The sequence below is a fragment of the Simochromis diagramma genome, unplaced genomic scaffold (genome assembly GCF_900408965.1).
Source record: "Simochromis diagramma unplaced genomic scaffold, fSimDia1.1 OVJJ01000387.1, whole genome shotgun sequence".
Taxonomy (NCBI): Eukaryota; Metazoa; Chordata; class Actinopteri; order Cichliformes; family Cichlidae; genus Simochromis; species Simochromis diagramma.
Genome location: NW_024387152.1, coordinates 8,156,530 through 8,300,708, shown reverse-complemented (window position 1 = coordinate 8,300,708; position 144,179 = coordinate 8,156,530). Strand labels below are relative to the sequence as shown.

The 144,179-nt window shown below is 40.5% G+C and overlaps 4 protein-coding genes and 4 long non-coding RNA genes across 12 annotated transcripts; 6 read left to right on the top strand and 2 right to left on the bottom strand.

Annotated features, from left to right (window-relative positions):
* Positions 1-15,062: 15,062 nt before the first annotated feature.
* Positions 15,063-30,485, top strand: LOC120744078. Its single transcript, XR_005698292.1, has 3 exons — positions 15,063-15,073; positions 22,915-22,921; positions 29,968-30,485. It is a non-coding gene; the product is annotated as an uncharacterized LOC120744078 (long non-coding RNA).
* On the bottom strand, positions 20,938-32,326 carry LOC120744077. The gene is made up of 3 exons (XR_005698291.1): positions 32,317-32,326; positions 28,484-28,490; positions 20,938-21,139 (listed from the first exon to the last, which is right to left on the bottom strand). It is a non-coding gene; the product is annotated as an uncharacterized LOC120744077 (long non-coding RNA).
* A 29,436-nt stretch (positions 32,327-61,762) lies between these two features.
* arih2 (ariadne homolog 2 (Drosophila)) lies at positions 61,763-93,520 on the top strand. Of its 3 annotated transcripts, XM_040047648.1 has the most exons (16): positions 61,763-61,773; positions 76,072-76,153; positions 82,315-82,859; positions 85,025-85,092; positions 85,551-85,623; positions 85,990-86,131; positions 87,424-87,545; positions 88,163-88,272; positions 88,930-89,047; positions 89,249-89,299; positions 89,619-89,640; positions 90,079-90,230; positions 90,522-90,665; positions 91,176-91,244; positions 91,431-91,547; positions 91,961-93,520. In XM_040047648.1, exons 3-16 carry the CDS (start codon positions 82,596-82,598, stop codon positions 92,030-92,032), a joined length of 1,524 nt encoding a protein of 507 aa, XP_039903582.1. In that variant the 5' UTR covers positions 61,763-61,773; positions 76,072-76,153; positions 82,315-82,595; the 3' UTR covers positions 92,033-93,520. The 3 variants fall into 3 exon arrangements, with proteins under 3 accessions (XP_039903582.1, XP_039903583.1, XP_039903580.1); XM_040047649.1 differs by lacking the exon at positions 61,763-61,773 and having other exon boundaries at positions 76,011-76,153; positions 82,330-82,859; XM_040047646.1 differs by lacking the exon at positions 61,763-61,773 and having other exon boundaries at positions 76,011-76,153.
* Positions 62,361-73,015, top strand: xpc (xeroderma pigmentosum, complementation group C). 2 transcript variants are annotated; one of them, XM_040047644.1, is made up of 14 exons: positions 62,361-62,687; positions 63,832-64,128; positions 64,251-64,347; positions 64,886-64,970; positions 65,060-65,214; positions 65,399-65,519; positions 65,622-65,711; positions 66,935-67,798; positions 68,087-68,247; positions 68,467-68,548; positions 70,044-70,175; positions 70,304-70,473; positions 71,030-71,123; positions 71,293-73,015. In XM_040047644.1, the coding sequence occupies exons 1-14, from the start codon at positions 62,576-62,578 to the stop codon at positions 71,623-71,625; spliced, it is 2,793 nt and encodes a 930-aa protein (XP_039903578.1). In that variant the 5' UTR covers positions 62,361-62,575; the 3' UTR covers positions 71,626-73,015. The 2 variants fall into 2 exon arrangements, with proteins under 2 accessions (XP_039903578.1, XP_039903579.1); XM_040047645.1 differs by lacking the exon at positions 66,935-67,798 and having other exon boundaries at positions 62,362-62,687.
* A 3,462-nt stretch (positions 93,521-96,982) lies between the features above and the next one.
* impdh2 (IMP (inosine 5'-monophosphate) dehydrogenase 2) lies at positions 96,983-116,690 on the top strand. Of its 2 annotated transcripts, XM_040047651.1 has the most exons (15): positions 96,983-97,473; positions 99,072-99,120; positions 101,544-101,645; positions 101,734-101,808; positions 102,065-102,271; positions 102,367-102,454; positions 104,642-104,841; positions 105,209-105,299; positions 105,612-105,707; positions 109,273-109,344; positions 112,551-112,694; positions 114,666-114,810; positions 115,197-115,340; positions 115,984-116,067; positions 116,311-116,690. In XM_040047651.1, the coding sequence occupies exons 1-15, from the start codon at positions 97,376-97,378 to the stop codon at positions 116,330-116,332; spliced, it is 1,617 nt and encodes a 538-aa protein (XP_039903585.1). In that variant the 5' UTR covers positions 96,983-97,375; the 3' UTR covers positions 116,333-116,690. The 2 variants fall into 2 exon arrangements, with proteins under 2 accessions (XP_039903585.1, XP_039903586.1); XM_040047652.1 differs by lacking the exon at positions 109,273-109,344 and having other exon boundaries at positions 96,984-97,473.
* Positions 100,643-129,958, bottom strand: LOC120743792. Its single transcript, XR_005698266.1, has 6 exons — positions 129,844-129,958; positions 125,729-126,168; positions 125,130-125,285; positions 123,147-124,654; positions 115,938-117,863; positions 100,643-102,701 (listed from the first exon to the last, which is right to left on the bottom strand). It is a non-coding gene; the product is annotated as an uncharacterized LOC120743792 (long non-coding RNA).
* Positions 119,666-122,419, top strand: LOC120743793. Its single transcript, XR_005698267.1, has 2 exons — positions 119,666-119,796; positions 121,653-122,419. It is a non-coding gene; the product is annotated as an uncharacterized LOC120743793 (long non-coding RNA).
* Positions 129,678-141,668, top strand: dalrd3 (DALR anticodon binding domain containing 3). Its single transcript, XM_040047650.1, is given in 14 exon segments — positions 129,678-130,103; positions 131,853-131,990; positions 131,992-132,161; positions 132,464-132,774; positions 133,415-133,473; positions 133,587-133,688; positions 133,865-133,929; positions 134,240-134,298; positions 134,386-134,468; positions 134,554-134,680; positions 135,774-135,832; positions 135,983-136,099; positions 136,181-136,249; positions 138,145-141,668. Coding segments are annotated over 14 exon segments (1,716 nt in total). The 5' UTR covers positions 129,678-129,866; the 3' UTR covers positions 138,265-141,668.
* The last annotated feature ends 2,511 nt before the right edge of the window (positions 141,669-144,179 follow it).

The window sequence follows — 144,179 nt, the reverse complement described above, 5'->3', positions numbered from 1 at the left end:
TTCAGGAGTCATGCTACTTATTATTGCAATACAACACTCAAAATAAGAAAAAGATTTTAGAAAAGATTGTTATGCACTTAATGTTCCTCAAAACACCGTTTTTATTTTATAGCAATATCTATATATTTTCATAGAAAAAAAAAGAAGAGATTTCATATTACACATCCGTTGCCCTTATTATTATAGTTATGGAAATGCAAACTATCTAATGCAGTTCTGAATTTCTAGACATGCACTACAGGGGCACAATATCAAATAGTAATGTATAGAGTCATATATATATATATATATATATATGTTTGTTATATACAATAACAAAGCACACACATGAATCACACACGTTGGATATAAAAAAATAAATATAAGATTAATGAAAACTTTAACATAGTTACTAATCAGCTATCAGGATATTTATTGTTAAAATACTCTGTAACAATTGAAAGTTCCCCAGTGACGACCTTGTACATCGTTAAATTGTATCAGTATTTACCAGCGTGACTACTGATATGCAGCATTCAATTATGGGTCTCTAAATAAAACTTTTGATATTCAAATACGTTAATAAATGCCCAAATCTGCTCCTGGCTGTTTACAGTGTTATAAACTTTTAATACATTTTTTGTGCTTACATATTTGTCATATTTGTTGAAAGACTTTTAAACGACATCACAGAAGTTTTTCTTAATGTAACAGTGATGGCTACTCTACATTTATTCAAAGTTCTAGTGTGTAAAATGACAAAATATTATGCACATTATCATGGATTCTCTAAGTGAATGGCATGTAACTCAGGTTTGCAGATTTTGTTTAAAAAAAAAAAGTAAAAAATTTCTACAAAGACACTACTGCGGTGAAACCAACTACTGCTAAACTACATGTAACTGTTTACCTGATACCATCAACTTGTTGATATGGTAACTTGAGGCTAAAACATTGTTGCCCGCACCTCAAATACATGCTTTTGCTAAATGTATTTGCATTTTGGTTTAAATCATTCTTTTTTTATGTTAAATAAATAAACTTACCAAACAAACTTACCAAGACCAACATTGTTCCCGTGTCCTCACACACTGGACAATGTGAGAGTTTCTTCTTCCTGCACTAAAATGTTTGATTCCTCCGTCTTCAGTTTTACTCCTTAACCTCCCATAGAGAAAAAACATGGAATCCCGCTGGATTTGCGATGGCATGGATGAGCTGTGCATGTATAACATGCAGCAAGAAAGTCTGACATCCAGAAGGGAGAGAGCGAGGAAGGGAGCAAAATTACAAAATTTCACAGCAAATCTGAAAGGAGAGAGACTATGTATCAGGATGAGGAAATAGAGGGTTGGAAAATCTAACAGAAAGGAAAAAAGAAAATAAAAGTGTTAAAAAAATTCAGAAAGAGAGGCTAGACATTGACGGTGCGTTCGCCAGATAGAAAGATGCGTGGGTAGGAGTGTGTGTGTGAATGTGTGTGTGTGTGTGTGCATGTTTGACCTCGCCTTCACAGCCAACTTAAGCTTCCTTACTAACAGTAAGCGGGGTCAGTGGCGTCCATGTCGACTCACATGACCAGTGACACCGACTGTAATCCCATAATCCCCTGCTCTACCGCTGCTGCTCTTGGCTGAATAAACACCCATGCTGTGGAGGATCACACCTGTCTTCCGTCTTTTCGTCCTCCCTCTTCATCCTTCCTATCTTCTCCTCTTCCTCTTCCTCTCAGTCACCTTTCGTCCTCTAACCTACCCTAAACACAATTTGTTTTGTTTAACTTCCTTTTAACTTCCCCTCTCCTCCTTTAGCCATCCCTCTGCTCCAGCTCGCTACCTCCCACCAAAATCCCTCTCTCCCTAATCTTGATTCTTCCACATTTGACTCTGTTGTTCTATGCTTACCTCTGTTGATCCCTGTTTATCTAGGGTTCACAGGGAGACACCAGCTTTGTCTGGCTTGGTGTGATGCAGAAATAAACTACTGTATCCTCTTTCTCTATGTTTCTTCCTGTGCTCACGTGTGAAACGATGAGCAGAAAGTAGATAAACATCATTCAAGTACCCAAGGTGGGCAGGTATGTACAGACCCTGTCAACAACATTAATCCTCGACTGATAGTAGCAGCGTGATTATATGAACGCATATGAAAAGCCACTTTTAATCTAACTTGGGATAAATCATGCATCAGTGGACCGTCTTGTATTTGAGGCTGATTACACTTAAATGAAAAAAATGTGCATTTATATCCTCCAATTTTCCACATTCGTTCCTTTGTTTAGTCCTCTCTCCATCATCTTTTTCTTCATTGTCTTTGTCTTTTTTCTTTTTCCATTTTATCGCTTATATGTTTCTATCCCAACCCTTTATTTAGGCGCCATACCTTTCACATTCCATTTCTCTCTTTTTAGCTCCCTGTCATTTTTTTCCATTAGGGCTGTCACTGCACATAATAGCTAATAACCTGGTCAAAGAATACCACCTGTTCTCTCGTACTCCTTCTGTAAATTGCGCTTTCTTCTTGCTGTTGGTCTATAGATTTGTGTAGTCCCAGGCTCTGTTTCTTTTCATGCTGCACAAAGCATTCTTAGAATATTTGAAACTTCCTTTTGCAATTCTTTTAGTTGCTTCATTTCATCCTCCCCTGCTCCTAATTTACCTCTCTTTGTTTATTTGTACAGGATAGGAATTGGTAGCCCTTAAATATTAGGTCTTAGTTTGGCTGGGTAAGCCAATATGGATAATTCAACTATAAAATTATTGGATTAGTAGGGAATTCTTCAACCGTTTAAATGTTTTTTAGTTGTTATTATTATATAATTCATACAATTTAAATGCAACCCCATTTATGATGAACACATTCTAAACATATCAATAATTTACCACTGAGTTACAACTCTGAAAAAACCATATATCGAATAATCTTTTATGTATGAGCGTTCATTCTGCATCTTGATTGTGAAGGCGTACTTTTGTGGAGTTCAGTGCATTGCTTACAGTATCTGATACATAGCTGCTCCTACATCTTATAACCTCTTTTGGTAATTCCCACTGAGGCCTTCTGCACTAAAAATTCCCGCATCGCGCTGTGGGGAGCTAAGGATAAAAGCATCCACCACATGCCATGCTGTGTATCTTTATCTCAGTATCTGCGCTGTATCTGTGTCACGTGCTTCTGACTTTCTCAGTTCTCTGGTTGTTGTATCTCTTCTGCATGCTTCTGAGGTTTTGTTCCATTCCAGTCCTGATAGATCACATAAATCTCTGTGCTCATAGGGATGCTGTTGTCAATGCTATTTTTTTTATTAATAACCTGAATAAAACACTTGAAAAGTTACACATACATACTCACATCTATACTTTTTTTTCATTTAAAAAAAAAATTATAACACATGAGGTAATGACCCCAAAGCTAAATGCATGCTGGGAAATGGTAGCTATCACAGCAGCATGTTAGCTACCTAATATTTGTGCTATATTCATCATACCTTTCGTGAGATTCAGTAGCTTGCCTCTTTTTGGACACAACACTTAGCTCGAAATAAGTCACTTCCTCATTTGAGAATAAATAAATGTTAAAAATACACCTGAAAAACTGAAGATTTCTTATATATTTTAAAACATAAACTTGTGCTCCTCAGACTTTCACTGTGTAACAGAGAACCAGTGGCCTGAGGGTCATTTTTACCTGCTGATTCAAATGGATCATCTTCTTTCGCTGCAGGGTGTGTGCCAACGGAGCAAACTGCATTCGCACAATCTCTATCTCGGCAAGACATGCAGCATCTCCTTACTTCTCCGCCAATAGTATTTTAATTTTACGGTGAAATTCACTGTCAGACGAAAATGAAAAGAGAAACACTGCTTAAAGCTGAAAAACGTGACAGTCAGGGACCACACCAGTGAACATATCAGAAAAATAAAATAGCAATACTACATACTTAGCCTGTTTACATTGTTGCAGCTTTTCATAATCCTTCAATATAAAGATAATTATTTGGATCACCTGGATGAGAAAACTTAGGCTAATTGTTTTGTGTATGTCGTTCTTTTCATGTGCTGATAATATTAAGCTTTTACTTAAGTACCCATAGCCCAAGTTGAAAAATCACTATTCAGACTGACTTGTTGGTCAGTCGCACTTTTTTGTTAATTTTAATTTTAAAAAGTCTATGAACAAATAAGTACAGTAGTTGGGTACTCGTTGAATCAACATACCAGTACTGATACAGGAAGTGGGAAGTATTTAAATAATAATAAATAAATTTTTATTTATATAGCACCTTTCAAGACAGAATCACAAAGTGCTGCACATAAGATTACAAGTCATAAAAAGATTTAAAAAGAGAAAATAAAACAGGCAAAAAATGAACCAAAAGCAGTTTTAAAAAGGTGAGTTTTGAGTTGTTTTTTAAAAACAGCTACTGAGTCCACAGTTCTTAATGTTTGGGGGAGAGAGTTCCACAGTCTAGGGGCCACAGTGGCAAAAGCTCTGTCACCCTTAGTCCTCCTCTTAGTATTTTTTAATGCAAGTAAGCCCTGATCAGATGACCTCAAAGACCTGCTAGGGACATAGGGCTGTAGCAGATCAAAGATGGAGGCTGGTGCCAATCCGTGCACAGCTCTGTAGGTCAAGACCAGGATCTTAAAATTGACTCTAAATTTAACAGGAAGCCAGTGTCACTGATTCATTTTCTGTGTAGTGAATTCTGAGTATGGTTTGTGTGACAGAGTGATGTGGGCGCCTGGAATATTGTTTTAGTCTGCAGCTGCATGAACAAATAAGTGGCGATTGTTTCAAAGCCAGTCTTCAGTGCTCTGCAGGGGGACATTAAAATGAAAAGTGGCCTTACCTCCAATCAAAAGGCTAACCAAAAATATGATTCTTTATACGAGAGCCTAAGAGTAAATTAATTACTGTTTTCGTTGTACCACCCTGCACTGATTTGGAAATATTCATATTTGAGAATCAGGGGTGGTCAACTTGAGCAAAATTAGCACTTAATTTTAACTCTTCAAAAATCACTCTTTGTGTTTTTTAGGAAATTGATTCTGAGGGTGAATGGGAAGGTGGGGGAATCATGTGATCCTGAGTTTAGCTTCTTGAGTTCAGTATGTGGGGTTTTTTGTCAAAAAACGTTGGTAATTAAATTTGTGACTGATCATAAATAAATTCCAAAACTTTATGAGCTACATTTAATAAATAACAACTTTATATTTAATGAAACTTTATTCCTCATTAATAATGTTTAAAAATCATTAATTATAGTTTATATCTACTTATCTATTCATTATATTTTGCATGCTGTCATAGTTGATGAGTTCCGTTATTGATCAGTGAGCCCATCCTCGTTCGGTGGCTGTCAAAGCTACTAATGTAACTCAGGTACACATTAAGTATTCTGAAAACCACATATACCTATAGCTGAATTAGTTACATATGAAGTGTTTTGATAAAGCTCGCATGTATTTGATGTAAAACAGTGATCCAACTGTGATGAACATGTGGGGGGAAATAAGGAAACTTTAGCAGCAACCTACATAGGTGCAGCTCTACTAATTTGATACTGCGTGTGCAGACGTTAAACTGTAGGTGTGAATTTATATGTACAGTATGCATGCCTGCAGCCATAACACATGTGTGGGTTTTTTAAATAAAGTTTTTAGACTCTATTATATTATGCCAGTGCTTCTTTTGATTCCTTTCATTGCTCGTCTGGTTTCATGTATATCGCACGTAGACGCGTTTATACGTACAGCGTGTTGTACTGTGTATTATGCTGCCGTGACGAGTTCTTCAGCCCTCTCTAAAGTGAAGCAGATGGAGCATTCGGAGGACACAGCTTATGTGCAGTTCACCAGAAATACCTTAAGGTTAAACCAGTGTTTCTCAAACTGCTGAGCACGCTGGGGTTAAATTGGGATTTGACAGCTGGAAGAACCCTAAGATCCCAAGCTCAACGGCTGTCAGAAGCAGCGGATACGATTCTTGTCAATGCAAAGATTTTTAAAAATGATATATAATAATATAAAACACTTTGTGTCTTTCTGTGGTATTTGAACATCTCCAGGATGCAGACGCTACCCCAAATTGTAATTTGCACAGTGGGAGTCATTGATAAAACACTTATGTCATTAAGCGTCTGCCCATATAACAGAGAGGGATGCTGGGTTGGGTCCTATAAAGACATGTTGAATCATGGGATGGAAATTGTGTTAGAAGGGTTTTATGCAAGCAATAACATCTGAAAAATGAAGCCCAGAACAGGAATGGAGCAGAAATAAACACATTTACAGCCAAGTGCAAAAAAAATAATTTTTGTTTCTGGTGCTAATTTCCTCTTTCATAACAGCTGTACCTGACAGGAGTCAATTTAGAAGAAAAAAAGGTGAATCCACCTGTTGTTAAGGCTCTGTGGAGTGGGTTTTTTTTAACAGCTGGGTGCTTTCTGCGCTGTTAGATGTCTGCTCCTCATCTCTTTGTCCAAATGAAATAAATGAAACTCTCTTCAGTATTTGTGGTTAGGGGGCCATTTGGAGCATTTGAATGCATTTATCATGCAAGTTTGCACATAATAGGGACTTTGCATTTTATTCATGTTTCTGTTTCTCTGTAAAACATCCATACAGTTAATGTATTCAAGTCCAAGTCAGTAAAGTTTTGCTCTTGGATGTATAGTGTTTATTTCTCGTATGGGTTTGAATGTGATTTGGTCTTACAGTAGTAGGCTACTCGCTGATACCTAGAGTCAAGGAAATTTGGATTGGTGCAATCCTACTGTTAGGTGATTACTCAGACTTCCACCCTCTGATTCAGATATGGTGCATCCACAGTAATTATGCTGTTTTCCAGATAACTCTGATCTCGAATGTTGGAACTCGGGAACTCGAGTTAGCATGCTCCAGAAAAACTGAGGAAAAACAGGATTTGTTTTGGAGCCTGATCAATGCTCTGTGGGTGGCTTATTTAGTGATACACAACACTGACAGGACAGGTTTAAGTTTACAGTCAACTGTTTACTTTCAGTGCCGCCATCTTGGATTGCTAACTTGGGGCATGTTGGTCTGCTTTTCAATTGGGAAATCCGAATTGAGTGGGCGTTCCACAAACTGACTGGGAACTCAGAATTTCCAACTCGTGACTTATTCAGGGATGCAGAATGAACGTTTGTTTATATTATTATTAATCCTTTATTTATCCAGGTAAAAAACCATAAATCAGTTGATGACATCATGAGATGGTTACCACACAGTGTCCTGATCATGAAAACACATGTTAAAAAATGTTGTAGTGCAGTCCAGTATTTGTGTACATCATTACCAAGACAAAGACAAGGTGACAGCTGCTAGTTTGGTAGCTTCCTTGCAGTACATGTCACCTTTTAGTCCAACATATTTAACATTTTTCTATGTTCCAGTACATTCAAGGCTGTCATACTTATTGTCACAGCACCACAGTGCCGTTCAGTACTGCACCCATTACGGTCATGGATGGCTTTGAGGGGGAACATTTTACTTAGACATTTGCAAAATATGGTAATTTCCAGAATGTACCAGCTCAGACCAGCTGAGAAGAGAAACTATTCTCTTCTCAGTGCTGGCGTGAAGTCAATGCAGGATTTAATTTGCTTTTTAAATGAACAACAATGGACAATGGTGTCTCAGTGCATTTCACAGAGTGATGCTCCTGGGATATCAAGATCAGATGCATGAAACTGTCTTAATGAGGGTCTTCTGAAATGTGTGAACCTTCCTTTTTGCTCTTGTCAAAGTTCTCCTGGGGCCTGATCAGCTGGTAAAATCTCAGTGGTTATTCAAACTGGCATAGACTGTTTAAAATGGCAACAGTATAGTGCATAGAAAGTACAATATATGAAAAAACATCAGAAATCAGAGGCTGGATCTTTTAGTGAAAGCAGGAAACATGTACTGTGTGGCAGGCTCTGAGAATTATGTTGTAAATTTGAATGGTTTGACTGGGATTTTCACTCAGTGGGGATTCTCTTTGAAACATCTATTCACTGCAGACACTCACTTCCATACTGGCACTCAGTGTGGTAGCTGTGTGAGTGCATTCAATGACATGCAGACATTTCAAGTGTGGTGACTGTAGTTGAGAGGTGCGTGCAGGGCATGAATTGAGCTGTTAGACCTCCCCGCCTAGCCCATTATTGGATGTTGGTGCAGCTTTTTACTGCTCGTATTGTGCAAAATATGATACAGACTGTTAGGTGGTGTTTATTTCCTCAAGAACAGCAAGAAATTTAAAACCAAGTGTTGTTATTTCATATTAGTTTAATATATCATTTCCATGTATAAAAAATTCAGTGTTCTTCTCACTGTGTAGACCTATTTGGAGATGCTCCTCTCTGGGTATTGTTTTGTACCTGAATACCACCTTCAAAAAGTCATAGAGGCTATGACATCATTGCATTAGTCGTTTTTCATGGCATAGATTCAACAAGGGGCTGGAAACATTTCTCAGAGATTTTGGTCCATGCTGACATGATATTGGCACAAGATCTGGTGATTATTGGCCATTCGAGTACAGACAACAACACCAGTTTGAGATGATCTCAGCCACATGACATGGTTTGTTATCCTGCTGGAAGTAGTCATCAAAAGGTGGGTGCACTGTGGTCATAAAGGGATGGACATGGTCACTAACATTACTCAGGTTGGGTGTGGGGTTTTAGGTTTTTCTCAGCCACTTTCATGCAATTGTCACAAAATGAATGTTTTTGTCACCACTCTTGATGCAGTTCAGTTCAAATCAGGAACACATTTCTCCATCCACATTGTGTTTGTACACACTGCTTTTGTTGTTGTATTGTTCTATTGGCTTTATGATTTGAGAATCTCATTATCAGCAGTGAGAGTGACATTCCCAATGTGTGAATTGCATCAAAATGATCAAGGAAAACAATAAACTATGTATACTTCTGTTCTTCTTCCACTTATATATATATATATATATATATATATATATATATATATATATATATATATATATATATATATATATATATATGTGTGTGTATGTATGTATGTATATATATATATATATATATACATAGTGCAGAATTATTAGGCAAGTTGTATTTTTGAGGAATAATTTTATTATTGAACAACAACCATGTTCTCAATGAACCCAAAAAACTCATTAATATCAAAGCTGAATGTTTTTGGAAGTAGTTTTTAGTTTGTTTTTAGTTTTAGCTATTTTAGGGGGATATCTGTGTGTGCAGGTGACTATTACTGTGCATAATTATTAGGCAACTTAACAAAAAACAAATATATACCCATTTCAATTATTTATTTTTACCAGTGAAACCAATATAACATCTCCACATTCACAAATATACATTTCTGACATTCAAAAACAAAACAAAAACAAATCAGCGACCAATATAGCCACCTTTCTTTGCAAGGACACTCAAAAGCCTGCCATCCATGGATTCTGTCAGTGTTTTGATCTGTTCACCATCAACATTGCGTGCAGCAGCAACCACAGCCTCCCAGACACTGTTCAGAGAGGTGTACTGTTTTCCCTCCTTGTAAATCTCACATTTGATGATGGACCACAGGTTCTCAATGGGGTTCAGATCAGGTGAACAAGGTGGCCATGTCATTAGTTTTTCTTCTTTTATACCCTTTCTTGCCAGCCACGCTGTGGAGTACTTGGACGCGTGTGATGGAGCATTGTCCTGCATGAAAATCATGTTTTTCTTGAAGGATGCAGACTTCTTCCTGTACCACTGCTTGAAGAAGGTGTCTTCCAGAAACTGGCAGTAGGACTGGGAGTTGAGCTTGACTCCATCATCAACCCGAAAAGGCCCCACAAGCTCATCTTTGATGATACCAGCCCAAACCAGTACTCCACCTCCACCTTGCTGGCGTCTGAGTCGGACTGGAGCTCTCTGCCCTTTACCAATCCAGCCACGGGCCCATCCATCTGGCCCATCAAGACTCACTCTCATTTCATCAGTCCATAAAACCTTAGAAAAACCAGTCTTGAGATATTTCTTGGCCCAGTCTTGACGTTTCAGCTTGTGTGTCTTGTTCAGTGGTGGTCGTCTTTCAGCCTTTCTTACCTTGACCATGTCTCTGAGCATTGCACACCTTGTGCTTTTGGGCACTCCAGTGATGTTGCAGCTCTGAAATATGGCCAAACTGGTGGCAAGTGGCATCTTGGCAGCTGCACGCTTGACTTTTCTCAGTTCATGGGCAGTTATTTTGCGCCTTGGTTTTTCCACACGCTTCTTGCGACCCTGTTGACTATTTTGAATGAAACGCTTGATTGTTCGATGATCACGCTTCAGAAGCTTTGCAATTTTGAGACTGCTGCATCCCTCTGCAAGATATCTCACTATTTTTGACTTTTCTGAGCCTGTCAAGTCCTTCTTTTGACCCATTTTGCCAAAGGAAAGGACGTTGCCTAATAATTATGCACACCTGATATAGGGTGTTGATGTCATTAGACCACACCCCTTCTCATTACAGAGATGCACATCACCTAATATGCTTAATTGGTAGTAGGCTTTCGAGCCTATACAGCTTGGAGTAAGACAACATGCATGAAGAGGATGATGTGGACAAAATACTCATTTGCCTAATAATTCTGCACTCCCTGTATACATATACATATACATATATATATATATATAGATATATATATATATATATATATATATATATAGCAATGGCATCACTGTTGAGGTAAGCTGTGAACGAGGACAGAACACTGTCAGCATTTTTGTGCTTTTGTGCATCAGGTGCCACACAGTGTGAACGCTGCAGCTCTGTCCATAACGGTCCTTTCGTGATTAAATAGAAGCCATTACTGAACTGCCACTATTTGTGGCATTTTGAATGATATTGCTTCAGCATCAAAATCCACATATGTTATATATATAATAGGCATCTGACAGTAAAGGCAAACATCTTGAAGTGTAAACAGATTATTTCTGTTATCTAAATGACTTGAAGGTGGACTGTTGTGGATCTTATTGCCTGGGAGGCCCTCTGATGGCCAGAGAGAGAGAGAGAGAGCGAGAGAGAGAACAAGGCAGAGGGAGCAAATAGATGAGCAGGTGCACACATGTATACACACACATCAGAGTGAGTGGTATTACAGATTGGCTGACGTTGCAGCTCCTAACTAAAAGATTTGCAGTGCGAAAGCACCTCCATTGTGCTTTTTAGTGTGACAGTATCCAGCAGGAATGTGAAGCTAACTGGTCTTTTTAACACACAATAGCTACCATCGAGTTCAGCGGGGACACCAGCAGCAGAGTTTAAAGCTAATGTACAAAGAGAAATAGAGGGAGCGAGAGAAAAGAGGGATGGGGGGGGCACGTTGTGTATTATTATCTCGAACTAAAGAATCAAGACGTGACAAAATGACCAGTGCATTGATAGTCGTAAAACATGCTTCGTTTCAGAACGAGACACATGCTGCTGAATATGTTTTGCTTCGAGGGCGCTTCTGCCATGCTTTTAAATAAAATCTTCATTAATTCAAGGATGGCTTGGAGTGGGGAAAGAAAGCTTTTCTTTCAGTTTAACTTAAATTAAACTGTAATTGCAAGAGGGAGAAGAAAAAAAACACGCCTGATTGCAGCCTCAAAGGTGATAGTTCACAGAGGCAAACACTTTCAACTCTTAATCCCCGATGAGTTTAATTTTCCGTCGGAGATAATTCAGTGACAGAAAAACCTCACTTTGTTCGTGTTTCGTTTTGGAAGCAAACTCCCAAGGTGCTGTCTGTGGTTTGTGTGCGTGCATGTGCGTCTGTGTGGTGATGGGGTTTCTTCCGCGGAGTTAAGAGAGAGAAAAAGCTCTTGACACTGTTTGAACTGGTCTGTTAATCCTCAGCACTCTTCAGGTGGCTCGTCCCCATGGAAGCAGTGTGTGGATTTCTGTGTGCGTTAAGGGGAAAGAGGTCAATAATCGGAGAGGGGAGAGGAGGGGAATGTGGGTAGCGTTGGAATGAAGATTGTGTGTGTGTGTGTGTGTGTGTGTGTGTGTGTGTGTGTGTGTGTGTGTGTGTGTGTGTGTGTGTGTGTGTGTGTCACAGAGGTAGGGCTGCTGTGGAGCTGAATGACAATGAAGGCGGATGTGAACACGACATGCAACCGGAACATGGCTCCACATAAAGAAATAAGGAAGCAGAAGAATGGAAAGAAAAGAGGGAAAATTCAGGGAAGATTATTGGAAGAGAGAAAGAAGGAGGGAGGGAGAGGAAAAGAAAAGTACACAGAAGGAAGTAAGAATGAGGGAAAGCAGGAAAGAAAGACTGCTGAAGTACATTAAATGATTTGAATGAGGGAAAGCGAGATGGAGGGAGGGGTAAAGGAGGAGCCATTGAAATGGTCTTTGATCTCTGTCTCGTTTAAGGGGAAAAAGGAAAGGAATTACAATGTGTGTGTGTGTGTACGTGTGTGTTTGTGCAACCATCCAATAGGCCTCCATCCTAGTTTGTCAAATCCTCGGCTGAAGTAAAGTGAGGACTTGAGTGTTTGAATGTGTGTTCCTACATGCACTGAATACGTGTGTATGTATAAGTGTGTGTGTTGAAGTCTAGGCGGATGTTTTCTGAGCCCAGCAGCCGTGTCGGGCTAAGGACAGAAAGAGAGAGGGAGCGAGAGAGGGAGAGAGGTAGTTGTAAGGGGGAAGGGGGGAGCGTGGAGGGGGGGGGAAACCGTGTCCGAGGAATTTACAAATGAAAAGAGAAGGTTTTTCTCTTAATGCGATTAAATTTTTCCATTTCACCGCTTCCCCAGTCGACAGTTTCAGCTCTTTAGGAGCACAGAGCCTGCAACGCAACTCTGTCTTCAAGATGGGACGGCAGGGGGCTTGGAGGGGTGGTGGTGGGGGGCTGGCAGGGGGTAAACAGGAGGGAGGAATGGCAACGGGGGGAAAAATGCTGGAAGAAATGTTACTTTTAGTAAACCACTCTGGCGGTGGTTCGTCTGGCTAACAGTCGTGCCAGCGCGGAGACTCAAGCTGAGAAATTGAATCGAGAAAGTGGCAGACAGAGACGCAAACACACACAGAAGGACAAGTACAAAAGGATTAACGCTGGTTACAGCAAGCATGTTACGAGCGAATGTGCAGTGGTTTGTTTGGGCTGTTTACATCATTTGTTTCATTAAAGCAGGCGCGGCGCACGCTGTTTGAATTTCGCTTTGGTTTGTGTGGCAGCATAAGAAAAGTGTCACCGCCACAGATGCACTCCAGTGCTGATTTCAGGGATAATAAAATACTGTGACATGCTTCCCCACCAATTTTTTTGATATGGCCTGAACCACCACCATGTTATGAGTCAGTACTAATTAATTTAAATATAGCTGCACACGGCGATAAAGGGGGCCAAGCAGTTCAGCGGGGCTCAGTCGTTATGGCAACCTAAACTGATCGTGTTAAAAGTGTAGCTGTAAGGATTGATAGGAAAAAACAAAACAAGTTTTGGCTTTTTTTTTCTTTTTGCTCTCAGTGTTCAAATGGTGCAGTTTGATTTCTTTATATTTTGTTTCTAAGCAGCTTACTTCTGTTTTCACTGACCTAGGAATCGTTCAACGAGTGAACCAGTCTTGTGTCTACACACAACAGACAACTTAGGAATGACCCAGTTTTTTAAATGTATCTTGTGTATAAGTTATTCTGTATGGAAAAGAGAAAAGGCTGAGGTTGGTCAAATTACACAACAAATGGACTGATAATCAATGACAACGAGTCTTATGAAGTGATGAATCCAAATTGGAAAGTTTTGGTTCAAACTGTTGCCAACGTGTACAGAGAAGGTCAGGAAGGTGGTACGACAGTGAGTGTCTGCAGCCATCTGTAAAACACAGTGGAGGCTTTGTCATGGTCAGTGTTGGGTAAGTTACTTTAAAAAAGTAATTAATTACTAATTACTAATTACTTAATCAATATTGTATTTAAAATACTTATCTAATTACTGTGTCTCAAAAGTAACTTAATTACTCAATAAGTAATTTAACTAAATACTTCTTAAAATCCCTATAAACCTTGAGTGGACAAACAATAGAAATTAAACTCTTTAAATAATAAATAATTTTCTTTTAAAGACGGAGACTCTACAGTACGCAGCAGTAGCATCTCTTCCACAATGTAGCCTGCAATCATTTGTTTAAGCTCACCTTCAGACGCTTTCTGTGCTGCTGAAGTAAAATCAAGTTTTGCCTGCTTAGCAGGAGTTGCCGCGGTGTTATCCATGGATGATGAACAATGATCACTCAGAAGTGTTCGTCTATGCTCTCGTGTCAATCGCTTCAGCAGATTACTCGTGCTATTAACAGCGGCCGATAGTTTTTTCTCCCCAGGACATAGCTTACATATTACTGTAATGTTCTTGTCTGCTTGGTTCAGAAAAGTGAAAAGACGGGAATATGTCCATTTCATTAAAGAGCCACTCGCTTCAGCCGAGTCCGACAGCTTCCGCTGTAGAATACGACTATGCAGCAAACTGGCGCGAAATCACGTGCACCTGCACTACAGCGATGTTAAAGCAGCAGAGTTTACTTTTACCTTTAGAAGATAAATTATTGAAATTAAATAATGATATTCAGCAAGTTTAATTATTTTACAATTTAACGCAAGTACATTGTAAGTAACTGTAATTAAAATACCTAAAGATGAACAGTAATCAGTTACTCTACTTTTTCAGTGGAAAAGTAATTTAATTACAGTAACGCATTACCCAACACTAGTCATGGTTTCCGTTACTATTACCAAACTCAGAAAAATAGGATCAGATTTTGGTTCACCATCCAAAACTCTATAGAAAGTCAAACTGATTGTACTACAGCTTCATTTTTCAGCATGACAATGATCCCAAACACTGCCAATGCAGTAAAAGCATACTTGTGGAGCACTATCATTCATGGATTGGCCTCCCCAGAGCCCGGACCTCAACATTATTGAACCAGTATGTGATCATCTCAAGAGAGAACAGAACAAAATGAGCAAACATCCAAAGAAGAGCTTTGAACATCTTTCAAGAAGCCTGAAGAACTATTCCTGAAGACTACTTAAAGAAACGACAGGAAAGCTGCATAAGAGTTCAGACCGTGATGAAAAATAAAGGTGGTCCTTCCACATATTGACTCTCAAGATGGTTAGAATTGTACAAACTCGTTTTTTTTCCCTTATATACTTGCATGTAAGTTTGCACATTTCAGTAAATAACAGCAGCTATTTCAAAACATAAAGAAATGGGGGTATGGTTCTAGCATTTTTGCACAGAAATGCATTAGAAAGCTCCATTTTCCAAGTCAGCCTATTTAAAGGAAACACACAGACACACGTTCAGCATTGATCATATGATCCACAAGGCAACTAGAGGTTGCTTAAAACGTTGTAGTAGTAGGTTGCACTAGTGACCTATGGCGTCATTTGGTGGCAGAGGTCAGTCTCTGGTGTTTAAGTTGCTGTTGGGAACTTTGTAGTGTTTCCATACTCCACTGCTCATTTGGGTTTCACATGGGCTGTGTTAGTTTGACATTCCCATTGAATGGGAGCAAATAAACTGCTGCAAAATGGTGTGTACCACTGAGGGAAAAGCACTCCACTGGAGAAACATTTTCACAGTGAATACACACTGGCTGGCTGGTAATTGTGTAACTGGGCATAAACAAAGGCAAATGCAATAAAGTAACCCGACCCGTTGCTGTAGTGACCAAACAAGACAAACTCTCTGGCTGTGTTGTGATTGCACTGCAAGAAGAGCAAAAAACAAAGAAATCCACTCTTCAATTATTTTTTTTTTACCTTTTAGATCGAACATCCCGCGTTAACGTCGCAGGTCCAATCTATACTTTGGGGTGAGATGAACCGTGCTTAGTCATTTATTCACAGCAAACACAAAAAGCTGTTTGATGAGAGAAGATGAGACGCTCTGAAGAGAGCAACATCAGTTTCGATAGAATCTCATCCTTGGGACTTAAGAGCGGCAGTTCAGCTTTTGAGAAAGCAGCACTTGAAGAAGGAGGCGAGTGATGCCCCATCTGTGTGTTTGATGGAGAAGGCTCAGCAGTAGCACACTGAAACCAGACACGACGCAACTTTCTGACAGATGCTATTTGCTGGCAGCGGTTTTAAGTAATTTGCTGAAGTGTTCTTACACTGATGTATGCTGAGTGGATGACAAATTTAAAAAGAAAGGTAGCGGGGATTGTCTGTGTCTCTCTGTCTTGCTAGCTAATTTATAATAAGGAATACCAAGTAGCATGGTGGATTCCTGTAGGTCTTATAACTTAAAGATAAGAGTTTTCATTAAAGGCAGCCTCAGTAAATTTGTGATTTTGAGCAGGTAATCATATTCAGCAGAAAGTCTTTCCCTCTGCAGTGGAATAAACAATCTTAAACTCCACTTACAGTGAGTAGGAAGCCCGAGCAGCACTCAACTCCAAAGTGCCTGTTTGGCCACTTTACCTTACCCTGCTGCTATCTGCTATTTTGGCCACAGTGCCCATCTCTGTTGTCAGACAGGAAGCACTTATCTGTGAACAATACAGCAGTGTTTTATTCGGTTTAGTACCCAAAAGGTCACACAAGGGAAGCGTTTTGTACTATCACCTGCTGCAGTTATTCCAAGAATCACTGATACATCCTGGATGCACTCTCACCCGTCGTGGACAGCCAGCCACAATATTAAAAATCACAGATTAAGCGCATAACTGATCAACATGCTGTAATGCAACATTTTGCTGGGAAACCTTGAGTCCAGGCATTCACACGCATGGCACGTGTAGCAGAGAATTTAACATCGATGTAGAACTTCACTCCCCGGCAGCTGCAGCCTCCCGTGGGAAAAGACAGTATGTGCCGTGCCACACAGCAAAAACTACTTAGAAACATCTTACAAAACATTAAATCCTTACATATCCTTGATGTGATATGTCACATCAAACTAACCGTATTCCAGTCTAATCAAGCATCCACAGGAACAACTCGCATTAGATCTCCTCAACCACACAGGTCCCGTGTTCCCATGCTGACAGGTCAGAGCTGTTTAACAGGAGCGAGGGGATGCTTGTAATATCAGAGAGGCAATTTTAATGTTAAGTTTAAGAAACAGAACCCTTTATGAACAACTTGGAAAGATATGGAGTCGTATTCAGCTGGAATGGGTTTAATTGGCACGTAAACATAAAAACTGCAGACATGAAGAAGAGTCAGTTCCACTGGGGTGCACAAGCAGCAAACGTCTGCCTGGGACTTTGGCAGTGTTCAAATGCTTTGTTGCTCTTTACTGGTTAGACCAGAGCGCACAAAGTCCCACAATTCTGTAATTACAAACAGAGCAGTTTCATGCCAGAATGCAGAGTGGCACTCATTTACCCACACTTTGGCCTTTATAGCATTACACTGCAGCCATTTTAGCTCCCGAGTTATGGCCCGCATGTTGCTCGGTAACTTGCGTCTCTGTGCCAGCTGGCTGGGACAACACAATGGAGACAGTAAGAAGCAAAATACTGCGTGTCTGCAGCCAAACCTAGCTGGGTCCGGAGAGGATGCTGCATCAGACCTGGATGACTCCAGAAGTGTGTGTTTGTTGTGTGTGGTCAAGGGGCTAATTGGTCTCTGTGCTTCCGCTACGGTGTAATTCTCCCGGTACTTTAGCTGAAATGGCTCTTGCAGTTGTGTTGGAAATATCAGAGGTGCTCTGGCACAATTCCTCCAAATAAGAGACCAAAAACATTAGATCACCGACTCACAAAGTGTGACTGTGTTAGCAGGGAAACAAACAGTAGAGCTAAATGTCAAAACATATAGAAAAAGATTCTGATTGGAATTAAAACCAAGACGAAATGTTTGGATCTGTGATAAACGGGCTCGAAAATCACGCTTGCTTTGCCTGCTTAAATTCAGCTCATCCCCACCTCTCTCCAACGCATTACCTTGAAATCTTAAGCTTCCTCTGCCAGTTGTTTAAAAAGTGCAATTTATGAGACTCTACATTAATGCAGCCAAGGACAAGTGATGTGTGACAAAAAAGAAAACAAAATGGCCTTGTAATACAGCGCAATCTTGTTTTCATTAAGGCGCAGATACAAATGACACTGCTATTTTCAAAGCATATATCACAGCTTTCAGACCGTCTTTGCATCTTGGGTTGATTTGTGGAGCTGAGATTCATGAGTCATTGCTTCCTGAAGACACTCTTCACTCTGTCTTGTTTATGTATGCAGCTTTAAATTTCACACAAAACCTAAAACTCACAATTGCATCTAAATTAGTAGTCTCTCTCTCTCTCTCTTTCTTTTTTTGTATCTGTTTTGTATCATCTGTTATTCTCAAGCCCCTGGAGGCTTTTTCATGCCCACTTTTTTGGCATCTTTGCCCACCAGAGTGTAACAGCCAGCCATCCAGCCAATGAACCAGGAAGCCAGCTATCCTGCCTGCCTGCCTGCCAGCCAGCTCTCTCCTCTCAGGACAACAGACAGTAGGGAACAGGCTGGCTTCTGGAAGCTAATGGTTCATGCCCTCCTCCCAGGGCTGAAAATGGACTGGAATGTTGTTTACCTCAAACACAGCAGGCTGCTGCACAAGGGGAAAAAAAGATCAAAATACACACTCTTTCGTCTGAAGTATAATTTTTTTAGAAAGGTGAGACACGCTGAAGTAAAGCAATCTCATTGATCAAATATATCACTCTGTACCAGCTTTTTACAGTCAAAACAAAGGCAAACCAAGTGTGACAGAAACAGAAAAGAGCTAACTCTGGGCACTCAGCGTTGTCATCATCAGCTCAGCCAAACACCGTGAGAATAAATAGACTAAATTAACACGGCCATTTTGCTCTTTTGTACCACTGTGCATACAGCTAAAAGCGTCTCCCCCATGAAGGCAAACAATCCAGATGAAGGTGACACCTCGAGCGGCGTAAGCATTAAAACTTTTGATCGACTGAAACTAATCATGACATTTTTTCTTTCTTTCTTTCAGAACAGGTAATGGCCATCGATGAAATGCTACTTAAATTCCTGACTTTTCTGTGGTATTAAAGAATTTTGTTGAACGCTTTATACGATCTGTCATTAAAGGCAGGCAACGTGACCCCCCCCCCCACACGCACACACGAACAAAAAAATACTGACAGAGGGGCCATCTTGGCGCCACAAGAGACACTATATTTCAGTTTCTTGTCTGAGATTTAATTGAAGGGGCCTCAAGTGGCATTGTACCCTCACCGAAGCTTCTTCGGGAATACTGTTGTTGTCCACGTTGATGTATTTAACGCTTTCCAGTGTCTATCATGCAGAGTGAGCTACTGTATTCACAGATGGCGCCCGATGCACCATTGGGAGCCCACATCAAGACTGAATAGAGCGACAATAAAGGTGAAGTAGGAGGTCCATTCAGATCCTTTTCAAAGGCCTTTCACAAAACGCACAACGGGTAGAGTCTTATAATGAATGATGTCAAAAAGGTTAAAGGTCATTCGCAGGGCCACAGAGTCGCGTGTCACAGCTGGGCCAAGGTCAAGATCAAGACAAGCTGTTTAAAAAAAAAAAAAAAAACTGCTGTAGCAGCAACCCTGTGCTGTAAATCTGCACAGTAACTAATTAGATGCAGTTTTACTGTTTGAAATGATAATCAGCGAGGTAAAGCGTGCCATGTGCACTGCTGTCAGCTTACCTAATAATGCATTTAATACATAAACAGAAATAGGGTTGAGCAATTTCAGGTAAATGTGAAATAAAGGGTGAGTCAAAAAGAATAATCTGATTTCAAAGTGCTTTAATTTTGCAGCCGTTTAGAAAGAGCTCATTTCTGAGTTTCACTTGGTTGCCACTAGGTAGCATAACAAGAGCCGTGGCTGCAGTGACTCCCGAAATACTTACAGAAGTATGGGATGACTTTAACTATGGTACGTACATACGCCATGCATCCAGAGGAGGACACAACGAGACCTTGTGAAAATTGTAAGTTTTGTATGTAAAACCTATATTCAGTCAAGTATTTAAAAATTTACCACAACCTTCTACTTTAGAAAAATATAGCCTTTTGAAATCAAGCGTTTCTTTTTTGTACACCCTGAATTTTCCATAAAAACCCGAACAAATTCTGTTCTCATCTGAAGTTACACTAACTTTCCAATCAAGGATTCAGATGTTTTAATGGAGCTGTGGTCAACATTAATTGAGGTAGCTCATGGGACTTACTGACTTTCAACTGATCAAACTATTTCGTCAAATATATTTTTAAGTATAAAACAATAACAGATCTAAGAATTCAAGTGAAAAATTTTGACATAAAGTTATTTTTATTCATCCAGCAAGTTTTTTCTGACCGGACATGACACAGGCATCTCCCAAAACATGTACAAGAGGCATCATTGTGGAAAAAAAACATTTCTCAGCTTTTATGTACATTTGAGCAAAAAGTGTCATGTCCAGAGATATTCATACCCTTCGCCATAATCAATAGAAAAGCCTCTATTGGCTATTACAGCAATCAAATGCTTCCTATAATTGGAGAAGAGCTTTGCATGTCTCCACGGGCATTTTTGCCCATTCATCTTTAGCAATGAGCTCCAAATCTTTCAGGTTGGAGGGTCTTCTTGCCATCACCCTGATCTCTAGCTCCCTCCACAGATTCTCAATTGGATTCAAATCAGGACTCTGGCTGGGCCACTGCAAAACGTTAATGTTTTTGTCTGCTAACCATTTCTTCACCACTTTTGTGGGGTGTTTTGGCTCATTGTCGTGCTGAAATGTCCACTGGTGCACAAGGCCAAGTTTCTCTGCAGACTGCCTGATGTTGGTGTTGAGAATCTTCATGTATTGTTCTTTTTTCATGTTGCCATTTACTGTGATTAGGTTCTCTGGTCCATTGGCTGAAAAACACCCCCAAAGCATTAGGTTCCCGCCACCATGTTTGACAGTGGGATGGTGTTCTTTGGGTTGAAGGCTTCTCCTTTTTTTAAACGCCAAATGAAGGAAACGTCATTGTGACCACACAATTCAATTTCTGTTTCATCTGACCATAACACAGAAGACCAGAAGTCTTCTTCTTTGTCCAGATGAGCATTTGCAAAGGCCAAGCGAGCTTTTGTGTGCCTTATCTGGAGAATGGCGTCCTCCTTGGTCTGCATCCGTGGAACCCAGCAGTGTGCAGTGTCCATTGGACTGTCTGGATTCACCAGGATGGCCTTGGTGGTGATCCTTGGATTCTTTTTCACCTCTCTCACTATCCTCCTGGCCAGCACAGGTGTCACTTTTGGCTTTCGACCACATCCTCTGAGATTTTCCACAGTGCAGAACATCTTGTTTTTTTGAATAATACTTTGCACTGTAGGGCCTTTCCTGTCTTGTGAGCAGCCACAATGTGCAGCCGCAGGACCTCACTCAGCTCCTTTGTCTTAGCCATGACTGTCCATAAACCAACTGCAGAGAGCTGCTGTTTTTCACCTGTTGAGTTGATTAAAACAACTGTTCCCAATTAATCAGGGTAATTAGGATGCTTTAGAAAAGCTTGGACTATTTGGAATGATGTAGAACTTTGGATTTTCCCAGAGATTGTGACAGTTTGTGAAGGGTATGAATAATTCTGGATGTGACACTTTTTGCTCAAATGTGAATAATGCCCATTATGACAATAATGCCTCTCGTACATCGTCTTATTATCTTTTGGGAGACACCTATGGCACTTATGTCATTTCCAGTAAAAAAAAAAACAACTTGCTGATTGAATAAAAGTAACTTTAAGTCAAAATTTGCCAGGGGTATGAATAATTATGGGCTTAAATGTAATTTAAAGAATCTAAGTCCACCTATTTTTTCTCCACAATTTCTTGTTTTCTGTGCCTTTCTGCAATGTGGTACCTGCATATAGGACTTTACACAGTGAAAAGCTAACATATGAATTGAATAATAAAATGGCAAAATTGAAGCCAGAGTTATTACTACACATAAAGTGGAAAAGATACAGGAACAGAAAAAAAATCTTAGCTCTTCCTCAAACAAGCAACGGGAGTTAAATTGTTCACTGGGAACACATTTCTTTTCTATCTTTGGTTTCTTTTGAAACATTTTAGTGCTCAAATAAATCTGAGGTTTTGATGTGTGAAAATGGGGGTGAAAGTGCCTGAACAATGCAACACTTACTGGAGTCGAAATCCCTCCTGAATCTTCTGTCAGAGTGGTAAAGGGTAGCGGGTTGAGAACTCGTATTACTCTGGCTGGCTCAACGAGGCATGCTGTGCATTGTCAATGACCTTCAAAATACCTCAGACCCACATAAGACTATCGCAGAACTAGGGAACCTGCCCCACTCCCTCTGCTGATGTCTGTAAATGTATGACCTTTTAAAGAGCGTTTTCAATAGGTCTGCTTTCCCCCCAGGTCATGAAACTTGTTAGTTTTCAGTGCATGGACAGAACATAGCAAGATCATTTATTAAAGGGACAGTCTCCTCTGTGAGGCAGTAAAGTGCTCATCAGGCACTCTTCAGCTGGGTGGATGTCTTTGTAACATTTTTGCATGCTTACGACATCCTACTGCTTATCATTGTTTCTTTTCAGACCTACAACATGCAGCTTTTTACCTTCATATGGTGAATTTTAACAGTACGTGACTCCCCTTACATTGTTTAAAAACTGCTAAAGATGCAATGTACTCATTCTGAAAGTTAGGACCTAAAACAAAATAGCTTCACTGAAGTAGAGTGGAAAGACAGAATGTTTAAAGGAGGTTAATAAGTGAAAATCTCATATAAATGCAAGCATTCTCACACGAGGAAAGAAAGATTTCCTGTATTTGTCGTCATGGCAGCAGAGCTGAAGCAGTAGTTAGTTAAAATATTCCACTGGCCATCCAGCAAGTGAAGCAGAAGTGTCATCCGTTTGTTATCCAAAGTCAACTCTGTGTGACCTCTGTGTCAGCTGATGGAGAAATCCACACAGTGTGCTGGTTCATTCAAACTGAATTCAGACAGAATTCAATCAGCAACAGCAGTGACGGAGAAAACTCCACAGCTAGCAGGTTATATTCAGGCCACAGAAACAGATTATGGAAATACAAAACTTTTTATAAAGAAATATTTCCTTTCAATGCTCAATTCAAAAAAAATTTCTTAATGGACACTGTTATCCAGAAAATGTGGTTCCAGTGATGTTCCCATGAAAGACATCACACTGCAATAATTTGATTGATTCCCCCGGGTCTCCACCAGCGGTCCTATTGTCCATTGACCACTCAACTGATAAACCTTTATCATACATGCTTAAGCTGAGCAATTAATTCTCAATGCATGCTAAACATTCAATGTAATGACTGGAAATTACAAAAATAATCAACTGCTGCTAATTTGCCACCATGACAGTCATATAAAACTAAGACTAATGGTCTAAAATTGTTAGCTCTTGGCTAGCTAATTATACAATTACTATTATATCCTCCTGAGACGCAGCCTATTCATTGTGTCCTCTGTAGTGGACAAAAAAGTTAAACTGAAAAAAATCCTCTTTTTTTTTCTTCAGTTTTCAGGAGGATAAACAGTTGTATTTTTTTTTAATTCTATTTTTATTTAGTGTTTTAACTGGGTTTTGTCTGTTATATTGTGTGTTATTTATTTGTACAGCAGGTTGATACATATTAATGTTGCTGCTTTTAAACAAAACTAAATTAATGCAACGTGTATAGAACTTCTAGCCCCAGATAACTTGCTCAGGTTTTTAGGACACAATCAGTACAAATACAGATATTTCATTGAAATTATTCCTAGCTTTTGTTATTTTGCTTGTACAGTTACTAAGCTGTATGTCTCTGAATAGCACCTTATAAATAAACCTTACTTACAAAACAAAACAGCTGCATGGATGGTAAATTTAGTCTTATAGATCATTAAAATGGTTTAGCCTGAGTGTTAGAGGAAAGGCCATGTTCTTACCTAATGTCACATCCAAGTTGAAAACAATTTCGCAAGATTGTTGTCATTGCAAGAGACAAGTGTTTTAGCACATTTTCAGAAATCATCTCCATCTATAGGCCGCTGACACGCTGGTAAACAGATACATGAATGTGCCATAACAAAGAGGAAGATGTTGCTTGCAACAGTACTACAAAAAGTACAATGGCAAACACCAAGACAGTAACACAAAGGAGTTCAAGGTTGTCACAAAGAAAAAGCAGCAATATATATTAATCTAAAGGAGAACTGAGAAAAGAAAGCCAATGGGAAGGGAATAACTTCATAACGAAAAATAGAAAAATCACAAAAGGCTGACATCTCTGTGCATGAAAGTCTCAGTTTCTGTCTCTCCGAATTTAAACACAATCCTGCAGTTTTCAAACTAAAACTCAGCATTTTTGAAAGTCTCTGTGTAATGAATCCTAAAAGTATCATTCATGCTATATGTAAAAGAAGTAAAAGCAGCATTTTCTAAAACAAAAAATTGGAAGCGTGGAGATGTGGAAAATCAAAAGATTTGATCTGAAACCCAAGCAAGCTCACATTAAAATACTGTAAGCAAGGTACAAATACTCAGTCTGCTGGAAGATATTTTAGTTTTCCTAAAACTGGTGGCACACTGGTTCCAGTAGGAGACACAGATCAGCCCCATGCATCTAAATACATTAAAGCATGTAAGAGCATGTTTGTGGCATGCCTGCGTGTCGTGGTAACCACGTGCATTGCCTAAATGTAGTGGAAGGACGCTGGGAAAATAGTGAGTGAATTTCTTGCTTGAACTTCTGATTTTGTGCTCGGGTGAGCGTGTCTGGAGGCGGAAACATTTGTGTGTGTGTGTGTGTGTGTGCGTTTCTGTGTGTGCTAAACCTCTGCTTGCAAGAAGATGGGGATGTTTTTTGATACAGAAATGGCAGCCCACCAGTGCACGTTGGTTAACTCACGCTCCTTGCTGTGTTACACACTCACACACACACACACACACACACACACACAAACACACACACACACACACACACACACACACACACACACACACACACACACACACACACACACACACACAAACAGCCAGGCATCTGCATGTGGCAGCATCAGTTGAGTCAAAGAAGTCTCATCACCCCTCCTTGCTATGAACTTATCTGACCCAGCCACACACACCTACACAAACAAACCACACGCACGGCAACACATAGGATGCAAACATGTATCAGTATCCCCAACAGGAAGCTAAACAGATAAAATATCACACACACTCAGCGCCCCTGTCTCATTTTAGCACACACTGAAAACACACACCTCTTCTCCTACCCCCTGAAGTGTAGACATTCACACCCCTCTGTGACTCTGACAACAGGACTCATCCGTCATCACACACACACACACACACACACACACACTAATGCACACACACACGAACACACGCAAACATATAAGTCACACAGAAGACATAAGGGGAGAAAATAATGGTGTGTGTGTGTGTGTGTGTGTGTGTGTGTGTGTGCAAACAGCATGCACATTCCTGGAGCCGCTGACCCGGGCTCTGTGGGTAACCATGGTGACCAGTACTTCACCATGGAGACGACCGTTACTCCCTTTACTCGCCCTCCTCTCTTGCTTCCCCCCCTCCACCCTCGGTCCCTACACCCCCACCCCACCGTGCTGTCCATCCTCATTTTTTTTCTGTTCCCACACACCAATGATACTAGTCGATCACCAATACACAAACCAGGTGTGTTCTTTAACACTGTGCAGCACTCACTTTCCCTCACTTCTCCTCCTTTCTTCTCCCCTTCCCCTGTCTCTCTTCCATTCTGCTTCCTATCTGTGTCCCTTCACTTTTTTTCTTTGAGTCTTGAGTGCTCAGTTCACTCTGAGACTATAATAGTTTGTTTTCAGGGATCCGACTTCCAGCTAAAATTAATTCATCCACCTAGCAAAAGGTAAATTGCTAAAAATGCACAGCGGAAATAGGTGCTGTGTTTTGTCATTACAGGGAACGATGATCTATCTTAGTCCCACCCACACCACCAGGTTTCTCACTGTTATCGAAAAAACTGGCAAACTTTAATGAGTGGAAGTGGTCTGCATAATTTGTTCAAATTTAAAGTGGGTTCTGTGCATTGGCAGCGCCAAAGGGCAGCATTAGATAACAGCTGGAGGTGACATTTTTAAGCCACAACAACACCTTGATGTTAATCTGTGTGGCTGGTCTGCGGTTCTTTGCTATAAAGGAAACAAAGGGACTCCCTTTAAGGAAAGAGACTGACATGAGTGCAGCTTCCTTTTTCATTAAGAACACTGCTTTGTCACTTTATGTGAGTCAACACATTTCGCCGCTACCGATCATAGACGGCATTTAGATTACAGCTTCTTAATGACAATTAATGTGAGCAGGCTGTTCTGTTTTGCAGCTGCAGTTCTTGATACAAGCAGTGAAATGCGTGTACTGTTGCAATGTGGAGGAGGCACAAACTGATCAGGAGCATGCTCATCAGGTTTTTATTTTTTTGTGAGACATTTACTGGGCTTTACATGACAAGGTTTTTCTCCAGAATAAGTCGAATTCATGCTTATGTATTTTTTTCTGGTCCTGTTGCTCTTTGGCTATGCTGAAGGATTATAGGCATTCAAACAGTGTGGAGGTTACAGAGAATCCTTCACGTACAATAAGCTGATTGGCTTAAAAGTTGGCTTGAATGGGAAACTGAACCACTTTGGAGTTCATCGCAAAGTAGAAGAAGTGTAAAAAAAAAAATACCAAAGAAAGATTTTTATAAAAAGTCATGGCTTGCAAGTAGCGGCACCGGCTGCAGTAGACTGCGGAAACAATTTTCTCTACAGAGTGGGCTAAACTGACTGAATAATAAGAGGACAGCATTAAAGGCTGGGTTACATATTTTAATACCACCTCCCCCCGAGTAACGCAATCTTCAGATATCTGAGGAAAGGTATCTTGCACAAATAACAACTATGGCACATGCTACTGTGCACACTATCAAAGCACACTGACAACATAGAAAGGGTTTCTGGTTTTTTTGTCCACACTAACATAAACGTTGCTCATTGCCTCGTGACTTTGTTGTCGTCCCTAAAAATGTAGCTCAAGTTGAAGGAAAGGATCGGAGATCCACTGGGAGTGATCCAAACATAGCAGGAGCCACAAAGCGTTATAGCACACAGGTGTAGAGATCAGCTGGTGACCACCTGGAAACCCTTGGTCACCAGGGAAAAATGTATACTACCCTGCGGGTTGCAGACAGTTGCTGACTGTCGCTAGGTAAGGAGGGTGTTGCCGGGTGCGGCGGTAGTTTGCATGGAAGATGCCAAGTTGCGTGTAAACACTCACTAGCTAACCACAGAGTCATCTGAATGTTGAAAACATGCAACACAAACCAAAAATGAAAAACATTTACCTTTGAAGTAAAAGCCTTTACCACTGAAAGCAGTGCGATTTAAACTATGGGGCTTTCACTTCAGAGGCAACCAGTCTCTATTTGCAGTTTAAACAGTTTCTCCACCACTTAGCAAGTGTTTGTAGACTAACTGGGTCTTACAACTATGAGCAACCAAAGCATGAGCATCATCTCATGGAAGATTTTGGTGCTGCTTTATCCTCATCTTTGCAACCACCTTCAGCAAGAGACAGCAAACAACCTACCGCAACCGCTGGCCAACCAGGTGGGAAAGACATTTTTCCCTAGTGACTGGTGGTTACTAGCAGCTCACAGACCCATCTCGAGGCCTGTGTGATTGGGGCTTTAATAACTGATTTAACAGCTGCCAACAACCACTAAAAACTGCTTGACATTGATTTGGGAAAGCTCATTTTTCTGCCGTGACTGCTGGTTGCCAGGCACTCACCAACTGGTCTATAGGCCCCTGTGACTGAGACCTATGGATATAATCTCAATAGGGGGCACATTTAAATCAGTTTTTCATTTTAAAGGCACAATAACAGACCTGTTTTGTACTTCACCTTGTACGTGGGACTTGAAGCTAGACGAGGCAGTGAGGATGTTTGAGAAATAGTAGATAAACTGTTGCAGCGGATGAAGCGATTAGCAGTAGTTGAAAAATAGTTACTGGATGTTATAATAGATTTGAAAGCTAACCTGAACCACTTCCAAGGGTGCTTAATGAGCTTAATCTGCTACTTACAGTAACACATGACTAATTTTACAATATTTAGGGCCCGAGCACTGAGAGTGCGAAGGCCCTATTGTATCTGCTCCGTTTCTTCTTCTTCTTCCTCTTCTTCTTCTTCCTCTTCTTCTTCCTCTTCATCATCATCATCACCATTCAGGCAAAACAAGGGCCTTTTTGAAGGCCTAAACATGCTCAAAAACTTATGAAATTTTGCACACATGCCAGGTCTGGTGAAAAATTTTGTATTTTAATGGTTTTACATATGAGCACTGGGAAATGGCTCTAGAGCGCCACCTATGCGTTGTTAAATGCAGCCCTACGAACACATCGTGTGAGCTACATGTATGAAATCTGGCACAAATGTGTACCATGCCAAGACGAACAAAAAAGTCAGTCAATTTAGAAGTGAAGGTGACATTTTGGCTCCAATTTTCCCATTTCCATGCCTCGAACTTTTGCGAACTCCTTCTTGGGTTTTGATTTCATAACCTTCATATTTGGTCAGTGTCAGCTAGTGTCAACTACACACTTGGGCCATGTTAAATTGCGGAACTTTTGAGTTTTCAGGATACGGTGAGGCTGTGGGGCCACGACGAATTTCGAAAAAAAATATTTATTGCCTCTCATTCTGTCATACATTGTCCGACCTGGACCAAAGACCACACATATGATCAGGCTCCAGCCCCGAACAAATTTCAACTGCCACAATTGACATCAGGGAGAGTGCCACCTAGTGGGAACAGGAAATGTCATGTTTTACACTTTGGGGTACAGTATTGTGATGGGTGACATCTGCAACCTCAAATTTCTCTAGGAAAGCCTTAAGGAGTTGGTCTTGTTTTACAGTGAAAACTGTGACTTTTCGCGAAAGGGTGTGACCCCAGCAACATGGCGAACATTGATGTCTCGCCTTGAAGAAACAAATTAGTATAACTCAAAGAAATCCAGACTGATCAGTATGAAACTTTACAGGCGTGATGACAGACCCGCCCTGAACAGATTGATATGCCCATTCTCAGGAATAAGCACAGCGCCACCTAGTGGGAACAGGAAATGCCATGTCTTTCACTTTGATATACTGATTTTCACAGGTTCATCATGGCCACCTCAAAAGCGATGAATATCACCATCAGTCCCTCGTGATGCTTCAGTGCGAAAATTTGTGACTTTAAACTGAACGGCGCACCCTGGTGGCAACGCGGTTCACCATGAAAGATGAAGTAGCTTTTGAGGGGCCTGGAAAGTTTAAAATGTCTTGAAATTTGGCCCACACCTCCAATGTGATGAAGGCTTTCTTGTTATGTGATTATTTTCATTGAATAGCGCAAAATGACTCCACAGCGCCCCCTAAAGAATTTCAAAACATCAGCCCCTGCTCTGTGTTTTATCTATGAGTCTGAAACCTGGTAAGCTTATAGAAGATATCAAGATGTACAAAAAAGTCTCTTGGAGCAATATCCCAAATCCAACAGGAAGTCAGCCATTTTAAAATTAATATGTAATTTTGACGACATTTTCCCCTCTTTTCAGGCACCGTGCTTTGACGAACTCCTCCAAAGGATTTCATCTGATTGACACGATCTCCAGTGCATGGAATCTAAAGACCTTTGTGATGTTAAATTGCGAAGCTTTTTACGTTCAGGGAAACGGGGTGGTCATGGCGGCACGTGGAGTTTCAATCACTCGCCAAAAAGCAATAATCTGCTGTCACTCAAAAACACAACGTTCAATCTCTCCCAAAGGTCGTAGGCGCGATGAGACTCGAGCTCGGAAATGTTATTTATGCCATTTGTCAGTAATGGTTAGAGCGCCACCTAGTGGGACGACTATAATCATGATTGAATGAGATGAAAATGTTGGCTGGTGGTTAAATGCATGAATTCCATCAATGTGACATCAGTTCGGACATGCTGGTTTTAGGTGTTGGGCGTGGCTCGATGCGCCGGGGGTGCGAGGGCCCTCATAACGCTGCTTGCAGCTTTAATTATTTTTATTATTCAGGAACAGGCTAATTTTTGTGTAATCCAGCTGTTCGTGAGATAATGAGAAAACTCAACAAAATCCCTTCAACTATTCCTTCATCTTAGCAAACTGTTGTGCGGCACATTCCCAGAGTTCCCAGCAGTAATCTATAAACAAGTTTTTGAGATGTCCTTATAACTGACAGGCAAACAACACTGTAAACATTAACTCGATGTCAGCGGCAAATATCAGGCACGCTGCTAAAGGGCATTTGGGGGATTTATGTTACTATTTTGCCTGAGCTCGTACACAGCTCTTCCGCCCACACAGCTGTCAGCACTTCTTGAGTCACTACTTCCTGGCTTCAACACATTAACGTGACTGAGCTGAGTTTTGTGGGTTGTAATATGTGACCTTCACTCAGTACCTTCAGACAGGATGTCCTGGAGGTCTGTTACTGCGCAGACAGGCCAGACTGTCAGGAGTGGCTCATAATCATATAGTTATCAGCAGAAATCGTCCTCAGCAAATGTTAAATAAATGGGAAGTAAGAGAAGTCTTTCCTCAGCTGTCCTCTAAATTTAATCTGCAAGAAGAGTGATGAACCACTCCGTTGTGTGTCTGCAGAGGTGAACACCTTCTCTCTTCACCTGCTGTTCGCTGCACTTTCAAAAAGTCAATTTTTCTAAAATTTATAAAGGCAGGCTCGTTTTAAGATTGATGACCATGGATTTTTGAAATCTTATTAAGGATACTGAATGGATTTTGCAGGCCTCCGGGTCAGAAAACTTGCCTCCTATAAAACACCACATAAAAAAGAAAAACCTCTGGATCGAAGAAAATCCGGAAAAATCTCAAATTGTACATTTTATAACAGGAAACCCTTTTTTCCTCTAAAGGCAGACAAACTAATCAGCACTAAACTTCCTGTTGGTTATTTATGTATAAAATGCTGCCATTAACAGAAGCCAGATATGAACCACAGAGGATTTATGCTCCCTAATAAATATGAATATCCATTTTGCCTGGGCTTTTCAGCTTTTGCAAACATGTGTTGATATCTGCTGGTATTGGCATATTCTTCACACCTTCACGATGGTGTGAAAGGAATGTGTCAAAGACTCGGCCACTGCCATGTCAACGCAGCATATGTAATTCCAGCTGACTTACTTTCTTACATTTTTTTCTTCTCCTAAAAATCAAAATTATGCAAAGAGTACATGCATTCCTAAGTCAAGTTACTATATGTTAAAAAGTATGGAACGCTAAATAGTGTAAAACTAATTGTTATCCAGTATCTACAGGACCAAATAAACATTAGATTTCTGACAAAATAGGCAGTAACAGCAGATATTTGTCACATTTTGTAATCATTGTGCCAAAATGTTACTTCCAATTTTATTTATTCGTATCTATTCCATTTAAGCAAACATCCCTGCTGTAGATCCTCAGTCATCAGGTCATGGTCTGGATCCGGACTCAGACCACAGGAAACACACATTGCATTGTAATTCATCCCATGTGACTGTACTTTGCCAATCAAATCATTTTTTCAGAGCACGTGTGAAAACAGAAGACTCAGCAAGCAGTCGAGATGTAGGGCTTCAAAGAAGTCAGGGAAAAGGCAGAGAGAAAAGAGGCGTACACGTGATATGTAGTTAAGAAGGTTGCTGCTGTGATGCAGTGTTTAGCACTGTCACCTCACAGTAAGGTTCTGGGTTTGAATCCTGAGGCTGCACCGCCCTCTCCACGTGGGCCTTTCGGTGGAGTTTGCCCATGTCTGTGTGGGTTCTCCGGTTTCCTGCCACAGTCCATACACATGAATGAGGTTTAGTTTAATTGGTGATTCTAAATGAACCGTAATTGTCAATGCAAATGGTTTTCTGTCTCTGTGTTACTGCTTCGACATACCTGTCCAGGGTGCACTATGTCTCTCTCACCCTATGACAGCTATGATGGGCTCCAGCCTGCACAAGGACATTCCAGACCTTTCTTTTAGGACATTTTCTCTAACTAGACCTCCTTAAATTTTAATTGAACAGCCGTGTTGTAGATTGAGTGAGGTCCCCCAGCCATACTCTCTGTGGTAGCTGCTTGATTCTTTCTCTTCAGTTTTGCCAAGTCTTACTCTGTAGTACCCAGAATGCAGATGCTCTGCCTCCAAACATTTGATATGGTAATCCAAACTTCACACAAAAAATGTCCTGTCGGTTGAAACGGATGTTCTCCCTGTGCCTGCATGGGCTCCCTCCAGGCACTCTGGCTTCCTCCCACGGCCCAAAGACACAAAACGTTAGTTTAATTTAATTGGCGATCCTGAACTGGCCGCAAGAGTGAGGATGTGAGCAAGGATGGTTGTCTGTCTCTGAGAAGATTTCGACTGAGTTGTTTAAAGTTTTATCACAGATTTATGGCCCATAACTTTGTTATATAAGGTGAAAAATTTTGCCTCCGCTCAGTCTTGAGTAGTGTAAGCTTTCTTGCGCATCTCACTTTGTGTCCTGCACGGCATAGCTGAGCCTTTAATGAAGCTGAAATGCTGTTAAAAACAAAACATCGTGCAGCTATATATAGTACAGGTGAAATCTGGGGATTTGAATCAGCCTGCTCTGTCTCCAATCATATTATTGCAGAGAGGTGGCGTCATGCACGAACAAAGGTGACACCACAGGTACTTAAGTCTTCCATCGCTGCCCCCCCCCCATCCCGTCTTTCTTTTATCTCATCATCTTTACTTCTCGCCTGCATTCATCTTCCCCGTCTGTTCATCTGCGCCGTTTCGCTCCTCATCACCTACTTTTTTGATCTCCCGTCAAATGATCTCTGAGACCAGTTTTATCCCCAGACCATCTTCCCTCCCGTCGATCTGTCAGTCTCACCTTATTCCTGATTGTCTGCCTAGTATTTCACTCCCTCTCTCTCTCTCTATCTACCTCCTGTTCTTGTGCTCATCTGGCTGCCTTTTCTCACACCGTCTTTCTGTTTTGTCCTCTTGTCACCTTCCCACACGTTTCTCTTCTTTTTTGACCCTCCTCGTGTTTTCCTCGCCTTTCACCATCCTCTCCCTTTTCTCCCTCATCGTTTCTCCATTAAGCGACCGGTTTTGCTTTCGTCCGCTCCATTTAGCTGTGGCTCATCCTCTTCATCTGATGCAATTATATCAGATTTGATCTCCATTATGCCGTTTTACATTTTACATTTCTATTCAGAGATGACAGAAACTTGACTTCTTAACATAACCAGTGTGAAAGAAAGGCTACAAAGACCGTTTATGGTCAATCTATTTTTAGGATTTCTGCCCAAACAACCAGCACTGTTGGAGAACATCATTGCTAATTTAATAAGTTGTTTTGAGGTGTATTAATCATTCCGTCTATTTTTTTAGCGTCTAATTCTTTCTCCTAATTCTCCCTTCTCTTTAATGTCACTCTTTCTTTACTTCTTATCTATAATTTCCTTATTGTCTTCTGTGATTAGCTTAGCAGTCTCTCCCGACTTCCATCAGGATGTTTTTTTCCTTTCAGGCTCTTTACCTCTCCGTCCTCTTTTTTCCCCCCTCACCATGTTTTTTTTCTCCTCGCTCTCTTACTCACTGACATTTCTCTCTCAGCGTCTCCTCCTTTCACTCTCTGAGTCTCTCTACCACCACTGGCTCTGCTTGCCTCCCCGCTCCTCGCACACACTTACGTGCGCACACCTTTACACACAGTCGCTCATTCATATTCCACCTGTGTCAGTCTCCTTGGAGTTGTCTGAGGGAATCAAATCCACCTTCAAAATTCATCTTTTTATTCTTTCTTATTCTCTCTCTGACTCAAGGTCTTATTCTTTTCTCTATTCTTCTCCTATGCCGCGCCTGCCGTGTGAGTAAATGTAATGATCTGTGCATATATATACACTTGAGATTTTTGTTGATTGCACACGCGCGCGCACACACACACAAAAGCGCAACATAAATAGTGTTTATAGAGCACCGTCATTTGCATTCACAATCACACTGAGCTGCTTATGTGACCATCTCACCAAACTAAAGGCAAGGACAGTGAAAAATCAAAGAGAAAAGCAGGATGGAAAAAAATCTGTCTTGTCGCTGTCGAGGACAGTCAAGGATGCTTTGAGCTTTAAAAGATAACAGCAGTGGGTTTTTTTTTATTGTTTGTGTCCTATTAAAAGGCGCTGTCACATATTACTTCTAGAAGCAAGAAAACAAAACTTAAAGTGGAGATAATATATGACTTGGAAAATGTTTTTTAACCTCACGGTGATAGTGAAGCACAACAACTGTCTCGGTCCATGGGTGATGCTTTTTGGTGCCATTATTCTTTTATAGGCCTCTTTTTCTTTTTACCCCCTGCAGTTACAAAAACGCATTTCCACGTTCAAAGCAGTAGTTAAGAGAAGTGTAATGAAAATGTCTCATTTTGTTTCATATCAACAACTTTTTGGTTATTGGTTGATTGATTTGTCACAATAAACCAAAACAGCTAAAAAGAATGAGCTGAGAATTATGATGCTTGGTAAAGCTGCGGGTTTCTTAAATATGCAGATGTCAATTCTCTGTATGAGCCTTTGATTGTACTCTACACGGAGGAGGAAAATGTAGTTACTGTAGCCGATAACTACGGTTTTCTGTAGAGAAAGTTTGCTATTTGACACTTTTTTAAAGTGTTTTCAAGCAAAACTGTGGTGCCACATGTCTCGCTTTCATTTAACTTGTTTTGCATAAAATTAGTGGGTGTATCACTGCTTTCTCCTGCTTTGTTTTCCTTGGTGCTTACCAGTTACAGCGTGACACCCAGCAGATTGTCTCAGATTTTAAAATGGAGCTGGGAAAGTGCCACATATGAGTCACCCCTTAAATCAGTGAGGACTAACACGCATCAAAGTTTTTGCATGCGGTAAGTATGAAAATTGTTAAAAATGCTTTAACAGTGTTAAGCATGGGACATAATGAACCTTTGGTTTGAGTGGATTAGCCTGAATAGCAAAGGTGCAACATCGCAGCAAACATGGTTGACCCTGACATCACTTCCTGGTAATGGCAAAACAGCAAAAAGTGACTCGTAGATGGACAAGCATTGGCTTTGGTCCCTTGCAGAATATCAACTACATTATTGCAACGAAGGAACCTAATGAGTCTGTCGTTGTTCTTTTAAAAAATAACTAATTGGGTTAGCAGGTGGTCGTTATGTATACATTTGTGGTCGGATCTTTAACTCTTCTTTTTTCAGGGTGCACACACCTTTAGTGACTTTACAAAACAAGGATTGGGTGCGTAAGTTTAATATGTATACATGCACTTTTATGCTATTTAATTTTATATGCATTTAAATTCTGTGTCATTTGCTGCTAGGTGAACACGGTGCCTCTCTAATCTCTCTTAAACCCAACTCAATAGGGTTGAGGAATGCCCTCAAAAGCATCAAATAACAAGAATGTGAGTTTCAGTTACTTTTGAAGTGCAAGCTTGTTTTGCTTTTTATTTTCTCTATCAAGAAGGTTTTAGATTCCTTTTATTGCAATCCTTCAGTGAATAGTAAAAAGCAATCCTTGAACACAAACTTTCTCTTGCTAGAAAGTCTAACAGAGATGTTCAGGCGATGCTCGAGATGCACATTGAATTGACGTCTAGGTACGTCGTGGTATTTTTGACTGTGGCTACACGTCAAGAAAAAAATGCCAGCTAACAGTCACCCAACGTCAGAACATTAGCTCGGATATGGAACCACAAAGTCAAGCTTAGCCACAATCCCAGCAGATCAGTCTGTCTCTACCAGCGCTGATAGCTCAGCCGATACCCTGCTTTGAATCCACTTGCCCATCCTCACATACTGCAGGGCACAATATTTGAGTTAGAGTTGCTTTACATCAAGCCGCTTTGCAAACCACCTCCAGCCCAGTTCCTCCTTTACATCATTTGTCAGACTTAATTAATGTCATGCCAGTTGTCACTGATGCCTGTTCTGTGATGTTATTGGGGGTCTCGCTGATTCTCTCCCTGCTTCTGCCTTTCCACGTATGCACATGAAAGGGATGAACTCATAGTGCCAAATATCCCCTTTATGCGTAGTGTATCATATTTGATGGATACTGTTTTTGTGAGCTTTTAAGACTTCTACATCATCAGTGTGATGTTGATGTTCTGCCTGAAATATGTTAATAAATTGCACAACATGTTTTTAAGCAATAAAAAAGCGAGATGTTGCAAATAGGATAGAAATTAAAAGTCATATATGGAAATTTAAATGAATTCATTTTTTAAACAAATTTGTCAGATGCGTAAGTAAACTCTCCATTTTCATAAAATTTGACTTTAAATTTGGCTTTAAAGGATATAAATCACATCAAAATTGAGCTCCTCTGTGTTGTATTTCTTTATCGTTGCTCAGATATATATTGGATGCAGAGAGTGACACATTTTGCTGAGCAACTATACAGTTATGAGAAGGGCAGTTAATAACAATTGTATGTAGGATGGCAACTCTATACCCGGGCATTTGTTTGGGATTTATTTTTGCATTCACTGCTAGATAGAAAGGCTTGATGCTCTGAGCTCTCGTTCTGTGACTAACACACCACACCAGTTAAATTTACCACTATAGCGAGTCATTTTTACACCCCAAAGCTGATGTTTTCTGGAAAATATATTTGAAACAACTGCTTCACACCTTTCATCCAAGCTGAATGATGTGACAAAAAAATTACACAGAAGAAGCAGATTCCCAGTTTGTCTCAAATGTCTAAACCGTTCCCGTCTAAACCAGTTCACGTCCTATATGAAATGCCAGACTGCCACATAACTATGTATAAACCTTGTAAAAATCCCTACATGGATCGAAGAATGTAAATAAACTTAGAAAAATTTGAAAATGAACTGAAATAACCAAAAGTGACCTGCGGCCATTGTATAGTCGCAAGCACTGAAACGTCAGCAGTCTATTTCCAACTCTGTTGTTCTTCCGTTTTTCAAAAACAACTCGATCCAGCGAGAGACCAGCCTAAGATAAAAACAACCATTACAGCCACAGCAGAGGAGGCTCAAGGAAAAAAAATAGCATTTAATGCATGCAATGAAAAAAACGTTACAGCAAGATGAAAACATTGCATCTCCTCTCGCATCCTCTGTGATCAAGCAGGATGCTTGCTTGATTAACCTGCTTTTATGTTCATTTTATTTAACCAATCATCTTCGTACAGGAGCCATTAGGTTGATGTGCAGCAGCACCTTGCGTTTGCCTGTTTAATAAGTAATATCCATGACTCACCATGATCAAAACAAACGCAAAAGTGAGAACTACTTAATTGCGAATTCAGGCATATGTGAAAAAACAACAACAACAAACAAACCAGCATGCAGACCCGAGGTTTTTCTAGCGGAGGTGTGGTAGAGTGGTTTGGCTCTGATGCGCACTTTTTGATGCTTTGCAATCGAATATATGAAAGAGGAGATCGGGCCATTTTCCCCATTGTTTAGCTGTTGCACGTCATTCGCTTCATTCGCTTATACATTCAGTCGTCTGAGCATGAACTGTGTTCCATCATTTCTGTCTCTCTCTGTCTGACAGGCTGGTCTCCCAGTGAGGAGGGAAATGAAGCGAGAGAAGGAGTGATGTGTAGAAATGAGTGAATAATCATTCACTGGGATCCAAAGATTATTGTGTATCGTAGGACAGAGTGTGTTGGGATGGCTGCTGAAGCGAACGGTGAATTTGTGTATGTGCCAAAGTCCTTTACGCGTTTATATGTGCTGTTACATGTTTCGCGTGTGACACTAGCAAAATGTGAGAGTGAGGAAGAAAGGGGGGGGGTGTGCGTGTGGCTGCATACATCAACATTTGTCCACGTGTGTGTGTGTGTGTGTGTGTGTGTGTGTGTGTGTGTGTGTGTGTGTGTGTGTGTGTGTGCTGAACTGATGGTAAATAGAGATATTTACAGCATTTGTCTTCATGTGGTAACCATGACGACATCACAGTGGGAAAGGCTATCTGTCTCAATGCATTATGACATCAATGTTTAACCCTCAAAACAGCCACACATGTACACGCACATACACATTTGCTACAAACACTGCATTGAATACAGATGGTAAACACACACACCATGCATTTACATAAAAATGCACACATGATGCCAGTCTGCACGTGTAGTCCCCTTCAGCCTGAGTTAGAGACACACACACACACAGCCATGAAGCATGCACATTCAAGTGGAAGAAAACCTGTTAACACTCAGAGGAATGCTAGTGTCTGAAGTACACTGAAAGTGTATCATAGAGTGGTAATGCTGTATATGAGTGTGTGTGTGTTTTTGTGTGTTGTATTTATTTAAGTAGATGTGGTGTGGGGAATGTTTAATGTCAGCTCTCAGGTTTGGTTTGATTACAAAAAATGTTCAATTGATCTGCATCTGAATATATTCAGATTTCTGCTTATCATTTAACAGGCATGAAATGCAAACGTCTTTTTTTCATATTTGCTTTGTTAACCCCCCTCCCCCCGCATAAGGGTATCACATTTGATACATGAGCTCATCACCCATAAATAAATAATTTTTAATGGATTGTACGATACATTATTAAGCTATAAATTGCAAAAAAGAAAAAAGAAGAAAAAGAAGCCAGATATAGCAAATACAATACTAATACAAAAAAATTAATTTAAAAAAAGAAAGAAAGAGGAGGCTCAAGAGCTTTAAGGGGTTAATTTCATACACTAATGCTGAGATAAAGGAATAGTGTATTTGTCTTAATCACAAAATAGATACCAGTGGAATTTTCAGGGCATCTAATCTTTTCTCAGATGCTAAAATACTGAAAATTAAGGCTGCCTGTGTTATAAAGTCATGGGATCAACAAAGTCACTAAGATTCATCTTCTTCAGGCAATAGCTACCTGTAGGAAATGTTATGCTAATCTGTCTAGTAATAATGTGGTATTTTGTGTAAAGTGATGGTCCACTGCACTAAATCACAAAATTATAGTGCTGATTTTTTAGGGCCTGATTTGATTAATTCTAGTAATTCTTGGTCAAATATTGTTTACAGTCAGTGCATCTCAGTTTTTTCTTTTGCATTTGGAGTACAGTCTTTGTACCGACTGGTAGGAGAGGTGTGAGAAAGCTCTACAGAACACAGCATGGGAATTGCTTAGTCTAAGAGGTCAACAACCATTAAATAAATTTACCTTGAATCAAGCACATTGTCCTAACCTTAACACCATAATGTTTAACAGTTAATACCCTCAAGTTGAAGGATAACCACCCAACACTAGAAGTACCCAATGATGTTTTCTAGAGACCTTTGAAAGATACACTCTCAGAAAAGATGTGTCTTACCCACTTTTTGTGTTCATGTATTTTAAAACGCACACACACAAATAATTGAGCACATTATTCTCCAATCACGTTGCAATCTGTGTGCACCATTATTCTATTTTTAACTGTCATAAAATGATCATTGGTTTCTTTTGGTGTGAGAGCTGAGGCGAGGAAAGAAACGAAAGAAAAAGACAGGAAAGTCAGTCATTCGGTTAAAGACATTCAGCAAAATAATATTCAGGTCACAATTTCTAAAAATGTATTCAATAGAAAACAGTAACTAGCGCATCCTAATGTGAGACTTTCCCATCCCCTTATTGAAAGATAAAAATGATTTACTGATGTTTTCCCGCTTTATATAGATGTGTGTTAATCTTAGCAGAGTTGTGTTTTTTCTACTGATGATTTTTTTACAGTTAGAACTGCAGTAAATTATTTTAATTTACTCAGTTTTCATGCAACCTTTGGAAGCTTTCCATGCCACATCACCCTGTTTGAGTCTTTCTGTTGGAGCTATTTTATTTTTTCAAGAGGTGCAGTAGTGAAGGGAGTGGAGTCGGATGCTGGGGGTCTGGGAGGATTTGTGGCTCCCAGAGTGGAGGAAGAGAGGAGGTAGGTCTGTGGGCAGGCTGGGTTCTGGAGCAGGGTAAAGAGCATGGTGGTTTGGGTCCAGAGCATATTGAGTCTCACAGAGGTGGGGAGCAATGTGGAAGGTGCAGGAAGCAGGGCCAGTTGAGAGTGGGAAAGTGAAAAAAGAGAAACAGGAGAGTTCTTCTGGTGGTTGAGCAGGTGGATCATAAATTCATGAAGGTAGGTATAACAGTTTGGCAGAAAATCACTGCCACAACCAGTCCTTAAATATGGAGGTCTCTAATGAATTATTACTTCCAGATGCAGGGAACAGAAAGGCCAGGAAGGTAGCTCCACCGGAAGGAACCTCCCAAAGCTTCCTGGAGAGAAAATGGTACAAACCCCCCAGCCTGCCTTCAATGCTGACATAATAGGTTATATTGTGGTTCTAAACTGATGTGGTGTGAATGTGAGCATGAATGGTTAAACCTGCAACTGCTAAGATTGTATGGTGCTTCTCACCCTGTGATAGCTGGGATAGACTCCAGCAACCATATGTGGGTTAAGTCCCAGTTGGACATGTCTACTATGGCTGATAAAAAAGAGAAATTACGATGACTGTTTAAAACGTATACATTGAGAAATAAAAGCATTTCTGATCGTTTGATCTCAGTGACTAACTGAGCACAACCTTATTCTTATAGATAGGAATACTGGACAGAGCTATTAGTGCTATCGTTAGCTTTTTTAGTCCAGCACCAACATTCATTACAAACACTTCTGCAAGCCATACTTGCTTTTGCTTTTCCTCTGTAATATCACCGCAATTTCAACCTGTTGGCAACACAGTCGGGAGCATTGTCACTGCTTTTTGTGAAATGTAGAAAATTGCTAAGTGAATTACAGTTAGACAAATCAAGTTTAGGAGGGAGGGGGGGGGAAATGAATCGCAACACCTGATGTGAAAATATCTTTTGGCATGCTGTAAACATTTCAGGCTGATGATATCTAACAGCGTAAAAGAATCTGAGGGAGGGCTTTTCCCCTGATAATACACAGGTGAAGTCATTTTTCCAAACACTATCCATCTTGCTGTGTGTAAGAGAGAGAAAGAGACAGATTGTGTGAGATAGTGCAGGTGTGTGGGTGACGGAGACAAGAATTGGACAGCGAGATAGGGAATGAGAAAGTGAACAAGAGAGAAGGAGAAAAGAAAAAGAGAGGGAGAGAGAGTGAATCATTCCCTGAACAGACCACCTCGACAGCGTGATATCAGATGCATTATTTGATGATTGGATCGCTGGCTACAAAAGCTGATAGATCTCCGCCTGAAATTGATTTCTGTCTGGATGTGACTCACACACACACACACACATGCGCGTGCACACACACACACAGAAGCTATGGGACTGAACGCCAGGAGAAACTAATTACCAGTTCACAGAGTGTCTAAGAAACCTGAACCTCAATGAAAACACCTGAAGGACTGGCAGGCTGGCAACTAGAGACAAAATAAATTGGGAAATTAATGTTCTATTATTGGAGTGAAAGCATGTGTGGGCTGGGATTTTCACAGAGTCTGATGATTTGATCCTCTTTATCGTCACTTTTGATCCTTTTCAGAGGGCAGTTTTATTGAACTATGAAAATTAATACAGTTAACACAAGTTACTGTACAGCAAGCTGTAAACAACACTGTGCAAATGATTATTCTGGCACTTCAGGCAGTGCGGGAACATTTTTTAACTCGTTTAAGAGTTTCTTAACTTTAAACTGAATTGTGCCATCACTTTGATTTTCATTTTTACTTTAACAATATTTCTGAGTTATACAAGCTACAGCTTGTGCTACTTTTGCAGTAGTCGAAGCAAAACTTAGGCGTGGGAGGAGTTCCATGAGGCCGTGAAGCAAGAATTTCGGACAGCAGTGAAGTGAATCGGGAGAACCACCCTTGCTCATGCTGTATACAGTAGGGATGGAGTGCTACTGACCTCAGCTGAGGATAACGTCAGGCAGTGGAAGGAATTCTTCGAGGGTCTCCTGAACCCTACTGACACATCCTCTGTGGAGGAAGCAGAGTCTGAAGACTAGTGGGAGGACTTATCCATAACTATGGCTGAGCTCACTGCAGGTAGTTAAAAAAAACTTCAATAGCCAGGGCTCTGGTGTGGGGTGGACGGGGTGCCCCTGAGTCACTTAAGGCTTTAATTGTTGTGAGGCTGTCCCGGATGATGTACCTTTGCAATATTGTGTTAACGTTGGGGTGACCACCTTTTTAGGACAGGAGGGTGTGTTCCACCTTCACAGGGAAAGTCAACACCGGAGTACTGGAGAGGAAATTCTCTCCATTAGTCAGACATCAGATCCAATAGAATAACGTCTTCATCTTGTTTTGGTTGTGGAACACAAGACCAGCTCTTTATCTTCTTGAGGGTATTTGAGGATGCATGAGAGTTTTCCAGACCAGACATCCCTTGTTGGAAGTTTTTTTTTAGAATATGGGGGATAGGGTCTGTTGTTGAGGACTATTCGATCCTTATCCAACTGAAGCGAGAACTTGGCATGTACTGCTAACAATAACTCAGGTTATTACTGATTAAGTCATAATCAGTTACCTAGGTGCAGCCAAGATGCGGAGCTCGTTTAGGTCTCGAGTTCCTATCTCTGCCTTTCTTTACAGTACAATTAAAGAGTGCAGAGCTATGTGCATGTGTATATCTGCTTGTATATGTGTGTGAGAAACTGTATATGCGGTGAGTAGGGTTTCTGAGCTGTTGACAGAAAGGTCGGTAAAGCCAGAGTGGTGATAGGTGTGATTAGAGATGAAGATTTTGGTGTTGCCATCCGAATGTACATGTTACACATCAGTTGTGTTTTACTGGGTTCATCGAGCGATGACCTCCAGCATGCAATGGGGCGGTTTGCAGCTGAGTGTGAAACAACTGGGATGACAATTAGCACCTCCAAGTACGAGGCCAAGGTTCTCAGCAAAGGACGTGTCAATACGTGCGATGTCTGCAGAACTGCAGATGCTGTAGCTGAGTATGAAAGCAAGCCTTTCGATTTACAGATCAATTTATGTTCCTACCCAAATAAGATCTGAAATGAGAAATAAGTGTCTGGACTCTTCTTTAGAGACTGGTTAGAGAGCTCAGTCATCTGGGAAGGACTCAGAGTAGAGTTATTACTTTTCCACACTTAAAAAGAGGCTAGTAGAGCGAATTTGGTGCATCTGACTAGGTTGCCTCCTAGACACCTAGGAGGTGTTTCAGGCATGTCCAATTGGGTGGAGTCCCTCAGGTAGAACCAGAAGAGCTGGAGGAGGTTGCTAGAAAGAGAGAAGTCTGGGCATTTTGTTTTTTACATAGCGTATTGTTGAACAAGTGTGTGCAACATGGGTACGTTACTGTCCAGCCTCATGCATGTGTGTGTGTTTGTGAATTACATCTGACAAAGTATATTAACAGAGATAATAACTGTAATGATGTATAGGCATGAAATATGGATATCATGCTGAAATTATATAACAGAAAAAATAGAGTTATGCTCACAGACGCTCTCTCCACCTGCCTGTTTTTATGCTGAGTGTGTTTTATATTCCAAAAAAAAAGAGAGAGCACACATGAATTTGATTAATAGTTTTTTTTTTTATTGGACAGAAGCCTCGCTCTGTAGCAGCTGGGATAGGCTGCAGTTTCCCCCTATGACCCTGATCTGGACAAGTGGAAGAAGGCAATCCTGTGTTTATTAGTGATCCACTATTAGCAAAAGTCCCTTTAGGCCCTACGGCATTACATAGTGTGGCCATAGCACTACACCCCAGTGTTGCTGATGTTGCTTGGCCCCACATACAGGAGCTTTTCTGTTTAACAGGGATAATGGATACAAAATTAGTGCACTAGATAAGGCCGAAAACCAATTTAGTGGGCTGTTGGTAATTAGAGAAGAAGTGAAAATGACTCCATCATTACCTTTTAGGATGATTGCCCTCTCCTTTAAGCCAAAATTTGCTAAAGTTCATTGGGCAAAATTTATAATAAAATTAATTATGAGGGGCTGCAGTTTGGATAAACCAAAGTTGAAAGTCTAACGGGAAAAAAATGGGACTCACTGTCCAATCTAGAAACAGCAGCTGTGCTGGAAGTTTGCAGGATTGGCCAAGGAGACTGCCTTTAAAGGCTTATTTTCCCAATCAGGTAAGTTGTTTGACATTTTTGAGGTTAACTTTATGGTCACATCTCGTCGCTCATAGTTTGTAAGCAGTATGTGTTCAAATGTTTTCGTCTATAAAAGCAAAGCCATTGTTACACTTGACTGTGCAGACAGATCAAAGAAAATTAGTACATTTCTTTAATGATTTTAGTTCTAATGAAAAAGCTTGTACTTTATTAGCTGAGCGCATTTTCAAAGAGCAGGATTAACAATCAGCGAAAAGGGTGATAAACTCAGTTTAGGCTCACCGCAGCATCTCTGCCCATGTATAGGAGTAACATTAGTGGTGGTCATGGTGATGCTGTTACTGGTAGTGCGTGTGTGTGTGTGTGTGTGTGTGTGATGGGTTGGGGGGTTACCTCTCTGTCAGAACACTTCTGTCACACTCGGTAATGATCAAAGCTCTCCCTGGGACCCCCTGCCGTACACACTCACACAACCAGTCAACTGGACAAAAATTGCTCAGCCATGCAGCCGACACTCCACACGGCTCATGCAGGATCTCACACACACACATGCACTCATAGATGCACACATACATGCACGCATTCAGCTTTGCGTCTTTCATGCCTCCAATTTTTAACCTTTTTTTTCTTTACACTGCGCTGCGTAGGCTCCTTCGGTTTCCAGTTAAAAGCTCCATGTGTAATGTATCGCCACTTGTTGTCTCCCTCTCCTCAGCGGCATGCACATCTCTCTGCTACACTTGATTTTTTTTTCCTTCTGCGTCTCGTGCTGCTTCACAGTGTCTTTCTTTAAATTCATTCCTACCACACTCACTTTGAGATTCACTGTTTGAGACTTTTTTGTTCAGCCTGTTTGCTTTCCTGTTCATTGAATTTCATCGATTCTGTCTCTCTAACTTGTGGGCTTTTCACTCCTTATTTGTATTAACTTCACTATTTTCATGCTTTTGACATCTTATAGATAATTCTTGTTGTTACTTTGCTGCTTTTCTCTGCTGCGTTATACTCACACTTTTATTTCCTACTTTGTTTTGCATGTCTGCTTTAAACAAGCTATGTTATCACCTGCTAACACCCACTCTCCCTATACTATAGATGGTCTTATTGTACATATTTGGTCATTAAAACTGGAGAACTGCTCTAATCCCACAGTCACATAAATTTGCTAAAGTGATTTCTAATCTCACTCTGCACCTTCTCTCCTTTTGTCCTTACCTCCCTCCTTCAGTCTTGCTGGGCTCACTTAAACTTAAACTGCCTCTATTTTGTCAATTGATTGCAACATCACCTAAAGATTGCACTCATAGACCTTAATCTCCACAATTACTGCAGTAATTCAGCCCCTCCCTCTCCTCATCATGGTGAACCACCGCTTCACTTTTATGTCTCTTTTACTTTTTTAGGGAGAATGGGCATCCATTGCACCTCCCTTCACGTCCACATCCCCCCTCCTCTGGGCCGGTGAAAGGCCGCAGAGCAGCAAGGCAGGAAATGGAGCAGAGCGACGCGACAGCCCAGCACGAGACTGGAACCAAACCCGCACGCGCAAGCACACACATCTGCACCGATGTGACAAAACCACCAAGAAGCCCCATTTGTTTTCTAACTCGTTGCCCCGGAGATGCTTTCCTCGATTACTAACAACTGATTATTCCCCACATGTCTGTCATGCAGAGCCATAAATGCTTTGAATCCCACATGAGTAAATATTTTGACCTCTGACTGCACAAACTCTATTATCTTTGCACAAGCTACAAGCTTTTAAGTGTTAAACTTAAACTCCACTTGAAGTGAACCTAAACGATAGACTTGTCATCTGCTTGTTTTCGACTTGAGCGCAAGTCTTTTTCTAATTTTAGCATAATTATTTACTCAATTGACTAAAGTGTATGTATGCTTATATAGATGTGCTTCTGATGCATTAGGCAGTTGCACAATTGGCTGTTGTCAAGAGTGATTTGATAAATCAGTGGGTACAATCTAGACTGATAAATAATGAAATTATTTTTGCTTTTCTTGAGTTATTTAAACACGAGTTATAGAAAGTGTGTGGAAAATCAGGTTGTATGACGTGTAGCACGCAGTGGTAGTCTCCGTCACCTGCTCCTGACTTCTTAAAGTACTCTGAATGGTGATGTGAGGGTGCTGCCTGCACAGAGCAGGCAGGAAGGGGGGAGCCCACATGATGCCTACTCCAGGCGAATTAAAGACTGTTTCATGTCGGATCTGACCTGTTATTTATGGTCAGCTTTTCTTTTCTTTTTTTTACAAAGAAAACAATTCATAGATGGATGTAGCCACAGACTGTATACAAAAGATGGATGTAGCCACCTTGCCATCATCTTCTGGTTTTTAACTCCTCATTTTCGATACTCCTACCCATTGTGGGCACTGCCAGGTATGTTTTTGGAACCAGGATGTGGATGATTTGAGAATGTGGAGTCCTAAAACACACCAAAACTAAAGCACTTCTTTGCCTCGGGAGCAAAACATATTGCTCCAAAGTTCCAGCAACACCACAAACACAGGCTGTGTGGACTGAAGCAAATCCAGATGGGTAAGTTATTTAAAAACTAGAAGGTAATTCTGGCTGCTCCTTTATTTCCCAAGTGGTCACTCCAGCAGATTGATCTGCATGTTTGGTTTGGCACAGATTTACACCAGATGCCCTCCCTGATGTAACCCTCCTATTTATACAGACGTGGGGCATTCATAAACATCCTCTAAGAAATATAAAGATAAGGGATTAATAAATAGATATTCTTGAATTTACAGTATAGATGGGGTAAGGGGGATGTGTGTGACATTATTGTACATGACAAATCTAACAGTTGTGGCAGCAGTCAGGTGTCAGGTGGAGGGCTTACACAGGCTCTGCTGGAGGTGGAGATTCTTAATGGCAGGAAAGCTCTTGGTAATGATGCTCTCTGCCGCCTCTACCACACTCTGTAGTGATTTTCTGCTGCTGGCAACTCCCATATCAGACTATCATGCAGACCATCAACTGGCTCATTAGGAGTGCAATAGCTTGTGACCCTCCCCGACATTTTAAAATAAAGATCAGAGCTTTCAAATATTGTTAAGGAGATATAAAAATTGGAATTTAGAAATTAATTTACATATGTATAATATATATTCTTAGAGAAGGCCTCTATTCTTCTATACGATCACCCTGAAGAACTTTATTTATATTGTTTTGAGCTGCGACACGCCTTACATCTGACACTCACAGTGTTTTAGAGGCTTCTCCATGCTGAATTTTGGGGAGAAGAATGCTGTGCAGGTACTAAGAGGATGAGCCTGGATTTTTTTACTCAATAAAAATAGCCTGGTCTAAATGCACACAGGCTGTTTCTGTGTTGCTGGTTAAACAGGGGCAAATGTAAAAACATGGCACTATACTGCCTGGCATAAACTATCACCAAATAATGCACCAAAAACCTAAATCATGCTGAAAAACCCAGATCACTAACCTCAGTCACTCACAGATTATACTTTAGCTGGCTGGGGCTGACTATGCACTGTATCCAGAACAAAGCAGGCAGACAGTTAAAAAAAAAAAAAAGAAAGAAAAAGAAGGGCAGAGAGGATAAAAGAGCAAGTGAGAAACCCACAGAGGATGATTTAAAAAAAAAAAAAAAAAGCCTGCTAGTCATCGGCTCTGTGGAGCTGAAATCCCCGCTCTCAGCTTTCTGGCTGGTGAACAAGCAGAGAGCCACAATGGCTAGCAGATTCCCCCGGATTTGGAGCACAAAGGGTGGGCAGTCGTCCACCCAATAACCCTCCATAACCCTCCCCACCATCACTCAGTCACATGCATCCCTCCTCGCATTGCCCCCCTCACTCCATCCACATGGCCGTTCATCCAATCTACTATCACTGGTTTCAGCTTGCAGAATCAGTGGCCGTCCGGCTGACACGGGGAAAACATGCATTAATGTATGTGCACACTCTCATCTGTGACATCTGTCACTGTCCTGCCAAGCAACAATGTCACAGCTGCAGTAATTGGAGTTTTGCTCCAGGCACACATGGTCATATGTCTTTGTGTTACTGTGGCTGTGAGGAAAATTACAGCAGTTTTATAGCTTCATTAATCCTACTCCTAATTCTGATTTTAGCCAAGTTGAGCTCAAGTTTTAAATCTCAACTGGGTTTAAATGACCAGAACTTTGCACGAGTGTCATCTGTATCAAATTTGAGGACCGTAGCACACTCTCACTAACCTTCCATTAACTATGAATATGTGTTTGTAAAGTTTTAAACTGCGAATTCAACTTCAGCCTTGTCGCTGGCTCATTAAAAGTTACCTGCTCTCACCACACATGGACCAGGCAGAGGAGAGCCTGTGACCCATTTCTAGTCCCCTCCCTTAGATTAAGAAACTCTTGGCTTCAGGTTTATAGCAGCCAGGTGTTTAGTGCTCTTGAGCTTGGCATAATCATTAGGTTGGTTTCAGACAATTTAACAATGAGACGATTAAGCTCAATTAATGACTAATGTCTAATGTCTCCGGCACTGTTATCTTCCAGCCTGAAACGAAGGTACGGAGACGGCAGCAGGTGGCTGAGTGGAGCACATCGATGGAGCGTCCGCTAAGCCAAGTACTGCTACCAACTGTGTGTGTGTATCTGCATTTCCATGAGAGTGTGTGAAAACCTGACTCTAATCACCAGGATTGTGCCACTTGTGTTAGCCATGACAGCGATAGTAATTGCAGCAACATTTGGCTGCGGTGGTAATAGAAGTGTGATGAGCAGCGGGCAGACTGTGGGACTGATCGCCTCTTCAGAAGCCAACTTTAATAAGACATCTTTAATAAGGCTGAGCAGAGTGTTCTTTTTTTTAAAAGTAGTTTTGATCTTTGATTTTTCTTGTTTGAGTGAAAGTTGTGCATGAAAGAAGCAGAGAAGTACAAGGAGACTACAAAGCTGAGTTAGGAAGTGTATACAGTACAGACTCATCCATAGACTTACTTATTTACTTACTTTGAGCTTTAACTGATCATAAGGATGAGATGATGAACTACGAGCGTAACTGAAAAGAAACATTTACTGTTTAATTATTGATCAGATCTGATGTGCGAACCTCTGAGAATCCTTTGAGGAAAAGATGGCGAAACTCTTTGGAGAGATGGATGTCTGCAGTAGTTTGCTCTGTTTCCTGATATTGTGGCCTAGTCTATGTTAATGACAGGAAATGGAGTTGGTGTAATGCAGGGTGATTCCTGTGGTTTTGCATCTTTTAGCTCATTAACTAGAAATCAGGTATTAACCACATCGCTGACAACAATTTCTCAAAGCACAGGTGCTGATCTACTTTGGAGATAGTCATTTGTTTTAATTAATTTCATTACACTCTCAGAATCACAATCTGATGCCAACACACAGACACGTAGACCTGCACTGATACTAAACAACCTGCAGGAAGCCCCATTTCTTTTCTAACTCGACGTCCTCGGGGATGATTGAAGTTTTGTATAAACTAAAAGTGCTCAGAATACCTCCTCAGTAAATGTTTTGACCTCTCTTTGCACGCTCTGTGGCCGCAGAGTTTTTCCCGATTATAAATCTTCGATATTTTCAGGACTGCCTCCAACTTCTACAGGCTTGTCAGAGTTAAATTTAAAATTACTCAGCTTGAAGTGAAGCTAGACACTCAAAGGCACTCAAACTGAAATGTGCTCAGACTTGGGCATCAATCAAAGAAAACAGTAGGCTGCTAAGAACCCAAATTTTGATGTAAAGCATTTCAATGAATCTCAAACTTTTATGTCTAGCAAATGTGTTAATGCACATTCTTCTGTGGAGAGGTTTTGGCTCTTCTAACTCCAGGTTCAGGTCAGCTTTGTGCGTGAAAGTCTTGATAATAGCAGCTTGAACAGCATAACAAAGCATTGTGAAGTTGCACTGAGAGTAATTTAGTGCCTTGATCTCCGTTTCATGGTCAGCTCTTGGTTTGCTAAGGTGGAATGTCATCAAATGTGCTACAAAAGGTTCCTTTATGCTTTTATACCACAGTAAGACTACAGAAAAGAGTGCTCGGAGGCCACTACATAACCAAAGTTATTGCGACCGTGTGTAGTGAACTTTTGATCTTGTTCCATTTGATAGGTCTGCAACTACCCACAGTCAGATGTCACCTTCAAACCAACTCTAAAACTGGATCAACTTATAAACTGGATAGAGCAAAGTCTGTTACCAGTCTGAACAAGGTCAAGGTGGTAATTGTGTCCAATCTGTCTGTCATTATATGGCGATTAATCAGTGGAAACCAAAAATTTGTTCTGAATCTTGGATCTTTGGATGTGTCAGCAGTTTTCAGTAAACTGAAATTCACATTTAACAGAAATCCACATGAACTACTTACATTCAAAGTCCATGCAGATGCTCACGGATTTGAAAAAGAAATTTAATCTAGAAACTGCTGAAGCCTTATTACAGTTACACCCCAGCTGCAAGGCCCTTTGCAACCCACTTTCACCCCCACTCCTCTTATTTATTTGATGTAATCGTGTCATATCTGTTGTCACTGATGCCCTGTGTGTTCTCCAGGGAGGGTCTTTCTTCTGCTCGCTGTCTTTAGCTTTTCATATATGCAAGGAAATAACAGTTTTGCACTGACTGTAGTGGCTTTACTGAGCTGCACATAAATTCCCATCACTCTTTGTTGTTACAACTAACCGTTATCTTATTGCAGATCTAGATCATTCAGGACATCCATCCAGCATTCATTAGCTATTTCAGTCAGAACCACATTGGTGGACTGACGGACAGATATTGCCACCCCTAGAGCGATGCCGCTGGGTTACAGAAAACGAGACAGGCTACATGTTCAGAGTGATGTCTCAAGGACATTTGGAAGTCTGTGGAAGTTGATTTTCTTGCCGTACTGAGCATTTAACCCAATATCTTTCTTTAATCAAAAATGTGATGTTACGTGTCAGTGAGATTAATTTCATGAGTCTTTGGACGCCCAAAACCTGATAAAACGTTTCAAAAAATGATTTTTTTTTTTTCCTGGGAATGACACAGCACAAGTTCGGGAAATGGTTCCACTGTGCAGTATTTCCTCACAGATTTTATATACATAATTTTCATGCAGTTCCAAACATTCAATCAATCCTAAACCCACAGGTTAACTTAGAAATGTCACACAATTTGTTATTACTGCAGTATTATCAATCAAAACGCCGAAGGGTAGAAGCTGTTTATGGACATTTTTTACAGTCAATCCCAACTTTCTTTTTTTACAGCTGTTCTTTTCAAGGCTGTGTAAGCAGAGATGAGACTTCCTGGCATCTGATTCTCTGCTGTTGAGACAGCGACGAGAGGATCACCGGCTCAGCTGACCCACAAAAGGTTAAAAATCTGATTTTCTGCTCTCTTGTAAATGTAACCAATGACTCATACCCCACTGCCTTCAAAGCCGGCTCCCACTTCCAAACAGTTTCTGGGCAAATGACCAATGCTATCAAAGAAAAAAGCTTTGATTCCCATGGCATGTTTATTGATCATAACACTGCCTTTTGATATGTGCTGCTAGAAGGGGAGCTCTCCCCTGAATATCAATGAAGTCCCACTGACAGGCAGATAGAGTGGGAATATCATCAAGGGCCTATTCATATTTCATGTTTTTCTATTGCAGTTTATTCTCTTCTGTTGTGTTCAATTCTGCCTTGCACTATTCATTTTCTGTCCTGTTTCCCCCCCCCTCTATTACCTATTTCAGTCTTTTCTCACTTCTCCTCCTCTCCGCCTTACCTTCTTTTACCCCACTAATGTTTTGTGTATAATTACAGAGCACGCAGTCACGCAGAAGCACCCAGAGTTTGTGAGGAACGTTAAAACCTAATTCTCCAAGTTCTTTTTTTTCTCTCTCCAAAGGATCAAAAGCCTAAAGCTGTGATCAAAGGATGCATCCTTTTATTTTTTCTTCACTGTGTTTTTTTCTGTGCATTATTCTGCTCTTCCACTAATGATCTTTTGCAACAGTAGATGTGAAAGTAATATATGAAAGCACGCAGCCTCACCACCTAAAGGTGTTTATTCTCAGTTCATAGCCTCACCTGTTAGATAAGGGCATTGAGGGGAAGGTTAAAATAACACCATCTTAGTTAGCGTCTTCAAAATACACCCTTCTAATGAGGTGAGCAGACTCTCGCTAGGAAGACTTTTGCAGGACTACTTACCGAGAAAAATCTATACACCATAAAATATTATTGTTCAACTCTGGTAAGACAAGAGGGTGTTTTCCTTTGCAGACGCTGAGAAACTGAAACTCTGAAATTCCCCAGTTGATGGCTTTGTGTTTGATCACAGCTGTAGAGCCCAGCTATGTTTTGTTGCTGCTTGTCGCATCATCTGCAAATGCATATTAACAATGAAACACAGCCCTCAGGCTAGTATAGTTGTTTTTTTATGTTTTATGTTTCCTTCATGGATGTGTGTGTCCAAGTTTTGTTTAGAGACATATACATGCAATATACATTATATTAGCAAAAATATTCACTCATCTATCCAAATCTTTGAATTCTGGAGTTCCAATTACTTCCGTGGCCTCAGGTGTATCAAATCGAGCAACTAGGCATGCAAAAAGAATGAGTCACTCTCAGGAGCTCAGTGAACTCCAGAGTGGTGCCATGATAGGATGCTACCAATTTTGTCACTTCTAAATATGCCAAAGTCAACTGTTAGTGGTATTATAACAAAGTGGAAGCGATTGGAAATGACAGCAAATCAGCCATGAAGTGGTTGAATTGCTGACCATCACATACGTGAGTGGTTTTTTAGTTTTGAGTGGAATGTCTCGGTAAATTTTAAGCAGATGTAAAATCATCTTTTGATTCAGTAATATAATTGATCAGCATTATGATTTGTTGGTAGTACTTTGGTTTGTGACCAAGTCCTGCATCATCCTCAGTTTCACTTGAGCATCCTCGTGTTAGCACTGCTGCTAAACCCCAGAATTTTCACGTGTCTCCTTTAGATTTAGGCAGCTTGTGTTGTGATGTGTATCTGTGACCTACTTCCTGGGATTTTCCTTGTTTCTGTTTTTTTTTTCCGTCCCCCAGTCAGACTTATGTGCTGGTGTTGCTAACAACCCAGTCTGTTAGTGGAAAGGCTGCTCCGTCTTGGTTTCTATGACAAAATAATGCCCAGAAACTCACACAACACACACACACACAAAGGACACTAGATGCCTCGACTACAAAGGAAAAATTTGAGGCTGTTTAAATACTTTGACTTTTCTTTACCGTCTAAAAATGAGAGATGGAGGAGACTCTTTTTCTTTGTCAACTGCTAAAAGGTTCTGTTGATACCATAAGATGATGCTTACCTAATGGTTAAAATTGTGCTTTTAGAGTTCTTTGCAAAAATCGTGAGTGACCCCTCTTTTCTTCTTCAGCAACAGTTCGCCAGACTTTATGAAGGTCTTTCAAATAATTTTTTATTAAATTTAACTAAAGGCACAAACTAATGTTATGTGTACACATAAGAGGCAGCTCAATCAGTTTTAAATTGTGTCTTCAGGCACTTTGTTACTAACAGCCTATTACAAAATGTAGAATTTTTTCCTCATTTCTTTTGTTGAATCTATTTTAAAAAAGCCAAACATAACGCAGTTTAACAAGCATAGAATTATATTTTTGCACCAAAAAAGTGATTCATAAAGAGCAATATCTCAGTGTGGTGTGCAGTGTGTCTTCAAAAAATTTGAGGACAAAGAAGAAGTGGCAGGTCCTGAGAGAAGCATCTAGCCCTTCAGTTGACCAATTATAGACTGTAAAACTTGCTAGAAGTGAACAAACTCTGTTTTTGTCTTATATATATTTGCACATGAGGGAGGGGTCAAGATCTTTGCACAGTACTGTATACTTGTTCTCTACCTGCTAACACTACCATGCATGCAGCAAGATGAATGAAATTAAAACCACTTCAGAAAAACTGTGACATCAGAACACATCCAAGCACAGGAATTTAATGGAAACACAGCTGTAATTATATCCACATGTACTTGTATCTTAGTGACGGAGCAGTTTTTGACAGCTTTACTTCCTGACTTTTTTCCTACCTTTTTTTCTTTGCTTTGGGCCTGGATTATGCATTTCATTTGTGACATATGCTGCTCTAAAGCTAGACGTGCATGTTTGTGATTGGTCACATGCAGCAAACATAGCCCTTTTTCACATGAATTCCCTCTTAGTTATTTCAGAAAACCTGAGTTGACTCATTGAGTTGATATCTACTGCCAAGAGGCATTGCAGTTATTAGGCTTAGTGAAGCCAGACAACAAAAAGATACCTGGGGTATCCTGAACTACAGGCCTCAGGACTTCAGCTGTGAAAGCTTAAATTAGTGATGCTGTGAATAGCCCGTAGCAAAACGGCAAATGTTATCACTACAAACTGCCTGTTTGATGCTACAAATGATCATAATGGACTCCCCTGAATATCAGTGGACTGTTATAGTCCCTCATCTCTTATCTCTGACGGTTTCTTCAATTTGCACTTGATCTATGAAGGGGCGACTGAGCTATTTGTTGTGATGAATCCAAGCAGAGGCCACTTTAAGGTGTCCATTACTGCTCTGAAAAGATGGTCAAAATGTGAGAGAAGTCTGTCTGTGGCCTTTCGGTGATGCAGAATACACTCTTGGTGAAGCATGCATGAATATTTCCGAGCAGCTGTGAAGTTTAAAAAGCGTGCTCACCAATTCAGGTCTGCATACGTCTGAAGTTATCATTTTATTTGAGATAACGTTGGTATTTACACGGCTCCTTAAGATGCACGAACCAATGCAAGTGTTTGAGGTTTAAAATGAGAACTGGATAGTGACATCATTTGACATTTGGAGCTGACTGGTTGTCGTCAACAGGAGGAATCTGATTCTCCTGTCACACCTGCTTCCCCGGGTTTTTTTTTTTTTTACTCTGCTCCTTTTTCTCTGAGGATTTACTCTTTTGTAATTTCTCTGCTCTTTTTTTAAAGCTTTTAAGCTGAGAAAAGAAACGATTTCTAGCAAATGCCTGAATACCCGTCACTGTTTGTGGCGTAATCACGATAAAGATAAATGAGTGAAAAGCCAGATGAGTTGCCCTTTAACCTTAGTCCACCCCTTGTATAATCCATTCTCGCCCCCCCCCCACACACACACACACACACACATTCACTCCCACGCACGTGGATCAATAATACCATTTGCAATAATCCTGTTTGCTATAACCCTTCCTGGTGTGTTGGATAGATGGTTTACTATTTTAGGATCCTCGGAAGAAGCACGCAGCAGCCATTACTGCTGAATAGTCTGCCCATTGTGGCCATTGTGCAGCCCAAAATTGGTCTCATTATGGTTCACGTCTACTTATGTGCAGAGTATTTCACTGCAGATGGACACTTTCACACAATCTCGTATTTACTTCCACCAAAAACAACTGGTTTACCTGAATGCATGAGATTAGTTGCTTTTGATTCCTGCTTAACATGTAATCAGGGCACATCTTTGGGGACATTTTCATGTTGTCATGTCTTTGTGCCAGATTATTAACCATTAAAGCAGACTTACTTCCATGTAATGCTATTTTTAAGAGACCTATATGTTTCGTGTTTGGGGCACAGCAAGTCAAACGTACCGCCAATCTTCACATTTTCATCTGCAGGTGATTTTCCTGCTTGCTTCTTCTGCCCTGCTTAAAGGATTGTTGGCAGTCTTTGGACATAAAAAAAGACTAACGCTCTGTGACGCGTGGCGAGCCAACCCATAGACCCCTACGAGCAAGCCCTTGCTGCTTAGACTGCCATGTGGAAATTGGCATTTCTATGAAGTCTGTTTTTAAAGCCGCTGCAGTCTGTATTGTTATTTTAAAGATGCCGCCTTAAAAGAAACAACAGGTGTCTTTACTCCCACCAAAACACATCCTTGGTGTGTATCCTTGAGCTCTAGCAAAAGTGTGCATTTCTGGTCCTTTCCTCCTAAAGGCTTTGACACTTGCTTTGTTTACCTCAGTGCTTTCTAGCTCATAGTCGTCTTTCCCACCCTTCTCAGAGAACTGTTGCATGTCTTGATGTGTTACTGCTACGTTCAGGTCACTGTAATAGCATGGCGTCTTGCTGGTCTGCTTCACAGGTTACGGCTACACAGCTACGAGAGGGTCAGAGCCTCCATGGGTTGACATTAATAATCACTCGACTGCTTGTGTCCAACTGGGCTAAATACTGCCCCTTTAGCTCTGTGGAACTTTTAGTGTCTTTCAGCTTGTTGTTTTGTTTTGGTTTAGGTCATGTTTTTGTGGATTTAGTTTGCGGTGTTGCCAAACTGCACTGCAGCGTTCCCATATTTTAGACCAGCCTTCCTGGTAAATGAGATGGATGAAAGACAATGTTCCTCCCCATCTGCCGGATGTGCAACCAGCAACTGTTTGCAACGAGTCCACATTTTTAAAAAGTGATTAACTGTCACTGTTGCACGCACAGCTTATTTCCACTGCCGTCCAGTGGCCACAAACCCTATTCTAGAGCTCGTTTATTAGATGATACTGTATATATTAGCACGCTTTTAGCTGTAAGGCAGCTGTGCTGTGATCTATGTGCTTCAAAACATTTTCAAAGTGGTTTAAAAAGCGATTAAGACATCTTTTCGTCTTGGGTATTCAACCAAAGCACAATATTCTGCCAGACAGTGTCCAAAAAAGTTTAAAAAAAATAAAAGGATTAGAGCTGCCTTTAACCGTGTGAACTTTACGTGTGATTTTGATGGGGCAGGATCCCACCTGTCTGCTGGTGCAAGCATTTTAAAACTAACGCCACAACTTTCCAGATGTTACGTCAGCCATGTGCGCTCGTGTCACCGCTCCGTCTTCTTTATTACTCTACCCTTGTCTCCACTTTTCGCTTCTCCTTAACACGAGTTTATTGAACCTTAATAAAGCAGGCAGCCCAGAGCAAACCCATCTGACTTTAATGGCCTCAAGAGGAGCAAATGAGCCTTAACAGTGATTGTCCTTTTTAATTTCAGAATTAGGAAGGAATGCCATAGGGAGGGTGGTAATGTTTCTTTTTTACTTGCTCCTATTTTTTCTCACCTGTCCGACTGACTCCTCTCACCAGCTCCCATTTCCCTTTAATTTTTGATCTTATCTCTACTTCTTTTTTTCTTCTGTCCTCTTCTCATATCCTCTGCCACCTCTTTTGCTTCCTCACACCTTTTCCTTCATCTATGACTATCCCTAACACCCCCAGCCCCTTCATTTGTTTCCCTCTTCTCCTTCTTTTCTTCCTTCACCTTCTCCTCTCTTTGCTTTTCTCTTGTGTCTTTCTTCATCTTCCTCCTTTTCTTCCTCCCATTGCGTACACTCATTTTCTCATCCATCCTGTCTTACCCTCCCTCTCTGAGGCACCCACCTTCACGTCCTACTCCCTCTTCCTCCTCCTCCTCCTCCTCCTCTGCCCGGCATGACGTGGGACCAGATCAAGGAACTGTGTTGCCGGGAGTAACAGGGATTGAGAGCGACGCGTTGGAATGCGACTCCAGCCGAGTCCCTGAGAACAGGAGGAGGAGGAGGAGGAGGAGGAGGAGGGAAGAGGTCGAGAGCAAGTATTTCTACTTTATCCCCGCACAGTGTTCCCCCAGTTCTTTTTTCTTTCTTTTTTGTTTCTTCTTGACCTTTATTGCCCTGTTTTTTTGTTTTTTATTCTCTAAATGTGTCTCGTCTGTAGACATACTAATTTTCTTCCCTTTCGCTTCCCACTTAATTTCAGGAAAGCAGGTGCCAAGGACTCCTTCTTTGCTGATCGGTCTCTCCCTGTCTGCTCAGTAATGTGTCTCTTCCCTCATCTTTTGCCTTACAGATAGATAGATATGGATATATAGATATAGATATATATATATAGATAGATAAAGATATATCTTCCATGTGAAGTCTGACTTTGGGGGGCTTGTGTTTATCAGGCGTCAGTTGGGCTGTACACTCATCTGTCTGTTTGTCTGGCTGTTCGCAGTGTAAATGGCAGTGAAAGAGGCAGAGGGAGAGAGAGAGGGCAAACACACAGAGATGCAAACCCACATATTCACACATTCTCTTGCTCCAGCACACACGCACGCACACACACACACACACTCTACTTTATCAGCAGAATGAAAGTGCTTTCTGGCAGTATTTGAATGAGACAGAAAAGAGCCCTATTCAGCCCCTCTGCCTGGCTTTTATTAACACTGCGCGTCACTGAGGCGACATAAGCCTCCCCTCCCTCGCACCCTCTCTGTTGCAGACAGACACACTCACACACACAGACATGCGCACACACACACATAAACAGAGGGAGGTCTCCTGTTCAGGTATGATGATGCCTCCTCCTCGCTTTCCCCCCACAATCCCTCTTTTTTTTGTTAGCTCCTCCTCACTTGTGGGCTTTTGTTACCTCACCCCCTCCTCCTACTACTGTCCTTTTCCACCACACCTCCCTCCCTCCCCTCTCTCTCACTCTCTCTCTCCCTGCTCTCTCTCCGTCTGTTTGCCTCTGCCGCTGAATGAAAATACGCACAGATGCGTAAAGGGGCGGTCAAACTCCACATATCCACCGGTGGCAGCAGCAGCATCACTGACCCTATCTCTTTGAGGACGAGAGGACGGGAGCAGGGAACAACTATTCTTTTGGACAATTCTTCAGGCCTTCGAAGAGAAGCCCAAGCGCGACCCCGGAGCCCACCTGTTTGAAGCCGGACACTGTTTGCTCGAATCACAGCTCAGAAGACGCCACAGCAGCAGCAGCAGCCCAAGAGGACACAGGGAACGCGGGTACTGAGTCAGAAGAAGAACCTGCAGGGTCCCGGCTCGGATGCACGGATGCTCGCTTCTTCATCTTCTTCTACCCCCCCACCTTCCCCTTTCTCCTCCTCCTCCTCCTCCTCCTCCCTCAAGCTGCTGTTGCTCGTCTGTGGCGATCCAGAAATAGCAGCAGCTTGTCTGGAGGTTGTATGAGAAAGCGTCTGAGATGTGGGGTTTATTTGCGGTAGTTATGTTTTCAGCTAAGAATTGCTTGTTTTGTGAATTTGTGTTTGTGTGTGTGTCTCTCCCTCTTGTCGCCTCTATTTTGAGTTTCCAGCTTTGATACCACTTAGTGTGCTGGAGTCGTACTAATTAGCGGCCTGATTGACAGCTCAGTAATTGGATTTATTTCATATCCGCTCCTTGAAGTTGCGAAGCCTCTTAAGGCACGAGAGGAATGGTTTCTGGGGCTTTATTTCTTTAGAAATCAATAATAACATACCTACTCCAGACTTGTAGGGATTTTTTTAAGAGGGAGAAGGAGGGATTCTAATTTTATTACAGTTTCTTGCCAAATTCTCAATTCTTTTGCTAAATCCTTCCTGGGGCTTAGGAGGATATATCAGACAGCAGATATTTCAGCATTAAAACATAAACTCCACTGTAGAAATATGTCTGTTACTGAGACAGATCTCAGTCTTACATGTGCTAGCAGACATTTGTTTATGGGGATAATCCAGAAATGGCCATATGTGGTAGAAAAAGTGGGGGATTCAAAAACTATCAAGTAATACATTGTGTTAAGTGGACTTAAAAAGTACCAAGCTGCTTTAAAACCAAAAGTGTCCAAGCGGACAACAGGTGCTCAATGGAGGAAAATATGCCCCCTTTATAACTTACTCAAAAAAAAAAATCCACATGTAAGAAGCAGCACAGATTAGAGCGTGTGAAGAGAGATCATATGGAGAACGTATGCTCCAATTACGTAAGACCAAACGACCAAAATATATTAGCAGGCGATGTCGATTTTTATATTTTTAAACCTATATAAGTTAACAAGAAGGTAACTGCCTCATTTAATCAAAGAAAAAAATTCAAATGAACATGCATTGTAAGAATTTTCAAACACTTTCCTGTACTTGTGTTGCAAATTCACATGAATTGCCTTTGGGAAAGCTTTAAGGGGTGAAACGGATGTCCTTGTTATATATACATATATATGGATACATACAGGGTAAGGTAAAGCAAAGACCCCGTGTGGTTACTCAGAATCCAAAAAGAAGGTCTTTGCTTTCGAACATGGCGTTTACTACTACTACTACTGTTGTTATAAAAATCTTGTACACCATACACCGGGACAGCTCGCTCTGATCATCATCAATACAGATCCAGCTGCCGTGGAGACAACACCGTGGGCATAAAATAGCCCGTGTCCTTGCATTGTGGATGTCAGACCTGTTGCCACACCTCACCACCACTTGCCTTTGACGAGGCTTCATGTACTCCCCATCTGACTTGCAGGCTGTTTTCTGATTAGTCTCGGTGTGATCTTCAGCATACCTGGAGTGCCGTGCAGAGTCATCTCCTATAAGCTCGTTTTTCTCTCTTGGTTTCTGTGTCCTTCACCTGCTCTTATCCTTTTTCGAGTTTTTCTCGCTCAAGGGGGTTTCAATTGAATCTCTTTCCATCTATCATCCGACTCCATGCGTGTTTGTGAGTGTGTGTGTGTGTGTGTCCTTGTTCATAGAACTCAGTCTTCTCAATGCCCCGTGCATTGTATGGCTTTTTATTCCTATCTGACTGTACTTATGGTTCATATAGGGATGGAAGCCATGCACTGCGCTGGGAGCAAAGCGCGCACGACCATGGACTCCTGCCATGTCACCTCACCCATCCACATGCTAACGACTATATGTATAAGCACACTCTTAGCCTAGCCTGCATGCTCACATATGCATGCACACATCCACATGATGGTCAAGGCAAAGCCTCTAACAGAAGTATGGACGCACACGCGCTCCACACATAAACACGCATTCATTTATGCGTATGCATGCAGTATGTATGCATATGTATGGTGTATGCAGTACCTATGGAAAGGGCCCCCTGGTTTCAGGAGGCTCATACTGCAGTGAGTCAGTCTGAAGCTGTCTGACTGTATCAGCTGACAGATGGCTCTCTGAAGTGAAACACACACACATCTGCCACAGAACCTCAATGGGATCGATACAGATCACAACGGGGCTAAATGAAAATTAAATTGAACTGAAATGAGCCAAATTGATTCAGAATCAAGAGGCAGAACTTGTTTCAGGGAAGTCACGCAGACCCCGGCGCAAAATAACAAGATGAAGAATGCGCTCAGGCATCGTCGTTTACCCACTTAAGTCTTTTCAGGGCTCCAGTGGGATAAAAAATCCCCCCAAAAAACAGCATCACGCTCGGTGGAAGGCAGTGACACAGTTGACACAACCTCCCAAAAAACCGCTGATATCTGCTTGTGTAAAGTTTTAGAAAATAACTATGAGGAAATCCCTGTTCACAATACCTAGAATAACACAGTTTACTTCTGCTTCACATGATATGACACCAGCTTTTCTGCTTCTTATTTCTCTACCTTTCTGCCAAGGATTGTTTTTTTCTTTGCAAACAAGGTGATTTTGACAGACAGCTGAACGGGCCTGTTAATGGTCTCCTGTCCCTGGTGATCATGCAGAATCTGTTCAGCAATGTATTAAAGTCCAATCCAAATTCGTGACTGACTTTTTTCTGTTTTCTTTCCGGTTGTTGCTTCGTCTCAACACATGCTTCCGGGCACACTGGGGTCTGTGGTGAAAAAAAAATCCATTTATCAAGGGAAGACCATTTAAAAAGTTTTCATGAATCATATTTGGCTGCTTTTATTGAGTGGAGCTCAGAGTGGTTTGCATTACACAGTGGATAACAGTGTTTTTCATTTTTCAACCTCTCACTCTCATTCTCAGCACAACCACTGACTTCCACTGATGACACCGCATGCTCAGTTACAGCCTCTTTGATAACACTGAACATCAGCCCTTTCAAACATGCTTAGCTACCACTAAATTACATCAAACATGTACAGTAGCTAGAGGTTCTTCTGATACTGTGTCTCTACTGTAGTTTTTCTACTGTTGAACACACTGAACATGCTTCTGGCTAAATGCTTCCTTATATAACCTAAAAGAGATCACTGGCTGTTAAAAACGAGTATGAATATGAAAGCTAACTACCAGGAGCATGTGGAGCTGACCATTGTCGAGGTTGAAAACCTTATGGAAAGCACAACACCACCCCTTAGTGCCCAAAAGTGGTATTACACCTACTTGAAACACCACATTTTATATATATATATATATGTATGTATAAGATCATAAAGCCATTTATAAACAAATGTTGGTGTCAGCCTACTTATAAATATCCAGGTGTTAACTTGTAATTATAGGGAGCTGAATTGGATCTATTTAGTGAAGAAGAAGAAGAAGAAGAAGAAGAAGACAGGAGAGCGGATATGACGTCAAGGTCCGGCCTCCAAAACAACCGGGTGCAGTTCCTTGTATTATGAAAACTCCTGAATGGCAGTGTTGGGTAACTGCTGTTTCCTCGCCCTTATACAACAGCATGTGGAGCTCTGAAGGACTACTGCTCGTCTAGCTCTGGATATTATTATTCAAAGAAAGTTCTTCCACTGACGGCAGCTAGCATGGCGAGGAGGAGAGAGTGCGCAAACACGGGGGGCGACACAAAGAAACTGAAGCAGGTGCTGAAAGCGAAGAGCTGCGGGGCAAAAACAAGAGCGAAGAAGAAAGATGCTGGTATGAAAAGTCGGAGTTGCCTAAAATGTGTGTCTGTCATTAAATAAATGGAACCTCTAGCCCCCAATAGTTAGGAAATTAAGTGAAGTACAGGGGAGGTTAGCTAAGCGGTCTGTGCACAGTGAGCCTGGGTTCATGAATAAACTTACACACGTTCATCTGAGGAAGAGTTTCACACAGATGACTAACATCAGCATTAGCTGTAGTAAATGAAAAATACTACTTCACAATATTATAAAATAATTGAAATGTAAAACACATCCTCTGTCATCCATTCCCTCTGACTGCTCTGAGAAGCAGTTTTTGTGCAGTTATAACGTGACAAAAATATAATTTATGTCACACATCAATGCAAAGCTTCGGTTTATTGGAGGCAATGCGTAATATCGAGCTATTATGGCCATAACCATAAAGGCACTGTATGAGCATCCAGGTGCACTGCTTAAGGATGTGCATGGTTGCTGAAGTGGATCTGCTGGCCCAGATGCACATCTGTGCTCCACATACCAAAACACCAACCATATTTTGTGCATAGATGGTGTACGTGTGTGTGTTAACTTCTTAATCCTGCTGGTTTGTCTGCAGCTTCTCAGACGTGATCTCTGACGTGTATTTGAATAAGAGCATTATCTCTGTGGTGTATATAGTAGTGATAAACCAAATTTCAGATTTTAGGCTAATACAGGCATCTGGTTTAAAATAACCAATATTTTTTCTGGAATTTTTTTTCATTTTTATTGTTGATTTTTCCTCCGTTGGATTAAAGAATCAAAAATTCATATAGATTTCTTTATTCTTCAGTGTTAGAGGCATTTAGGTCATCCATCTTATGTACTCATAGGCCAGTATCAGCACTTCCCTTCATGCTTTGCGGTAAATCATTCATAAACTGTGGTTTTCATTCAGATAAACAATGCTGTTGCACTTCCTACAGTGGCACAAAAATGATTCTCTAGACAATTAGGACACTTTTGTCAATTTTCTGTAGCAAAAAAAAGAAAGAAAAAACATCTTTATTCAGAAAATTGGCTTGCAATATAATACATTTTTAGGGTGGTTGTACTTCTGTTTTGTATTGACGTGTTTTCCTTTATTCTCAGTCAAGCACAGAGGCTTCAAAACATCTTTCAATCTGTTTTACCAGGTGAGGACATCAAAGATAAAGAGGAAAAGATAGAGAGGAAGGTCATCCCTAAGCCCCGCGCGCCCTCAAAGCGAGCAGCAGGAAATAAATTGTCTTCCCAATCTGACACCAGCTCTGCTGTCAATACCAGCAAATACTTTGAGTCACCCATTATGGAGGAAAATGATAGCGAAGATGACTTTGATATGGTGACCTCCCCACCACGACTTAAGGTGAACACCAAGAAACCAGAGAAAGAAGAAGAAGAAGGGGAGGACAGTGAGGAGGAAGATGAGGATGATTGGGAAGAAGTGGAAGGTAAGTGTAAAATCCGTAACATTTGTAATAACGTTATAATGTTTTGTTTTGTTTTTTATTCCTATGCTAAGCGGGGAGTAATGGAAAACAAAGGAAATGAATAGTGTGTGTGTGTTAATCAGAGCTAGCTGAGCCGCTGGGTCCACTCGAGCCTCTAGAACCCGTCCTGCCCTCTGAGCCTGTGGAGATTGAGATCGAGACCCCAGAAGTCAGAAAGAGGTAAGTGAATATAGAATATGCACATGCTCAACATAAAATTTTAAACTTTTGAAAATAAAATAGCTCTTTAAAAAAAGAGTTGCAAAACAGACTTTTTTGTGATATTATTTCTTAAACAGTTGAGGTGTTAATCTGTAAAATGAAATGAACACAGGAAGACATCCAAAAGTCAATCAAAACAAATCAACCTCATTATTAAAACTCAGGAATCACTAGCATAATTTAAATAAAGTTTCATTGTGTTCATGCTCTGAGTTTAATTAGATTTTGTTTATATCAAAACAATCTGAATGTAGCTCCAGACATTGTTAGCTGATGTCTCCAAACTCCCGATCCTCTCATTATATTCAGGAAAACATTTTTGGGTCATGGAGTTTCATTCAAATGTACATTAGTATGAATTTTCTCCACAGGTGTCAGGAGAGGGACCTGTAATTGTGTGTTTATGTGATTAGTTTGTGGAAAATGCGTTATCTATGGGTGTGCAGTTAATGGTATATTTGTTTTAACCCAATAATCATGATTTCTGATTGGCCAGGCAAAAAAAGAAGGCGGAACTTGAGACGTATCTGAGGCGAATGGTGAACCGATATAAGAAGGACCTGCTGATAGACACCCACAAGGTGAAAACACGCTGTTTAGTTCTACCTTTCCTTTCATGGTGCTTCTCTAGCTCATCCCTGACGTTCCGAACCTTTGATTGGTCTCTTAGGTCCACCTCATGTGCCTGATAGCCAGCGCCATGTTCCGCAACAGGTTGTGCAGTGAACCAGACCTGCTGGCCGTCACTCTGTCGCTCCTGCCTGCCCACTTCACCATGGCAGCTAAGCGCATCGACCAAAACTACCTCTCTGGGCTGCTTAAATGGTATGTACTTATAAATGTGAAGTTCCTGAAACTATTTTAATGCCAGAATGTGTAAAACTGAGAAATTTGTACAATAGTGACAATAGAGCTACTATTCAGAAGCCATCAGTCACTGGTAGCCTTCTATAATTATCGCCATATCTTATGATTCCATTTCCATCCATCCGGCTCTCTTCTTTCCCAGGTTTAGAGCAACATTTACCCTCAACTCCAGTCTTCCCTGTGAAGAGCGTCCGGACCCCCAGAGGCTCCTCGAGAGGCGACTGGGAAGCCTCTCAGCCAGAAACCACGAGGAGATGACTCACGTTAGTAGTTTGGCATGAAACTGGTCCATTTTCTATAAAACAGTGCCCCTAGTTGGACGTACAAATGAAAAATAAATAATTATGCACCTGTGTTTCCTGCAGCTGTTTCTCTTGGTCCTACGCTCTCTGCAGCTCTTCTGCCGATTGGTCCTTTCTTTGCAGCCGATTCCTTTCAAAGCCCCATCAGCCAAGGTACTGACAGTTTGTTGTTTTTCCTTTAAGAAGACACTGCGGTATAATTACAACAGTCACGTTTGGATAACTGCTGCAGTTTAATGTATAGAACACATTTTTTAAAGCCTTCTATTAAAAAATGAACCATTTTGCCAAAAATATTCACTCACACATCCAAATCATTGAATTCAGGTGTTCCAGTCTCTCCCATGGCCACAGGTGTATAAAATCAAGCACCTGGGCATGCAGACTGCTTGTATAAACATTTGTGGCAGAATGGGTCGCTCTCAGGAGCTCAGTGAATTCCAGTGTGGTGCTGTGATATGATGCCAACTGTGCAACAAGTCCAGTCATGAAATGTACTTCCTACTAAATATTTCACAGGCGATTGTTAATCCCAGCTATGAACTCGCCTGTGAAGTGGTAAGCCACATAAAATCACAGAGCTGGGTCGGTGGTTGCAGTTACTACACATCTCCAAACTTCATGTGGCCTTCAGATTAGCTCAAGATCACTGTGTAGAGAGCTTCAGTGAAGTAGTTTCCACAGCCAAGCGGTTTCATACAAGCCTTATATCACCAAGTACAATGCAAAGTGTCGGGTGCAGTGGTGTAAAGCACGCCACCACTGGACTCTAGAACAATGGAAATGCATAAGTGCAAAGCAAGGTCAGCAAAGACATGGATGAGCAAGTTTGGTGTGGAGGAACTGGCCTGCACCGAGTCCTGACCTCAACCCAAAAGAAAATCTTTGAGATGAGTAAGAGCGGAGATTATGAGCCAGGCGTTCTCGTCCAACATCAGTGTCCGACCTCACAGATGTACTTCTGAAAAAATGGTCAAAAAGATCCATAAACACTCCTAAATCTTGTGGAAAACCTTCCCAGAAGAGTTGAAGCTGTTGTAGCTGGAAAGAGTGGAAAAAACATCATATGGGATTTTACTCAAGTTCATATGCATGTGAAGGCAGACGAGCAAATACTTTTGCACTTTACCTAATACTTTAACCTGTAAAAAATGAATAAACTGTAATATAAGTGAAAATACAAAAGGTACAGCCTAAGCTGTGGTGTCAGGTTCTTATTAAAAGGATACAGCCACCAATTTTATCACACTTACATATGCCTCTATATACAGTATTTCAACTCATTGCAGTATTGCATATGCAGTGGTGTCTGCCATTTGATTTTAAGGTTGTTCTGTTCTTACAAACATGCTGTTGGAAATATCTCATTTCTGCAGGCCAAAGGGGCTAGAACATCTGCTGGTGCCCCAGAAAAGAGCAACACAAGCAAGGAATCATCCAAAACAAACTCCCCTGAGCCAAAGATTTCTCCTGGCACCAAGAGACCAGCAGGAGGGAGAACGATCAAAGGAGACGTAGGAGGAAAGAAAGCAAAGAAGAAAGAAAAGGATGAGGAGGAAGAGAAGAAAGTTGTAGTATCAGGGGGGCAGAGACCAAAGAATTCAAAACGCCGCAGTGTTGCCTCAAAGGTCAGCTACAAGGAAGAGAGCAACAGCGAAGGGGAGGAGGATGGAGGGCTTAGTGACGAAGATGAGTTTCAAGCCACCAGTGAGGATGACAGTGAGGATTCAGAGAGTGGGGTTAAATCTAAAAAGGGGAATAAAGGGAAAGGGAAGGCCAAGGGCACACACAGCAGAAATACTGCAGCTCCAAAGAGAATAAGCAGTGGAGGTAAAAAACAGGTAAAAGATGAGGAGGATGGAGACTTGGAAGAAGAAGAGGAAGAAGGAGGAGAAGGAACAACGAGCAATGGAACAAAAAGGAGGAGTGGGGCAAAGAGAGAAGGCCCAGGTGCAGACGAGTGGTTAGAGGTGTATCTGGAGAAAACAGCTTCCTGGGTTTGCGTAGATGTGGATCACGGTGTTGGAGTTCCTCAACTCTGCTACCGGAATGCAACCACACCGGTGACATATGTGGTGTCTGTGGACGGGGACGGGTTTGTGAAAGACCTGGGAAAGAAGTATGACCCGACTTGGATGACATCATCCAGGAAGAGGCGGGTGGATGATGACTGGTGGGAGGAAACGCTTGAGCCATTCTTGGGACCCGAGGACGAGAAAGACATAAAGGAAGACAAGGAGGTGACTCCGATTTTTTTTTCTATTTTTTTTTTTTTTTTTACTGTTCTGCACAATTCTTCTTACCAAAACCAGTGGCCACATCACATGTCCTGTATGCATCATATGGATTAGCTGGGAATGTTCAATGTACACGTGATTTTACTCTATTTTTAACATTGAATTCTTTCCTCCTAGTCAAGAAATTGCTGTGGCCCATCAGCTACTCCCATCGTTAACAATGCAAGAATGGCATGAAAGGAAACAATGTCTTGACCTACTTCAATTTCTTTCTTTGCTCTGCTCTCCCAGCTTCAGAAAACTCTTCTGAACAAACCCCTGCCAGTGTCTGTAGCGGAGTATAAGAACCACCCGCTGTATGCCTTAAAGAGACACCTGCTGAAATATGAGGCCATCTATCCTACTACAGCCACTGTGCTGGGATACTGCAGAGGGGAGCCAGTATACTCTCGGTAACTAGTTAAACTTTCATCACAGATGCATTTTAGTTCAAGTATACCTCGAAATCCATCGCACATAATGCTTTTTATACTGTGCAGTCTGTGTTAACCTAGTTAGTTATGTCTTATCGCTAAACCAAAAAAGCAAGGGAAAACTGGGATTTCAGTGTGAGAGGGGAAAAAAAGGACTGTCGTCATTCATGTCCTGTTTAAATCTTTATCCATCTCTAGGGACTGTGTGCACACCCTGCACTCCAGAGACACGTGGCTGAAAGAAGCAAGGACTGTCCGGTTAGGGGAGGAGCCATACAAGGCAAGCTCTTTTTTGTTTGCTTCTCTTCCCTTCCTCAAAAGGAGACATTTTGTGGTTAGTTTCTCTGTTACATCAGTTTGTTTTTAACTCAGTCACACTCTGACCTGAAGGCAGTTGTAGCTGAGCGGTGTTCATTAGCATGTTTCATGACTGAGGAGGAGAGTTTATCCTGGTAATGAAAACACAGTTTTTCTAAATGAACCAGCCCTGTGATCAAGCCTGCACTGAGTATTCAATAGAGACTGATAGGTATTCATAAATATGGGAGTTTGAGGGTTCTCCGTATCTTAGCTCTTCCTACGACTTGCACTCTTTTAGATAGAAACCTCTGATGTTATGCCAGAGATCTGCTGAAACCACTTCTCCAGTTTAAGGATTACAGCTCTTAATGTTCCTGCTACCACTTGAACCACTTTGGACTTTACCTTCCACATCTGCTCCAGCTGTTCTTTCAGCTCCTGGTACTTCTGTGTTTTCCCATGCCCCTTCTTCTTGATGTTCCTGCTTGCTGGGATTGCCACATCTGTCACAACTGTGGTCTTCTGCTTCTTGTCAATCACCACTATGTCAGGTTGGTTTACCACTAGCTGCTTGTCAATCTGGAACTCAAACCCCCACTGGACTTTATCCCTGTTATTCTCACACACCTTTGGTTGTGTATGTGGTACAGATGTTCCAGTACACTGTCCCAATCACTTGGATGTGCCTCCCATCTGTCAATGGGCCGTGCTCGTTACTCTTCCTTTTCCTCATCACCGTCTGTCTTCAGCTGCCTGAGGTGTTCTTGTAGCAGCTCATCTCAGGGGCCATCTTCGTTATCTATTAGCCGATGCTCCATGGTTTATTACAGATTGTGGGTCTGACAATAAGCCAGGGGTTCAAATCTCGATAAGGGCATGCATGCAGTAAGGGCCCCTAGCTAGGCCCGCCCAAGCCTACTTCAGAACATGAGTGTGAGATATAGAGCCAAAGCCATACCGGCTCAGACATTGCCCAGCTTAACAAGGTCCACATCAGGCATTTAGGAACCAGGACATACTGATGAGAAGTGGGCAACAGGAATAAAGCATACATGGACAAGGACTAATAATATGGAATTGATGGAATGCTACCAATATTGCTCCCAGATCTTAAACCTGACCCCATGAATAAACTGTTATTGCTAGAGATATATTTGTCTTGAAGAATGACTGATGTAATTATGAAATGATATAAGGTGTAAAATCTTGCAAACCTTTCCTTTCCTGTTATTGATGTTCTGCTGAGTGCAGATGTATTGAATTCTTCTTGTAGCACTGATGCTATTAAATCCTAGTTCGGCTTAATTGGATTAATTGGATCAATTGTATCAACGGCATCGTCAAGGTGACAGGAAGGGGGAATCATAACAGACTGAGGCTGCTGCATACTGAATAGACACACAGATAATGTGGAAACATGAAATGCTTTGGTGACTTTATGAACTCACAATATAAACACGTCTTTTCCTTTTTAGATGGTGAAGGGCTTCTCTAATCGTTCCCGTAAGGCCAGGATGACGTCTGAGCTGAAGGATGAGAATGACCTGGCTCTGTTTGGAGAATGGCAAACTGAAGAGTACCAGCCGCCGATAGCCGTGGATGGGAAGGTATGTATATGTGTGTGTGGGATTGAGCATCACATTCAGAAGATTAAGCGAAACAAAGTTTTATGAGCAACATAAGAACCAACAGGATAAAGTGTCAGTGTCATTGTGTTTTTGTATGTTTTCCTCAGGTCCCACGTAATGACTACGGTAATGTCTACCTGTTTAAACCCTGTATGTTGCCGGTGGGCTGTGTTCATATCAGGTTGCCCAACCTGCACCGCGTGGCCAGGAAACTGAACATTGACGCAGCGCCTGCAGTCACAGGTTTCGACTTCCATGGAGGATACTCGCACGCTGTGTAAGATGACTCTGAGGAGCCTTCGGTGGGGTGTAAACACAATTAAGCAGATGGATACGGTCATACGGGAGAATCTCAGGATGAACAACTGCACCGAGAGTTAGAATTTCACAATATTGAGGGACTTTCAAACAAAATCATGCATTTTTTGACCCGTGCACATCATTATCGATTCCTAGACAGACTCATTAAATCGTGATATTTTCTTAAAAAACAGTTTGTGTTTGTTTTCAAGTTTTAGTTGTGAAGGCAGATACTGATAACAGTATCTTCAAATTTCAATCACAACTGTGGGTTTTGTTTTGTTTCTTTTGAAAGCTTAATTAGTTGCTTTCCAAATTTATCTGTATTGTTTCCAGCGAGCTTATTTTCATCTCATTAGTTGGCTTTGGGTAAAATCCCTCTCTGTGAGCATTTGCATTGAATCATTTCAGTGTTTAAAATAAAAAGATCAAAATCAGGATGTTTTTACTCCTAAAGAAAGAAATGAAATAAATGCACTTGTTACAAACATGTCAAAGCTAAGGGGATATTTGCTCACCTGTGTGTGTTTCAGCACTGACGGCTATATTGCGTGTGAGGAGCACGAGGAGGTCCTCAGAGCTGCGTGGGTGGAAGAACAAGAGCTTCAGAAACAGAAGGAGAAAGAGGTGTGTTTTCTTTCATGTCACTAATTTGACAATTATTGATTACAACCCTGTAAAATTACCAGATTATGTAGTTTAGGTGGGAACTTTAACACAAAGTATCAGCTGTTACTTTCAAGTAGAAACCTGTACGTGACAGGCTTAATTTTTTTTCTTTTCTTGCAACATCTAGAAAAAAGAGAAGAGGGCCATCTCCAACTGGACTCTGCTGGTGAAAGGACTCCTGATCAGAGAAAGGCTTAAAAAGCGTTACAACAAGAAGAACCAGGGATTGGGGAGCCTTGCTCATGGAGGTGACGCCGAAGGGTTTTCCTCAGATGAGGAGGCTGCTGAGGGTGAAAGTCCGGGAGCTAAGACGGCATCCGAGACTCTAGCAATGTCCTGGCCTCAGAACAGACAAGCAGAGGAGGATGGTGGAAATGCCAGCGGACTGAAGAAGAAGAAAGTAACAAAACGAGAGAAGAAGGGTCAAGAGCAACATTTATTCCCCTTTGAGAAAGTGTGATGTTGGAGACCACCTTCATGTTTTTGTAAAGCAAAGATTGATTCCATTATGCTGTTAAAGAAGCACTTTCACTGACTTCTTGCAACATTTAGTTTGGAAGATGTTCACATCACTTCAAAGCAGGATGCTGCATGGGTCACTGAAATACCCTGGAGCCTTTGGAAGTAACGCTGGAAGGAAAGGAAAGGAAATACGGGAAGCGAGGAGAAGGTGACGACATAAAGCCTCACTGTTCATAGCTCCATTTTGGTGTACACTGTATTGTAAGATTTTTATGTGAGAACTTCATGGACATACAAAATGACAGTAAGAGGGGAAAAAAAACATGCATATGTACAGCAACAGTATAGGTTGTCATGGAGACTGTGGAAGTGTCCTTACATCTTCATGTGTATTAGGTGAGTATTGGGCACTGATATCAGGTTTAAATATTCAGTGCTTCAAACTTTGACCAGTACAGACAGGTTTGAACCTGCTGGGCACGTTAATGTTGGCATTTAGAGCTTATGCTGACATGAATGGATAGCTTGCGTGGCAATTAAACACAATACCTCCTGTGCTAACACTACAAATTATAATGAATGGTAAAAATAAGCACACAGCATCTGTGCTCCTGTCAGCTGCTGCTGTTCTATCACATTCATGTTAGCAGTTTTTTCCCCAACCTGCAGGTCTGACCAAATAAGAGCATAGCTTCTGTTACTGGCTCAATGTAAATGTTTTGTTTTTTTACAAAGAAAGTCATTCCGCTGATTTACTTTTGTCAGCTGATTTTTTTTTTATACTCATGTTGGGTAAAGATCTGACAGAGCCATTGTAAGGAACCAACCACTGTGCACATTTAAGTTGATCTGTGGATATAGACTCCTCATCTAACAAAGTATATGCAGACTATATGACAGTTTTTAATGAGTGTATAACTTGAAAATCACTAAAACTGTTCTTTCATTTTTGATTTATCTTTAGTGCTTCGTGTCCTCTTTGCCTGTTTAGCAGGAGGTTTGCTTATATCTCCTCTTCTCTTTGTCATTGTTTGCATTCAGTATTTCTTTTACACTCATTTCTTTTACATATTAGGCACCATTTTATAACTTTTGGCTGTATATTATTGTTTCCGACACTGAAAAAAAGACAGAAAGAAAATACCATCCATAAGTCAAAATTTCAAGTTCAAATTTTAGGATCATATTTTCTTCTAAATTTGAGTTGGTAAATAGAAATTTTGAGATGCCTGACTGTAAATTGTGAGATAATAACATAACAATGACAAATTGATGAAAAAAACATTGTTTTGTAATTGTTGGAAGATTTTCCGTACTACATGTCTTCAAACCATTTAAAAGTTGCCAATTGTTCTTGTATGAAATTTATTTTTGTAATAAATGTTTAAATATATTGAAATAAAAAAATGCTGTAGATTTCTTATAGATTATGCTATCTATACTTATTAATTGGACACTTTTAAAGATCATCAAGATTGCCCCATTAACCACCTTGAAATGGTGAGTAAACAAAGGTGTTACTAATTCCATATTAATTATGTTCTTGAAGGTTCAATTGTATTTAGGCACAGAGTCTTGATCACTGTAAACTGCCTGTGTTTACCTACAAAAGGACTGCCAGAAGAGGGCCTGACTTTGGCTTGCTTTTCTCTCAAATTTGGATTTTTCTAATTTTCTTATGAAAAGGTAATGATTGTTTACGAGGTTTTTAGGTAGACTGTAAGGCATTCCTTAAAAGTAAAGACAACATCAGTGTAAACTGCAGATGTAAAATGTGTCATGTTGCAGCAGTAACAGCTGACTGAACATCAGCTCCATTAGAAGATCCATCTTCCTCCTCAGCAATTCCACCCTATTACCATACCATTTCCCTCTGGGGCTTAGCCCTCGACTTCTCTCAGGCACTCCTGAGAAGCACAGCAGAGGATAATGCATAGTTTATCAAGCCATCACTCCTATACTTTCATAGCAGAAGAACTGTAAGTCTAATGTTTCAGTCTAGCTGAAGAGCTGCATTAGACTGCCTGCAGTTACAGCTTTAGGAGGAATGGAAACAAAAGCAGGAGCAATTTAGAAATGCAGCTTTATGATGCCAGGATGCATTTGATACCAAAGACTATCAGTTACTGGCATGAAACGATCAAATTTCATAAAGTGACATTCGAGGATCAGGATAAACAGCAGGCATATGCACATACATATATATATATATACACACTCCTACACTGCCGATGCACGGCCAGTAGGGGTTGTAGAAGGGCGTAAAACTAGAAACACGTTTAACACAACGATACTCAATTGAAAACCCATTTGCTAAAAGCAGTGGAGGAAGTATTCGAATCCTAAAGTACTCGGGTGCAAGTAAAAGCCTTCTTACAGTTACATAGATAAAAGCAACCCGTATATCATCGCCAGAGTACCACTAATAATAATAATAAAAAAAAAGTTATCCGTGTGGGAAAATATTTAATATTTAAAAACAGGATTGTGCTGTATAGCTAACAGAGGCAATTTCTAGCTGCAACAAATGATAACTTGCATTATACATGAATCAGATTTTTAATAAATACTGAGAAATATCACAAGTACTCTGGTTGATAACAAGAGCAGTTGCCAGTTTTTTGTCAACCTGGCTCAATTACGAAGGTAAATATGTTGCACTGTGTGAGAGCTTTAATCTTGTAAGCGTTTGTTAAACATGAAGTTTCCAAAAGTAACTATTTTTTAGATTACTGAACGGGCATAAGGAAACACAGTTCCAGACGAGCTTGAAAATGTGACGTCATTCAGGGGTAAAACCGCAAAGAATTCTGGGAACTCGTGGCAAGAGGTACTAGCGCACGCAGGCTTTCAATTGAAATCAGTTATACAGCGATAAAAAGAAACACAAAAAATGGCAAGAAGCTGTTGTATTAATAACTGCAATAGCCGGTCGCATGACAGCCACGGAAAGCCGACGGGTAAAGAGATCGGTTGTTATCGGATTACGTCATTGAAGAGAAATTGTTCGAGCCATGTTTCCGAAGTAACAAAGATGCGACGGGTGGCCTGGATTGCAGCCATTCAAAGACAAAATATAACGTCCCAGAACACTCCAGCTCACAGGTTAGTCTGCTCCAAAGCATTTCCACAAAGGTCAGTCTTCTGTTGTAGTTAATACGTCATTTTTCTTAACATAATTGGTGATATAGGTTACAAGCAAGTCTGGCGCTGAACAGAAATTGTCGCGCTATGCTCCTTTGTTTATTGTGCATAAATAGTAAATTGTCCTGACACAATATTGCGTTTCGCTTCTGTTATTACCAAGGTACATTGACAAAAACATGTACTTTTATTCACAGGATAAAACAGGTTTTTTTGTATCACTAATTGCCCAGTACGATTACAGCATACAATATTATTGTCACTGCTACATTTCTGTGATGCGTACCAGAAATTATTTCCACTACTAATTAATAGTTGAGCTCAAAGGTTATATTAATAAACGGTTAACGAATGTGTATTTATGAAGACGATTTGTGAGACTGGTAAACTTATGATATGTACGATGGTCTTTACTTTCTACACAGTGCATTTCAAGGTCCTGCACCCATCCGTCGGTAAACTGTACCTGGGCTTGTTGCAGTGACCCGAAGTTACTAAACTTCATGAGTGTATGCACTCACTCCAAGAAGCGTATAATTATAAATATGAGCGTGGTGAAAGTTGGGCAGCACGCTAACGTATTTTGTCCCTCTGTGTGCTCGTAAGGGTCTGACCCTTTCACTCCTTTGATTTTTTTTCCTCCTATCTTTTCTTTGACTTTTCATCAAGTCTGTCTTTGTACGGACCGGCATTGTTCTCCTTCGTTTTGTACATACCTTTTTGGGAGGCAAAGAAAAAGCAAGAATTTATTGGAACCGAAGAATGAACGTTTTGCGGTGCTGCAAATGCTTGCATTTGATGCGGTACTTGGATTGTTTTGCCACGAGTTCCCGGCATGCAATGCGCGAAAGTCACGTGGTCTGTCAATCTCTATACAGTTACTTATGGAATCTTTATAACCTGGATGGGATTTAGGTGCCACGTTATAAGAGCAATATGCCGGGAGAGAATTTTCTATGTGTGTAAACCATCGACTGTATACAGTGGACATAGGCTACAGTATTCTGAGAAATTTGAATTTAGAATTAATCCTCTTTTCAGCATGAAATCGATAAATCAATCTCTCTGCATAGTGAAGGTCAAATTATATTGATCAAAACATGCATTTAACCAGATGCATGTTTGGAACAAAACAAGGCAGATCTTTGGTGCTTGAATACTACCGGACAAAACAAGAAGTGCTGCATCTTTCTTTACAGAGAGAGAGAGAGAGCGCAAGACTGCGAGAGAAACGCGGACGTGACGTCACTGTTAAGTACCCCTGTAACGGTCTATCTTCCGCCTACCAGCCAAGCAAAAGCGTGTAAATCGCTCTTAGGATTTCCTTACTCCAAACTCGCCTCTGGTTGTCACCGCGGGCTGACTTGACTCTGCACTAAGAGGTAAACCCCACCGACTTTAAACAGTGGAAATCCACGCAGCGGTTGTGTAAATGTGCCTCTTTGCTCCCGAGCTTCTCCAGAGGCCCTTGTTTACATCTCGATCCCCGGACTAGAGTGGATGAGAGGCGGAGGCACAGCGGGAGGGGAATGAGGAGGAGGGGTGGCTACCTGGCTAGCTCTTATGTTGTCAATTCTTGTTGGGGAACACATTAAAAGTGTTGCTTGAAAACTTTTGCAAGTGTGTTATGAAGGTGTTCAACAGTCGTAACTCGTCCGAGTCGTGGATTTGCAATTGCGTGACTTCCTCTGCTCAACAGAAATACCAGTACGCTAGCCAGGGAGCTAATCCGGCTAACGGTAAGTTAGCCAGCTGTTGTGTGGATTTAACTTCAGAGGCGCTTTGAGCCGAAACGCTGAAGACCAGGAACGACCGGGTGCTTATTTGCGTAATTTAATCTCGACTCTCCGCTACCCTCATCCTCCCACAAGACCTGTTATCAAACCTGTGCTGAGTCGCTGTAATACATTAGCCTAGCAAGATGTGTGTCACCCAGTTTGCTGCCTATTTTTATCCTGGATCGGGTGGAATGCGAGCGTTCGTCTGTCTGCCGGGGCCGACTGGCAGGCTTTCCCGGCTAACCTTGTTTTCTGTCCAGTGGCTATTTACAAAGTCACATTTTGAACACCGGTGCCAGCAGTCGTCTTTGATCCCGTGTCTGTTGATCAAATCACATGTCGAAATAAGCCTACTAGAGGGGCCTTTGTGCTGTCACTCTTTTAGTTATCCTCAGTGTATTTTCCGTTCAGAAGTGGGGGGTTACTTTGTATTACACGGCGAAGACACACGTTTTCTCCAGAAGTGTAAAAAAAAAAAAAACAAACAAAAAAAAAACGCAAGCTTCTCGCCCATATTTTTAAAAAGTTCTGTGCAGCGTTGGTTTTAGAAAGTAAATGCAGTTTATATAAAGCATCCGTCTGTGTTAGACCCCAGCCGATATACTGGGGGTCCAATATTAGTGGCTAGAATTAGGTAGGAGTTATCTATGCGTATTGGTGTTTATAATATGGAAGCTTGTTTCCTGCACTGATAATGAAACTTTGGGGCATTGTCTCAAAATTTGTAGTTGTTCATATCAGTTCATACCAGAACTCGAAATTCTGATATGACCTGAAATGATGGCTTAGCTGTACCTGGCCCAGTGGTGCAAACAAGCTTGCATATTTATGACTCATAAATGAAAATGTAAAAAGTAAAGAAGAGACTGGTGAAACACCTTTCGCCTCTGTTATGAGTGTTATCGTTGCATACTTTGACCACCCGAAGGGACTTGTTAACTTCACTGTTGGCAACACACATTTTTGGAAACACTAACATAAACAGCTGATGATGTTCAGCAGAGCTAAACAGAGAGTAAACGCATAGCTACACTGAACAGATGCTAATGAAATCTATTTCAGGTGTCTGAAAGGTAAAACAAAAATATTGTGTGTGTGTATGTGTATGTATAAATATCAGATAATCAGATTTGTAAATCGACTAATATCTGTATGATATCAGTCGAGCTAGTCTGGGTAAAAAAAACAAAACAACAACCCGGTTTTGTTGATATGTTGAATCCAGTTGTACGCCACGGCTATACTGTTATGTGCTTGTGATTGTCAGGGTTTAATGGGATCTTTCCAATGTTCAGTAGAATAATATGATGCAAAAGTATTTCAGCATTAAAAGAAACATCAGGAAGGTTCATCCTTGGGAAAGATGTGAGAAGCTGAGTCATGTAAGTGTAACTGAACTATGAACCCTTGAAGTTAGGGACCATGGATTTAATCCAGTCACAGCCATTCATCTTAACATCATCTTCCTTTTTTTTTGTTTTCTAGCTTGTCAGCTATAACAAGATTTAATTTTCTCATTAGACCACATTTTCTGGTAAATGAACCAAATTTGGGAACTAGCAATTGGTCTTCCTGACTTGTTGTGAGGTATGAATCCATTTAAGTGTGTTATTGAGAAATTTTCACAAAAAGTCATTTCAGGCTCTCCTCAGTGTGCAAACCACCAGGTCCTCTGTTCGGAATGACTTTAATCACGAAGTCAACATTTCATCCACACATAACGAAGACAAAGTAATACTAAAATCCACCATCTACCTTCCAGTTAAAGTGTATTTAATCACATCTCACAAAGACTGTTGCCAGCTTGATGCAGTTCACAACACTCTAGGAAAGTCAGTATTGTTAACGGTCAAAAGTAATGGTGGTCAAATTCATTTGACCCAGTATCTCTATCTCATCCATCTGTGTTCCCCAAGGAAGAAGACATGTGATTAGGTTATGTGGTTCATTAGTTCATTCCAGTTTACTTCAGTTTGTCATTAAACTTTTTTTATTGTTTTTTTTTTTTTTTTTTTTGTCTTTTGTTTATTTAGTAACAATCAATTTAAATCAATTGGTTTGTTGGGGAAACATTTTAATCTGTGTTTTATTTTTTTCCTTTTTATCAGAACACAATTTTCTAGAGATTATGGGACATTTGCTTTCTACCACATTGAGGATAACTGATCATTATATTGTATTTTGACCTTGTGAGCCAATGTTCCAAGGTATTACTCAGAGATTCCTAGAAAAGATATCATGGTAGTAGATGTTTGACAGCTGTTCAACCTTATCTGCAGCTTATAAGCTTTTATGTTTTCAAATATGATTTCTATTATTTTATGGTTCCTCCCTTCTTCTTTTTTTCCCCCAACTAGAGTTTATTACTCAGGCTTTTTTAAATTAATTTTATTTTTATCTTTGTTTGTCTGTCAATACATGGTTTTTTTTTGTTTGTTTTGTTTAATTTAGCTTTGAAGTATGTAATTTGTTTACAGAATTATGTAGTAATAAAAAAATAGAAGGGATTTATTTACAGTAGTCTGCAAAAATCAAGTTTATTTGTCAACACAGTCTGAACTCTCTTAGCCATGCTTTGTTGTAATTTCTTAAAGTAGTCTTCAGAAATAGTTCTCCAGGCTCCTTGAAGACATTCAAAGCTTTTGTTCTCTTGTCAAGATGATCCCACTGTTTCAGTAATGTTGAGGTTCGGGCTCTGGGGAGGCTGGTCCATGACTGACAGTGTTCCGCTGTGTATCAGATACTTTTCATCTGCCATTAATCGTTTTTTCGGCCTGCCACTTGTTCTTTGGTCCTCAAATTGTTTAATTTCCTCATGTTTTTGCCAATCTATGCCAGGTTTTTGGGTTATAGCATTTTGGGAATCACCTAGTTGGGGTAAAATATTATTTTTATGCCTGACAAACTGTGTTATCTTTAGCATTTTTTTTTTTTTTATTATAAGAGGAAACAAATTATGTGTTTTTGTGACAGGATGCTAGTATCAAAGTGCATGCAGGTACAATTAGTTTTTGCCAAGTTGTCTGTTATGTATAGACACAACACTGGTTCATATCCTGAGTTAGGCGCCTTCTTTAATGTTTGAATGATTTGTAGGTCAGTGTTAAGAAACTTAACAAACAAACAGAAAAATCTTCAGGAAATAGTCAAGCACAAGGACTGGGTTGAAAATAAGTGAAAAAGCAGCCAAAAACCCCCCACAAAACATTCTTTGAAAGATCTTCAGAAAACCTGGAGAACTATTGCTCGAGAGCACTTTAAACAATTACAAGAAAGTCCGGCTCCTTCAAATGAAAAAATAAAGAAATGATGGGTGGCTGAATGCTTTTGCACAGTACTATAGATTATTTACGTGCTCACTAGGGCAGGGCAATATGGGTAAAAATATTTATCACAATATATATTTGAAAATTTTCCATAGTGATATAATTGATGCGAGACAAAATACTTTACAACTCCACAAATTTATTAGTGCAAAGAAAAAACCCCATCAATGTATTTTCACATAAACAAGCAGCTGTTTGTTTTTTTTTTATGTGCATTAAAGCTATATAAAAAATTTAACAGTGCAAATGCAAATTCCTCACTGACAGTTTAACCAAAAGGTATTTCCAGTGGAAATTGGCCGACATATCCTGAGCATAAACCATAATAGGGCTGGGTATCGTCACTGATTTCTACAATCGATTCGATTCCGATTCACAAGGTCCTGAATCGATTTGAATCGGGGAAATTGTGACTCAGACAGTCAGAAATATTATAATTCTGATCACACATCAGTACATTTCCATATTTTTTGTCTATAAAAAGAAAGCTGACACTTGCGAGACTTTATCAAAGGTGTGAGCATCACAGCAGATGCCTTTGTCAAAGTAACTGAGGATAAAACACAGAAATCCTGGCCTGGGATTTTATAGCAGATGACCTTAAAAATATTCTGCAGTAGATCAAAAATGAAAGAAAACCATTAATCAACATATGAGCATTACCTGATGCTGCTGAAGTGAAGCGGAGCAAAGTTAGAGGTTTTATTAGAGACGCAGCTAAGCGTTTTGCAATTTTGCATAATTAAAAAAAAAATAATTTAATTTGTTCAGCAGGCCTATTGAACAGCAGAAATGAGGCTTTCTTGTCGGAAGTAAGTAAAAGGAAAAAAACAGCGTCCACAGCGCTGTAAACAATGGTAGACTTGTGCGTAATAAGCAAGGGAATAATGCAGAAAACAGATTTTTAGATGTGAAACTGTTCTTGGAGTACACTGAGAGAGAGAGAGGGAGAAAATGAGCTCTGCATGAAGTGTGATTTTATTTTTATTTATTTATTTTTTATCGTGGTGGAAGCAAAACAGGAAAAGTAAGAGGGAATTCATGACGATGTTTATGTGAAGCGTAGTTTGGATCTTCTTTTGCTGCTGGTTCAGTCAATATTGTTTGGAGAGAGATCAAACCTGTAGCTTCAGAATCTAGCGCAAAAAGGACCTAAACACAAAGCGCGGACCCGCCGAAACATCAGAATCAGTGAGCTGTCGGCTTTCAGCCCCGACCGTGTCCGTGCGGTCGGGTGAGAAAGGCGACATCTCACTGATTCTGATCCGTCGGCGGGTCCGCGCTTTGTGTTTACATCTTTGTGCAGAGTCCGTGTACCTGCTCTCATTTACTGTTTTAGCTGTTTGGTGGTTGTTGAAATTTTGTGAGGTTTAACCTGAGGGCAAAAAAAAATATTTAAAAATCGATTCAGGATTTTAATGAATCAATATCACGTTATCCAAATGGTAAAATGGCCTGTATTTGTATAGCGCTTTTACTAGTCGCTAAGGATGCCAAAGCGCTTTCCACAACCAGTCATCCACCCATTCACACACTGCAAGTGTCAGTGCCAGAATCGATTTTAATCGCTAATCAAAACCCACCCCTAATGTATAATATCCACAAAACTTAAAAAGAGTCTACACACACACACACACAATGCGGTAATATTATGTTGAAGCAAAGTACATAGTACTCCGCGAGCCTCCTGACTACGGTAGCCGTAGTTTAGCAAAGTCGTACTAAAACATTTTTTGACAAATGTTTGAGTGCCGGGTACCACATAAAATAGGTTCGGTAATAAAGACGGCCCGCTTGCATGCTCTACCAAAAAATGTGCTTTGTTGTGTATCTGACGGACGAAATCCAAACCAGTTCCACACCACTGAAGTTGCAGCATTTTTACAACCAATTCTGGTTCATCCGTTTCATTCAACGATCCGCTTTCGCTCTTCTCATTCTCCGTCGGCGCCATGCTTTTTCCGCCATGTGCGTATGAAAACGAAGGCACTGCGCATGCGCGTTTTACCCATATTCTATCGCGATATTTCAATTTCTTATCGTTGCCTAACATTATACCGGCATTACCGTAAAATGTATGATATGGCCCAGCCCTAGTGCTCACTTCATTGTACGTGTTTACTTTGTTGAAATGGAGAAAATGGCATTAGAGACTCTCACCAAAATAAGAAAGTCAACATTGAGTGGCTTAGTGCATATGTTGTGTCACTGTATTTTACCATGTGATAATGCAGGCATCGTCTCTAGATTTACTTATGTATTTATTGTCCTTCGTGTACACAAATGGTGTTTGTAAATGAAACTTGAAGGGAGAGGGCAGGCGTGGACAAACTGCTTGTTTTGGATTAAGAAGCTAGAATTGCTCATTCTAACTCTTTTTTTATTTTCTTTTTTTTCTCCATTTTCCTTATTCAACTCTCCTTTTCCCCTTTTCTCCAGTCTTTTTCTCCTCAGATTATCCAAACAAACCTTCCAAATGAGTGACGGGGAGTGTGACTTCTTTTGCTTCTTCCGCTGCTGCTGAACGCGCTGTGTATGCGCTTCAGGCAGACAGGAAGGCACGGTGTCTCGTAGAGTGAAGTGGCACGAGAAAGTGGAAAGAGGGCAGCGAGAAACGAGGAGGTGGCGCATCAGTCAAGCCATTTCAGCTCATTGGACGAGTAGGATCCGACAGGTAGGCGGGTAGTCTACCTGTCCGGGTTATCAAATCAGTCGACTGGATGTCTGTGGACATGAATAGCCAGGCGTCGGATAGCAACGAGGAAGACTTCGGGGTGAACTCAGAAGAGGAGGATGAGGATGATGGAGGAGAAGAGGAGGATCCGGGTGATATTGCAGGATACTACGACGGAGTGGCCAGTGACGTGGAGCAACAAGGCGCCGACTCCTTCGATCCAGAGGAGTACCAATTCACCTGTCTGACCTACAAAGAGAGCCAGCGGGTGCTGATGGAGGAGGTTAACACTGTGGCTGCCGCACTGAAGGTGAGTGGAGCTGCACTCTTCTCAAAAACATTGGTTTAGTGTGTGAAATCAAAATCTGAAAGGCAAAAGCAGTGTGCAAGTGTGTTTTGTTTTTTTGTTTTTTTTTGTTTTTTTGTTTTGTTTTGTTTTGGAATCCCCCCAAGTTAGATAATTCAGTATGGGTCACCCTCATTTGTCATGCCTCATATGTCATGTTATTGAAAATATTACAAATCTAATTCTTTCTTGTTTACAAAGTTTCATAAGAAACAGTAAATCGCAGGTAGAAAGTTATCATGGATCACCAACAAAATTGCAGTTGGGTAAATTTATCAAATGAACCAAATTATTATTTATTTATTTTTCAATTGGAGCAGAAACTATTGGAAAGGTGGATAAGAGAGAAACAGGAAATGTTGCAGAAGAGTCAAGGAAGGCATGCGGTGGCATGCAGTCTTGCATCCTTCCTCCTGCATGCTTTACTCATGCAGCCCCCTTGGCTTTAAAAACAAAAGGAAAAAAAAAAAAAAGAAAAAGGCAGTGTTTCCAGTAGTTAGAATTCAGCTGATGCAGACTAGCTTGTGGTATGTGTTACCCGTGGGAAAACACACCTTAGAACAATGTTTCACATGTTCATGTGTGAAAATAGATGGCACAGCGTTTTTCAGGGGCCATTTACTCTGCTCCTAATGCCATTAAGATGTAGTTTTCAGCCGAAATCTTTCATGGCATGCATTTTTAATTTCTTTTTGCTATTTGGGCTGATTGGGGCCTGATGAATGTAAAAACAAAGACTTATAAGATTTTTTTTTTTTTTTTTTTTTTTTTTTTTTACATGATTTTTGTTCTTGAGAAAAATTAGATCCACATATGAGGACATTCACTTTAAATTTCGATAGAACAGTGGCAGTATAATGTTCTCGTAAGTGGATGTCAGGCTCTTGTAGAGCAAAATTTAGTATTTTGGTCTAAATAACCCAAAATGTGACATATGTGGACACCAGGTCCTAGGAGGTTAACTGCAAAAGACCTTTTTGAAAGTCTAGATCACAAAACTTGCTGTCAGAAGGTTCCAGGCGAACATAAAAAAAAAAAAAATCACCAATACCAGTCTTTTGAACTGATGGAATGTAAAGTAAAACATTTTGACAATGAGTGAAGGTTTGATTGTAGGAAAAAGGGCGACTAATTGAAAACATCTCCCCTGCTGTTAAGTGCAGGGATGGATTTGGGCGTGTGTTGCAACTAGAGGCAGTGGATTTACTTCAGTCGTATTTCAATAAATTCTTGAAGCAATTATTAGTATGTGTTTAAAAAAAGAAAGACAATGGCTTCAACTGCTCTTGTTGTAAAAGTACTTCGAAGTCTAAAAGGGGCAGGGTTGCAGATCAAAAATCAGGGGAGAGACCTGAAAAGTGCAAGAATCATTCAGAAGGTGTTTGCAGTCAAAAACAGGCAGAAATTCCCTAAACAAGAAGTGAAAACATTTACAAACTGTGATACTTGTCAGTGGGATGCTACAAAGAACGGAGTGAAACTTTTGGTCTGGGCTGTAAATCTTTTTAAATCTGTAAAAGATTTTTAAAAAAAAATCTTTATCCCTTCAGGTCACCTGTTTTGGGTAACATTGCTAAGTCGACAGGTTGTTTTCCATCAACATGTTACTTTGCTCACAGTTCCACACAGTCAAATTTGACAGCTGCACAGCACAACTGCAGTCCCCTGTTAGCAGAGCTGAGGCATGTGTTTTTCTTGATGGCACTAGGTGAAATAAACAAGTATGTCTCAGTGCCTTTGCTGGAATAAGTCCTAAGGGGTACTTTAAGAGTTTAAAACACAAAGACAGTGTTACATTTAAGAAGACTTGGAGTGTCTTTTCTTTATTATAAAATTGTAATGGCATTTCTTTTATCGTAAGCTCAGTTCATCAAATCTCGACATTCACTACTTTGAACGAACTGTCTACTTTTGCCACTAAGTTGCTTGTTGTGTAGCAGAGGTCTTACTAAGGAGGAAACCTTTGTAGGTCAGGACTATAATGCAGTGCTTTGACCATCAGAGCTCGAGTAGCAGTCTTTCAACAAAGGAAGTCACGCACCAATCGTTTAAGCAATCTTTTATTTCTTAGAATTGGACATCATCGAAGCAACATCTCAACATCTCTGCGTCCCTTCTTTTTCCCACAGGTTGTACCGTCAGTAGCAAAACTGATCCTAGTGCATTTCCACTGGCAGGTTTCACAGATATTGGACAGGTATGTCTCCACTGCTTCTCATCTTTGCAGAATTTCTTTTACACTGTCTGTTCTTCACATCCATCTCTCAAATTTATTTTCTGCCCTTGCACTTTCTTTTCTTCACTGTTTTTATCTCATCATCTTCCTGTGTAATATCACTCTGCAACTGCCCCCCCACACACACATTTTTAGTTCACTCTGACACTATTTTCTTTTTCATTTTGTGTTGTTTAAACTGCACAGACTAGATGTTTGTTTGTTTGTAGTTGTTTTTTTTAAGCCCGTCATTTTTTTTAACAACTTATGGCAGACGGTATCAAAAAAGTTAATAAACTTAAATTACAGTTACTTTTAGTACTCATTGATACTTAGTAACACATTCGACTTGATATCTCTTCAGGCATTTAACATCCACTTCTTTGTTGATCAACTTTAATGTGCTGTTGAGTTCCTCATTTGACCTCTGCTTTCCACAGATATAAGTCCAACTCATCTCTGCTCTTGTCAGACGCTCTGGTCCAGCCCAGCAGCACGTGCAAATCAGTCACTGTGAGTGGGGTATAATCATTTGTTGTCACTGATTCAACTCTGTACTCATATCTGCATCAAAGTAACTGTGATTGTAATGCACCAGATAATCCACTTGTACTAACACAGCTGATCAGAGTACTCTGGCTTTATATTAATACGTGAAATTTGTCTTTATTAAATCTTAATTTAAAAAATAACTTCTACTTACCATTGAGCTAAGACGTTTATTGTATTTTTATTTTCTTTATTGTCTTTTAATGTGTATTTGTTGTTTTAAACGCACTATATTAATAAAAATGACCTTTGACTGCTCTTGTCAGAAACTTTGAGCTTACTAACAAGCTCTCTGGTTCATCAGGCTGATAATCTCGATTTCTCTTTCAGGCCCCTCAGTCCCTCCAGTGTGGTGTGTGTCTACAGGTCGTACGGAGAGACTCTCTGCTGGCACTGCCCTGCCAGCACTCCTTCTGTAAAGCATGCTGGGAGCAGCACTGCACCGTACTGGTCAAAGATGGCACAGGAGTGGGTGAGTACACAGCAAGCGTGTTTGTAAGCATCTCTCTAGTCATCAGAGCGGTTATTAGAGTGGGAGTGAGTCACAGTTTGTTTGATCAGAGCTCCCAAACGTCTGTTCAAGAATCTGTATGTCTGCACTTTGTATATTTATGTGCTGGTCTGTGTATTTGTCCACTAAGGGTTTCATCACAGTTTCAGCCTCTGATCTGCCTTGCTTTACTGCCAAACCAGCGTAGTTTGCAGAGTGGTGTTTAATTTGCGCTACATCAGCCACCCAGCAATACCATGTTTACTAACAGAAAACACTGCACATCCCGGATGTCCATATTTATTTGTGCTTCTGCATGTGTGGAAAATTAAAGAATGTCTTTGGACTTGGAAGATAAAGGTGGTGTAATGTGACCTTTTGATGATTTCCATCTGGTGTGGAGTTAAACAGGCAGACATGCTCCTGCAGAAGCCTCATTTATCAGTGTGTGTCTGTGAAAGAGTGTGCTTGTGTCAGCAGGATGGCAGATGGGTATGTGGGTGTGAACATTGATCGTTTCTAAGTTTTTTGAGCATTATACTGTAGACCTGTGCCAGATACCTTTCTTTTCCATGAGCGGTTACTGCTGCTCCTCACTGTTACACACTCGGCAGACGAAAAAGAGAAACCAGTGTAGCCGCAGGACGAGAGGAACACCTTACACTCTGACAAAAAGTTGGTAAATCTAGTTACAAACCTATGTTAGCAACAACTAGATGAAGTGAAGCCTGACGATCGCTCCTGTGACTGAGAGAGAGGTCAGACACCTAAGCTGAGATCCAAATGATCAGAATAGTCCAATATTTGGGTTCAGCCCTTGTACATTTTATGTGTGATAAAGTGCATAGTTTACCAGGCTCCCTGTAGCTGCATGTGTGTGGGAGTGCGAATGCTTTAGCAGTGAGATGTGTGAGGATGTTTGTGTGCACGTCCCTGTACTGCCTTTAACAGTCTCTCTGATAAAGTCAGTCCATGTAACCAAGTCCTTCTCAGTCTGATAAGTGTCTATATCAGCTGCACTAAGGAAGGGTCTGTGGTGACAGATGACCCCAGTCTAGTTGTAGGTCAGTGTAACACAAGAAACCAGCCCTCTTAGGCCAAACATGGCTGCAGTGGAACTTTTGGATGGCTGTAATTAAATTTAAAGGGTGGGTTTATTTGTACCAGAGGTACACACAGCACACAGAGGTCTTAGAAGTCACTGTCTACATCTTATTTGTCTCACTGTCTGTGATTTAGGACTGTAATAAATGTGCACGTGTTTGTGTGTTCAGGTATCTCGTGTATGGCTCAGGACTGTTCCCTGCAGATGCCAGAAGACTTTGTCCTGCCACTGCTGCCAGGAGAGGAGCTCAAGGACAAATACAGACGCTACCTCTTCAGAGACTATGTCGAGGTCTGTGACAGTCTCTGTGTTTGCTCAGATACTGTGTCAAAGTCTGCATGTATAGTGAATGAGAAGCATCTGGAGAGGCAGTGAGAACTGAGTTGGCCTATTTGTGTTTGCTTTGAATCAGTGAATGTTCCACACACAGCGTGAAATCTGACTTCTTTCCTGTATATATGTCTGTCTCACCAGCTAGGTATCTTTGTTAATGCCAATTCTTATATCTCAATCAGACAGTCATTTCCAGCAATCATTCCCTCAGATCAGCGGTCCCCAACCCCCGGGCCTCGGACCGGTACCGGTTTTCAGCGTTATTTTGTTATCGTTTTTATCGTTAACTCTGTTTTCCTGGGTCTTTTCACGTGTGTTATGAATAAATCTTCTTTTTTTCGGTACCGGTACTAGTTTTATTTTGTTGTATTTATCCGCGACAGCTTAAAGGCCGGTCCGTGAAAATATCGTCGGGCATAAACCGGTCCGTGGCGCAAAAAAGGTTGGGGACCGCTGCCTCAGATGATAAAGAAATACATCATCAGTTGAAATTAATTACCAAGGTTGTCTTATGTCAGATACTTGTGCCTACATTGGAGGTGAATTCATTAATTGTCTCTTTGTGCTTTCTGCAGAGTCACTTCCAATTGCAGCTTTGTCCAGGTGCAGACTGTCCCATGGTCATCAAAGTGCAGGAGCCACGGGCACGTAGAGTGCAGTGTAGCCGCTGCAGTGAAGTCTTCTGGTAAGTGACACATTGAAATTACAGTAAGAATTTCACACAAAGTAGATTATTCATTTGTTTTGCTGTCTAATTAAAAGTCTCATTACTATACTGTTGTTCGTTTGTTTGGGAGGGGGGTGTTGTTGTTTTGGATTTTTTTTTTTTTTTTGTGCTGGCTATAAATCCTGCTAAGTTAGTAGAATAACATGCTGCTAAAAATAAAAACAAGACAGATTACTATTATTTTCTCACAGATTTCACTGAAACTCTGAAACTTGATTTTAAATATGTTTTTTTTTTATCAAGGCTCAAAACATTAAAAACTTGCACATTTACAGATATGCACAGAGCTAACAGTCTTTCATGAATTAGTAAATTGGATCATTGTTTCACATACTGATGTTTAACTAAAAATTATCCTCTGAAGTTTTTCCCCTTATGTGACTTTTTTTAAAATTATTATTAGAATCTTTATTTTATGAATCCAAAAGCTATGGGGTGAATTATTTGCAGAATCTGTTACTTGTTCAGACTTTATGCGGTGGAATTATGTCGCTACTGTAATTGGTTCATATTGTTTTTCCTGAGAACTTTACTCTGTTTTAACTTCGGTCTGTTTTTTATGTCACTGTAATCAGTGAAGCTTATCACTGTCTTTGTTTGTTATCTTTTCCTCAGTTTCAAATGCCGTCAGATGTATCATGCACCCACAGACTGTGCAACAATTAGGAAATGGCTGACCAAATGTGCAGACGACTCAGAGACTGCAAACTACATCAGCGCCCACACTAAAGATGTAAGAACATCTGCATGTAAACACACTGATATGCGCATGTACTGTAACTGTTGCTTGCACACACTTGTGCGCCTGCACACCTACTTTCGTTTTGAACTCTCCGTTGGTCACAAATCTTGCACAGTTTGAAAATGTAATTTGTATAAACACTGCAGATTTTCAGCTCGGAGTAGGAGGTTAAGAGCTCTGTTTGTCTTCTAGTGTCCTAAGTGCAATATCTGCATTGAGAAGAATGGAGGGTGCAATCACATGGTGAGTCAGAGCTGAAATTCACACTTTCCCAGAACACAGGAAACACTAAAAATACATTCACATTCTGAGAGCTGCTGTCCTCAGCTCTAATCATTTGCCACTTGAGTGAATCATTCCAGAAAGATGTTACTTATTTGTGTTTGCTTTTCATTTATTAAAGTCTCTAAGCTGTATGTGTGACAGCATTGTGTTCATTAGTCTTGTGTGATCTGCCGAATGGCTTTGATTCACGGTCCTAGTGAATCTTAAATTGTGTTTTCAGGTTTCTGGTTCACTAATTTGACTTCCTCCTCTTTTTTTCTTTCTTTCTTTGTTTCAGCAATGCTCCAAGTGCAAACACGGTAAGTTGGCTGTCTCAAAATGTCACACCTCTTCTATGATTCAGAGGAGGATTCTGTGGAGCAATTTGCATCCATCTGGGATAATGATTGCATTTCCAAGAAATTTCCAGTCACGGCTTGCTACTATGTTCTTGAAAACAAAACGTTAGAAGCTGCGGTTTGGCGGACTAGCAGACACGGCTTCTTCTGAGCTACTCCAATTATCAGTTACACAAAAATGTGGTTAAATCAATCTGTCATTCATTGACATAACAGTATATTATCCACCACTCTATCACATCATCCTCTTTAGACTGCTAGAAATAAGAACTGAAGTTATAATTATGGCTTTTTTTTTCTCTCTCTTTTTTTTTTTTTTTGGTTTACTTGTGTGTACTGTGAAGTCAACATGTGCTGTGGAGAGTCCATAAATCTGTTTTGTTTTTCCTCCTGTGAAAGACTTCTGCTGGATGTGTCTTGGAGACTGGAAGACTCATGGCAGTGAATACTACGAGTGCAGTCGCTACAAAGAAAATCCTGATATAGTCAACCAGAGCCAGCAGGCTCAGGCCAGAGAGGCCCTCAAGAAATATCTCTTCTACTTTGAGAGGGTAAGCTGTTTTTCCGTAGAAAGGCTCCAGGTTAAACAAACCTGACTTTTTATGTCCTGTTTCCAAACACTCTGATACAAACCTTCTTTTTTTTTTTTTTAATTTCATTTTCTCTGAAGTTTTATTGGGTTGACAGCTTCTTACACTGTCAACAAACCTACAGTTTTAGACAAGAGGGAGCTTAACATTGTATAAAAGCTTTGTGGGACATTGGAAATTAAAAGATTCTGCACCCCATCTAAAGTGTCGTACTGCTAGAAACAAACTAATATTTAATTTTTTCCCCACCAGTGGGAGAATCACAACAAATCTCTGCAGTTGGAAGCTCAGACATACCAGAGGATTCAGGAGAAGATCCAGGAGAGAGTAATGAACAATCTGGGAACCTGGATCGACTGGCAGTACCTGCATAACGCTGCAAAGCTACTGGCAAAGGTACTGTGGCTGCATGCATGCATGGGTAGTGAGTTACAGAGGTGGAAATGCAGAAATGGGGAAGCAGATGCACATAGGGGAAAAAAATATCAACCATGATCTATTTATTCATTTCCTTTGGGCTGAATCACAGTTACAATTAAGTTTGAGCTGCAAATAACTCAACATCTTTGATTAACTAGAATTCACAAACACACTGAGCATGTGGTCTCCCAGCATATCGGTGTAAATGTGCAAATACACTTTTAACACTGCACTGATCAACTGGTTCCTTTCTGCTTTTAAAGGGTTTCAAAGTGAAAATCTGCTTTGTAACATGTCTATGAAAATGCCTCACATGCAACATATGTGCTGCTTGGGTTGAGTATATACAGATGGTGATAAAGTTTAACTTTGTGATGCTTAAAAAATTTTAAATCGAGTTTTTACAAATTTGAGTTTTTGTGTGCAAAGTAAAATAACTCAAGTAAGCCTGTGCAGTGTTGTGATCGCATGTTGTCTTGTTCCTAGTGTCGCTACACACTGCAGTATACCTACCCTTACGCCTATTACATGGAGTCGGGCCCGCGCAAGAAACTGGTGAGAAACAAGCTTCAATAAATGATCTAATATCAGCTGTGATTTCAGTGCCTTCCTTTTACTGTCCTACCACTGACTTTGTATCTGTTCAACAAATGTAATTGGGACTTCAGTCAGATTTCTCTTTGGGTGAGGGAAGTGATTCTTTTGACCTGACGTTTGTGTTCCTCCATGTGTCCTCTGTAGTTTGAGTACCAGCAGGCCCAGCTGGAAGCAGAGATAGAAAACTTGTCGTGGAAGGTCGAGCGAGCCGACAGCTACGAGAGAGGAGGCGAGGGGGAGCTCAGCGCCAGTGACAGAGGGGTGAGAGAGTATACTAAACAATGGGAGGGAGGGGAAATGCATTAGGTGTGTAAGACAGGGAAAACTACAGGATGACAGCCATGGGAATCTGTTGCTGGTTTCATTACATCCAAGTAATGACAGCACATGAAGCATGGTGGAGTATTTATTTGTTGTTGAGTTGATTCCCAAGTAAAATAGGTGACTTTTTGTTTTAGGCAAGTCCATGGCTCATTAATTTGATAAACAGTGGATCTCAGACACAAGGGAATAAGTGATCCTACTGAGATCCATTAGATGGTTCAGTTCATTGATGAGTTTTGGATTTCAGTGTTTCATATGATTTTTTATTGACAGAAAAGTATTGTTTGTTTGTTTTTAAATAATAGTGAGTGATTTCTTTTTTCTTTTTTTTCTTTTTTTTTTTTTTGCAGGATCTGGAAAATCAGATGCACATTGCTGAGCAGAGGCGACGCACGCTGCTGAAGGATTTCCATGACACCTGAAGCTCCATCGCGACTGCAAAGCACCAGCATCTCCCTCTTTACTTTCTTCCTTCCCTGCCTCCTAACCTTTACTTCCTTCCATGACCACACCTCGGTGCAGTCATACTTTACCCCCTCCTTTTGCTTCACTGCACTCACTTGTTTGCTTCCATCTTTCCCTTCCCCTCACTCCCATAAGGCTGCAGGGCCACAGAGTGGCACGATTGTATCAGCCATACCTCTTCATCATCCCCGCCGCGTTTACAGGTTTTTGCCTCAAAGCATCAATTTTACCGAGGTTACACTGGTTTCAGCATTTCAGATCTGATCATGTAGGTCAAAGCTCAGAGGTCTTCTGTCAGCTGCTTTGCTTTTTATTTGTCAGTAAACATCGAGACACTGGCACCAGCACCTGAAAGCAGAGTGAAGCCTTATGAAAAGAGAGCAGAGCTGCTTTTTGCAAAAACTTGCTGGTGACCTTTTGTGGCATAATCTCTAGTCAAACTGCCATGAGTGGAGAAGCTTGTGTTCTGATAGAGATGAGGAAAAGCTGGGAAGAGGATTTTGTTTCTTTTATTTATTTTTTTCTTTAAGCAGAAGGTGCAGATGGGTGGTGTTACAGCGACCATAATGGCTAGATTCCACTTGATGGTAGTTGCACATGCAAAGCTGAAATTTAGTTTCCTCTCCAGATATTTTTTGGGGGAAGAAAACACTGAGTGTAGAAGTTCTGTTGTTGGGGTTTGTAGTGCATGATCTTCTCACTGTTGGAGAGTGATATCTTCAATGATGGGTGCCACAGCCCTCTCATATGATGCAAGAACCTGCATCATGCTGGAGGGAAGGTTTCATTTCTTTAACAAACACTTGTTTGAACATTCACTTCTTTAGATTCAGTCACTAGTTTTTTTTAAAGTAAACACACCTTCCCTCCACTGTTTTGTCTTTTGCTCCAGCAACCGCTGCCAGCAAAGAGTCGTTATGGCCGAAGTAAAACTACCGAATCGGTCCCGTTCTGGTCTCCGCATTCTGATGCTGTCACTCAGTTGTGCTCAGCTAATCTAGATCCAAGCCGGCGTGATCCCTTTCTATTGCAAATCTAGCATTAGCACCTCCGCTGATCAGATCATGAAGTTGTTATGAAGCTGTGAGTGTAATCTCTGCCATTTACACACACTACAGCACCTCCCACTGACATGGCATGCACACGCCCACACACTCACGCTCAAACACTCCGCTGCAGAAAACAAACTGTTAATTTTTCTCCTCGTCCCATCTCATGCTCTCCTCTTTCTTTTCCATCATCCCCCTATACTTTATTTTGCCCTCGTTTTCTCTTTTTCCTTTCCCTGCTGACATTGTTCACTTTTCTTCTGGAAAATGGCTCTTCATAGATAGATTGTTTTAAAAAAAAATTGAAAAAAAAGAAAATACCAAAAAAAAGCTGTAATTTTCAACGGTTGTACATTAATACAGAAATAGAGTTACTGAGAGAGTTTTTAAACCGGATCCTGTCTCTTGTGTGTTAATTACAAACACCACTTCACACAGAATTTCACTTAAAGGTTTAAAGGACAAAAAATCAAGTCAGTTTTTCCACATTTATTCAGTTGTTTTGTTGTTGTTGTTTTTTATTTTAAGGAATTTTAATTATTTTAGTTTTTTACTAAATGAAAGGAGAGTGATGCGGCGCTGATGCGGACGCTGCACCGGTCCGTCGTGGTGAAGAGGGAGCTGAGTGTAAAAGCGCAGCTCTCAATTTACCGGTCGATCTATGTCCCTGCCCTCACCTATGGCCACAAGCTGTGGGTAGTGACCGAAAGAACGAGATCGCGGATACAAGCGGCGGAAATGAGCTTCCTCCGAAGGGTGGCTGGCCTCTCCCTTAGAGATAGGGTGAGAAGTTCGGCCATCCGGGAGGGGCTCAGAGTAGAGCCGCTGCTCCACATCGAAAAGGAGCCAGCTGAGGTGGTTTGGGCATCTGACAAGGATACCTCCTGGGCACCTCCTGGGTGAGGTGTTCCGGGCATGTCCCACCGGGAGGAGGCCCCGGGGCAGACCCAGGACTCGCTGGAGAGATTATATCTCTTGGCTGGCCTGGGAACGCCTTGGTGTTCCCCCGGATAAGCTGGAGGAGGTGGCTGGGGAGAGGGAGGTCTGGGCTTCTCTGCTTAGGCTGCTGCCCCCGTGACCCGGCCCCAGATAAAGCGGAAGATGATGGATGGATGGATAAAGGAGAAAATATGATTGAGTTAATGATCCATCCTTAACAAGAAGTTGCACTCTGATTTCTAAAAACAAACAAATAAAACATCTGAAATGGATAAATACACTTTGTTTTTATAGACACTGCCAGCACATGGTGTCTTACTGGAAGAAGGCAACTGCCATCAGGGTGTACACTGCAAGCAAGACTTGTTTGTGGTCAGCCACAATGTTGATGTGTGGGGTACGTGTCAACAGTTCGATGAATCCAGTCCAGTGACCTTTTTACCTCATAGCTATCATCAAGGTTATTTCTGTTACAGTAGCACTCCTGTGGCCCTGGAACGTTTTAGTACCTGCTTCCAAAACAGTAGGAACCTCCTAGTCACTTGCTGCCTATTATATCTCACCCTGGGGTGACACAGCAACCAGGTAATGTTACCTCACCTGCCAGTGATTTCAGTTACATGATTGATCTATATAGGACTTAAGATCTAAATGTTTTTTTCCCTCACACTGTGCTGTCAATGTGAATTAGAGGAGTCTCGTACACAGCAGGGGATGGCTGTAACTCTGAAGGTAGAGGATCATCTGCTAACAGGAAGTTTTGATCGACTAATGGTGGTTCAATCCCTAGCTGCTCCAGTCTTCATATCAAATATCTTGGGCAAGATCCTAACCCTAAGTTGCTCTCTGATGCATCCGTCAGAGTATTAATGTGTGTGAGAATGTTAGATAGAAAGCACTTAGGCATACAAAAAACAATGCTGATGAACGGGTGCATGAGGCGTGTTGTATGAAGCACTTTGAGTGCTCTCAGAGAGTAGAAAAGCGCTATATAAGAACAAGTCCATTTACCAGAGGTCATTCCTACACCTGCAGTGTGTCATTATTTTGTTTCCAACACAGTCATACCGGTAAAAAAACAACAAAAACCTTTTTAAGGTTCAAAGGTTTTCTGTATTGGTATATTTATAAAAAAAATAAAAATAAAAAATCTGATAAATGCAACCTCAGGTAAACTAATCTTCTAATTATTAGGAAAAATACAGAAGGTAAGAAGGAGTTTGGAGTCCCCAGGACATGGACACCTTGCAGTCATTGAGTCAACAATTGCCTCCTCTGTATACCAAAGTATTCTAGTGTAGGATGTGAGGTTAGACACACATCAGTGAGAATACAGAGTGCAGCAAACATTCAGTCCATTAACACAAAAACAAATAATGCTGCTAAACAAAAGCTTCAGCTGAGACTGTAGCAGGATCTTGTAACATGACTGACCACAAGCACAGCAGCTAATCTACAACAGACTGACTGACAAAATAATCAAGGTGCCTCATCCGAAACCTCATGACTGCACTGCTGTAGCTGGACCTACAGAGAGCTATGCATAAACTAATGCTACCAACTCTCAATGAACTGAATCAACTCTGTAAAAAAAGTAGGCCAAAATTCCTCCACAACAATGTGAGAGAGACTAATAAACCCATAAAGAGAATGAATGCTTCAAGTTTATGGCTGCCAAAGCTTCTATAAGCTACTGAATCCTAGCATGCACTCTTTCACACACTGCTGAAGTTGTATTTAACTCAAACGATTTTATTTTTGTCCTGATACATAAAACTTGACAATTAAAAAATGTTTTGAAAGAGTCTTTCAATGAAGACATACACGTTTTGTTAATAAATATACATATAAACAGGATTAAAATGATATATTCACAATCACTGTAATTTTTCGGGCACTGCATTGTTGACACAGTGCAGAAACCCTACTCTGACATTATCAGATTGGCACCTTGTTAAGTGCAAGGCCCACATGCGTCTGCTACAGCCTAAAATAGATAAGTGTAGTAGTGGGCAAAGATGATATCCACTGCCCCACTGCTCTGCTTGACCTTGCATGTGTCCTGGTTTCATATTTACACAGTAACATAGCTTGTATAGGAGGAAGAGGGCACCCTCAAGTGTTTACTTGGAGCAGGCACATTTTTCACTTTACAACAGTGTGTGGGGCTGATGATTGAGCTCAGATTAGCTGAGATTCATTTAGCTTTATGAAATTCATCAATTTTGTCCACTATACCAGTGCAGCTTACAGTAAGATAAGAAGATTTGGAGATCAAGTTAATTTTAAAACCCCAGTCATTTATAGACTACTAACTGACCAGCAAGCTCGTTGTATGAGCTGTCAACTTGACGAATAAACTTACCAGATTAAAGAATACATTTTGTTACTATTGTAATAATTTAAAATATGTAACCACCATAGGTTACAACTTGTAGTCTAAGCATTTATTTTAACATGTCCTTCCTTAGCAACTCTTGTTGCCACCTGGAACTTTTAAAAGGTGCTCAGAATACCTGGGGACTCTTTTGGTTTGAACACCTTCGGGGGAAAAAAAAGGTTGTGAAAGACGCTACCGCATTTAACGTGTCACTCGTTAACTTGTAAACTCCAGCCTTGTTAGACACCATTACATTTAAATAATATGAATTGAAAAAATTATTTTCTGTTGGGATAACCTTGCCATACTATGTTTCATCTCCCAGTGTACCCTGTAGGCAACAAACTAGAAACACAACAGAAATCATTGCAGCTGGATTTAAGCAGCATTGGAGCCCTAAAAATGTCAGAAATCTGTGTGTTATCTTCAACAAGTCACCCGTATGAGAGTAAATACAACTTTGTATGAATACTGAAGAGGAGCTTCATTAAATTCTACAGCAATGAAATAATATATATGAGGGGGCGGGTCTTCCGGATGTGACTGCAGTGTCGGAAACGCTGTCAGACGGGAGTGATGCACGTGCTGGAGTTAGCTGCAGAGAGAACATGAGCACTTGTCTGTTGAGGTTGAAGAGGCTCGAAAAAGCAGCGAATATCTCTCACGGTGCCGTTTTCTGGTCCTCTTCTTTTCATTAGCACATGCTCAGACTGCTAAGAGGGCGCACAGAGGAGCCTGACGACGCACTGAAGGGTAACTGAACGAGGAGGAGAGCAGCTCGCGGCGCGAAAGAGGAAAGTTGTCGGTGTCTGAGCCGGTGCGGCTTTAGAGAGTGTTTTTGTGTTTCTGTATGCGCACCTCGGCAGCTTGTTAGGGTGATTTATTTACAGTCGAAGGCTGATAAGAGGACTGGTGAAGGCTGTTTGGACAGCATGGCGGACTACCTGATCAGCGGGCAAACCGGTTACGTCCCCGATGACGGGCTGACGGGACAGCAGCTGTTCAACGGAGGAGACGGACTCACATACAAGTAAGGACCTTATCTCTATACCTGTATCCCTGGTAAGCAGGCCAAGTTGGGCTACTTAAGTTTGTACGTAAGTGGTTCATGTTTCTCAAGACATTCTACTAATATTATGAAGCGAAAACCAGGGTGTTACTTAATTGTTGCATTTATTATCGTGTAATAGGTGCATTATTGCTAGGGCTTACTTTTAGCTCAACGGGGATAGCGCCCCCTCAAAAAAGAGGATCCTACATTTCCCAGAATGCAATCAGTTTCAAGAACAAGAATTTGTTTTTGTGTGCCTGTGTTTTGCGTTGTTAATGGTTTTATTTTTGTTTGTTTTGTTTTCAAGTAAATCTAGTGGCATTTAAATATGAACTCGCTGTTTAAATTTCGCGCCTTTTGAAAATCTGCCTTGTACGCAGGATTGAACGTTTCACGGTGAATCCACTGCCTCTGTGTAACTGTGCAGCTGTATGTATTAGCAGGGAAATCACAGCAAAATTGTTCAGTGAGGTTTTGAAAGTCTCTATAAATTTTAATTGTTTTCACTTCATAAATCGGGCATTGTGCGTCAAAGGATCACTGGTGCCCTTCAAAGCTAATAATACTGGACCAATCTGAGTTGAAGCCTATTGGAAATTAGAGGGGTGAACAGTCCTTCGGTGCACACACTTGCCCTAAATTTAGGCTCTGGCTCATGCAGTCCTGTGTTGTTAAGCTGGATCCTGTGGACCCTGGCTATATTTAGAACGTGGGCCCGGTAGTCCTCTGCACAACAAAACTGTTTATTCTTTAATGAAATTGCTTTTTACTCAGCAGGGAAAACTAAGAATCTGATTCACTGATTATCAAATCATCCACAAGATGACTCTGAAACTTTTCAGCTTTTTCTGCCCCCCCCCAAAAAAATCTGAATGTAATTATTTCTGACAACCAACCAGTAACCAAGGAATCCAAAATCCAATGATGGATTAAAAGAATTTTTAAGCAATTAAAGATTTCAAAACTGTTATATATTACAAACAAAATAAAAGGAAAGCAAACAAATTGTGTTTTAGTGTTTCTTCTTTTTTTCTAAATGGGTAAGAAAATAAAGCTGTATCAGCGAATCCTTTGACCCACTGGAACCCCAGGTTTAATCTATTTTAAATGCTGTTCATGCATAATAAAAGTGCTGTGGCTTAATGACACACATTTTCTCAGGTTGCATGGATGAACATGCTTTCATACCCTTAGTCTGTTTCTGGGCCTCTTTGCCTCTACTCTGCTCCATGTATGCTCTGCAGTCTTTGTGAACATGACACTCACTGACAATCCCCGTCCAAGAAATTCATGTTATGTCCAGTTTGCAGTTGCATAAGATGTGTTCTTTTCTCAAATGCCATAACTATTTCTGAGCTTAAAAATCACCTGCTCAATATTTAACCTGTCATGTTCACTATTTACAAAAAATACTTACAATTACAATTAGTGTATTATTCCTTTTAACTCTTGGAGTGAAGCCAGTTTAGTCAGACATCGGGGGTTAAAGTGTTTGACATCTCAAAGGAAGCTTCAGAACTGTAGGCTGAAAAGATCTAAACTTTCTTTTACTTTAACTGTTTTTGTTTCTCCCCCAGTGACTTCCTGATTCTGCCAGGCTACATTGACTTCACTGCTGATCAAGTGGTGAGTTGAGTCGACAGACGAATAATTGCCAACATGCAAAATCTGGTTAAAGCCGATGTTGTAGTATTATACTAATCCAAGCTGGATAATGTTCAGGGTGGGAGCATATGAGGTGAGAGTGAGGATTATGAGCTGTGTGCCTCCCATCTCTTAATGTTATCTCACAGTGCTTTCATAAATTGCACAGTTTGTTTTCACTTTAAAGAGACTCCGTAACTTTTTCTAAATGCTGTCACTGTGACGTTCAGGGGATACCAACTAACTACAAAACTGGCAAACCGAGGTGGGGGCACACCTATCTAATGTTTACTAACTTTAGCCTTCATGAGCTGCTGGTCATACCAGACCAAGTAAGGTTGTAGCAGAGAAACTCCTGTGTTTATTGCTCTTGAATGTTGTGCTCTGAGAAATGTCACCAAAGGCTGCACCAGCATAAACCCATACAGCACCGTGGCTCACAAGGTTAAAGGCGTCTGGGGGGGGCAGGAAATCTGATAGTGTGTTTGATTGAAATGACCATTTCTCTAAGGTGGTTAAGTTACTTCTACTACTTTTTATCTTATTACTTCTACTTTTTGTCCTTCTCTCTGTAAACACAATAACTTGTAGAAGTATTGAATGAGTTCTTAGCAGAGGTGTAGAGTGGGGTCATTGCTTAGTCATTGTCTTAATGATTTGTTGGTTGAAAATTGACAAAAAGCCTTATAACTTAGAAACTATGATTCTTACAAGTGTGGTGTGTATTCTTAACATATAGAAAGTACATTATAAAGATTTAAATTATGTCACATTTGTCCTTTGACTTCTCCTTCAAGGTCAATAGATTGATCTGAAGGTCTAGAGCTACATAAAATGACAGGCAACATTTTGTCGACTTGGGATATTTTTGAGTACAGTGATTCATTTTTTGTAGGGTACAATAACAGGTTATAACTGTTTTAATACAAAACAATTAGAATACACGTGCAGCATTCCTGAATACATTTTTCTTTTTTTAAGCAAAAACTTGTGATCTAAAGCTTTTAATTTGCTCTTTATTATTGAACAGTTAAACAAATTTTACCAAACCGTACAATGAATGTTACAGATGTACTATAGCAACATAAAAACACAATTATTCTCAAAATGAGGTGAAGTATATTAAAATGGGTTTCAACAGTGCAAAAACAAAAGGCATGCACATTGCACTTGTTTTTAATGTACTACACACTCCAGTATGTTGAAAAAGAACAAAGGAGAAAAATGAATACATAGAAAACACAATTCTAGTCCCAAAGTAAATACTGGCTAGAGACTGAGCTGCCTTGGTGGAGGTTTGCGCTCTTGGAGTCTGTCTTGTTCATCTTAGACTTAGTTCATGCAACATCATAACCACATTTGTGTCAGAGCTGCAGTTTCCTTTTGTTATTGACATAGAAAGCAACACTCTGACCAAATATATGTGTAATTTTGTTAATATGCATTCTTTTTACAATGCACATTTAAACAGTAGCTCTGAACTATTTTTTTTTTTTTTTTTTTTTTTTTTTTTCCCCAGCTAGTTTTGGTGTGTTCATGTTTGGACTGGACTGTTGTAACGAAGGAATTTCTTCTATGGTGATTTTAGGTGGCTCAGCATGTTGAGATATGCTGTATAAGCATTCCTTATGTTCTTTTAGTTTTAGGGTGACTGATGCATTGCTCTTGCATTTCACTGAGCAAGCATTTACTAGGACTGTTAGAGTTTGGAGGCCTAAGGTCAACATGACCCCACAAAACAGGTTTTTGGGCATAAATCATGAGTTTTGCACAAATGTCTATTAAAATAAAAGTAAGTAATGGACAATGTATTTCAAAAAGGATAAAAGTCACTTGCATCTCTCATGTGGCTTTAATTGAAACTGAGCATTTAGTCCACTTTGTCAAAAATAGTTTGTATCAGAAGATTAAAAAAAAAAATTGTCTGTCACCATGAGAACATGTTAAATTTACTCCACAGTCACTCAGATTAAAAACAGTATGTTGTGTCCTACTGACATATACTATTGAAGCATAGCTGTAAGTAGAAGTACTTCTCTCAGCTGGAAAACAGTCAGATGGCGGTGAAACACCTCAGACGACATGATTGTCCTGTAAGTTGAAAGAAATGTCAGTGCCATTCATAAATCTGTTTAGTTGCCTTTCTTCGCTCCAAATATTTAACTATCTAAACACACACAGTCTAAAAACTCTGTGTCACTCTAAAAACATGTCTAAAAACATGACATGTTTTGTGCTGGTATGTTGTAACAAACTGATACATAGTGTCAAGTGTTTTAATGTCCAAAAAAATGTGATGTTGTAATGTCACAGCCATTAAACTGAAACTGGTTAAATATTTCCACCTCTGCTTACCCCACTGTGTGAGGCTTGAAAGGTTAAACTGAGTGTTTCTGTGTATGTAGGACCTGACATCGGCGCTCACCAAACAAATCACCATGAAGACCCCCTTCGTCTCCTCTCCTATGGACACTGTCACTGAAGCCAACATGGCCATCGCTATGGCAGTGAGTATAACAACCAAAGGCATTTATTATTCTGCCATCACATCTGGCCATCCTCAGGCACACACGCATGTGTTATCTCTTCTTGCAGCTAACAGGTGGTATAGGCTTCATTCACCACAACTGCACTCCAGAGTTCCAGGCTAATGAAGTTCGCAAAGTCAAGGTAGGGATTCTGTGTTCAGTCTGTCTCTCGTCTTTTTTATGCATGTTTATTTTCATCTTTCTTAACTCGTGTCTTTTTTGTGTGCATGTGTAGAGCAGTGTATTTGTCTGCTTCCCAGCTTATAGAGTATAGGCAGTGATTCCTTTATGTTCCCTTCACCGCTCCTTTTTTTTTTTTTTTGCTCCCTCTTTATTTTTCCACATCCCCATCCTGTTTTTTCCCCCTCCTCATTTCCTTCCCCCCCTTCCTTCTCCAGCGATATGAGCAGGGCTTCATCACAGATCCTGTGGTGATGAGCCCCAACGAGCGAGTAAGGGATGTCTTCCAGGCCAAGGCACGCCATGGGTTCTGTGGCATCCCTGTCACAGATAACGGCAAAATGGGCGGCAAGTTGGTGGGCATCATCTCATCCAGAGACATCGATTTTCTGAAGGTGGAGGACCACGACCTTCCACTGAGTGAGGTGGGCATGCAAAAAATTGGTTTGATCTTGAAATTTACATCTCAGAATGCTCTAGAGACACTTTCTTAGAAACCTTTGTAATATTTTTCTCACAGGTGATGACAAAGCGAGATGATCTGGTGGTTGCCCCCGCTGGGGTGACTCTGAAAGAAGCCAATGAAATCCTCCAGAGGAGTAAGAAAGGTGTGTAGGTTGTTTCGTGTAAGACCTGATAATATGATGATTAAGTTGGGCCAGTTGATCAGATTTTGTCTTTGATCATAATTTTGGCTTTCCACAATTGCGGGAACATGATTGACTGTTAATGTGAATGTGTGGCCTGCTGGTTGAACACAAAGCAGTCCCTAAATCACTGCCTGACGGTGTTGCCAGCACATACCAGTCACCGCTGTTTCCTGCATGCTGCAGCTTAAAGTTTCCTGGATGTACTCTGAATGAGAAACAGTACAAAGACAGATAAACAACAGATATCAAACAGTCAAAACAAATAGCAAAAGTCTGGCACAGCAAAAGGCAAAGAGGTTGTTATTCTAAACAGATCTTCATCCATTATTTGGAAATACTTTAGATTTAGTGCGATCTGCAAAGCAACAAACTAACTTCTTCAACCACCTGAAAACACTTCACTAACTGTTAGGGCTGGGCAATATCATACCGTTCACGGTAATACCGGTGTAATGTTGGGCAATGATAAGAAAATGAAATATCGCGATAGAATATGGGTAAAACGTGCATGCGCAGTGCCTTTGATTTCATACGCACACGGCGGAAAAAGCATGGCGGCGACGGAGAATGAGAAGGGCGAAAGCGGATCGTTGAATGAAACAGATGAACCAGAATTCACGTGAATTCAGAATTCATCCGTCAGATACACAACAAAGCACTGTTTTTGGTAGAGCATGCTAGCGGGCTGTCGTTATTACTGTGGTTTTTTTTTGTTTTTTTTTTGTTTTTTTTGAAAATACGGCACACTTAAAATCAATTCTTTGATTTTTGATTTTTGATTTTTTTGATTTGATTTTTTTTTTTTTTTTTTGCACTAATAAAGTTGTGGAGTTGTAAAGTATTTTGTCTAGTGTCAATTATATCGTCAGTTATATCGTTATCGCAAATTTTCACATGTATATGGTGATAAATAATTTTGGTCATATCGTCCTGCTCTACTAACTGTGGTAAAATGACTTCATGAAGGCAGAGGGGGAAAAAATGCATTATCTAAGCTAACACTGGATGATTCACGTTATCCAGTGTCAGTGCAGACATCCATAAAAGGTGAACCTGAGGAGTCCATCAGCACATCTATCCGGGTTACAAAGACTCACTGAAATCACCAATACAACTGCATCGTCTAGTCAGTGTAGGGGACAAAAGATATGTTATCCCCTCATGCAATTATTTTCTCAATGTGGGATAGAGCTGCACTGTAAACAAACTGTGGAAGGGGGAACAAATGGGATCTCACAGCCACTGTGCTCTGCTAGAGCTCCACCGATATATCAGCTGGCTGATAGATGAAATTGTAAAAACTAAAAACCAACTTTCCGCCATGTTAATGTTAATGTTGCACTGTTTGTCCACCAGAGGGCACTTTGTAACGTCCTTGTTGGGGGCACCTAAGAACAAGCTGATCTAAGCAGAATTTTGCAGAGTGTAAATGAGTAACCCATGACTTGTAGTGACAGTAAAACAAGACCATTGTTAAACTGCTTTGTCATTATTTTCTCAGTAAGGATAAACTATGATCATAACTACACATAATAATTGTTATGGGAATCAGTTTCATGTGTCTGAAAGGGGAAAAACAAAATCAGCCAATGTTGGATTTCTAAACCGCCAAATATAGAGTAGAAATATTGTTATTGCTCTTAAAAATCTTGTATCTGTTGGGCTCTCTTTGCTAAATTTTATTCACATATGTCATGCTGGTACAGTGAATAGAATGAGACTATTTTGTCTTTAGGTGAGATGGATAAACGTCTTATTGTTTTGCAAAGATTTTTAATAGGAATATAATGCAGTGTAAAAGTGACAGCGGTATTCTGTTTTTTGTGTAAAGTTTATAAAATGATTTATTTTTCTTCCAAGAGATGCCATGACTTTAGTTGATGAGGATCAGTTTTATTTTTCTGTAATGATTTGTACATTAGTTGGAATGTAGCACAACACTGTTGTGCTGATGTTAAAGCAGTGCTCTGTTTACATTACAGTGCAATAAAAGTTTTTGGCGGAAAAATCTGTGAATAATCGTGATCATAATTTTGGCTATTATCACGAAGCCCTGTGATGGGGAAAAATGTACCAAGGAACAGGGTAAGCTGCTTCTAAGTGCACAGCATGAGCATGCTTTCATGCCTTTGGTTCCTCCTGCAGGTAAATTGCCCATAGTGAATGAAGAGGGGTCCCTGGTATCCATCATCGCTCGCACAGACTTGAAGAAGAACAGAGACTTCCCCTTAGCTTCCAAAGATTCTCGGAAACAGCTGCTGTGTGGTGCAGCCATCGGCACACACGATGACGACAAGTACCGACTGGACCTGTTGGTGCAGAGCGGAGTGGATGCGGTTGTACTAGTAAGGACTTCTAATGTGCTTTTTAAAGGCGTGGAATTTTTCTAGTGCAGAGTTTGGGGGTAAATTAAGTCGTGTTGAAACTGGGGACGGGGCTTAAACTGCGACCAATTTTTGGTTTTGTCATGCAAGTAAGAGACCTGCCTTGGTCCACTGACAAATATTTAACTAAAACTACTTAATGAAACAGTGTGCATAACCATGGAATCTGAAAAGAAAATGCAGTCGCTTGGATGAAGGACAGAGTAGACCTGCCAATTATTGTTTAGAATACACAGTTTTTTGTTGTTAAGGGGTTATCTTCAATCTGGGTGAGTCTTCATGTCTTTGAATGGGAAGATCATGTTATGTTTCATCTCTCTACCTCCAGGACTCATCTCAGGGCAACTCGATCTTCCAGATCAATATGATCAAATATATTAAAGAAAAGTACCCCAACCTGCAGGTCATCGGTGGCAATGGTAACTTCACTTTACACACAAATATATTCTCTTGTAAAATATTCAGAGAAAGTGTTTTCTAAAAAGAAAGTGTTCACTATAGAATGGATGCTATTTTCTATGTATGCACTTGTCAGAATGGTCCATGATAAAGGCGTATCGTGCAAAGGGGGAGCGACACATCCTACATTTGTTCACAGCCAGTGGGCTTGAGTGTTGAACATTCATGTCTTTGATTGTATTTGATGCTCATTGATCTGTTGCTTGTGGTGAAAATTACTGTTTGTTTTTTTGTTTTTTTTCCTCCTCTGTGTCTCACCCGGTCTGTGGCAGTCGTGACTGCAGCTCAGGCCAAGAATCTGATTGATGCAGGAGTGGATGCACTGAGAGTGGGGATGGGCAGCGGCTCCATCTGCATCACGCAGGAAGGTGAGTGACTGAAGGCAAAACTGTACAGACAACAGGCACATCGCTTCCTGCTTCCTTTTATAAAACGGCTCTAAACCAGTCTGAAGCCCTTGATCTGTATGGTGTAGCAGCTTCTGCTACAAAATGGGAGCAGTAAAGTTCTTCTGCAGCAAAAAACAATACTTAAAGTCTGCTTTGCTTGATGAATCCTAAAGCACGGACCAAACCAAGAATGGAAACCTAAACTTTCACCCTGTGTAGTATATCGTATTGAAGGACAATTAATTCTGTATTTTTGTGTACTTTATGAGTTTCCTGATGGAAACGTGAGCATTTCCAGTTGCTTAGTTTGTTGACATTTTGTTGCATTCAGGGGTAACTGTTGTTGACAGTTCTGACCCTTTCTACTATCTGATGTGTGATCATCTTTGTACATCATAGGTTGTGAAACATTTATGCTGCAGCCTCATCTTATTATAGAAAATAATGATCAATTATTATGGTTTCTTCATTGATTACTCAAATTGGGCATAAAGCTGCAGTGCTAGTGGACTTTAAGTCATCCTTTGTGAACTTGTCCTCTAAGTTAGACAATGCGGTACATGATTATGGTTTTAAACTAATGTTCATTGAGATGTTTTATTTACACTGGGACATCTATTTAGTACTTAAGTTATGGTTCTGTGGAGCTGCTATTACTGTGTAGCAGGAGTTTGGGTTAGGAAGTTGAAGTTGTTGGTGGATATACTGCGGTCACTTTTTTTGGGGAATGGGGCCTAGTGGGTGGGGATGAGAGGTACTCTTCAGTTTTTGTTTAGCTTTTTGTATTTGTTTTATTTTTCATTTATTTCTTTAATCATGATACTAAATCTAGCCTGCTTTTCATACACTCCTTTTTTATTGATTTGGTGAAGAGTATCAGCATCACCCCATTAGCATCAGTTTTGTACTAAGACTGAGATTCTTTTACTTAAAACTTGTTACACAGCAGGCTTTCCCACTCTCACCTTTACTTTTCACTTTATCAGTAGAGCCTCTCTCAGCCACCTCTCAGAACGTCTTTGTAGTGGTGTAGTGCAATCCTGTGGCATAGTGCACAGGATTGCTATATATGCAGATGATTTATTATTATTATGTTACAAATCCAACGACTCATCTATCTGCTATTATGGAATCACTTTAAAATTTTGTCTCTTTCTCCCATAAACCTTGATACACAGGAGCTTAGACAAAACGGAGCTACCTTTCCGTCTAACTTTTTCTGACTTTAAGTATTTAGGAGTGCATATCAAGTTTAATCCCTTGTTGTGATAACCCTGTTGTAATTGCCTCCGTGGAAAATTCTTTTATTTATTTATTTATTTATTTTACAAAAAAAAATTTGGTATCAATTCCAGTGCCACCTTAATTTTGTCTCTGCCTCTGCTCTGACTCCAATCTGTAATAATCAGCCCCCCTCTTCCTTTCATGTATGTGCAAGAAAAGGAGTCAATGTTTTATTTATTTATTTATTTATTTATTTATTTATTTGGAAAGACAACAGTTTTCTCAGTTTTTAGTGATATGTCTTTTGTACAATTTGCCCTCATATTTATTCAGCTGTTTTCAAATAAGACACACTGCATCCTCTGCTTCCCCAGAGTTTCCATGTCAGCCCCCCAAGCATTTGTGGGAGGACTTATATGAGTTGAAGTCTCACAGTAAGGCTCTTATCTCATGAATATATACTTTCATTACTGCACTGGGCAATTACTCAACCAAAAAGATCACTTCCAGTTGAGAAAAGGAACTGGGTCTTAAATTTGGGGAAGATTACTTGGAAAAAGTAATTGATAGTATTCATACCTCATCCTCATGTGCAAGACTCTTCCTTACTTAGTTTAAGACAGTAAATACAGGGTGGGTGTCAGATGGCCCTCTTCCTATTGGGGGGGGGGGGGAAGTTATATCCAAGATGGCCGACTTCTAAATGGCCACCATGGTCACCACCCATCTTGAGGAGTTTGCCCTCTCACATATACTAATGTGCCGCAAACAGGACTTTAATATCACCAACCATTCCCATGTTATTACGGTGTATCCATATAAATGGCCCACCCTGTAGATTGTATTTGTCAAAATCAAGACTATCTAAAGTATATTCTGACAACCTCGACCTGTGTGGCAGATGTATTACCTCTCTGTGATTTAACTCGTCTGCCTTACACTTCAATCATACTGGACTTTTTGTTGGCACATTGTAGAATTTAGCGTTCCTCGAAAGCTCTTCACCCTCCAGCTACATCACTTTGGCTGAAAGATCCAATTCAGACTCAGAGGGTATGCTAGTGAGGTTTTATAGATGCAGCAGCCTTTTATCATTTATTTTAATTCCTTGAAAACATTTGCACCTGGCTAATTTTGAGTATCACATTTTTATTTTATTTTTAAATATTAGGTTAGACTTTGGGATGGGGATTGGTTTGGATAAGCTGTTTAGTTTGGTTTCCACAAAAGCTTCACAATGTTAATGGCTTGAACTATTGATTTATACCTTTTTTTTTTTTTTTTTTATATCGCTTGTTTTTGTTGGGCCTGATATGTCAAACTAGATTAGATAAGAAAATTCTATAATTGGTATTTAAAAAAAACAAAACAAAAACGTACGAGCTGATCAGCAAACTCCAATGTAAAGAAATGCAAACTTTGTGTAAAACAAACAGCGGTGCTACAATGAAAATCTACAGTAAAGCTACAGAAGTTAAAAAGCGTACGTGTGCAGACTGACTGAACCTGGTATGTTTATAAGGCAGCTTGTGGAAGGCTGACAGCAGCTGTCCAACTTTATATGGCAGCAATACCTGCAACAACGGGGGTGCTTCTAAAGGGGGGTATGGGGTGTACTAGAGCATATTTATTTCAAGACTAAAGTGACGTTATACTGCAGATTTAGATTAATATAAAATGTAAATTACGACTTAAATTGTACCAATATTTATGAATACAAATGAAAGCTTTTTCGATAGGCCACTAAAACTCTCAGCCACTAACCTGGCATTATTAGCTTGGACACTGAATTATAAGTAGTTGTTGCAGCACATGCTCCTATAGAGGCTTAAAGGTTAAACATACATATTGCTATGTTTCTAATGATTTATTTTTGTAAATAAATAATTACAAAATATTTTTGTTAATGACACAACTACTTATTTGATTAATTGGTTGAATGATTGATAGAATATGGAGAATATAAAATAATTGCTAGCTGCAGCTCTAATCCTGACTGTTTGCCTTTTGGAAATGAGGAAAGCTTTTTGTTTAAACTCAGTTTAAATGTTATAACTGAATCAGTCTGTCACTTTTATGAGTTTTGTTTGTCTGGTGTAGTGAGGCTCTCTCTGCTCCTTGTTTCTGACTGCACTTGTCTCTATGTTGACTATGATTCTTGTGATATCATTAGGCATTTCTTGTTCATTTCCTTTTGCTTGTATTCTGTTTTGCTATCGTCTTCATCTTGCCATCTTCTTACCTTCTGCCTTCCTTTCTGTCTGCCTCCTGTTCTCTCCCCTACTTCTCATCCTGGTGCGTGCGTGCGTGCGTGCGTCAGCTCCCCTCAGTGTACCACCAGCTATAAAGCTCCACAGCCCCAAAACCCCAACCACTGTTACGGGATACTCCAGTAAGTTCCCCTGCTGGTGTGCACTAGGCTCGGTTTGGCTCCATCATCACAGTGTGTCTTCCCCCCCCCCCCACCCCCACAGCCTGCTGCATTAATTGGGGTTCAGCTTTGCATCTGTAGGTGTAGTAGGGTTTTAGAAGTTGGCCTTTGGGGTTTTGGGGTTTTTGCTTGTTCGTGTGTCCACACTAATTTGTCGATCATGCTGAGTAGGGATGGGTACCGGTATCCGGTGCCATTATGGCACTGGTTCTGACATAAATGGTAATAACCAGACTGAAAAGCAGCGCACATTTCGGTGCTTTATTTCGGTGCTTTTTTTTTTCTTCCTGAGATGTCATAGACTTTGGATTCTAGCCAATCATTTTATCTTTGCAAGCGCAGTAGGCGGGCCCAGGTACGTACGTTCTTTTAGAGCAGAGCTACAGATTAAAAATGCCCAAGGCGAAGCAGTCAACATCTGGCTGTACTTCACAGCAAAAGATGCAAACTCAGCAGCCTGCAACAAGTGCTTTAAGGTGATACTGTGCAAAGGAGGTAACACCTCGAATCTGGTGAAACACCTGGCGACGTATAGCATTTTGTTAAAGCCGAGAAATGCGCCGTTTTTGATAGCTTGCTGCGAGACCTCACACCGTGCACATCTACTGCGTGTGGGTTTCCTGTTATCGGACCCGGAGTTAGCAACATCCCCCAAAAACCCGAAGAGTCCTGGTCCGTAGCCCTGCCAGTGTAGCAGAAATGATGACGGATGATGATGGCAGCAGCAGCCGTTATTCTCTGCGTGAGTAGCTTAATGTTGTCCGTGTGTAAACTAACCACGTTATTGAATTAATGCATGTAAGGTGAACTAGCAAACACCGTCGTAGTTACATGCAGCTGTCTTCTTGTTTGATGGCAGATACTCCCTTCACCCTGGCCAAAAAGGCTAAAATGACCAAAGAAAAAGTGGAAAACAGCTAAACATGAGAGGTTTTTGGACAAAGTTTGTGTTTTTTCCATTGATTAAGCACTGCTTCCAGCCAAGAGTGATACCATAAATCCCCTATAGCTGCAGAAAAGGCTAACATTGTTATCTTTTTTACAAAAAAACAGCTGAACATGAGAGGTTTTTGAACCAATTTTGTGTTCTCCATTCTTTAAGCACTGGTTCTAGCACCGTTTAAGCACCGGCACAGTTTCAAAAGTACCGGTTTGGTACTGGTATCGGATAAAACCTAAACAATACCCATCCCTAATGCTGAGTGAATGTTGCTCTTCTTCCACCCACTTTCCTGACCTTTTGATTTCTGTTTGAAGCCATCAGATCGAGACACAAATGTAAAGATACTATTGGGGAGATAGTGGCTGGGTTCAAAGGCCACTGCTTATTGTGTTAGGCGTCTCATCCATGTCTAACACACATTCCTAACATTGGAACAAAATCAAAAAGCAGAGGATTACTAGATGGTGTGACTAGCTACCACAGGGTGTCTCTGTTCAGCACTTTTGGTCATGTTTGTGTGCTGGTTGGGACAGACTTTGCTTAAGGATATAAATGATAAGAATTAATCACCTTTGTCTACAATGTGGGGAAAGATGTTAAAGAAGTCGCTGCCACTGTTTTTGGCTGAAAATTAATCTGCACTCACCTGCTTTGTGGGCTCATTTCTGCTTTGACCCTGCTTTTCATGAGTCAAAACAGAGTAGAATAGTAAAGATTTGTAGCTTGAACCTATTGAGCTTCACTGTTTTAGAGTACGGCCATTGCATATGATAACAGTTCCCTCTGAAACGTTTTTGTGTTTTTCAAATAAATAGCGATCCAGTATTTCCCCACATAATCAGATTAAGGAACTGCCACTTTATTGAGCACTAGATTTTTACTCGTCTTGGTCTTAAGCTGGGGACATGAGTCCTTCCGCTCCGCAGCCTTGGTGAGCTTGGCAGTTTTTCTAGTTGTTCACCTGCTGAAGGCTGTGGTTTTGGTGGTTCTCCAGCTTGCAGCAGAAGCACTCTCTTCACCAGCTGCAGTCCAAGATAGAGTCCGAGATCCTCTGTAGAGGGATGCAGCTGATTGATATCGAGGGCTGCAACAACGGCAACCCGGATAGATTGAACAGCCAAAACCTGATTGGCAGTAAATATACCTTGCTGGCCCACCCAACTAAAGTCTGTGTGGGGAAACACTGGAATCATTAGTGCTGGTAAGTACCTTGCAGTCCTGAGTTGGAAGGAAATGACGAGTTCAGCGGTTTAATAAAAGGAATTGGAATGTTGGGATATTTGTGTTTTGGCACTTTACTTCTGTTGCTTAATATTAGAGTAGTTGATCTTTTGAAAAATGGCTTTGAAATCCACTGAAGAGTCCTCTGCAGCTACAGGCAGCGTGTATTATGAGAGTTTGATTCTTAGAGCAGTGTGGTATTTCTCTGCTGATGTGACAAATTTAACTTCCTCATTTTCACATTTAACAAACATAACAGACATGTTCCCAGTTTGTCTGCTCATTCACTTTGTTTCTTTTTTCTAAACGTTGAACAGTTTGTCCTATTATTAGTCGGTGGAGATTTCTTTCCTCTTGCCTTCTCAAACTGTCAGACATATGAAAGAACAATGGCTAAATGATGGAAAAGCTGAATCTTCCAAACTGAGGCCAGTTCTTTAGCTAAATATGTCATACCGTGGTGTTATCGGCTGATTTTTAAGCAACTTCAACCACTTAAGCTTAAAGCTAGTTCTCCATACAACAAGTGAAGAGCAGGTGTAAAGTAAAAAATGTTGGCCATCATCACACAGCCTCTGTCACTGAAGACAACATTCTGCGTTTTTAAATAACCGACTGAAGCAATCCCCTGCATTGTTTACAGATTGAATTGAATTCAATTTGTTTTTATTTTAATGACAAAATTACTTTTCATAAGGTTTTATCAGCCTGAGCTTGCTGCTAAAGGACACATTAGTAAGATGGCGCATACTGCTAGGTTTACTCACAATACATTAATGTGGATAGCTGAGTTGTGCTTGGTTTGGTGGTTTCAAGCTGCATAAGATTTTTTAAAAGGCTCATATTAGCTGAAACCTCAGGATCAAGCTTAGTCAAGACAAGTTGGTGCATCTGGCTCGAGTTGTGTATTTACAGTAGTACAGAGATTCTTTACAGGGCACCTTTCTCAGTTGTACCTGTTTAATCCACCTTCATCTGTTTTTTCCTCCTCTCTCCTCGACAGTGCTGGCATGTGGCAGACCCCAAGCCACAGCTGTCTATAAGGTTTCAGAGTATGCCAGGCGTTTTGGCGTTCCGGTCATCGCTGACGGCGGCATCCAGACCGTTGGCCACACCGCAAAGGCCCTAGCACTTGGAGCATCCACAGGTATGGATTTGATCATCAGGTGAACATGCATTGAAGCCATCTCGAACGAGAAAGAAAAACTTGATTTTTATCTTCTTGTTTTATTACTGAAGAACTGATTAAAGAATTTTAAGATGCAACATAATAACTAGAAATGGCACGATACCACTTTTTAATGTCCAATACCGGATATCATAAATTTGGATATCTGCCGATACCGATATGAATCTGATATAGCGTATTTTGTAATCAATAAAACTGTTTTGTTTGTTTTTTTTAAATAAATATCTTGCTGCATTTTGTATAAGTTCATACTCAAGTTTAAAAAAAAAACAAGAGACTGAAGCTATTCTGTTATACCTGTATGCAAAAAATACACTCCACCCAAAACATGTTATAGTTCAGCAACACTGATCAATCTAATAAATTTAAACCTACACCATCCTCCCTATTCTGGTATTTTAAAGAGTACTTACCTACCTAACTAATAGGGTTGCCAACTCCCAGCAAAAATATTAGAGAACCACCCCCCGCCCCTTAATCGATGTAATCAACTTTAATTTAATGCAAGCGTAAAACAAATGCACAGAAATCACTTATTTTTCTACAATAATTAAATAGATTCAACATCTTTCTTCAACAGAATTGCAGACTGCACAGATGGTACCTTCCCAAAGGAAAAAGTACTATAGCTTACTAGGGTGTATATTAGACTTACTAGTTACTATATACAATAATGGATTTCTATACATTTAATCAGATGACCACTTTTGTTGTAAGATTCAGATAATTATTTATTCAAAGTTTTTAAATGACATAACAAAGAAAAATATTTCTTTGTGCCCCTGGCCCCCGACAAAACTTTGCTAGACCCGCCCCTGCACAGTTACCAGCCGTCAGCTACATAGGAAAGGATCCTGGTGTTATTTGTCTCTCAGAAATAGTTCATAACTTCCCTTCAACTCATTCATGTCACCTAAAAGGTAAACCTGTTTCTCCATCACCCTGCTCAGCTCTGATGATTTAGTAAGAACATCTCCTAGTTCCATCTTCATGTTTCCCTCTCACCACATATCCAAACCGATATCATGACCAGCAGCTTTTACAGCTGTGGCTCCGCCAAAACCTCAGCTGACACTAGAAAGTAATATTAAATACATTCTAACAGCAGCTTATCACGCTTAAACGTGCTGCTGTTGTTTATCCGCCGGTCTCCTCTTTCTAGCACAAAGTGGGCGATAAACAAACGAGAAAGAGTGGACTTGTGGCAGAAAAGCCGATCAGCTGATCATTGATCATTTTCATGCTTGAAGTAATAACAGGGGAGGGAGGGGAAGTGAATGAGAGAAGTAGTGTTGATTTTTTTTAATTCTAGCTGAAGTACGGGACAAATCGCTTCCTTTTCACCTCAGTATGGAACTCCGATCGCCAGTCCAGCTGTGGCTCAATATATCAGTTGTTAAGCTTAACGTGGAAATACTATGCAAACATTTAGGCATGAACTTACACACTTGCTTTACTTCTCTGGGATAGTTTTGGCCGAGATGAAATGCCGCGGTTAGGAAGCATGTAGCGAGGCTCCAAATACTCCACCAGACCGCCGACAGGTCTCGCAGACAACAGCCGCTCTGTCACGTGACACATACTGCTCCGATGCGCCGAGCTGGGTTACGCCAAGTAGCGCGTTTTGTGAGGTGATTTTGTGATACTTCGGATCGGATTACGTTTTTTATTTCTCTCCGATATCCGATCCAGTAATTTAGGTCAGTAACGGACCGATACGTAATATCGGATCGGTCTATCTCTAATACTAACTGCACCCTACAGTTAGTGAGAAGGTAAAGTCTGACTATGGAAAGAGCAAATTTAAAAAAATCAATCACCTCATTGTTGTAATCTCAGCACAATTTTATCTTTGACTTTTTTTTTTTTTTTTTTTTAATATATGATAGAGTTAAATGTTTCAGTAACTTTCTTTTTCTGTGTGTCCAGTGATGATGGGTTCTCTGCTGGCTGCTACTAGTGAAGCTCCTGGTGAATATTTCTTCTCTGATGGCATCAGGCTGAAGAAATACCGTGGCATGGGCTCCCTGGACGCCATGGACAAAAACCTGGGATCCCAGACCAGATACTTCAGGTATCAGTAATACAACAAGGGGCTGTCCACCTTACACAGCCAGTCTGCCTGTCACGTTGTTGGGCCTTTCTTTGCCAGTTTTCCCCAGCAGACAACACTTCCTCATTTCATTTTCAGTGGTTTGCAGAACACAGCTGTTGTACTGCTATGTGGTGGTAAAGAATGATGAGCCTGCTAGAAAAGTATGGCGCTGGCATTTTACTTTTAAAAAAAAAAAAAAAAACTTCATCTAATAGACAACCTCTAACAAGCTTACAAAGATGTTCACTGAACAAACTGGTCTAAACAGGCTGTTGAAGTTGATATGCTATCAGTGAGCAGTAGGTTGCCTAACAAGGGGTTCTCTCCACACTACTCACTCCTTTCTCCCTCTTCTCCCCTCCCAGTGAGAACGATAAGATTAAAGTCGCTCAGGGTGTTTCCGGAGCTGTGCAGGACAAGGGCTCCATCCACAAGTTTGTTCCTTACCTGCTCGCTGGCATTCAGCACTCCTGCCAGGACATCGGAGCTAAAAGCCTAACCCAACTCAGGTAAAAACACAAACCTGTCAGAGTTAACGCTGCACTCTGAGAGCACTCAAACAGCCACACGAGAAGAAAAATGAATGTTTAAATACTCAGAAGCAAGCCAATAAAAAAAGTGATTAAATGTCCAGTGATATTTGAAGCACAAATCATGATCGATATGCAGTATGAATTTTACTGTGTCTAAATAAACACTTTCATTTGTACATCATACAGAAAGGTTTTTGAACTTTTTTTTTTTTTTTGGGTTGCTTTTATCAGATAGCACAGCAGGGAGTAGACAGGGCAGCTGGGAGAGAGTGTGGGGGAAGATTGGGGACCAAAGTGGTGCCCAACAAATTATTATTTTTTTTTTTTTGCAGAAATGTTTTTGACGACAAATACATTGACAGTTATAGGGGGGGAAAAAAGGAATTCATTACGAAGTTTGAATCTGATGTACTTGACACATTTTGTAAATCACATTAGTGTGATGTGGCTAACCAAGTACAGTCAGGTGTATTACAAGTTCTATAGCTTGACCATTATCTTGTATTTCACAGAAATTTGATGTCCAGCTTTATTCTTATTTCCTTAAGTTTTATATTGTACTTAATTTCTCACCATTTCTGCTGTCATCTAACAGCTGTTTTCTTTTTTCCTTCTCCAGAGCCATGATGTACTCTGGAGACCTGAAATTTGAAAAGAGAACAACATCAGCTCAGAAAGAAGGCGGAGTCCACAGCTTGCACAGGTACACACGCACACAGACATGGGTTTTCCTCAGTACAAATCCACTCTGTTTTGCTTAGTTTCATATTTCATGGTCTTCAAATTTCCTAGTTTCATGTCTTACCACAACCACACAAGCCTTCAGTTAAACTTCCTCTTTAGCGCCTGTAATCAGGCTACTGCTTTGTCTGTCTTAACAGGAAACCTCAGGGAGTATCGTGGATAAGTCGTGTGATCTTTTCTTCTCATACTCTTTCTCCCACAGTTACGAGAAACGTCTCTTTTAAGGAGAAGCTTGTCTTCTGATGGAGAATCCTTCCAACAGACATTATGCAAAAACACTACTTGCCAGATCATCTGATAGCTGTATTTGACGCACACCCACACTTCTCATTAGAGTAGTCTGTAAAGATCAACCTCTTTCAAACTCCACTCTTCCAGTGATCCATTAGTCTTCCTGCCGGTGTCATCTATGCATCGTCTGTTTTAAATGTGAAGGACTGAATTAAAGCATTTCAATAAGTGCACAGGTGATTGTGTCATGAAAATATCCAGTGCTTTTCATGTTGTTTCAAAGTATTTGAACCCTGCTGTGTCCATTTCAAGATGAACAATGTCCAGTAATAAAGCATGTGTTTTTCATAAGTGGCTGTGGTCTGTTTTTGTTTAATTGAACAACTTTGCTAAAACTTTAAAGAATCCTTATCTAGTAACTTGTGCCCTGCATGTTCTCATGTTACCTGAGGGAAGAGAAAAGAAAAGGATGTGCTGCAGCTTGTAGATGAGAAACTGTCTGTTCTAAACCGACCATTTAGTTTCTGTTCATCTAATGTAGGGAAGCAGTGAAGCCGACCCATTCATTTCAACTTCGTTAGTAGCGAGAGCTGACGGCCATCTGTGTGCCAGTTTCTACACACTTTATATCATCATCCACTCAATTTACTCCATTTAAGTCAGACTTTAAAAACAGGCTTGTTTTAGATTAATTTCTAATTTTATGTTTGATAAAGAGGTCATGGGGTCTATACGAAATATTCTTTTTCAATCTGATTTGAAGAATTGTTTAAAATTTGTACATTTATATACTTCGCTGACCTGAGTAGGTTGCACTGAAGAACTGGAACTAAACATCCAACTTCAAAACTTAATGCATCAAACAGTTAAAAGCCTTTCAAAGTAATTCTTTGCAGTTTGCATCGGGACAGAGAATATTAATCAATCTGTACATGCTGTAAAGTTAAGGAGAACACACACACGAAAGCATCATGACATTTATTTTGGTTTCCAGTAGTCCTGTGTGATTCTGCAAATTCCGGTATCAATCTGATACCTATCAAATACAGGGCCAGTATTGCCGATATAAACACAGGTACTGATACTTTGACCTGTAAACACAGCTTATTTAGGGGAGAGCAGTGTGTCATAATTTAAGAAATCCTCAATTTGCAAATTCTGAACACATTTTAATGACCACTAAATCCTTTTAATAAAATAGTTTAACACAATTCAGTGAACTTAGTATCAGATCAATACTCTTTTCCATCTGTGCGGGTACAGTGTTAACATTTGGATGGATCTGCCCACCTAGAGTTTCCAGAGAAGCTCAGTTTGTTGCCACTCAGTCCAATCTTGCTTCGAGGACAGTGGTTTCCACCATCACATAGAAAGCCACCACCCTTTCTCCGCCTACCTCCACATCTTCCTATCTGCTGAAGGTCTCCAGAGAGCATCAGGTATTCCTCTGAATCTCCCGGACTTTCCAGGCTGAAACGCAGACTGTCTGATGGGAGTTGTCCGGTCACACTCTGTTGGTCACACCTGCCCTCGGTTCATCCATCATGTCGCACGCAGACGTTTGTAATTAACACACAGGAAAGAGTCAGTTTACATGCCTCAATTAGCACAATGGATAGATGAAGGTTTTACATGTGAAACCGAACCCCGATCTGTGAAATAAAGCCACCATTTGTACTTAAAGTCACTTCTGTGACTTCTCCTACTACTTCTGGTAAGGGTGCAGTGGTCATGGCAGAGGCTGTTTTTTTCTTTTTTCTTTAAGGTTTTCATTTGTTCCAAAAAAAAATTTTTGTAAAAATAGGCGATACAACTCCCACAATGCCTCCTTTAATGCTGAGTGACCGTCGTCGGGTACAAAGGCTCACTCTGGTTACAAGAAACCTTCAGATGAGAACACGTTTGAAAGGGTTAAGCTTATTTGTATGTTCATGTTACATCCTTTTCAGCAGCACTCTACCGACATTGTGAGACATACCCAAACCATACACAGATAAAACAATGGTTACGATATTACAATGCAATATTAAACTTTCCAAATTAACTGATTTTAGCCCATTTTAATGGTTACAATTAACACCACCTTTGTTGTCACTACTATTATGAGTATTAAGTCATTACTACGGCTACTCATAGCTGTAGAAAACAGAAAACTAATAATGCATTTTATGTACGGTAGTCTTTGGAATAAACAAATGGGTATACAGTTGACATGTTTAATGGTTACATATTGGTTAAACTATATATCATATAAGTAAGGTAAGGAAATGAGTCACGTAAAAAACTATATCTCTCATATATTGTGTTTCAGATTCTAATTATGACGGTTTTTTTTTTTATTTTAAAGTGACTGATTCATTTCCTTACCCTACTTTCAGTGTGAAAATGATATACAATATAATACACACTGCATTCTCTTGCAGTGGAAACAATTGAGTATAATTTCAATCAGATGTTGTTTGATTGTATAAAATTTGAAAAAAAACAAAAAACCAAAACGGAGTCCAATAATTATTTTACAAATGATGTTTGATTATCTGTGCGTGGTGTTAAAACCTGATCTACAACAACAGTTCATGAGATTAAATTAAAAATGCACCTTTACTTATTTACGACACTCTTATCCCCTATTTGTTAACCCAAACAGGACTGAGTAGGTTTAAGTTGTGGAGATTGAACCATCCACCAAAACAAAGTGAAGGAGAATAACGTTTCTTGTGTAGGCTCACAGCATAAAAAAAAAAAGGAAAAAAGTAGAATATCTTCTGGTCCTGGATAATCCAGATTTTTCCAGTTTTATTTTTTTAAGCACCATAGAAGTGTTTTCACTGAAAATAAAGTTAATTTGTTTGAAAGATATGAATCTGACCTTTTAAAAATTACATCAGCTACTAAAACCTACATGCACTTAAACTTGTATTTTTTAATCTGAATAATCTGATCCTTTATAAAATATAAAAATATGTTAATTTACAGTCATTACAGGAGAATGAAAATGAATGTATTTAAGTCATAAAAACTGATCGTGTGTCACTTATATGTACTACAGACAAAACTTATTGTATAAAACATATGGCTGTTTCATGATAAATGAAAGCATTTGAATCAGTTAAAGTTTAAATACACTGAGGTTGTGCTTACTGTACAACAATTTTAAACAGAAAAGGCACATAAAAGTGAACTTTTACACCAATTGTGGGTGTTTTTTTGTTTGCCTAGAATGCATTTTAAATAAAGAAAACCAGCTGCCGTCTCTGTGCGGAGGGCGAGAGGCGAGTTGGGGCAGTGGGAGTGGATAAAGGAAGGAAAGGAGGAGTTTTGCCCTCGGGAGAAGTGAAAGTGAAATGAATCTGTGGAGTATTTAAAGAGGAAGTTTGGAGTCCCAGAGCTGTTGGCAGACGGGACTGCAGAGGACGACGCAGCGCTCAGACGCGCAGGTGAGCCGCTCGACATTTAGGTAAAAGCTTTTTAAATTTCAGCAACACTGAATCTAATGATGAGCCGTGTGTCTGACAGCTCCTTGTGTACACTCACTTTGCTTTCATTCTCTTGCTTGGCTTCTGAATGGCTCCACCTCTCTCTCTCTCTCCTCTTATTCAGTTTAACTTTAACTCTTTCCTCACATTCCTCCCACACACAGTTTGCTTTTTTTTTTTTTAAATTGATTGCAACGGATGGGTTTGTTTAATTCTCCCACACACTGTAGAAGAGCTACAAAGTCGTCAGGTTTAAATCAGGGGTTTAAGCCGACAAGACAAACTGAAAGTATCTTTGAGCTGCTGCCGTTTTGTCTCCTTTGCGAGGCATCTTTCTTTCAGTGACTTCGTCTTTTGTTTTCCTGGATTAGCTGTTAATTACAGGGCAGAGTGAGGCATATTTCAGGCTTCACAGGAAGAGTCCCACGATGGAAATCTCTTCCTTAAAGTTTTCTCGTCGGCTCTCTTCTTCCTTTTTATCGTTTCTATCAGCTCTTCCTTGTCAGACTGACCTCCCGCGCCCCCTCTGTTGTTTGCTTTCTTTTTCTTTCTGACAACTGATAACACAAAACTGGTTTTTCAAGCTAGAATACCTATATAGTCCTATTTATGACTGTAGTTACAGTAAGTGATGGGTCTATTTTCAATATCTGGATATATGGATATGGATTTAAAGCTGACAAGCTGAACCTCACGTTGTTTTTTTAACATATATGCTTTATTTGGGCCAAAACAAAAACTACTTTTTCCTCTTCTGACTCCTGCCTCTCAGGAAAGCTGTACAGTTGTTCTGCTACCTTTCCCCCTTAAGCAGACCAAACCTTTAAGGGGAGTATTTCTTTAAGACGCACTCTGGTTTAAGAGCGTTCAATCAGACAGCAACACAGTAAATTATCTAACTTAAAAGAACAGAAGACTTTACAAAAGCATCTATTATCAGTTCCAGAAACCCGTTTTGGTTAATAAGAGTTTTCTGTAAAAAGCAGTTTGTATCCCACAACTCTCGCTAACATCTTTGACCATTTTATTACAAATTTAATGGTGAGCCTGTAATCTTTTTTTAAGCTACTGTAATGAGCCAAGCTGCTGTGTGACTGGGAGGTGTGTCGTGTTTGGAGTGATAAACTAAATCTCCTCGCGTCGGTCTGAATCTGTGTGGGACTTTTAAATCACCGAGTTAGACCTGAGTGGCTGGGTGATTTTAATGGTTGTTTTTATGTTACAGCATAAAGAACACTGGACTCTGATCGCCTTATAGGCTTAAATGTCTGCTTCTGCAGAAGCATAAACCAGCAGTTAGAGAGTCGGAATAAATGGCTGAAAATGATCAAACTTTATCAGGAAAAAAAGAAAAGAAAAGAAATGTATCACAAAGTGAGTTTTCACTTGTTCATTGATGAAATACATCTTTTTCTTCTTTAAATTGTTCACATTTCAGCCAAATAACTTAAAGTACATCAGGGTGGAGGTTACACAATTTCCATTCAGATCCACTGTGAACCACTGCAGGTCTGAGATCAGGTCGTATCAGCGCCCAAAAACCAGAACAAAACGAGCCAGAGGAAGTTAGTGTTGCGACTGCCACTGAATCATCTAAACCCTCAGCTGCTCGCGCAGCCCAACAATGGAAACAAGCCACAATTCTCAATTTCAAATCACTAAAAATCACCTTACTCATTTGTCAGTGCAAAACAAACATGATGTAATGCATTGAAAAGCTCACTCATGTTTTTCCCGTTTCAGGTCGTCTGAGTTTGATCACTGCTCTCAAACATATCATGTAAATTCACCTACTTTCTGTTTCTAACTTGTTCTTTTTTCCCCTTTTTTATTTTAGCCGTGTTGACCCGAGGCCAGCCCTGCTGAAACCCTCTGTTTGTGGGTGGGATTGTAACGGAACCCATAATGCAGCTGTGATTCTGAGCCCCAGCTGGTTATGGGGTCCGTTTCCATCCCACGGCGCACAAGACATCGCCCGACCCATCAGCCCGGTGCGGCATCCTCCTTCCTTCCACAAATCAGACATTACGCTTCAACACTGCAGGTCACCTTGAAATGTTTTTAAGACAGAATTCATGTCACGTCAGTTCAAAACTCTCACACGAAGAACAAAAACCATGTTTAAACAGTAAAAGCAAAACACCAGTGGCAGTAAAGAACGCTATAAAAGCATCTGGGGTAAAAATACCCAGCTGAGTCACTGAGAAAACCCATTTTGATAACAGCTACTGTCTCGCTGTTCACCATCACGGCCCACGCAGGGCAGACTGTGGTTTTGTTTCTGTTGAATCAGTGAAGAAAGTGAAACTAACGCCTGTAAGGTCATGTAACACTCTGTCGCCGGTCTGCAAAAGTGGTTCGCGACTGACTGATGCAGAGGTGTTTTTCCTCAATGACACGTTTTCTCCCGGATTGCTGTGAGCAGGAAACGCAACCGGGAATTTCGTGTCAGCCAAGAATGACACCTGAAACAGCAACTGAGGAGGCAGCTGAAAATTATTTTTTACTTTCAATATTTAAAATGTGTGTAGTTGTTGTTTTTTTTAAAAACTAATTGTATTGCTAAACAGGTATTTCTAATAAACCTCAAACTTTAAACTGACAGTTAAAGTTATTATTTTTCTTGCAGTGCCCATTGTGGCACGTTGCTTATGATGCGCTCTACCACCGACGGTTTCAGTAGTACATATGTACAGTAAATAACAGTGGTTTTTCTCGTCCTCTTGGTACTACTACCTGGTTTATGTATGACAACAATGCTTTCTCAGAAAGCTCGTGACAACCCATGTTGTCCTGTAAATGTCAAATCACATTACAAGCTTTTACCATTTCCTCCAAACACATCACAAAGCAGCAGCTGCAATTTGTTCTGCTTTTACAAATGAGCGTGGCCCACTGTTTCCACAAACCAGCACACAATATGTACACGTGTTCTTCTTAATATCCATTGTTGGGTAAGGCCCATGTGTCTGGGCTTGGAGCCTTCATTGGCAAAACGCAATAGTCGCGGATTACATAAACTAGGTGAGGTCCAAAACACCAATCATCAAAGACGACACTCTGCTGCACGGCACAAAGAAGACAACAGGCAACGGTGGCCGTGAGGAAATCATCATGAAAGAAGTAAAGGTAAATGACATTAAACATGTCATCAGGCAAAATAAAACTTTACAAGACCCTGCAGATATAACATCTTACAACAATTGAATAAATGTAAACATAAACCATGTAATCAATACAATTATCTGCCTTTTCAAGCCTGCTTAATCTATAAGAGTGAGGAAAAAACTGCCCTCAATTACACCAAACAGCATCACCTACAGAGGAGTACCTGTAATTCGACAGTTCCACAAGATCGCAGGAAATGACTGAGCAGCAGGTTCCGTGTTGAGTCCACACCTGCCATCAACGACCCTGTGAAAGAGGGTGAAACCTTTCAACAAGCAGAGCACATATTTGGCTTCATAAGAGATTCTGTTTTGGTCGGTTCAAAATAAAGACAAACATATTGGGATAAAGCTTCATACAAGTCTGTTAGATTTTTATTCTGCTATAACTTAGTATTTAACTGTGGATGATGACGTGATGTTTTTTGTTTTGTTCTTTCATGGCAGTTTTCTCATCTGGGTGGTTAGCCTGCTCTCTATCGTGCCGGTGTGTCCTCTTTGTTGATTGGACCTCACCTCATATTTCTATACAATTATTATACTATATTCTAAAATATTATTTCATCTTATTATACATCAGACTATCCTGATGACGTCTCAGCCAAAATATGCTTTCAATATTTGGTAAGTAAAATGAATGTTTCCCATCTGGTGCCTGTATTCTGTTTGTTTTCATATTTGTCAAGACCGGGCACGCGATACATGTTTAAGATCTGGAGCTGAGTGCACTCCTACTTTGTGTTACATTTCAGTGTTCACTCAAACATGTCCGGCCTGGATGGTGGAGGAATACACCCACCCGCGTGTCAGACACTAGACTAACTCAACTATCTTTTATTTTATGTTCACGCTGCAGGTATTAATCCACCAAATGCAGATTTTCAGACTCACACAACTTAGATCCCAGAAGCATGATGGTGAAGCTTAAAAGGTTCAAAAGCACTGAGAGTGAAGAGGAATGTAGATCAAACCACCCGCATTTCTATAGAAAAGAATTTTTCAGAAAAGCCAAACATGCCTACTGCATTTTCTTTCTTGCTTACAGTCTTTTGTAGATAAGATGAAAATCTGAGTTACACACAGCTACACAGAAGGTGAGAGCGCTCAGGGAAATTTAAAAGAAAAGAAAACACACAGCACTCTTTGACACAAAGAAAGCCACTCTATTTAGTCTTCCACAGTAGGCTGTGTTATCAAAAAGCAAAGGCAGAACCAGAAAGACCAGCTATTCATTTTCTACGTTTACTTTGCTAGTACGATAAAACTGAATTACAGTATGCATCTAAAAGCATGTACTGGTTAACTAACGACTGAAATCAATTCACAGAAAACAAAAGTGTGAACATGACCTGGATCAGTAGTAGCTACAACTGAACAGAGTTGAGGTTAATTTGGGCTGAGGCACTGGACAAGTGGTGAACAAGTGCCATTCACACAAGAACGAGTCAGTCAGCAGCCTGAAGGAGCCAAAGGCAAAGGAAACTTGGACAGTAGTCTTTCACAAGTTTGAGGTGTCACGTCCTATTCTTTCATTCATGGCTATGAACTGGCTCATGAGACTGTTCTTCATTTCCCTCTCATGCTCCTTTAACCTCTGCAAACAGGCGTCCATCTCTCTGATCTGGGCGTCCGTCGCCAACACTGATGTGGAGACTTCCTCCATCACCGTGTGCTGTAAAACAAAGACATTGCAGCATGCAATTAGAAGACAGTGACACCCTTTCATCTGTCTGCTCAAAGTGAAACTATGGCCACCGGTCTTACAGTCGACCGTCCCTTCAAATCTACTCTGGTGAATAGAACAAACTCCAGCAATAAAAGAGCCTCCTGATAAGGACAGAATATTGAATAAGTGATACTGATCCTTATGCAGATTTCCTACAGATTAGATAAAGAACTGGAGACCCAAATACTGGCCAGAGGTCAGTTTAAATGCATGCAGGAATCTGATGGCATTCTTTTAAAAGCTAGCTTATCTGACAGAGTGGATCCAACTGTGAAAATTTGTGTTCACAGACAATGTGTGTGCAACAATGAAGCCCACCTACACCTAAATACTGAGAACATCCAAGGGCATGCCGATCAATTTCAGAAAGTCCTTTCCATTAAACCCCAGCATCAAAAGTATATGGGATAATAATAAACACCTCTGCATGGTCTTTGCTGATAATTTGAAAACTGACGAATAGCCATGAACGCTTGGGCTTTGTTGTAGGTTTTCAATGTGCACAGAAAAAATGATGTAGCTCCCACAGACCTCACTACCTGCTGTAAAAGGCTTGAGCTACTCTGTGGAGCCAGACCTGTATAGAGAATATAAACAGAGAAAAGTGTAAATGGACCAAAACCTCCTGTGCAGTAGTGTGTTTAAACCAGTCTATGTGATATCTGCACCTCACGACCAATTCACACTCTATACTATTTTAGTGATTTTTACTGGAATCTAAATGCACTGGTCTCCATAGAAGTTCAAACGTCAAACAAGCTTGTTGTTTCAGTGTGCTGAAGGCTACAAATAAAGACATTCAACAGAATGGTTCAGACATTTTTTTAGAGTGCAGTTTAAAATTTTTTTTCCCCATTCTTAAAAAATAAAAATTAACAATTCGGTTTAGAAGTACTGAACTTCGAGGACAGAAACTAAGTATTGACCCTGATGCACTAGAATCGATCTGATACCGATACCAGCGCTTGATTGATAGCATCTAGCACCGCCCCTGCAAACTTGCAACAGAATCAAACTCACGGGGCTGATTGTGTGCACGTGTTCTGGTGGGCTGTACTGGTCCTCGTCGTCATCCACCTCCGCTGGGCCCAGGTGCTTGTTGAGCTCTCTGTCGTCCACTTCGTCCCTGACTGCACTTCGGTGCGGAGGTGGGCGTGGCGGGTGTAGGTGCTGGGGATGGCGCTTCACCGGGTTCCCCGCCTCGCCATTTCGAAGATCACGTCGCTGTCTACGTATCAGCTAGACGACGAGCTCGGTCCCGCAGCGGGTCTTCTGCTCGTGGTACAGTGACCCGCGGACGACCCTCTCCGCCAGCAGCTGTTTATCCGCCGGTAAACCGCGGAGTTCTCGCCGTGCCCGCGATCAAGTTGCGGATCCTCAGCAGTCTTCGGATTTCGTTCTCCTGCCAGTTGTGCATCCTGGGGTTGCGTTCAATTACCCCAACAACACGTCTCAACTTACTAAAAACCAAAAACAAACAAACAAAAATCACACAAACACCGTTTTAAAAAGATGTATTTATTTATTTAATCTTTGCACCCCGTGCGTCATACAGCTCCGCCGGAAGACGACGTGCAAAAAGAGAATTATTTGTCTCCCACCCCCTCATCCCCCCTTTTAAACTCCTGATACCGTCATCCACGTCACGCCAGTCACTCTCAACCCTAGTAAACACACTAAAAAACACCGATAAACAGCCAAAAATTGCGAAAACAAATAGTCATTTACAAATCTCACCTTCTAGCCAAGTTATCACAGATTTGTAGTCTTATTCGTATTTATTGGATTCTATTATTGTTCTTTAATTTATATTTAGTTTCCAGAGGGTGCTTCCTTATTTCATGTTTGTTTTTATCGTTAAAAAAAAAAAAAAAGGTTTGTTTTAGTTTCGGTTTAATTAGTTTCCCTCTTGGTTTAAGTCTAATTATTATTGTATGGAGGGCATGTGTCAGAGGCTAGAGTTAGGAAAATTAGTACAGGTATTACAATAAAAACAACTTTTGGAAAGCAGTTCACTCAAATTGTGTCATAGTATTGTAGACATTCAGAGTCTCCAACAGTCTCTCAACACCTCATGACTCAAGTTTTAATACTTTATTTTTATACTAAACTAACAGATACTAAAACTAGGGATATTTTCTTCACAGCTTTACTTTATTTAATTATTGTAGTGCACAAAATTGCTTCAGTTAGTTTTAATTGCTCTCAAAAGTCATTTAAAAAATATTACACACAACAACACACAAACTAAAATATTTCTTCACATCTAGTTTAATTTACTTTTATTTAACTATAACAACTTCTCCTAATGGATTTTATGTTGCTAAGCAAAGGACATCCCAGTATCACATATTGTTTATGATATGTATTCTGATTGTACTCTGACTCTGAATGAAAGAAGTCAAAGTCTAACTCTCATCTAAACAACACTGGAAAGGTTCAATAAAACCTAACAATGATGAGCACATATATCATCCAATCAGAGCAGGTCTGTCTGCAGGTGTATGGTAACACATGGCACACCTACTTGGTGTAAATAGTTGCATTTTAAGTTTAGGCATGTTATTTAATGTGCTTTTAAGGCAAGTCTTATGTTACAGCAATGCTTGGGCTAAAACAGGTTCGTGATAAAGTGAAGGGTTGTATTGTGTAATCCACTGTACTGTAGATGGACCTTTGTGAACCAATCGGTTAACAGATCAGGTACTGCCCCAAGGCAAAAAAAGTAAATATAGGACAACAGGCTTGGACATCATGCAAATGCAGAACCAGATAACTTGACCCCCCCCCCAAAAAAAATAAAATAAATAAATAAATAAAAATAAAATCAAGGCGGGAGCAGTATTACAGCACAGCTGCTGCAGTCGCTCTGCACTGCCCGGTTCCAAATCATTCCTTCAAAAGAACAAATCTTCAGGATAAGGGAACGGAGTCTTTTCCTGAAATGATCCCTTCATTTCTCAGATTAGTTATGAGCTCTCGGTCAGTTATGAGTGACAGTGAGGGTTAAACTAACCAAGTGTGTGATTCAAGTCAGTAGTTTTTTTCTTAGCTATACTCATCCTACAGAGGGCAGTCTTTGTCCCTGAGCCTACGGCTAATGTAGCCAGAGGTTAATAGAAGATGGGCTCATTTCCCTACTTTACATTTAAAAAGTCTTCTTTTGTTTGAACAAACTTTAAATGTTAGAGTTGCCTGTATCAGATGAGAGTGTCGAAGCTCTCTGCTGCAGCTTTAGAACATCAAGAACTATAAAGTGTTTGCCATATTTATCTGACCAGCAGCACTTAAGGGAGCCGGGATAAACAGAAGACACTTTTTTTTTTTTTTTAAACCTTATTTCAGTTCAGTGTGATTAATGCAGCCAGAGTGCTAGCCAAACACTGAACCATTAAGCTTCATTTTGTTTTTAGGACACAGGAAAGCAAGACTTTGCACGTCTAACGGCACACCATCAGGACATCCAGACGTCAGCGCTATACTGACTCATCTCTTTCCTGTGAACCGAAGGCTGCTGCATGTTCACACGAGAGGTGTTAAGCCATGTAACACGAAGTCCTGTTTGTTGCTCACATTTACTAAATCCATTTTGTCTGTCATTTCTGGAGTGAAATCAAATTTCCAAGCGTAATGTGCAGTGCATTATCTGCCTCAACAGCAGCTCAGACAATTAAAGTTCCTTGAATATCACCTTAGTAGTTTATAATAAGAAGAAATGTGGACTGAGGCACTTGACAGCTGTCAGACAGTCGGTGGTCTGATGAGGCAGAAAGTGCAGGGAACTAGGTAGCACTCCAAAATCTCATGATTTTTCTTGTAGTTTCATCAACTGATTATTTCAGTCACGGTTGTGAGCTGACATTATAAGGCATTTTCCTGTTATGGTCCATTGACCTCTGCAGATGGATGTCCTCCAGCACCTGTGTGCAGTTGCAGGAGGACTTTTCTCCAAGCTAGGTGACCGTCACTGACACTAGCTTCATCATTGTTGTTTTCCTTTTCTTTGCTCAAAATGCAGCGTGTCATTAATGGGACAATGACACATTTTCTGCAGTTCGTCTCTTTAAATCATAGAGATAATGGGATCTCCATGTCTTTAGGTCCATAATTTGTTTGACAGAGACAATTTTTGATAATTTTGCCTCTATACACCTATCAAAATGATCAAACATTACTTGGGCAAAATTACAAACTTTTAAATATAAGGGTTACTTTTTTAATACTTGGATGAAATTCCTTTGCAGTCAGTAACTGCCTGATGCCTGGAACCCACGAACATCACCGAATGCTGTGTTTTTTCCTTTGAGATATTCTGCCAGGCTTTTGCTGCAGCTGTCTTCAGCTGCTACTTGTTTGTGGTTCTCTCTGCACTCAGCTTTGTATTTAATAACTGAAAAGCTTCTCTGCTAGGTTGACAACCATTCATACTCACATTTACACCTACGGCTAATTTAGAATCACCAGTTCACCTAACCGCACTAACTGCATGTCTTTGAACTGCTGTAAGGACCTTCCTTTGTGCTACCCATAACTTTATTTACAATCTTTTAAAGAAAAAAAACCATTTGCTTAGATGATCAATGTGAAAATTGCTGCATGTTTAGTTTCTACACACAAAGCTGTTTATGGTTGTATTACCAAAAAAAAAAAAGTAAGCAATAAGAAAATGATCTAACTAAACTTCACCCCTGATGGAAGGATTTCATGATGTTGGGTTTCTAAGACCAGGGTCAACTTTTGAGTTGTGGGCTCACCTTATGATTGACCTTTCTCCCTCACTGGATAAGAGGTGGCGAGCTCAAACCCTAACAAAATTCCAGAGTCTCAGTACAGAGAGCAGTATGCACAAATTTTGGGGCACAACTACTGTAGTTATTTCACCTAACACTGGATGGCGCCATGCTGGTCCGACACGCGAATGTATGTCGTAGGAAAACACAAATTACATTTCACTAGTTCCGCAAAGAGAAAACAGGCAATGCAGCGCAACATCTGACATCAACCAGCGAGCAACCGCGCGGCTAGCGTAACCCAAAATCAGGCTCATCTTCGCCCGTCTCAACGCGAGCAGCGGGACGACGCCTTGACACAAGATATGAGGAGAGGGTGAATGAGCTGACTGGTAGAAAGCTCACCTGTTTGTGCTGTGGTGGTGGTGATGATGGAGAACATCGAGGAGCTCTCGCCCCTTCGCATCACCCCTACAGTCCGTGCTCTGAGCTCCGCGCTGCGGGGGAAGCGTGAAGATGTCCACGGTTCCAGCCGTGTAAACGGTGACAGGGTATTCCCTGAACCGGAGAAGCTTTGGTTTAAGGAGAGCAGCGCTAAAAATCTACGAAACAGGGACTTCTTGTCGCCGACCACGATGCTTAACACGCTGTACGCGGACGGACAGGTTGGTTTGACTGATACCTGTTGGATATATTAGCCTCTGTGTGTGACTCCATGCTAATCTCAGAGTGTGGTGTTATTTCAACATAGCGCTAAATAGTATCTAAGCCGCTCAATGCGCTTTCTGAACACGCTTCTTAAATCTAGTCAAACCGGACGCTGTCACCAGACAGCGGGAATACTGCTGCTTAAACACATTGAAGTTCCGATAAACAGCTCTTCATTTTATTCTTCCGCTAAGCGGTGTAGTTCCTCGGCACTAGTGTGTTTATGTTAGTGCTAGGTCGTTTCGCGCAGTAATACAGTGATATTAAAAATGAATGAAGGTGTTTTCAGCTGTTTCGAACGTGACTCGACCAATAGGAGCGAGGGACCGGAACTCTCTGCTTTAAAGTGCTCAGGTGATTCCGACTGCCCGTGAATGCCACACGGTGTCACAAATAACACCTAAATTCACAAAACAGTAAGTACATCTGAATGATACTAAGAGGGCCTGGTCCCGTGGATTAATCAGGTTGCTGACTTTGCTCCAACATCATCATCGACCAGGCACTAACAGCCTGCAGCAGTAATTATTAACCCATGACTGACACATACAATATAGGTCAGATAGACAGAAAGGCCAAGCTGGCTGTGCTGCAACTTGCGTTACACAGAGCACAAAAAGACCCCGTTTAAAGCTTGTTCTCTTCAGCCATAAAATATGACAATGCAAAGATTAAAAAAGAAACAGATTAGTACATATTTGTTTATATCCTTGTGCATGTGTTATGTTCCACAATGCACTTTTTTTGTTTACAGTATAGAGATGCACTGGCATTGATTTCTAAAGCAGACTCCATTATCTAATGTTTTTTTCCACTGAGACATACTGAGAATGGTGTGCATTTTTTTATTTGCAAAAATGTGTGTAGAACAAATAAAACATGAAGCACTTTTCAAAACAATGTTACAAAGTGCTTAGCAATAATAAAAGCAACAAATATGAGAAGTTGGAGTTAAGCATGACTACAGTGGGAATTTAAAAACAATTAAAAATTGAAAAGATTAAGGAAAAAGAAGGAAAAACAAACATTTATACACATATGGGTCTTAAAAATGAAAAAGATTCCGCATTAGCAGTTATAGAAAGCGGATGATAAACATGTGCTTTAAGAGATTTAAAAGAGGTTACAAAATTAGCCTGGATGAGATGCTCAGGCAGGGAAATCCAAAGTTGTGAGACCTGGACTGCAAAGCCTCGATCTTTAGTGACTAAACAAGCTTTACAGACTACTAACAAGAACATGCTTTGTTAGTGGGCAGCAGCCATACTCATTTAAAATAACATCTCATAGATATAGGCAGGGGACAGACTATGTAGGGGTTTAAAGTCCAGGAATAAAATGTTAAAATTATTTTTTAAAGCTAACAGGTAGCCAAAGAATGATTGCAAGGACTGGTGCCTGTCAGCAGGATTTTGAATTAATTGATTTTTGATATCTGTCTAAGCTGAATGAAGAAGGATTGCATGACATTAGACTCAAATGAGAGGTCAGAGTCATAAAATACCCCCCAAGTTGCAAACCTCTTTGCAAATATTCTTTAATACAATGCTAATGCTAGGGGAGGAATGTGTGATTATAACTGCATGACTGTATCATGTATCAGACAACCATTAATACTTATAAAAACAATAAAAACGCCCTTCATACATTATACTTTTCTTATTGCTTGTATGTGACATCCTATATCTATTTTTACATCCTCCCAGGTCCCTCCAGCAGTGATGTCCAGAGTGCTGTCCCTTCGTGGTAGTGGGGTTCTCCCTGTGGCTGGTGGGGAGGTGATGGGTGAAGGTCTAAGGGTACGGGTGGATCGGGCTGCCACATTCAGGGCCGTTCTGGCAGGGTGGAGCTGCAGAGTACCTGAAGCCCTTGAGTCAGAGGCAGGGCTGTGTGGTGCTCAACTGCCCCGCACTGCACCCTAAGCCCAACACACCCAGTCCTGACACAATGAGTTTAGGCCAGCTGAGGACTGTTCTTCTGGCTGACCACATGGGGGCACTGCTGAGAAGACAGGGGTGAGTCTGGTTTAATGGACCTGGACCTTGTAAACCTTGCCAGAAATGTTGGGCTTTTAAAGTCCTCTTGGTTTTAATTTTTCTCTCATTCAAAATGAATTAATAACACAGTCATCATAACACTGGAAAATTCCCTTAATTAACTGTTTTCTGCTTCCCAAATGTGACAATTAGCTGATTTTTCTCTTTTTTGCATTAGTGGACATTTGAAAGATTTTACCATTGGCTTCTTGATAATCTATAGACTAATCAATTAACCATCAATGGATGCAACTGTTAATTAATCCCTTTCCCTGTCTTAGATATGCCGTGTCCTTCTGCCCCACACTTCCTGAAGACAGCGACATCATCAGTTTCCTCCGAGCTCTGGGAATCGATTGGCCGACAGCCCCGGCTAATTGGACGAATGAAGAGCGGGAGGAGAAGATTCAGGACTCGCTAGAGAAGTCTCAATACAGAGAGAGGGAAATGGAGAGGGGCAGGAGAGCTAGCGGAGGGGGAGGGAGGAAAGCAGAGGAGGGAGAGAACGAAGGAGCACTCAGGATCAACCTGAAGCAAGTTTTTCAAGAGGAGGGGCTGCCGGGATACGACCCCAGCCTTGGCACCTGCACGGGTGAGTCTGAGTGCTTTCCCCCATTGTTCTCTTGCTTACCACAGGCCTTCATTTACACCTCATCATGAAGAATGATCAGTTTATCCAAATCCAGGGCAAATATTGTTCATCAGTTGTTGCTTTTTGTGTCAAGGTCTAGAAATCTCTATATCTCATCTTCCTGCTTGTCCAAAAAAAAAAAAAACAATGAAACTGGCAGTTTTCTCTTTACTGAAGCTAATTGCAGTCCACTCAAATAAATCAAGCTCTGTTTTATTTTTATCTGAGGATTTGTGCCAGAATTGCCTCTTGCTGAGCCAGTGACCTCAAACTTCGTGTTTCCAGTTTGGTTGCCAGGAGACTCCGGCAAGCTTCTCACCTGGCCAAGAATAACTTGCGGCACTCATAATTATAACATTCCCGTTTAATTAGTGAGCTTAGAAGACTGTTTTATGTTTACGTTAAGCTAAGCCAACTTTCTCCTGTGTGTGTGTGTGTGTGTGTGTCTGAGGGGTACCTACTTATTCCAAGAAAGCCAGCAAGCTTAGTTCCCAAAGTAATAAAACTGCATTGATGCAGCTTAGCTTAGATAAAAGATGAATGAGATAACAGAGATTTCATATTGTATAATAACAGCTGACAGACTGTTGTCCTGTTTTAGTTAACAGAGACGGCGTTTCCCAATTGGCACAACTGGACCTATCCACAGCTGACTGCACAGTGAGACAAACACACTCCATGTCTTTGTTTTTAATATAAAATTATTAATAAAAAACAAAATAAAACGGGCAGACAAAGCACTGATTTTAATTTTGTCACTGCCTCTTTCATAGGCAGCCATGGTAACAGTGTTACATGTGACTTCCTGTCAAGATGAGTTCCGCCAGCAGCAGATAGCAATGCTGTGGAGAGCCAGCGGAGCCAAACACACACAGGTAGCTGCACACACGCACACACACACACACACACACAGGTAGCTGCACACACGCACACACACACACACACACACACACACACACACACACACACACACACACACACACACACACACACACACTATGCAGTGATGAAGGGTTCCTATTTTTACCTGTTCTGCTTTCTGTTTCTGCAGAGGCATCTTGTTTGTGGGCCTGTGAAGACTCCTGGTTCACACCTGACTGCTGCACAGTACTTGCAGTAAGACACATTAGTTCCTCTGTCTGTGCTTCTGCCTCTTTTTTTTGTTTTATCCTTTGTCCTCTCTCGTCCTTTTTGTGACATACTCATGTCATTTCTGTTACTCCTCCACAAACCCTGCCCAGATCCCCACCAGATGTGTTTGTTTTCACCAATAACACTCTTACCATCATCTTCCCTGCACCGTAACGTTGCAGATGTGATGAATAAGACGCTGTTGATGCTTTTCTTCGTCTGCGTGTAATTGTGGTGTATTTTTAGCTCAGTTCCCTGTATTAATGAGCCTTCTATTCTTCCTTCTCTCCTCCAGGTTGAGAAGAGGTCAGATGAAAGAGGCCTCCGAGATGAAGTATGGAGATCAAGTAGAAGGTGTGTGTGTTTATGCGCATTCTCATTGTGCATATAGACTGTAAGTAAACTGAATTAACTGAAGACAAGTGCTTCCTCCTCTTGAAGGTCAGACGTGGGAGGACATCATCAAGGTCATGACCTCTGCTACAGTCAGATTCGAGCTGCTGTCGACTGTCCACACTAGTCCTGTGAGTCATCAGTACAGCACTGTTCCCTTTCAAGCAGCCATGCTCTAATGCGCCAAGTCAGACTGACTGACAGCCGTATGTTTAGGTGACGCTGGACGTCAAGAGGGAAGGCGGTGTGTCGACCAAGGGGCCCAGAGGAGGAGTGTTTGTGATGTATAACTGCGCCCGATTGCACACTCTGTTCGACAGCTACGAGAGAGGAGTGGAGAAAGGTGAGAGCTGTGCTTTTCTGTAAATAAATGTTCCCGTAATTCAGATCATTGTGGCCAATGATTGCAGTCTTCCTTTAACCTCACCCAGTCTGAAGAGAAAGAGAGACTTATTAAAAGCCAGAACGAGCTTTATTTATAGTTCAGCGGGACTGTGATGTTTTGTTGCATAAATAAATCAGAAATCAATATTGCTCAGTGGGTGGATAATGTTGCATGTGGAGCATTTTATTTCTGTCACAGTTATAAGAAAGCAAGGTTAGCTGCTTTAGGGTGGTATCCAAGGACATGCAAAACACAAAATGTTGTTATGAATATTAAGAAGCCAGAACAAAACAGAACAAAAACAATCATAAAAAATAATAGCAAAGAAAAAAAAGCAAGTCAGACAAAAAAGTGCTTTACACACGTGTGTCAATCAGATCTTAAAATCCATGAGAAACCAAGATATGAGTGATGTCATCGGATAAATCTGGAAAATCCAGCTCAAAGCTTAGGTAGGGCTAAGCTTTGAGCTGGATCAAATTGTGCTGGAATTGTTTCTATTCTGCATGTGAACTCCATGTTAAGATGTGGTTTGAAAAAAGGGAACAACAATGATGATTTTCAGGTGTTTTGCTGAAGAAGAAGGTGGGTCAGCTGTTCTAAGGGGTGACACCTTGGCAACACAGTGGTTCTGGGCCCATCTCAAGAGTTTGGCTTCCTGGTTGAATAAAGGTTAAAAACAAACTAGCAGTGAATAAGGATGCTGACATTGGATGATTTGAAGTGCCATCATTTTAAACAGAATTTTATATGTGGCCTAAAACTGATCCCTGTGGTACACCAAAGGTAATATGAGTTTTAGATGAAGAGTAAATGCCTGTGATGACTGGGAGAGTTATTTCTAAAAGATGAGAATAAACCTAAATAAGTGCACAGTCCTTGATATGCAGGGTCCAAAAGAATGAAAGCTTTCATCCACAGCTAAATGAAGGGATACTTGGCTTATTGCTTGGTCTCTTGGGTTCAATCAATATGTCTATAATGTTGAACAAGTAATGTAAAATCTATCACAATGTTTCTACATTTAGTTTTCCTGACTCTTTATCTGCAGGTCTTTACCCAGAAATCCCAGAGGACTCCCAGCTGGACTTCTCTGCTCTGAAAGAAGAGGTGCCACTTTAGTGTCTTCTATGATATGCTGTTCTTTACAATTTGATTATTTTTCTTAATTTTAATTATATTAGAAACTGTAACTTCTAAATTTTAGTAACACAGTGTTAATCCTACAGCGCTACCATGTGACTGTGTTTTAACTGACAGGGTGAATGGCTTCTCCTGTTCAATTACCTCATTCCATTCTCGGAGCTGCTTGAACAATCGGGACAGGCTCTGGATAGCGAAGGGGGTGGAGCCAGAGTGAACATAAAAACTGAACAGGTAAGAGCAATAACAGAAAAGGTGGATACGTCCGCTGTTGCAGATGTTTATATAACTCATACACATGTTTGTGTTCCTCAGATCTGTAAATTTCTCGTGTCGCTCAGTAAAGACTTTAGCTCCTACTACAACCGGGTCCACGTGCTGGGGGTAAGGATGTACTCATATATGTATGTGTGTACTTACAGAGGGGAGTGTGTACAAATTAACTGGATTATATTATGCATATTGTCCCACAAGAAGTAGATTTTATATTTGTCTGTATACATACACTTAATCATTTTCTGAATTATATATTACCACAGCAAATATGCTTACAGTAGGGTTTTCTGATTATGTGTGAATGCTGCAAAATCTATTTGCTTATGCGTTTATGTGATTTTTCTTGTGTGTTTGTGTGTTCCCTTTCTTCTTATACACTACATTTACATATAGTTGTGGTCAGAAGATTGCATAGACTCATTCGTTAATTCAGACCTTCCCAAAGTGTGGGGCCCGCCCCCTAGGGGGGCGCAGTATGAAAAGGGGGGGGGACCAAAACGCTTGGACGCTGCTAGCACGGGCGCCCACAGAAACGCAAAGCAGGAGATGAAGCTGAATAGCTGAATATGTTTCCAAACCAACTTCATTCTAAGCCAAAAACTAGAAAATATAGTGAAGCATATCTTCCCTTTGGCTTCACCTGCACAAGTGCCGAGGTAGGTCTTCCCTTTGTCGGGAGCAGCGCTGGGCTGTTCAAATCACGGACAAACAGTATCCCACATTCTTGATTTTTAGTTCACAAACACTTGTTGTAATGACTAACTAGGGGTGACATTTTGGAGATGTTAGCTCTTTATACAGTAAAGTTACAGCGGGATACAAATAATATCAGGCTGATCCTGCCAAAATTTGTTTCCCCGGTTCAAATCACGGACAAACAGTATCCCACAGTTGTTCATGTTTTTAAACCCATTTTGCACAGAGAGGCATTTTTTTGAAAGATGTATTGATAGCAATGTTGAATATTATTACACAGGAAAAAACAACTACACATAAAATAATCCCACCATGACGCCTCTGCCTTTCTAAACGGAGGGACAGTAACTGCGTGTGTGTATATGTAAGCGTGTAAAATCTGCAGATGGTCAGATTAACAGTATTTTGTCTCTATCTGCCATTCTGCATTTCATCTCATGTAAACAATAACGTGGTGCACAGCCTGACGTGAAAAAAGGCACATACCTTTGACGTTGCGCGACGAACTCTGTATTCCTCGTCCACACAGAAACGCAAAAAAGGAGTTTTAAAAAATCTATTTTCGGTGATTCGAAACGCCGTTTACGTGTGGACGAAACAGCTGCGTTTTCAAAAATACCCGTGTAGGTGTGAACGTAGCGTAAAAGAGTTAGTAGTTTATTTTCTTACTACCTGTAATTTATTGCAGATTACTTGTATTTGCTTAATTGTTTGCTAAATGTCTGAGGTGTGAAATAAACCGCAATGGAGCAAAATATGGGTGTGTGTGGTTGGAGGATGTGTTTGTGCGTGCGTGCGTGCGTGCGTGCGTGAGTGTGCGCGGGGTGGGGGGGGCGAAAATGTTTGTTGTAAAACAAAGGGGGGCCTAGCAAAAAAACTTTGGGAACCACTGCGTTAATGCATGAACATCCTAGTACTTTGAGGCTTTTAATGATTTTTTTTTTTTAACTGGTCTTTTTCCAGGGTGGAATAATTAATTTTCTGTAATTGTGTGGAGGATTAGAGAAAATCCAAGATAAATTCAAACTTATGTACTCTGTTCCTGTTTTCTTTTAAGTCATTAAAGATCTATGCTGTGCATTCATTACACTCTGGAAAAAGAACACATCAAAGAAAGCCTGAAATTACCATGATATTCATGCCCATGATGAGCCACCTCTGACCACATCTGTAACAGACAGAAAAGAACTGAAGTTTATTTTGAAGCCAGCAGTTGTTTTATTGTTATTTTTGTTCCTCTGTATTTTCACTCCCTCACATACCCTTGCTATATTCTCAGTCTTTCTTCTTGTCTGTCTTGCTTGCAGGAGCCACTGCCTCATCTCTTCAACCAAATGTTTTGTCGTTTGTATCTGCTGAGAGCATTGAGAGAGCTCTACCACAGCGCTCTGGACACCCTTAACCTTCCCCCCATCAGGCAACTATAGCCCCGACATAATTCACCCACCCTTCACTGTTGGCTCTACCTCCCTGCCTTCCCTACGCACACACCATATCCATGTGTATTGTGTGTGTCTAGCTGACACCTTTTTTGGCAATATTAAAACAAATTATGACATTTCACTTGCCCACTGTCCCGCTTCTGCATTTCCCTGTCAGTGTATTGTGACATATTCTAACTGTCTGGTTATTTCAATGAATAGTGTAACTACATTATATAAAGTGGATCCTGTTCTGGTTTTTTTTCTGGGCTGAAAGATTTTCTTGGACAATTTAAGCTGCTTGTATGCTGTAAAAGAAATATTTTGACATTTGGGTTGCTGCTTATTTGCTTTCTTACTGACTGATGAGAAATTCTTCCTTGTCTCAAGCTGTGTGCTTTTGTACTATCTCTTCACACACTTACAAATACAGCTACAGAAGTGCTGCATAATTACCTGTCAGCATTTCAGTTGTGTCAGTCTTCTGTACATAGAAAAAGGGGCGATGCCACTAACCAGCAGTCATTCACAGTGACGGCATGCCAATTGCTAGCTAGCCAGCAGCGGCAGCTTTTTTTCTGATGGACATGGTTTGCTGTTTCTTGGAGTATATGCCTGTTACAGTGTCATTTTTACTATTAGAAACGTTGGCAATATATGTGCGGTCAGAAGATTGCAAAATATAGCTGCTAGCAGTTCATGTTCTTTAACATAAATGCATAACTTGCTGTTTTTGATTTAAGACTTAGCCAGTTAAATTCACTTTACAATACGCACTACACTACACTAAACAAGTACTTAAGGTATATAGTATACTACACTATGATATACATAATATGCTACACAAGACATATTGCTTGGCACCCTTTGGATGTATAGAAATTGGAAGCTACTACAGCTAGTTAGCTTTCCTCAGCTAGTTAGTTAGCTAATTATCTTAACGCGACGAGTGAGAAAAGAGCGAGCCTGGTGCTAAATCAAGATAACAAAGTCCACCTATGAATTTTTAAAGTGTGCTAATTGGAACATTATAACTTGTTTGTTTCAGTACAAAAGCTTGGCATTAAACTCAGTATTTGGAAGGGGTTGGATGGTTTCCTGGAAACCTCCAGTTGCCTGGAGACACAAGTAAGCTACTGGTGATATTAGTCTGTTGGGTTTTTTTGTTTTGTTTGTTTGTTGTTTATTTTAACTCTCAACGAGAAAGCAAGTAAGCACATTTTCCCATAATGTCAGAATGTTTCTTTTAATTTTGGTTTTGTTACTACATGATGGAGAAAATGTCTTTCCCTTAAGCACAGCAGGCGTCAGGATCTAAATTAGATTGGCAGAGCTGGTATGCCCTTTTGAATCTGCTAACCATAAATTAAATGTATTTGTCCTTTTCACATAACAATCCCCAAATCTGAACTAGCCGGTAGCTTTAATTTATATTTGGTGCCAAGATATAATTAAGGTGTTTTTCTCAACTGATCTGTATTAAGACTTGCCTTATTACTTATTACCCATCTACTCACTGTCACCAACAACAGTTAAATCCTCTTTAGAACACATGTAACTGTTTAGTCACTGCCTAAAGGAAGAAAAACAACTTTTATGAGTCTTCTCCAAATGTTAAATGCCCCCATTCATGGAAATCTACCACCTTGTATTTATCAACACTTAGAAATATTTATTGTCATAAAAAATAGAGAGAAATGTACAGAATATATATTCTTCATCTGAGTCTTAATCACTGTGTTCACATGATTATTATCCTGCTTGACAAATCACAGATGTTACTATGAAACAGCTGTTTCGGACAGTTATGGACAAACGTAATGCATCGTGTCACAATCTTAGGACATGCATGAAATGGCATGATAACAATATGTATGACTTTTATGCCAAAAATGCTATTTGTAAATTTTGGGAGTGAAATGATAAGGATCTAACATTGATCGTTCAGTTTTTATTGTTTGTGACCAACAAATGTGCCATAGCATTTTTTTTTTTTAATTCTATGATAGTACAGTCCAGTGTTATTGATCACAAATATCTGACAGATTTACTTTTCACTGCATGAAATGTTGTTTGACCCTGTAAATGTATGATTTTAAAAAAGCAAACTTTTTCCGTTAGTTTATTTTCTTTAGAAAAGGGAATGAGACGTTTACAATGTGTTGTTTTTATTTTAGTAGCTGTCCTGTTAGCTGCTGCTGTAATTACCACAGTATTAAAGCAGAGGATCTGCAGAGAGACTGTCATGTTTTCCTCTTACACTCTACACTACTGCACTGCAACCATGTCTAAACAGAACGATGCTGACTTACATTAGCTTTATTTTTCTCTTGCTGCCATGTTTGCTGCCTCAGGCCCCAACACCTGACCTCGGTCACCCATCCTTCATTCTGTTCTCCGTCTTTTATGCCGACTCCCTCCTTATAGGCCCTGTTTGTTATTTTATTCAGGGCTATATTATACAGTGTAGTTGCACAAATAGTCCAAGGACTTTCACATTATTTTTCCCCATAAAATAATTGACACGAAGTCTTGTTGACTGCAAACCAGACAGCTATAAAGATGACTGCAGAATTGTCAGGAATGCAGTCAAACACTAACTTCATCTGTTGAACCTTTTGATCATACCAAGTGAAATTCCATCTGGAGACCTTGCTTTGCATTTGCTGCATGCATTATTTACAGCCGAGCTCCTACTAATTCCCCTCTAATGAAAATCTCTGCACCTCTGCCCCGTAAGTGTATTTGTCCATCTGAATGTAAATAACGCTGCCAAACTCTCGCCTACACACATCTGTGCACCCGCAGTTTGTGTGTGTTTTTCCCCTTCTGCAGACTTAAAAATAAGCATGACAGACTCTCTCACTGTATGTTTGTCTCGAGCTTCAGTGTCTGACAGATGGTGATACTGATACTGATGTTTTATACATAAATCCTCTCGTGCTCTGCTCCCCGCTGCCCTTGGATTCAACAATAACTCGCTCACTGCACAGATATGTACACTTCACTGTATGCTGCTAACAGTGATCCTTCACTGAGGATACAACCCCGCTAGTGTCATGTGTAATTTGTCTTTTTCCCTTGTGTAGACCCCCTCTCCCTTTTGCTGATCATTTATTTCCTCATTTATAGAAGAAAAGCGTTTGTTAACTCTGACTCAAGCCAAACTTATGGTTTTATTTGCTTTTATGAAATAGTTATTGAGTCTGCAGTGCTCCAGGAAAAATAAGACACCATCTTGATATTTTATAAGGCCCTGTGCTTTGTTGATACCTTGCGACTTTAACCCCGCGCCTTCTTATATATCTCTGCTGTCTGCTGTCGATGTATAGCTGTATACCTGTGTACTGTAAATGACACACAACTCTGTCATCCTTGTTTTGCTCAGTAAACTGGTTTGAAAAACTGGAGCATTCAGTCATTTTTAATTCTATACAGATGCAGATGTGTGATTGTGACTTTATGAAACACGATACAGTTGGAGAAATGTGCAATGGATGTGTGAGTTTGAAAGAAATAAACAGACTCTAATTGTTATGGTAGTTTCATTTTTAATGCAGAGAGACAGAATATGAACCAAAAATCCATGGAAAAAAATGTCATTGAGTGAAAGATGTATTAGATCCCACCCAGCTTGAATTTTGGCTCCCACAGATTGGTTCTGTGCCCATGTGGCAAACATTGGACAAGAGCCTCCTTCCCACAGCCAGAACACTGAAGATGGGTTACGGATCGGATGGGTCTTCCAGCATGACAATGACCTAAAACATGCCGCCATCTGTAAGACAAGTATCTGTGCTTCTACTTACGTAAAGAGTGCGTGCACTTTCGCCAGCTCAGGCTATATGTATGAAAACTGAAATAACTACACGGGGTTAGGGACTATCTAGTGGCTGCAGGAGCGGTCATCACATGGCCTCTATGTGGACTCGAATCAGGAAATTTGAAGGTCACATCCGATTTTCTGTGCAATTGCACGCTGGCCTGCAACTCAATTAAACTGTTGCTTGGCTGGAAATGCCTCACCCAAAATAATTTGTTTGTCTACTCACACACATGTGCATGCACACTGCACACTGCACATTCTTGCTATTAGTTTTCCTTCTCACTGTTAAATGTAGTCATGACTTTAAAAGCTGTGGTGCTTACACGTGTGGGAGCAATAGATTATTAATGACTGCATCTGTTGTATTTTTTTTTTTTTTTAAAACATGCTTTCAAAGTGAAACAAAGAGTCGGGGATGTGAGTTAGTAGATATAATAGCTGCACGATTAAAATAAATATCTGTAAAAAGAAGTGATGGTGATGGCTTGGATAATTGGTCTTGTTTTAATTAATGGAGGGAGCACCGACAAATCGGTTTAGCGCATTAATGATAATGCCATTAGTGGAGAATTTCACTATTGGCTTAGGTCAGCAATTAGCGTGTAGCTTAGATAAGAGCCCATGCGGTCAATTATGGGAAATTCCATGGAGGTAAGTGAGCATTAATACAAAAATTCCACCACATAAACGATTCCTGATCATCTCATCTTAACAACAGATTAACGAAATAATTATAATGATCAGATAAACGTAAAATTAATTTCATCAGTTTACAACCTTTTGGATATTGAGTTGAAAGCTAACATGTTGTTAAAAGAAGCTATAAATACGTTTCGTTCCCAGTGTTATTTGCAACATATTGCTGGAACTTAAAATCGAATGAGTTAATGATTTAAAAAATGATTTAAAAAAACAAACAAATTTTCCGGCTTTAACACGTAACTTGTTGAATCATTATTATTAAGGGTCTGCAAATTATTCTGGATAGCTGATTTTCGGGCGTCGAGGTTATATTCACATCTTTTTATTAGTAGCTTTACAGGCAGAACGCTGTTTCTTAAGGGTAAAAATCATTTACTTGGTTCATGGATTTTTCCAGTGACAAGATATCTTCTACCTCCTGTTACTGTCAGCTTTTTCCACTATTACTCCCAAGACAGTATAGGGACAGCGAGTGATGGTCAAAGCCCTCGCAGTGGCGATGCGTCTTCCTGTCGAGGCACAGCACAAAACAACTGAGTGACTTTCACAAAAAGCCACAGCGTTTATCATTCTGAGGTGCTGAGCCATTTAAAGCCTCACAGAGTACACGATCTCATCCACAAAAAAGTTGCTATAAACGCGTGATATTTGCAGCCATAAATGATGAGCGCCTGCCAATAAATGCGAGCCAACGGAGCAATTTAATGATGTGCTTCCTACTTTCCATAAACTGTCTGTAAACTCCTGTAATGAGCCGCTGTCAGCGCTATCTGTCATAGATGACATAGTTCAGTCACAGTCAGCAGCAAGCACGTAGCCGCTGTATTACACTTGTCTGGGAAAATTCCCAGAAAAGTGTGAATTTAGACAGTCCAGGAAAACTGCTACAAGTACGAGACAAGGCCGAACGCTAATACTGAGCAGTTGGGATCTTTACGCATTAAGAACAGACATACAGATTTTTGAGTAAGCTTATGATTGAGTGTGAGAAAACTGCTCACAGGCAGAGGCTCAGCTCATAAGGTGTAAGATGTAATAAGTTAATAAATATATTAAAGTTAGCTAGCTATCTAAATGGTAACCAGTGGGAGTCCTCCCAATACTACAAAGTCTTCTCTTTTGGATTTTGATCAAAGTCTGGTTTCTAATTTTTGAGGCGAAGGAGGGAGATGGACTTTGGCCGAGACCTGTAGGAGTAGAGGGAATTTCAGTAATGCAAACATGATGGGGTGAAAGCATGGGCGACTTTTTAAAGGTCATCTTGGTAATTTGAAAGTATTTTGTTAATGTGTAAGGATCACACTCAGGTTTCCAGTGAATGTAGGAAGATAGATTTTCTTCAGGGCTGATTACAAAGACCTCAGATTGACTCATATGACATCTGTGAAGGCAC

What these genes read in the sequence shown, in the direction of transcription:
- xpc (XM_040047644.1), top strand. Translation starts at nt 62,576, where the DNA reads ATGGCGAGGAGGAGAGAGTGCGCAAACACGGGGGGCGACACAAAGAAA. An exon ending in ACCCCAGAAGTCAGAAAGAG is followed by an intron (nt 64,348 to 64,885) that starts GTAAGTGAATAT and finishes CTGATTGGCCAG; the next exon opens with GCAAAAAAAGAAGGCGGAAC. An exon ending in ACATAAAGGAAGACAAGGAG is followed by an intron (nt 67,799 to 68,086) that starts GTGACTCCGATT and finishes CTGCTCTCCCAG; the next exon opens with CTTCAGAAAACTCTTCTGAA.
- arih2 (XM_040047648.1), top strand. Translation starts at nt 82,596, where the DNA reads ATGTCTGTGGACATGAATAGCCAGGCGTCGGATAGCAACGAGGAAGAC. An exon ending in CGGGCCCGCGCAAGAAACTG is followed by an intron (nt 91,245 to 91,430) that starts GTGAGAAACAAG and finishes TGTCCTCTGTAG; the next exon opens with TTTGAGTACCAGCAGGCCCA. An exon ending in TCAGCGCCAGTGACAGAGGG is followed by an intron (nt 91,548 to 91,960) that starts GTGAGAGAGTAT and finishes TTTTTTTTGCAG; the next exon opens with GATCTGGAAAATCAGATGCA.
- impdh2 (XM_040047651.1), top strand. Translation starts at nt 97,376, where the DNA reads ATGGCGGACTACCTGATCAGCGGGCAAACCGGTTACGTCCCCGATGAC. An exon ending in GGAGACGGACTCACATACAA is followed by an intron (nt 97,474 to 99,071) that starts GTAAGGACCTTA and finishes TTTCTCCCCCAG; the next exon opens with TGACTTCCTGATTCTGCCAG. An exon ending in AGCACTTGGAGCATCCACAG is followed by an intron (nt 112,695 to 114,665) that starts GTATGGATTTGA and finishes CTGTGTGTCCAG; the next exon opens with TGATGATGGGTTCTCTGCTG.